The following is a 107,746-nucleotide window of genomic DNA, read 5'->3' as shown; positions in this document are numbered from 1 at the left end:
TAGAAACACAGCCTTCTAGGATTGAATCATGAAGAAATAGAAAATGTGAATAGCCTGATCACTAGTAAGGAGATTGTAATCAACAAGCCTCCCAGGGCTTCCCTGGTGGCACAGTGGTTGAGAATCTGCCTGCCAATGCAGGGGACACGGGTTTGAGCCCTGGTCTGGGAAGGTCCCACATACCGCAGAGCAACTAGGCCTGTGCGCCACAACTACCGAGCCTGTGCGTCTGGAGCCTGTGCTCTGCAACAAGAGAGGCCGCGATAGTGAGAGGCCTGCACACTGCGATTAAGAGTGGCCCCCACTCGCCGCAACTAGAGAAAGCCCTCGCACAGAAACGAAGACCCAACACAGCAAAAATAAATAAAATTTAAAGGAAAAAAAAAAAAGCCTCCCAATAAAAGTCCAGGACCAGGTAGCTTCACTGGTGAATTCTACCAAGCATTCAAAGTGGAACTAATACCAATCCTTCTCAAACTCTTCCAAAAACAGGAGAGGAAGGAACACTTCCAAAATCATTTTATGAGGCCAGCATTACTCTCATACCAAAACCAGGCAAGGACACCATAAGAAAAGAAAATTACAGGTCAATATCCCTGATAAACATAGAGGCAAAAATCCTCTAATAAGATATTAGCAAACTGAATTCAACAATACATTAAAAGGCTCATACACCATGATCAAGTGGAATTTAGTACAAGGATGCAAGAGTGGTTCAACATCCACAAATCAATGTGCTATATACCGCATTAACAAAATGAAGGATAAAAAACATGATCATCTCAATAGTTGCAGAAAAGGCATTTGACAAAACTCAGCGTTCATGATAAAAACTCATACAGAGATACAGAGTAAACATACCTCAACATATAGGTCATAGATGACAAGTCCACAGCCAACAATGAAAAGCTGAAAGCCTTTCCTCTAAGACGAGGAAAAAGACAAAGATGCCCACTGTCACTTTTATTCAACATAGTATGGGATAGCTGATTCACTTTGTTATAAAGCAGAAACTAACACCATTGCAAAGCAATTATACTCCAATAAAGATGTTAAAAAAGAAAACTAAAATTATATGTAAAATATTTTTTCTAATAAAAAGTCAAGAAAGAAGGAAAAAAAAACCAAAACCCATAGTATTGGAAATCCTAGCCAGAGCAATTAGGCAAGTAAAATAAAAAGAATCCAAATCAGAAAGGAAGAAGTAAAACTAACTATCTGCAGATGACATATATAGAAAACCCTAAAGATTCCACACAAGAAAACGGCTAGAATACATGAATTCAGTATAGCCTGCAAGATACAACATCAGTATACAAAAATCTTGTATTTCTATGTATTAATAAACTATCAGAAAAAGAAATTAATTCCATTTATAACTGCATCAGAAAGAATAACACAGTGCAGCATTGGTGATTTAGTGGTGAGCATAGCTGCCTTCCAAAAAAGAATAAAATACCTAGGAATAAGTTTAACCAAGGTCAGAAACCTACACACTGAAAACTCAAAGACACTGATGAAAGAAATTGAAGAAGACACAAATAAATGGAAAGATATTCTGTGCTCATGGATTGGAAGATAAATGTTAAAATGTCCATACTACCCAAAGCAGTCTACAGATTCAATGCAATCCCTATCAAAATTCCAAAGACATTTTTCACAGAAACAGAACAAACAATCCTCAAATTTGGATGGATGGAACCACAAGAGACCCCAAATAGCCAAAACAATCTTAAGAAAGACCAACAAAGCTGGAGGCATCATGCTCCCTGATTTCAAACTATATTACAAAGCTACAGTAATCAAAAATGTATGGTATAGGCATAAAAACAGACACATGGATCAATGGAACAGACTAGAGAGCCCAGAAATAAACTCATGCATTTATGGTTAATTTATGACAAAGCCAAGAATATACAATAGGGAAAGGACAGTATCTTCAATAAATGATTCTGGGAAAACTGGCAGCGCAAAAGAGTTTATTAACTAGACTACTATTTTACACCATACACAAAAGTTAACTCAAAATGGATTAATGTAAAACCTGAAACCATAAAAATCCTAGAAGAGGGCTTCCCTGGTGGTGCAGTGGTTGAGAGTCCGCCTGCCAATGCAGGGGACACGGGTTCGTGCCCCAGTCCGGGAAGATCCCACATGCCGCGGAGCGGCTGGGCCCATTAGCCATGGCTGCTGAGCCTGTGCGTCCGGAGCCTGTGCTCCGCAACGGGAGAGGCCACAACAGTGAGAGGCCTGCGTACTGCATGAAAAAAAAAAAAAAATCCTAGAAGAAAACAAGCAGTATTGGTGGTTTTTTGGATCTGACTCCAAAAGCAAAGGCAACAAAAACAAACAAGTGGGGCTATATCAAACTAAAATGCTTCTGCATAGAAAAGGAAAACATGACAAAATAAAAGGGCAGCCTACTGAATAGAAGAAACTATTTAGAAATCATGTATGATAAGGGGTTAATATCCCAAACATGTAAAGAACACGTACAACTTAATAGCAAAAAAACAATTAAAAACTAGGCAGGAGCTTCCCTGGTGGCACAGTGGTTGGGAGTCCGCCTGCCGATGCAGGGGACATGGGTTCGTGCCCCGGTCCAGGAGGATCCCACATGCCTTGGAGCAGCTAAGCCTGTGTGCCACAACCACTGAAGCTCACACACCTAGAGCCTGTGCTCTGCAATAAGAGAAGCCACCGCAATGAGAAGCCTGCGCACCACAAGGAAGAGTAGCCCCTGCTCACCGCAACTAGAGAAAGCCCGTGCACAGCAACGAAAACACAATGCAGCCAAAAATAAATAAATAAATTTTATTTAAAAAACAAAAAGACAAGGGTGGGGAGGGGGGGAGGGGGAAGGGTGAGCTGTGACAAAGTGAGAGAGTGGCATGGACATATATACACTACCAAACGTAAAATAGATAGCTAGTGGGAAGCAGCTGCATAGCACAGGGAGATCAGCTCGGTGCTTTGTGACCACCTGGAGGGGTGGGATAGGGAGGGTGGGAGGGAGGAAGACGCAAGAGGGAAGAGATATGGGAATATTAGTATATGTATAACTGATTCACTTTGTTATAAAGCAGAAACTAACACACCATTGTAAAGCAATTATACTCCAATAAAGATGTTAAAAAAATAAAAAAAGACAAGGGGGAGTTCACTGGAGATCCAGTGGTTAGGACTCGGCACTTTCACCGGCCATTGCCCGGGTTCAGTTCCTGGTTGGGGAACTAAGATATTACAAGCTGTGCAGCATGGCCAAATAAAAAAAAATTTTTTTAATTAAAAAAAAGTTTAAATTAAACTTTTTAAATTTTTTTTATTTAAAAAAATTTAATTTTTAATAAAAAAAGACAAAGACAAGGATGTGAAGAAAAGGGAACCCTTGTGCACTGTTGGTGGGAATGTGTATTTCCAATAATGTATATTGGAAAACAGTATGGAGGTTCCTCAAAAAGTTAAAAATAGAACTACCATATGATCCAGTAATCCCACTTCTGGGTATTTATCTGAAAAAAAAAAACCAAAACACTGATTTGAAATCCCACATTCATTGCAGCATTATTTATAATAGCCAAGATATGGAAACCACCTAAGTATCCTATCCATCAAAGGATGCATGGATAAAGAAGATGTACATATATACATACAACAGAATACTATTCTGCCATTAAAAAAGAATGAAAAAAAAAATGAAATCTTGCCATTTGTGACAATACGGATAGACCTTGAGGGTATTATGTTAAGTGAAATAAGTCAGAGAAAGAAACGTACTTTATTATCTCATTTTTAAAAACATTTTTATTGGAGTATAATTGCTTTTCAATGGTATGTTAGTTTCTGCTGTAAAACAAAGTGAATCAACTATATGTAGACGTATATCCCTATATCCCCTCCCTCTTGCGTCTCCCTCCGACCCTCCCTATCCCACCCCTCTAGGTGGTCTCAAAGCACCGAGCTGATCTCCCTTATTATCTCACTTATATGTGGAATTAAAAAAAAAAAACAACTACAACAGGACAAAAACAAAGCTCATAGATATGGAGAACAGATAGATGGTTGCCAGAGGTGGGGGTGTGGAGTGGGAGAAATAGGTGAAGGGGGTCCAAAGGCACGAAGTTCCGGTTACAAAACAAGCCATGGGGATGTCATGTACACCGTAGTGACTATAGTTAATACTACTGAATTGCATATTTGGAATTTGCTAAGAGTACATGTTAAACATCCTCATCACAAGAAAAAAATTTGTAACTATGTATGGCGATGTATGACTAATATAACGACCAAACCTGGTTTACCAAGAGAAACTGGGGCCAACCTTTTGCCAAAACCTATCCAATTGTAGGTACCTGGGACGGGGCAAAGCTGTCCAATGGTAGAGGCTCGACTTGTCTCCAAAGGGGGAATAAAAAAGTCTTACCTACATTATATACTTGAAGAGTATAAGCAAACGCTAGTTTGCAGCTATAATTACTAAAAACAAGTAGAAGCTGCTTTGCTGGAATGGTTGCTAAACTGTTGGCCTCAGCACATGCTGGGAAATACTTTAATGGACTCTCTCGGCTGGCAGACCCCAGACACAAATCCAAGTCTCCCCTCCAGGGGTTCTCCATAACCCACAAAGGCTGGTGCAGGGGAGAACACAGCACAGGGGTGGAGCTGCTCTTTTAGCAGTTGCTACAGGCCAAGATTCTGGCCTGCTTTCTTTTTTCTTTTTTTTTTTTCTGCGGTACGCGGGCCTCTCACTGCTGTGGCCTCTCCCGTTTCGGAGCACAGGCTCCGGACGCGCAGGCTCAGCGGCCATGGCTCACGGGCCCAGCCGCTCCGCGACATGTGGGATCTTCCCGGACCGGGGCACGAACCCGTGTCCCCTGCATCGGCAGGCGGACCCCCAGCCACTGCGCCACCAGGGAAGCCCCTGGCCTGCTTTTCTGAGGCACCTGTTGTCCAGGATCATCAGACGCTACCCCCTTGCCTCATCCTAATGCTAGGAAAGTGGCTCAGAAATGCGAATGATCCTGTTCTTGCCTAAGTCCCTAAGAAAGTGGCTGCCCTGTGTCCTTTTCTTCCCCAATCCTCCCGGCTTTTCCCAGCTCCTCCCAGATCAGGTGAGGAGCACCTTTATTAGGCCTGACATCAACATGACATCTTGGATTCTTTCAGCAGTCTGCAATGAGTGACTACTAACTGAGTCATCTATCAGGCAGCCTTCAGCCTGTGACTGCAGTTTTATGGATGCTCCCATAAAAAATGAAGCCCCAGGTGCCGAGTCTAGTCCTCTGTACAGCAGAAGAAAACAAAAACTGGGGGCCTCGGTCATCCTGCCCCCTTCCTCTTCCTGTAATGCCACTTAAGGCCCTAGTTAAGGGTTCAGCCAGGGGTGAACACTGACTTCACGAGGAGAGGCAGGAAGCTGTAGCTCAGGGTCTGCCTGTAGAGCAGCCCCATCCCTTCTCAAAGCTGCCCAAGTAGCTGTTTCCAGACACTGTGAAACGTTTAGTCCCACAGATGATATGCCCTGCAGCTCAGAGAGATACAGAAAGAGCTGAAGATATGCTCCAGTCCCCACAGAGATTCCTATCTGGGGTGAGAATTCACATGCATGACAACACTGAGCAGAAACAAAGGCCAAAGGCCCCCAGACAGCACTTACGTGTGACCCTCTGGTCCAAATCGCTCAGCACCTCACAGTAACATGACAGCACGGGCAGCCCTAGTCCCAGCTGCTCTGAGCATTTTGGGTCTAACTTGTAAGAGAAGACAGACAACACCCTGCCACTGTATTTATGGGGAGCACAAGGAAAGGCACTGAATGAAGATTTCTTGGTCTACGAGTTGCCCTAGAATCTTTTGTTTTGCCGTCCCTGAACACGAGTCTAAAAAACAAAAACCAAGAAAATATTTGTTTGAAAAAATGTCCCTCCTGGAAATGACATCCTTAGGTGTTGCTTCTTAGATGAATTTTAGTGTCAACATGATATGTAAACATCTTGGCCCAGTAGTAAAGCAGCCATACCACTATAGGAAGAAGAACTTGGAGAATAATACCACCTTACACTATGTCAGGCTTTGCGGTGTGCAGAGTACCTTGACCTTCATTATCTTATTCGGTCCTCACATGAGCCCTGTGAGGAAAGCAAACGCATGATACCCTCCCACTTTACAGGGGGAAAAAAGTTGAGCTTGATCCAGAGCAATTGCCATTGTAAATTTTAACTTGCCCTTGCCAAAGATGAACCCTTAACCTGTGGAGAATTATTTAGACCTATATAAGTTCCTTTCTCGTAACAGAGGCAAAACAGCTAGAGTGACGCCCATGTAACAGGCTGCCCAAAACAGGCCTGAGAAACCAGTGGCCATTGTGTCGAAAATTTTCATGTAAATCATGAATTCTGCCAGGTAACTCCTGCTCATCCTTAAAATCTTAGCTGTAAGTCACTCCCTCAAGGAAGCCTTCTCTAACTGCCTAAGTAGTAGACTCTCATAGCACTCTGTACTTTATCTTTGTGACACTTACCGGTTTGCAATACTCATAGTCTGGTTTCCGTGAAGACAGGACCATGATGTTCCTGCTCAGCATAATCTACCCAGTACCTAACATCCTTGGGTAATTTATACATATGAATTAAAGAAGTTAAAACACTTGGTGTTCTACTCGTTTCTTTTTATGCAAAGAACAGAACAAACTAATATAAGTGACAGGAAAAAAAAAAAAAAAGGAAAAGGATGGTTTTAAGAATACAGCTATCACAGAACCCAACAGTAAACAGATACACTCATTCCTCAAATATGATTACAATTTGTTCTAAGCTGTTTGTGGGGGCGGGGGCGGGGGGAAGAGGGAAGGAGGGGAAGAGGGAAGGAGGGGAATAGGAAGGCGTGGAAGGAAGGGAGGGAGGAAGAAAGGAAGGAAACAATCATAATTCACATTTTAATAAGCATAAACCCTACTGTATTTCCAATATGAAAGTAGGCTTAAATATTTAGTTAGAATATTATTGATCATATGCATTAAAGTTACATACTGTAAGTAACTAAATTTCTGAGGGAACCAAAAAGTTGATAGCACCAAGCGACATCAGCACTTGTCATTTGGCAAACTTTTCAAAACTAGGCCAAATTAGGAATGTGTAGAACTCACTTTTTTTTTTTTTTTTGCACAACACTAATTTTTAAGGAAACTTACTTCAGTGCAAGGACCTTAAATACAAACATACCAAGTATATCTGTAGAATCTGTAGTGATGTCAACTGTCCTGTTCCTGAGGTGGTAATTTGCATCTTCTCTTTCTTGGCTGGTCTGTATGGTTAGAGGATTATCAACTCTGCTGATCTCTTAAGAATCCACTTTTGGTTTCATTGATTTTGTTTCTGTGTTCTATTTCATTTATTACCACTCTTTATTACTTCCTTTCTTCTGCTTACTTTGGGTTTGCTTTTCTTTTTCTTGTATCTTTAAGTGGAGGCTGAGGTCATCCATATTTGAGCCTTTTCATCTTTCCTAATAGGCATTTAGTACTGGGTTGGCCAAAAAGTGCCTTTGGTTTTTAAAGTAAAAATAAAAGACGCATTTTTCATTCTCACCAATAACTTTTTTGGACAACGTACTCACCGTTTTGTTCCACTACCTTCTGCCATTTTTCAGGCATCTTCATAATTCCGTCTTCCCAAAACTTTTTATCTTTTTGAGCAAAGAACTGTTCCAGGTGCCTTTTACAATCTTGCAGGGAATTGAAATTTTTTCCATTAAGAGAATTTTGTAAAGACCAAAATAAATGGAAATCCGAAGGTGCAATGTCTGGTGAATACAGTGGATGAATCAGAACTTCCCAGCCAAACTGTAACCATTTTTGCCTGGTCATCAAAGAAACATGCAGCTTTGTGTTATCCTGATGGAAGATTTTGTGTTTTCTATCGACTAATTCTGGACACTTTTTGTCAAGTGCTGCTTTCAGTTGGTCTAATTGGGAGCAGCACTTGTTGGAATTAATCGATTGGTTTTCTGGAAGGAGCTCATAATAGAGGACTCCCTTCCAATCCCACCATATACACAACATCACCTTCCTTGGATGAAGACTGGCCTTTGGTGTGGTTAGTGGTGGTTCATTTCACTCACCCCGTGATCTCTTCCGTTCCACATTATTGTACAGTATCCACTTTTCATCACCGGGACCTCCCTGGTTGCGCAGTGGTTAAGAATCCGCCTGCCAATGCAGGGGACACGGGTTCAAGCCCTGGTCTGGGAAGATCCCACATGCCACGAAGCAACTGAGCCCGTGCACCACAGCTACTGAGCCCGTGCACCACAGCTACTGAGTCTGTGCTCTAAAGCCCGCGAGCCACAACTACTGAAGCCCGCAAGCCACAACTACTGAAGCCCGCGCGCCTGGAGCCCGTGCTCCAGAACAAGAGAAGCCACCATGGTGAGAGGCCCACGCACTGCAACGATGAGTAGCCCCTGCTTGCCTCAACTTAGAGAAAGCCTACATGCAGCAACAAGCAAAAATAAATAATAAATAAATTTTTTAAAAAAACGGAACATTTTCATTATGTTTCAGTAGAGAATCGCACGCGAAAATATGGTCAAGAAGGTTTTCTTCACTTATGTGGAACCCACACATCAAAGTGATTAACATAACCAAGCTGGTGCAAATGATTTTCGACTCTTGATTTGGATATTTTTTGAGTATGTCGGCTGTCTCGCGCATGGTATAACGCTGACTGTTCTCAATTAATGTCTCGATTTGATTGCTATCAACTGGTCTATCCAACTGTGGAGCACCGTCCAGTGAGAAATCTCCAGCACGAAACTTCACAAACCACTTGTGACAGGTTCGATCACTCTCAGCACCTTCTCCACACACCGCACGAATCTTTTTTGCGTTTCGGTTACGTTTTTAACTTTCTTGAAATAATAAAGCATAATATGCCGAAAATGTTGCTTTTTTTATTTCCACCTTCAATATTAACACATTTTTGACCGGAGACGTATTACAGCCACAGGCGTTAGTTTCTGCAAAAATCCCCCAGTCAATAATCTGTTAAAATGGCTACACAGGGCTTCCCTGGTGGCGCAGTGGTTGAGCGTCCGCCTGCCGATGCAGGGGACACGGGTTCGTGCCCCGGTCCGGGAAGATCCCACATGCCGCGGAGCGGCTGGGCCCGTGAGCCATGGCCGCTGAGCCTGCGCGTCCAGAGCCTGTGCTCCGCAACGGGAGAGGCCACAGCAGTGAGAGGCCCGCGTACCGCAAAAAAAAAAAAAAAAAAAAAAAAAAAAAAAAAAAAATGGCTACACAAAAACTCACCAATTTTGATGTCTTTTTTTAAATGCACGCTGATATGACGGCTATCACACACAATCTAACAAAATTGTTTTGAATGAAGTTAAAGACAACTAAGTGCTACTAGAGCCATCTTACGGGAAAAAACGAACGAAACTTTTGGCCAACCCAATACTATAAATTTCCCTCTATTTCTACTCTGGATCCCATCGTAGAAATGGGCACACGAGTACAGAGCTCACGTAAACAAAGATAATGCCTTCCTGAGGGAAGAGAGTATGATCCAACAGCTAACAAATACCAAGTAGGTTCCGAATTTACTCTTTGCATCTCCCAGAGGCCACACGGCCTTCTCCTCTCTGTTTCTCCTGCTTTCTCTGCAGTCTTTCTCTGTCCCTGAAACAAGGCCCAATGGTGGGTTCAGTTCCCTGGTTTATAAGTACCCATCACAGACTAACTACAATTCCTTTGTTTCTTTATTTAAAATTTTAAGAAAGTTTAACTGATCAACAGCCTTGTATCCCAGGTCTAACTAAGATCCAATTAGCCATGGTCAGGGCACAGGGTCAAGCTATGTATATAGAATTATCCTTTCCAGTGCTAAATGAGGCAGGTCAGGGAGCCTCTCTGCAGGCTAGCCATTACTCTCAGTATGGAAGTAATTTGTTTAAAAGAGAGAGAGAGGTACAAACTGTGCACATGGATATATCCTTTCAGTCTCTGAAATACTCTGGAGAGCTCTAAGATTTACAGTTAGTATTTGAAAAAACATGGGGTGCTTATTAAAGTAGCAGATTCTCAGGGCCTAGTATTAGCTTTGGCGTGGGGGAAGATTTTTAAATCCTCCTTTTAAAACTCAGCACCTCCAGTAGTTCTGGAGGTGTTCCATAAAGAGACAGAGTAATAACTTCATTTTTGTCTTGAAATCTCTTCCAACAGATCTTAAAACACTGCCCTTTCCCAACTATTAGCTTCATAACAACTTTTCCCCTAAGACCTACTGCGCGTCTGCTTGGATCGCCTTACTTGCAAAAGAACAAAAATTTTAAAATCAAGCTGGGGGTGGAAGGTGACACAGGGGACAGGAACATCCTTCCGGCCTCACCCACACCCTACACCCTAGCTCGTTACCTTCCTTGAAGCACACTCCCTTCCCCAGCACACACAACTCCTGCAGCAAGTTCATCTGGAAGAAAGGCAATGAGGCTTGGGCTTTTCTGAAGGCTGATAGCCAGGTTCCTCGATTTCTAAGGCTGCGGTGTATTCTCAGATAAGCATCTTTTACTGATAAGGCATTCAGTGACATGCTTGATTTTACCTAAAAGTCATTGACCTGGAACATCTTCCTTGAGAGATCACACATGCAAGAAAAAACATTTGAAATGTTTGCCATTCTAAAAAGAATCTGAAGACACCATTTGTAGTTTTGAATAAAAGATCTGAATGTAAGCTATCGCCTCCCACCCACAGGGTAATAATTCAAGGATTCTAACTTTTGGCAAGACACCTCAGTGTGCTGCTCCAGAATTACTAGAACTTTAGCAAATTTTATCGCACTTGAAAATCAGAAAGCCCTCTCGAGCAGAGCCCCCTAGAATCCCACTTTAGAGAAAAGGAACTCCACAGGGTTTAATTAATCTCCTGTGTCCACACAGGGTGGCTAAATTGAGGGGAGGGTGCACACACCAGGCAAACAACCAGATCTGTGCCACTAAAGACAGAGGCGCGTTCAAGGTAAGCCTCCTTATTTAGAAAAAATACCAACTCTCCTGGTTAAAGGAACTCCCTCCCTGGGAATTCCCTGGTGGTCCAGTGGTTAGGACTCTGCGCTTTCACCACTGAGGACAAGCCAGGCGGTGCAGCCAAAAAAAAAAAAAAAAACGGACCTCTCTCCCAAACACAAAGCCAAAACCCAACTTCTCTTACAAAGAGTCCTGATGTTTTGTTTATGTGCAAACATTTTCAAATGCCAATACTCACCTTTCTCAGAAAGGAGAAAAGACGAGCTTTTGGAGTTCAGCTGCCACCAAGTGAGTCACAAGTGACTTTGGAAACTAAGATGAAAAGGTCTGTCCTCTACCTGGTCATTCTCACCTTACAGAATTAAAGGGAAAGATCTGTCAAAAAACCGAAATGAAACCAAAATCACCAACCCCCAAAAAACAAAAACCAACAAAACTTAAAAAACCCAGGGGTGGGATGGATCGGGAGATTGAGACTGACATATATACACTACTATGTATAAAACAGATTAACTAATGAGAACAGACTGTTAGCACAGGGAACTCTCCTCAATACTCTGTTGTGACCTAAATGGGAAGGACATCCAAGGAAGAGGTGATATATGTATACACGTGGCTGATTCACTTTGCTGTACAGCAGAAACTAACACAACATTGTAAAGCAGCTCTACTCCAATTAAAAAACAAACTAACCCTGCAGATGGAGTTAATACATCTTACCTCACAGTTATTTAACCTGCCCACTCCTTTCCACCACCAACCCCCCCCCCCGCCCCACTTCTCCCCCCATCCTTATACAAAGCTGCTTACTTAATTTAACACTTAATCAAGCAAGTAGTGATTCACACCAGACAGGTGTATACTTTCAAGACTCTGAATACTTAGTTTCCCATGTTTCTCTGGAGAGGACCATCCTTGATGAGGGAATAAAACTCCAGCGTTCGTAAGTATTTGGCGGCTCCTGGGAACTGTGGCTTCCCCCTGAAGCTATTATTCCGGTGGCTCCAGGGGATTATTTTACCAATTACGGTGAGAACACAGGGTTTGGCTACCTGCTCTCTGTCAGTTGCTTGCACGCAACAGAACCTGTAAACAAAAACACGGGTAGGCGTCTCCTTCGACCTAACTTAGTATATAATCACTTAAATGGAATGCTAAATGAACAGCAACAACAAAAGGATGATAGAGCACTCTGACATCAAGCCACAAACCCCAACTGTGCCTAAAGAGGCCTGCTTTCAGATGAACTGCCCATTCGAGGCATCCTAATGGGCCCTTCACAGGTAGTTTTACTGAAAAACTCGGTAGAGCTTATAGGAAAAGCCGGTGGACAGGCAGGGCAGCTCTGCCACTCACTCCCAGAGGGGCCGCGGGCAAGTTGCTGGACCTCAATGCGTTTGTTTCCTCATCTGTAAAATGGGGATGTTGACAATACCTATCTCATGGGAGAGAAAATGAGTTAATACATATTAAAGCTTTTCAGAATAATGCCTGGCACATGGTAAACACTGTGTTTGAACTTGCTATTATAGTACAGAAGGTCCCAACTTAATGATGGTTTGACTTACAGTTTTTCGACTTTACGATGATGTTAAGTGATACGCATTCAATAGAAAATGTACTTGGATCTTTTTTTTTTAAATTTATTTATTTTTACTTTTGGCTGCATTAGGTCTTTGTTGCTGCGCGCGGGCTTTTCTCTAGTTGCGGCGAGCGGGGGCTACTCTTCATTGCAGTGCGCGGGCTTCTCATTGGGGGGCTTCTCTTGTTGTAGAGCACGGGCTCTAGGCGCGCAGGCTTCAGTAGTTGTGGCACTCGGGCTCAGCAGTTGTGGCTCACGGGCTCTAGAGCGCAGGCTCAGTAGTTGTGGTGCACAGGCTTAGTTGCTCCGTGGCATGTGGGATCTTCCCAGACCAGGGCTTGAACCTGTGTCCCCTACATTGGCAGGCGGATTCTTAACCACTGCGCCACCAGAGAAGCACCTGTACTTGGATTTTGAATTGTGATCTTTTCCCGGGCTAGTGACATTTTTTGTTTACGAGGGTAAACAACCAATATACTTAGAACCATTCTGTCCAGACAACCATCCTGTTTTTCACTTTCAGGACAGTATTCAGCACATTACATGAGATATTCAACACTTTATTCTAATAAAATAGGCTTTGTGTCAGATGATTTTGCCCGACTGTAGGCTAATGTACGTGTTCTGGGCAGGTTTAAGGTAAGCTAGGCAGAACGATGACGTTCGGTAGGTTAGGTGGATGGAATGCACTTTTGACTTAACGATATTTCCAACTTACAATGGGTTTATTAGAACATAACCCCACTGTAGATTAATGAAGATCTGTATAGAGACTCTCCCCCTTCTTTCAAAAACACAAAACTCGTAATCAGGATCACCTGACAGAGTCCCAAAACAGTGTACAATTCTTGAGAACTAATTTTGCAACGTAAGAATATTCATTTAAACTATTATCAACAGGTAACAAGTTCCTAGGGCAGGAAGCTAACTCCCTTTAAGGGATAAAAATTCCAAGACACTCCCACTGCACCTTGGGTATTAACTGAGGCCAAACTTCCAACTAGATTCTTCTGGATATTTTGGTGAAAAAGATCTATATTGAGCCATCATTTCTATCATAATATTTTCACTTACAAAGCAGCTATGGTACTTGAAATGCTTTCCTCCTTACCGATTCACCAGTGCCTCTAGGGGGCAGTGCAGTAGTTAGTAAGAACACTTGCCTCCAGCAGGCTTGGAAGCCTAAGAGGAGAAGCAGTTGTGCACCCATCCCATGTGAGACAGTCACACTGACCCCAAAAAAGATGCTTTAATGTTGAAAGTGGTCTATTTGAAGGGTAGGAGGCCTCTGGGCAGGAATGGGTGGTGAAGGAAGAGGCTAAGAAAGAGACAATGCTCTATTTTGGTAGTGGTCACAGGGCAGCCACTTTATAATAATTTCTAACCTATTCGCATGCTTTATAAACTTGTAAATATATGTATATTTCACAAAACAATTGTTTTAGGAATGTGTTGTATGGGCAGACACTCACCTCTGGTTATTCTCCCCAGAGGATAAGGCAAAGGAAAAAATGACATTTGGGAGAACAAATGTGCCCAATTCAAACCTAGTGAAAGTTGTCATATTCCAGCCCGTGTCCCCAAGTATCTACAAAAGCAGCTCCTCCCCACGCCTGTGACCTTCTTTTACCTGGCGTATAACCATAAATAAAAACACACAAACATCAACTAACAACTTCAACTTTTAATAATGGAAACGATTTGCCATACCAGAAACAATTTTAGGGAAGAAAACTCTTCCCCATAAAAATAAGCTCATCAAAATTATAAATATTATAATTTTTTTACTTCTGCGATTTAAAATGCTCCCCTGCAATACTACCGCTTCATTTAACCTCGTTCCTGTACCATCACATATTGAAGAGAAAACAGTATTACAGCAAAGCTTAGTTTAATTTAACATAAGAATTTGTACAATGATTTTTTAAAATCTTTGGCCTCAGTGGCCTCTTACAAACATTAAAAATGCTGCCGCAGTCACCAGTGTTTGGGAGAGCCCGTCGGTCTTCAAGAACCATGAACCGACAGAATTTCAACACAGTAAGTTTTCCAAATTGCAACTTGTAGTGCACCTGACAGTGAGCAAGGTCCTGGATAATACAGACGAGGATGCCTAATTTAGACAATCTACTTCAAGTAAAAAAAAAAAAAAATGTTCACAGATACCCATCAGCTACTACTTTAAGGTTCTAACAGTGTCTCATCTGAGAAACAGGCTTCACAAAATATGAACTTACTGGGATGGGTAATTAAAAGACCAGGTGGTCGATAACAGTATACTCACACCCAAGCCATCATCTGAATAGTAAAACCAGTATGAAAATCATGAAGGCGTTCCCTGAACAATGAAGGTAAAAGCGTTGGATGACAATCTCACTAAAACCTCACTGATGCGCTGAAAAGAACTTACATGCAAAATTAAACAAGATGTGCCATACATATTTTATAGCTATTTCTACTTTTTTTTTTCTTTCCAACTTTCCTTAAAAAGCTTAGGAAGATATGATTGTCTCAGTACGTGTGTGGCACAGAAGAAGCGACACTTACATCTGCCTCCAGCAAGACGGGTGTTCTCTGAAAAGTCAGAAGAGCCACCAAGAAGAGAACAGAAATGCAATAAAAAAGGCACAGTTCACTTAAGAGGCAAAGAACTGAAGCACCTTGGAATTTCAAAAAGAATCCATTAGGTGTCACCGAAGTGTTAACAATTCCTTGGGAATTTATAAACAAACAATATCTAGACTAAAAATAGACTGGCACAGTGCACCCTTCCTGTTGTTTTCAGATAAACGGCTGCGTGAAATGAGCTTATTAACCTGCTTTAAGGAAGGCTCTTATTGCACATGCATTTCTTTGGTTTGCAGGAACATGCACTTCTGTTAAAATGTTTCCATAAAGAACCCCCCCTCCTGTGTGGTCCGCTGTGGGTCGACACTGCCCGCCGCCTTACAGCCAGGTCACCCTTTGGAACTGAGGGTCTGACTGTCCTGGGTCTTTAATCCATACCCCTGTTCTACATTATGTAAGATCGCACTTCTATTGATAAGACAAAGGAAGAAGGGAAAGCAGGGAGGAGAGGGTAGGAGGAAGAATGGAGGAAAAGATAAAAGGGAAACCGAGGGAGCGGAGGGAGTGACTGTCACAAGTATACTGGGAGCGCCTCACCTGACAAATCCCCCGGATGCTAACAATCTGGGCAAGTGCCTCCTCCCCAAACTCCTTTTCCACTTTTAAAAGGACCTCGGGGGAAAACTGTCACTTCACAGGAGTCATAGCAGATGCTCACTGCCCCATCGGCCCAGAGAAGCTGCACCAATCAGACCTTCCACTCCGGGAAGGAAGGCAGAATGGGCGCTGGTCCACCGAGAGGGCGGCTCTGTCCCTGTTTGAAAGATTCACCTGCCTTCTCTGGTCAGCTGCAGTTAGTCCCTCCTTCTGGTCCAGCTCCTACTTTCTTTGGTTCTGCTCCCACATTTTACCCACTCATATTGTCAAGCAATATGACAATGGATTTCACGTCTCTCAACTGAAAGCTTCTAACTCGTCTACAAGCAAATTTACCTTCTCCTCTACCATCCACTTGCCCAAAACACCTCCCATCAGGGCTCCCCACTTCCACCCCACCTTCTTCCAAACTTGCTCTTTACTTTCTTTGTCAGACTCCTCCAAAATCCTTCACCAATTCCTCAGAGTTCCTAGCTTCCTGTGCCCTTCAATTCATATGGATCGTTTGCCTGTGACATTTGAAAGAAAAAACAAACCATAACAGGTAGTTTCAACATGACAAGTATTCAGATAGATTCCTTGTTAAGCTTTTAAAAAATCATTTGCACAACCCTAAGCTTAACATCATCACATAATTAAAATAACTAAAACAAAATAAGAGAAAAGGGAAAAAAACCCCAGAGTCCATGCTTCAAAACACTCTAGAATGCTCCAGATGAGACTACAGGTTCACAGCTTGCCAAGAGGTAACACCACAGTGCCTTAACAGAACAAGCTTGCAGAATCCCTTACAGAGGATGGCCAAGGTGCAGGATGCTGCGTGACCGGTTTGGGGAACTAGATCTAGAGATTTTTAAAGGGGAAAGGCCCTAGCATCATGGGGCAAGAAAACCGCCCTCCGACAAGAGACACACTGGCTGCTGGTTTGCACGCAGGTCCCGCACTGTCCCCAAGGGGCAGGGAGCCCCACGCTTTACCCGGGTTTCCAGGCCTCGCTGAGGGCTTCTTCCAGCTTGTGTCTGTAGGTCGCGTAGCGCTCCTTCAGGTTCTGTAGCTGCTCATCTTCTTCCTTATCCAAGATCCGCAAGAAATTCTGTAGCTCTGGCAGGCTGAAGGCTTCCCACTGTGAGAGAACACAAATATGAAAAAATGACAGGTGTTTAATTCAGCATCAAGACTTAGGAATGCGGACGCCAGCGCAGGGAGGCGTGGCTGCCCTCCCCTCCCAACGCACACTGCCCAGCACCGCCCGGCCCTCTCGGGAGTCCTGGTGGACAAGAGCTGAGCCTCCCGACCAGATCTCCACGCCGTCCACTCCCTGCTTGGTTCACTCCCATCTCCCTCTGCTCCCCTCCTTCCAGCCTCCTCCAAAAGGGCTCTAAGACCAAAGTCCTCCTTTAGACACTCCGACCCGCAGAGGCATGAGAGATAACTCCACACTCCTTCCACCTTCCCTCTACAGGGAGCCCTTACTGTCACTGACTTCCTTCCCAGCTCCCACGATCAATCTCACCACCTCCTAGGCAGCTCTCCCTAGTGCTGTCCACCGCCGTCTTCTCCTCCATCCCTGGGACAGCCTCCCAGCTCCACCAAACAGCCAGCCTGAATATGAATACTCTCTGTAAAATGCCAATCTAAGCATCACCCTCCCCTGCTTGGAATCATTCAATGGCTTCCCTTGGTTGTTTCTGCTGAGTCTGAAAGACCCTCCCCTCTCCAGCCACATCTCTCTCACTGTGCCCCTCACTCATTACCTGACACGGCTTTGCACATGCTCTCCCTTCCTCCACTTCGCCTGGCGAACTCCTTCTCAACCTTCAAGTCCCAGGTTAAATGCCACTTTCTCTAGGAAGCCTGCCATGATTTCCTCCCCTTCTCTCCCAGCCAGGATTAAGTCTATTAGAGGCTCTCGCTGGTATCTGGTAGCCTTGAACACAACCTGATCACAAAAGATCTAAAAATTATTATAATTATTTGCTTAGTACCTCTCTCGCCTACACTGCAGCTATTGTACTTCTCACTATTTGGGCTTTGTCTTTGGCCCTTGAGTTTCTGAGCTCTCTTTCTCTAATAGCAGCTGGTACTTAGCAGGCACAAAATAAATGTTTGTCGGGTTTTTCTTTAAAATTTTTTTTAAATTTAAGCAGTGAGTATCAAGAAGGGTATATGGCTTCACCTGGGAGGGTTTTTTTTTTTATTTTTCAACCTACACGTCCTCCCCACCCAAAAGGAGGCCCGGGTCCTGGGCTGAGAATCACTGTCTGGGCCAGGAGCAATTTCTGATGGGGGATTCCCAGGGTTATGGGGTAGGGAAAAGACGAGATAACCAAATACAGGTGCAGAGAGAGGAGACAGAATAAAACCACCAAGTGGGCCAATGACAGAAGGCTCTCAGAGATTGAGTGTGAGCTAGTTATTAAAGAAAATGAGAAGTGAAGCAGGAGAGCAAAACTTTCTACATTAGAATATTCTGTTAATTTAAAAATTAACATCTTATTTTTCACATAAATTCTTCAAAGTAAAGACATTATAAAATATCATCTCCCTCCCACTCCCTGACAGCTATGGAAAGTTTCTTCCCTCAAGTCAGTTAACCTTGAAAACCTGAGAATCAGAGCACAATACAGAGGTCAGAACAGCAGTCCGGAACATTAGAACACAATGTAAAGTGAATTTCAAAACTAAGCCAAGCGCTTCCCTGGTGGCGCAGTGGTTGAGAGTCCGCCTGCCGAATCAGGGGGCGCGGGTTCGTGCCCCGGTCCGGGAGGATCCCACATGCCGTGGATCGGCTGGGCCCGTGAGCCATGGCCGCTGAGCCTGCGCGTCCGGAGCCTGTGCTCCGCAACGGGACAGGCCACAGCAGTGAGAGGCCCGCGTACCGCAAAAAAATAAAATAAAGAACTAAGCCAACGTAATTCCCTCCCAGACAATGTAGCTCCAACTGCACTAAACTATGTGCAACACTTAGAAACCAGCACCAAGAAAGATAAGACGCTGACAAGACTATGCTGATGCGTCTGGCTTGGGCTTGCAAAGTGAAGGCTGCTACGTGCCAAACTCAGAAGCCAAATTTTAGACTTCTGCACCCAGCTCTCTCCCCAAAATGAGAGTGGATTTTTAAAATTTCAAAACATGAGAATCGAAAGAAGCTTCCAAAATGTCCAAAATCATTGTCTTCCTAAAACTTCCTAGTTAAGTTCCAATTTACACTGACATATAAACATACTCTTTACTAAGCGTGTTTACATACATTTCTAATTTGCGACTCAAAACCAACTTTTCAAGTCTTTAGTCCCACTTTACAGATTTTAAAACTGAGGACTGAAAAGATTAGAACATTTACCCAAGGTCGTGCTCCTAATCTAACAAGAGGAACGATAGGAAGCAGAGTCTTGGTTTCCTAACTTTTAACCTAGAAACTCTATTCTCGCTGCACGACAAAATGTTCTACACGGACAATTCATGCCATTCAATTCATGCCATTTCCGAGTCCAGACAAAAGGCTGAGACCCAGAGCTTGAGAGATCTCCTCAAGTGACACCTGATCTAGAAGGACAGTCTGAAGTGCTCTTTCCTTCAACTGAGTTGACCTAAATACAATCCTCCCTGAAAAGAAAATGGCAAATGATGCACGTAGAAACATAATTTCTTAATCATCTGGGCAAAGAGGAAAGAAAGATTCTAGAAAGTTAGATGTCTTTTGTAGTAAAGAGATGGCGGTTCCTTTTACTTCCCGTTAGAGCGAAGGAGCCTGGGGGCTTTGGTTAGCAGCAAACATATGGAGAGTGTCGACTTTCAAAGCTCAGCTGGATTAGAGTAATTTGGAGGTAGAGGGGTGAAAATGACTCTCTGGGTGGAGATCAAGTTAAAAAAAAATTTTATTTCCTCCCACCTCTGAAAATCACAGACCAACATAATGAGTGTTATAAAAGAATTATCTTGTAGGCTAACTTTGGGTTCATTTCTGACAACTCAAAAACACACAGGAAGGCACCCTCCCTCCACAGGACAACCTCTCCTCCCATGACAGGCAGACAGACACACAGACAGACACACAGGCACACACGTTCCCTCTCCCCTCCGCCGCCCCCATCCCGTCCTCCTCTGCAATGGCAAAGTCACTAGAGCAGAGCAATAAGACAGGGCCAGTTGGTCTGCAGAGTCCAAAGCAAGAAGGAACGATCACTTACCTCTCCAAATTCATGTTCACGGAGAACAAAACTGAGTGTGTCTGTCCTGGGCCCTGCTACCAAACGCAGAAAGAGTGGATGTTCCCGGTCTGAGAGCTTGCAGGCGTAGACTGGTGAGGAACAAGCGCCATGTCACAGACAGAGCACGACATCATTCCCCAGACCAGCACCCCTCACCACCCTGTGCCCAGACCAAGGCAACAGTGTTATTACCCTGGCTACCAAGGCACCATCCTCCTCATCTTGTTACCACAAGTGGAATGAATTCTATACTATTTCCATTCTATCTGCATAATAGAAACTGTGCCTTGATTAAAAAGGAAACCATTCTCAAGAATGAATTTAAATGAGTATCGCTCCTCAAATGGGCTTATGATTAATTCTGCTCCTTTTAGAAAGCAAAATAGGGCTTCCCTGGTGGCGCAGTGGTTGGGGGTCCGCCTGCTGATGCAGGGGACACGGGTTCGTGCCCCGGTCCGGGAAGATCCCACATGACGCGGAGCGGCTGGGCCCATGAGCCATGACCGCTGAGCCTGCGCGTCCGGAGCCTGTGCTCCGCAACGGGAGAGGCCACAACAGTGAGAGGCCCGCGTACCGCAAAAAAAAAAAAAGAAAGCAAAATAAACTTAAAAAAAGGATCTGCACACCCCTTTAAAAACAATTAAAAAAAATACCATCCCGAGAACATGAAATCAGAACTCTAGAAGCAAATCTCTCTACAGACTAATTTAGAATTAGCAGCCGCAAACAAACGAAGCAGTCCATCCAAACACAAGCTCTGGTGGCTTTAAGCCCAGCTTACACACACACAGACACACACACAGACACACACAGACACACACAGACACACACACACACACACACACACACACACACACACACAGTACTGGCATTGCCTTGTAGGGTTGAAAGATTTGCCATGTGGGTAATATATCAGCAAGATGCTATCACGGTCAGATTATGCAGCTAAAGGCCAGGTGGGCAGGCAAAGAAGCTGGCAGGACAAAATACCATCAATTGACCTGTATTATTTCAGTACTTCCGGATACAACTGCATTGTAGGTGCTGATTTCCCTGTAGATGTAAACTTCCCCCCACTGCTGAGCCTGTGTCCTCTGGAGGACAGGAACCTTACCCTATTCATCTCTGTATTCTGCAGGCCCAGCCCATAATACGGTTTGAAGAAACATGAGCATACTCAGCATCTAGCTGGGTTTCATCCCCAGGCAACCAAAGGATTTTCCCATCATGCCAAGGTGAGTTTATTTTCTGCTCCAGCTGCTATAGGCTCAACCCAGAAAAATTAGGGAAAGCTTAAATGTTCACATATACACACCATTTTCAAATTAGCACTTAGTGAATCACTGAATCACTTGTTGTCCACCATTGGTATCAATTTCTGTTCAATGATGACCTGACCTGGAATATCTTATTCAGTTTCATGCAGTAATTTAAGATTCTCTTTTTAGGGGCTTCCCTGGTGGCGCGGTGGTTGAGAGTCCGCCTGCTGATGCAGGGGACGCAGGTTCGTGCCCCGGTCCGGGAGGATCCCACGTGCCGCGGAGCGGCTGGGCCCGTGGGCCGTGGCCGCTGGGCCTGCGCGACTGGAGCCTGTGCTCTGCAGCGGGAGAGGCCACAGCAGTGAGAGGCCTGCGTACCGCAAAAAAAAAAAAAAAAAGATTCTCTTTTTAATCCACTGATTGTGGGTATTAAGTTCAGCCAGGCGGACCTCAGATCAAAATGTTATTTGCGCATTGCATGAGCCCCTGGGGGGCCAGGGGGCCAACATGCCCCCGGGTAACACTTAGTGCAAGGCAGGCTAAGGGAAAAGGAGAGCCCAAGGCTGTGCCATTTACATAAGTCTGTAATGTGCACTAATACACATGTGCCTCCGGATCCTCGGGTCTCGGGAATGCAAGGCCACCAATCACTCCATGTTCGGATGCACATCCAATGTCGATGTGCTACTGAAAACTTCAAGCTCAGATGCATTCTTTTCTGTCCGAAAGAGAATTAAAATCAAAGTGATGGAAAAAAGAAAAGAAAAAAGGCTATCCTCCTGTGCACATCACAAATCCTCCATAAATACCCATCGCATATGGCTATCTGGTATCTGGGATCCTAAGACCCACAACTGTCCAACTGAAAGACACAGACAGCCAAGAAGCATTAAGCACACACCGTGATCACCATTTATTCCAGAATCTGGCCCTGGGCCCTGACATAACTGACACACCTATCACTTCCCTTCCACTAATGAGGCCAAAAGACAGAAATAAAAGCGGGGACCATTTTAAGTGTGGCAGGGTACCTTGATCTTCCCTGTGACAGCGCTTATAAAGTGCAAACTTGGTAGGGCTCTCGGTCACAAGAAACTTCTTGAGCAGGGCCTCGATCACTTCCCCGACAGTGTTTGTGCTGCTGATGTGGAGTGTATTCATGCAGCCATTGCTACCGGGAGCAAGTTTTCCAGAAGTCTGTGAAGGTTTGCAGAGTTCCATCTGTACTTTAATGAAGCCAGTGTAAATCCCATTTGAATTCTGAAGCAGGAATAAAAACACACACATTAGCTGGGCATTTTAGGGAAGGAGCATATCAAAACAACAACAAAAAAGGAAGGTGAAACACTCCTTCTCTTGTTCTTTTCTTTTTCAGCTCTGTGACAGAACCTTACTCAAGACTGCCCCTCAGGGAATGACCTCGGGGGAGGTTAACACACTCCAGGAAAGTGCTTCCAGAGGCGAGGTCTGCAGGGCAGATGTGGGGACCAAAGTCCAGGACTCATGCCACTGAAGCTACATGTGAAAGGTCAGGGTCCACGGGTGAGGTTACAATCCCCTGGCACAGATGCTGGCCAAACCACAGGGCTTATTAAAGCTTGGGGATATATCCAGGCTAACTGCACAAAGGAAACAACATCAACTGATGACCAGCTATTACACAGAAAAGGAAAGTCACAATTAGGACTTTGAAATACTCAAGTAACAAGGAGCAGACGGGAAGAAAACAAGCTATTTTCATTCCTAGTGGTACCAGAGAGTACCAATTTTGCTTAACCTATTTTATATAGAGCATGGGATCTGCCACAGCATGGGATACATGATGAGGCATTTCAGACACCTCAAGCAGCAACATTTTAAAAACAAATTCAAGCTATGATGTGAACTACAGACATTATAATACAAGCACTTGTCTTTTTTTTTGGGGGGGGGGGAGGCCAGGCCACACGGCATGCAGAATCCTAGTTCCCCAACCAGGGATAGAACCCGTGCCCCCTGCAGTGGAAGCATGGAGTCCTAACCACTGGACGGGCAGGGAATTCCCAAGCACTTGTCTTTTTTGATTTAACATGGTATTGATGTCTCCTTCTATATATAAAAGTATGTTTTTAACAGCTTTATTGAGGTACAATTTTTCCATACAAAAAGCGGTACATATTTAATACACACAATTTGATGAGTTTAGCACTTATCTTAACTGATGTAGAATTATTATTTCTTAGTTGCTAAAAATAGTTATAATAGTCTGGTCTTCACTTTTAACTTTTAGTATGTTTAGGTAAAAAACATTGTAATGTTTTATTTAAACAAATCTTCAGGTGTTATAAATAAATGACACAGTTAACACAGAACATGAAAAAATCTCCTTTATAGGCCGTTATTTTTCTTCCTTTCCACAAGGTCAATTTATAATACTAATTCACTCATTCATTCTTGTGGAAAGTATTATACAACACTTCACTTTTTTTTTTTATCTTTGAAACGACATGGAAACTTGCATCTGTTTTAATCTCCAAGGGGAAGAGGAGGGATGTGGAATTTTTCTGCTTTGATAAAAACCGTGTTTGAAGAAGAAGAAGTACGACTGCTGGAATAATGAGGAATAATCTTGAGATCATCCACTGTCTCCCCTTTTTGGTGGAGTCCCCCTAGGGAGGGATCCTTTATCACAAGGGTTTATATTTAAAAGCTCCTCTCCAAGGGTCACAGAATTCAGTAGGGCCTGTTCTAACCAGTCGCCCTGTCCTTTGCTGAACTCTGTCAGGTCACAGTCAATAGAGTGCCAGGCAGGGGTCCAAGGGCCCTGGACACTGGCACCGAGGGATGGCAGGTGCCTCGAGGAAAGTCATCAAGTGGATGGGCGAGGCCAGACCAGTTAGAGGAACGTACATCTGGCTCTGCCTTGGGTCCCCCCTTTCTTTGTCACTAAGCCTGTGCTTCTCCCTCCTACCCCCCTTGCTCCCCACCGAGCTTCTAACAGCATCGGCACAAAGCTGCAGAAGCCTGAAGCAACAATGTAGAAAGCCGCGTATTACATACTCCATAATACACATTTTTCTCCAGCTGAGAAAAATCCGAGCTCAATTAGATCCCAATCCAGGGGCACAAGATTCTTTTCCTGACACTTCCAAATTTATTTACACAAGATAAAACTTATCTAAGGCCTTATTAGAATCTGAGTTACTGCCCATGTGTTAAAAACAGGCAAGGGATTACACTCAGTGTTAAAAATCCTTTGGGGATCATAACATGTTTTAAAATAAAATTTTAGGAAGTGCTGATTGATTTTGAGATAAAGCTACTTCAAAATACAGCTTTCATTTGAAAGATGCAGAAATATCCCATTCTCCAGTCCTGTATACCTTGACCATTAAGGTTCTGCAAGTATGATTCAGAGATTTTAAAACATACAGACTGTAGTACCAACAACTTATATTTGTCTTTCAACACGTGTCAACCTAAACAGTATTATTAGTATGGGTACTCACCAAGGTCATCTTCAACTTGTCTGTGACTGCTAAGTTGTATTTATGAACTTTCTCTTTGATTTCCTCTTTGCTGAGGTAATTGTGGGTTTCCTTATCTTTCTCCACATCCTAGAAGAAAAATAAGCCAAGTCACACATGAGCAATCACAGAAAAAAATGCAGATAAGCCAGGATTCTTTTCACATTCCATATAACAACAACTACGGAGCACTTTACCTTGACACACACACACACACACACAAATCCTATGAACTTTATGATCTTTACAGCTTTACAATCTTAACCAGCAAAAAGTATGGCAGTTAATAAGTGTTAAACTGGCACTAATCACTGACCTGTCAAATTCTATACAACTGCCAAGAAGGTCATTTAATCTTCCAAACAAATCCTCATGCCAAGATAGAAGTAACCAGACTTCCTGGACCCACCCACTCTCAACCCCTGCCCCTCCCAGTCTCACCCCACCCTTGCCTCCCCCCACACTCTGAAGGGGAAGATTTTAGTTAAATCCTTTCATCACTGTGAAACATTCACTAACTGTTTTTGTCTAAAGAGCTCAACCAGTGCATGACATCATGCGATGGCTAATATGCAATCACTGACGGCCACGCTCCAGAATCTGTTGGCCCCATGAAGCCCAGTATACCAGGCACCTGACTTATACTGCATTTATTTCTCCCAACAACTTAACCAAGCCGGCATTTTTACTAGATGAGATCAAGTTCTAAGAAGTAAATCAACCTACTAACAAAAATTTAACTGCTCTGCAGAAGGGCTGGAGCTTACCTGAAAAACCTGATTCCAAAGCCCACCAACCCTCAGTAACTCCAAGTACTTCCATATGGGATCCCCATTTAATCCTCACTAATTAGCATCTCCTTGTTACAGACAGGGACACTGAGACTCACAGAGGTCAAGTGGCTTGCCGGGGACAACCCAACTGGTTAAGAGACCAAGCTCAATTTTAATCCAGGTCCTCTATGTTATTTCCACTAAATCAAATAGATCCCCACCATTCCCGTGTGGGTGTTTGAAAACGTAAAGGAAAGCCTGCATAATCAGATTCAAACCTGAGAAGCAACTCAAAAAAGATGAAGGGTCCTAACAATCTTCAGGACAGAGAGGAAGAACAATAAGATCGGATGATTTCTCCCCCAAAATAAAACCTTTAAAAAGGTACCTCTCTTCCAGCCAGATAATCACACCAACCTCACAGCTGGAGGTTATTATCCAAGCAGGTGTTTGCTCCCACCTACGCACTGTGAGCTACCGTGATAGATGAACACGGAACGGCCACGACAGAAACTGCAGGAGAGCTTTAAAGGGTATAAAATCCATTCAGGTCTCAAGTTCCTGGATTGGAGACCCCGAGAGGGGTGTGCTGACTACAAGTCATCTCAGTAACTTTTCGATTCCAGACCTGTCCTAGTGTGGACTGAGGGGTCAGTGTTGGGGGGACGGCATGGTCACGGCCCAGCTTCAGGAGCAAGCCTCGAAGTCCCTTGGGAGCACCCTATCTACCAATGTAAAACCCCAATGCAGTCTTATTTTTGGTGTCAGTGGTTAGGGGGAGAAAAAGCCGTAGATTAAAATAACTTTTCAGAAGCTTCAATGACTATCTCCAACGTGTCTCCCACATTTCTCCGCTGGCCCTGCCCCTTCCAATGCACAATTAGGCAGCTACAGGCCATAGCTAAAGTAGAAAACGAGACAGTCTCTGTTTCAACATTCACTTTTCACTATGAACTGTCCAAAGACTCTTCAAAGCATATCCTAAAAAGTATACTGTAAGAGGGGGGAGGGATATTAGGAATTTGGGATTAAGAGATACACACTACTATATATAAAATAGATAAACAACAAGGACCTACTGTATAGCACAGGGAACTATATTCAATATCTTCTAACAATTTATAATGGAAAAGAACCTGAAAAAGAACATATGTATCTGGGGACTTCCCTGGTGGTCCGTGGTAAAGAATCCGCCTTCCAATGCAGGGGACGCGGGTTCGATCCCGGGTCGGGGAACTAAGATACCACATGCCGTGGGGTAACTAAACCCACGCGCCTCAATGAGAGAGCCCGCGTGCTGCAACCCACAGAGCCCACGCATGCTGGAACCTGTGCACCACAACCAGAAAAAACCCGCAAGCCATAACTAGAGAGAAGCCTAAGCAGATCGCGCGCCGTAACAAAAAGATCCCACAAGCCTCAACAAAGCTCCCGTGTCCCGCAACTAAGACCCGATGCAGCCCAAAAAAAAGGAAAATAAATTTTAAAAAATATATATCTATAGGTTATATATATATATATATAACCGAATCACTTTGCTGTACACCTGAAACATAGTAAATCAACTACATTTCAATAAAAAAAATTATAAAACAAAAAAATTTTTAAAGACCAAAAAAACGTATACAATAAGAGATTTTCCATTTCATGGGGGTGGGATGTGATGATGGCAGGGCAAAGGGTGCTGGGAAAGTGCCGCATTCCAGCCAGACCTGGGCCTAGTCCGGGTCTGTCACTGACTAATCCTGTGCCCTGGGCTACTAACCTGTCTGCATCTGCTCCCTTGTTTCCTATCAAATAAAGGGACTGGAGTAGACATCTCCAAGGTGCTTCCTGCTTGCAGAGATCTGCTTCCTCAGTGTGACCAATGGGACAAGATGGTTCCACTCAAGGAATCGAGGAAGCCAAAGGCTCACCATTAAAAATATATAAAACAGCAAATTACATGAATATTATAGCACAGATACACCCTAGGGGCTTACTACTTAAAGAAGAAGGAAGAAGTCTAAGAATGAAGAGATGGAGAAGGGGTGATAGGAGTGATGAAGAGCAAAGGGCAGGGTGGTCAAGTTACCTTGGTCAGTTTTTTGTTTTTAAATGTCTGTTCAATTTACTTGCCTCTTTTTTTTTTTCTTTTGGCCATGCCACGAGGCTTTCAGGATCTCAGTTCCCCAACCAGGGACTGAACCCGGGCCACAGCGGTGAAAGCGCCAAATCCTAACCATGAGACCACCAGGGAACTGCCCCATTTTGGTGAGTTCTTTTTTTTTTTTTGCGGTACGCGGGCCTCTCACTGTTGTGGCCTCTCCCGTTGCGGAGCACAGGCTCCGGACGCGCAGGCTCAGCGGCCACGGCTCACGGGCCCAGCCGCTCCGCGGCATGTGGGATCTTCCCGGACCGGGGCACGAACCCGCGTCCCCTGCATCGGCAGGCGGACTCTCAACCACTGCGCCACCAGGGACGCCCTGGTGAGTTCTTAATCACAGGTTTTGCTGATGCTACTGGACTTAGCATCACCCTGAGGCCTCCTCAAGTCAGCCTTCCCAGAAGCTTGAGCAAAGTCAAAGGAGCAAGCCAGTCTGGGAAGAGAAACTTGCTCTGGGTCATCCAAGTACAGATAACTGAGACATGCTTGTATAACCACTCTACTACCTTCATCAGAGATTAAAAACCCAGGAAACTGTAGGAGGCGACGACAGAAAACAGGTGGACCCAAAGGTCCCTTCCAAAGCTAAAATCTCACTATTAAAAGTGAGATCAACTGGAAAGCAAATCCCAGAGAAGCAGCTAAAACCTAAAAGGCTATGATCCTGTATTTTTTTCATCGAAGTATAACTGACTTACAATATTGTATTAGTTTCAGGTATACAACATAATGATTCAATATTCTTACACATTAGAAAACAATCACCACTCTTTTTTTTGGCCTTGAGTCATAACAGGAAAAGAGTTGCTTGCATTATTTCCGATGAGAAATTAGTTGTCTTCTTTTTTCAATTGAGATATAATTGACATATAACATTGTATTTGTTTCAGGTGTACAGTGTAATTTTATATGTATATAAAAACGATCACCACAGTAAGTTAACACTCATCACCATACATAATTTTTTTTTCTTGTGATGAGAACTTCTAAGATCTACACTCTCTTCTGTGATCTTGTTTGTTTTTACCGCACCCCGCAACTTGTGGGATTTTTAGTTCCCCGACCAGGGATCGAACCCGTGCCCCCTACGGTGGGAGGGCAGACTCCTAACCACTGGACCGCCAAGGAAGTCACTGCGATCTTGTATATTTAAGTCAACTGAGGGAGCAACTGTACACCAAGGCCACAGATCAAGGCCTATTCACTCAGCAAATATTTGCTGAGCAGAAGCTGTGCGCCAGGCCTTGCTCTGCGTGGGGATGTCAGACACCACCTCTGCCCTCATGGCACTTCCGGTCCAGCACAGGTGGAGTATGAGCGAGGAATGTCAGAGAAAAAAGGCTTCCAAGATAACTAAGCACAGTTCCTCTGAGTGAAGGAGTCTGGCAGCAGAGGGAAAGGCACAGGAGTCGCAAGCTCAGGCCCTGGAGCGGAGGACGCTGGTTTCTTTTAGTGTCAGAACTGGAGAAAGTCTCCTGATCTGGAAAACGTCCGGATAGTTTGCCCCTTTAAAAGAGACCCGCCACCTCTTCCTCTCACACAGGGAAGAATCCTGCCTGTCCTCCGAACACAGTGCCTTTGGGAATACGGCTATCTTCGCAGAGCAGGACGGAACCCAGAAGGGAGGAAGTAGGTACAATGCGTACAGAAGTGAAATCAAGAAGCAGAGGGTTAAAAAAAAAAAACCCGTGTGGTGGGCATGGAACAGAGACAGCGGAGCACAGACGTTCATCTTTAATTGTATGGCGAGGAGAGGAAATGGCATGGGCGCATGCGTCTGTGAATGCATCCATTATTGTTCTCGGCAGCCGAGGAGGGTATGATGCCACGCCTGAGAGTGTTTGGGAAGTTACAAGTCATCTTTTTTATAAGCCACTTTTCTTTTACATTCCCCAAACCCTCCAGTTTCTCAGAAGGAGAGTTCTTCCATGCAAAATTATAAACCCTAGACTCTTCTCTCATGTTTACATCTAGCAAGCAAGCCCTGGATGGCTGCTCTAGGGTTTGCCTCAGTTCCTGGGTGGGGTCACGTCACTGTTTTTACACCGGTGACCTTTCATAAAGGACACGCCCTACCTCGCAGACACACAGGAATCCCAGGCAGTGTGGCCCCGCCCTAGGCTAGAGCAGATCGCGAATCAAGATTGTCCAAGAATATACAGACCCCTACAAACTTGGACAAAGGGTCTGGACACTGTGTATACCCTTCTTGCTAACTTTTCTGTAATTTTGAAATAATATCAAAATTAAGGTTTTTTCCTTCCAGTTTTATTGAGATATAATTGACAGACAGGACTATATAAAATGCAGCATAAAATAATTTAAGTTAAAAATGCAACAATAAAAATAAACCTAACAAATATAAAGCATCTGAGAGTAAGTATGTGTGAGAGAAAGAGGGAGAGCGAGAAGGTGAATATGGCCCTACCTCTCCCTTTGTTTGAGCCTGGTGAAGGTATGTGGTCTACGGCTTAGGCATACTTAGGTCTGAATCACAGCTCTACCACATTCTGGCTGTGTGACCATAGGCAAGTTATTTAACCTCTCTGAGTCTCAGTTTTCTTATCTCTTTAGAATGTGAAAAGCAATATGGACTTTATAGAACTGTTATGAAAACAGAACTCATTTATTATCAACAACTATTTATTGCCTGCCTACTGGTGCCCATCTCTGTACCAAGCACATAAAGCCAGGAGAGACCACTGTGGTCCCTGCTTTTCTGCCTTTTCTTGGTTCACAGTCTAGTCAAGTTTGTCATACTCTCTGCCCCACCCCCTGGCATGTGTGGGGTTGTTTTGTTTGCATCATAGACCTCTTTAAAAAATAGAACTACTGACCCTTTTTTAAAAATGCAAATAGCACAGATTCCCTGACTGAGTGGAGGACAATATATGCACTGTGCCCGTCACAGGAGCATGACAGACAATAAGAGTGTCATCACCTCCCCACTGGTGGGTCCTACCGCTCTCATGGGGAGCAGCTCTGACTCCTGGCCAGGTTTGGGGTCCAGCCTGTGTCAGTGGAGAAGGGTAAACTTACCAAGTCAACAGGTACCTTCTCTAAGTGAGGCTCCATTCCAAACTCATGAATTCCTACTTTTCATCTTCTCTCCAGTTGTAGAAACAGGCAGTCACCTACTCATGTCCCACACAGACTGGGGTACCCGGTGCAATTACAGATAGAACAAATGCCAGCCTTTTATTGTGTACGGAATAAAACACCAAGCACCTTTCATCCTTAAGACCACACTTCCCTGGACCAGTCAGCCCTGCTGCAAATGGAATTCAGGGATAGCTCAAATGGAATGGAGTCTAGGTAATGACTCCTTCACATGTCTTTCTTCCAGGCTCTGTTCCAACAAAGACATCAAACCAAGTATCATGTACCTAAACAAAACAGAAAAATCTCCTCTGGGAGAGATCCTTCTACTGCAATCAGGGAGGGACCTACAAGCAAATCAAAGCAGGTTTGCACATAAGCACAGTATGCAAGCAGTGATTTTCAGGAACTAGTGAGCAAGCCGTTTGGGGGGCTCAAAAGAAAATTTCAACAAGTCAGGTTAGATGCTCCTGAACTAGATTTTAAAGTGTGATTAGCAGGAAAACACTGTCCTGAGACGTCCTTTAGGTGAGCAAAGTGGAAACACCCTGTGATGAATACAGGAAGGGCTGTCACACAGAGCTAAGCTTGCAAAGCCCCAAGAGGGTTTTTTAAGCTGGGAGCATGTCTTGCTCAACCCTGATGAATATGCCAAGAAAGGCCACGGGGGACAGCTTCGCATTTACAGTTGATGTCTGTCAGACATTCCTCACTTGTGGTACCACAAGCTCTAAGATGTTAAAGTAGGCAGAGGTGGACTTCCTTGGTGGTCCAGTGGTTAAGACTCCATGCTTCCACTACAGGGGGCGTAGGGTCGATCCCTGGTCCAGGAAGTTCCACATGCCGCAAGGTGCAGCCAAGAAAAAAATCAGAAGCACATTAAAATGCTAAAACAGAACAAAACAACAACCAAAAACAACTTTAAAAAAAGTAGCCAGAGGTGATATGGGGACCCAGAAAAGTTTTCCCAGACAAGGGTCGGTATGGCTGATATACATCAGTGCCATCCACCAGTATTATCTGCTATGATGGAAACATTCTATATCTACCTTGTCCAAAAAAGAACAGCTACAAGCCACACATGGTATCTGAACATTTGAAATGAGGAACTGAGTTTTAAATTTTATTTCATTTTAAATAATTGAAGTGTACATAGCCCCACGCAGCTTGTGGGACTCCAGTGGACAGTGTGAAGCTGTACCGTAATGTGCACAGGTGTAAGTGAACAACTAGGGAGGAAAAGCCATAAGAAAGCAAAGTAAAAATAATGTTACAGTAAAAAGACAACTGTTCTAGAGCAAGGAAGAGTCTATTCCTGAAGGAAAGAACCAGAACACTTGTTGCTGTTCTTGACCTTAAAAGAACAGCTTGCTGCTTGCTGCTGTGTTCTCACCACACCAGGGTTGATCGCAGGACGAGTGCCACGTCTAGAGTCACGCTTATCTTGGTGTCCGGCCACGGCATGCTGATTCACCCTGGCCACTCTCAGGTTGTTCCCCCTGCCACATGGGAAGATTTTTTCTTTCTTTCTTTCTTTCTTTTTTTTTTTAATGGCAGGATATAGAGCTAGGACTCTATTTCCATTTATATGAGGATTCGGGGACTCATCTTGCCCAAATTTAGCTTGTAGGCAACCCTTCTATGCAGCCATCTAAGATGTTCGCTGCTCCAATAGCAAAGAAAAAGGAAGGGAGGGATGTAACAGCCCCCCACCCCTCCTTGGCTCAAGATATGCATCACTGTTATCTTGGGGTAGGAAAAGTAAACAGACAAATGGAGGGCAGCTAAAAGGGCAAGGGCAATGCACACAGCACTGTCAAACAGCAGGGTGCCCCATGGACCGCTAATCCTCCAAGATGTCCTGTGGACAGAAAGGGCTGCCCCCCTTCTCCTCCACTACCTCCCACTGCACTGATTCCCAATGCACTTTAGAATGCTAAAGGCTCTGAGAAGTCCTGCAGGTGAGAAACCCGCATAGGGTGCACACAGCAAGGAAACCTGAAGAGAACAGGCCTTTAATAATGTTTTAAGTGTGACATTAATTAATTATGAGCAAACAGGTACATTATACAGGTACAGATATTTCTTTTCTCATCAATTATTCACTTAGTGAGTAGATTCTGTATTCATTAGAATATATTAGCATACCCAAACCACATCTGTTGAACCCAACAATTTTAAACAACCTCTTTGTCCGCAAGGCTACTTGTTAAACAATAACAAAGAGAACGTCAGAAGGGAGTCTAGATGGGTATTTTAGAGGACTTCTAAAAAAAAAATGGGCCGCAAAAAACAACTGGGCAGCAGCCTTATAAGGACACAGTACTGTACTAGCCTTCTCTTACATGCACTTGTGAAAGAGAGAGATGGAAAGATCAAAGTGTGCCATCTATTGCCTTTAAATTCGCCCAGCCTTAGCCCTACCACTGCACCGCCCTACCACTCGGCCCACTTATCTCTCCTCCAAGAGTACCATGTGCTGCCCCCCCCACTGGCCCCCCTCACCTTGTGACCCTCCCAAGGGTCACAAGGCCACCCCACCCAGGAAGCCATCCTAACCACAGCAGCCTCAGGAACCCCTGCGCTACCCCAACAATTCAGACTTAGCATCGCAGCACCTTTTACGGTTTGCTGTTTCCTGTGTTTACTCTTGCCTCCCAACAAGTCATGTTTTTAAATCTTTCACTCCCAGAACTGGAACGAGCTGGATGCTGGGAACCTAAGAGGGAGCTCTATCCCTTTTCACCTGATTCTGTCTGGTCCCAGAGCCCACAGCTACAAGACTGCATTTAAAACCCGTCCTCTTTTGTATATCTTATCGATCTGCATCGTTTTGTTTGCTTCTCAAAACTGAATGCATCTGCACGGGCACACAAAAGGCCTTTATGGTACCAGATACAAAGTCTGATACGCTTCTGCTATCCATCTGCACCATCAAAGAAGAGAGTCCTTCAAAGCATGCCCCTCGAATACCCCTGCACACCCAGGGCAGGAGAGCAGGCCGAGGCCCAGCATGTTAATAAGATTAATTGCAGTTGTGATACACATTAAAAGCGTTTCATCTGGGCCTTCCATGACCTCACTTTGTAAACCCCCCAGTTACCAGTCTGCCATACCCTATATGGTTGTACTTTTAAAACCGGGTCGCGTGCCAATCGTCAAACAGCCACTCATTTGTTTGGAGCCAGAAAACAAACTTGGAGGTGGACCAGTCTCCCCAGCGTGCCCCAGCTGGAGGTCCCAACCTCAAGGCATACCAGATTACACTCCGACTTAAAAATCCCAGTTTGACATGTTTTCAAAGGGAGTCAATTAAGATGCTATTCATTTCTGAAAGGTGATACATTTCACAACTGGCTTAAGTTTCTTTAAATTCTAGGCAACAAAGAAAGGAAAGATTATGAAAGGCCTCAGAGCCAAGCACATCCAAATCCCGCTCGATTATTAGAAAAAGAATGTGGCCTGAGGTGAGCCAGCACTCCTGCCCCTGCCCCCCACCCCCCTCTGGCCCCCCTCTCTGAGATCTCGGTAAGAAGAGACTCAGGTTTCCAAAGGAAGGCATGGCCTCAAAAACTCAGTTTCCTTGATTAAGAGAGCATTGGATTATGGTCCCTTTCAGCAGTAAGTTTTCTAAGATTCTGTACCATCTACAACACCACCCTAATCAAGTACTTACAAAGTCCACTGGGCAGTAGGAAAATTAATGGGAAAAATACATATAAGAGATGGCTGAGAAACCAGGAGGGAAGGGAGACTGGCACTACAATGTCGGGCAGTGACATAACGCCCGCCCTAAATTTTAGATTAAGACCCGCGTTACTGCTCAAGGCTCTGCAGGTCACCCAGCAGCCGTCCATTTCCTTTGGCAGCAATTATGAGCCACAGCTCCCTAATTCAGGTTACCCCAGGGACAAGAGAGGCTCTTTCAAAGGTCAGGGTGTGAAGGTCAGGTCTGGTGACCACCACATCCGTGGTGAAACCTTGGAACCTTGGCAATAAGGGGAGGTTCCAGAGAAAGGAAGTGAGCAGGCTCGTCTGGAAGGAAGCCAGACAGGAAGTACGAAGAACACTGCAGCAGCCAGGGAGGAGGCGGGTGGAGCCCATCTGGGGGACTCAGCAGGCTCCAGCTCCACGACAGCAGGGATCCGAGACTGAAGCGCAGAGGCTTGCAGACCAACGGAGTCATCCCCCTGCCAGCTGCAACCGAATCTGAACAGAGGACGGAGAGCCTCAAGCAAGTAAGAAATGCCTGTAGACCAGCACTCCAAGAAAAACTATCAGGAGCAAGCTTGGTGTCTTCTTCCTTGCCAATTATAATACGGAGTCTAAGGTGCCACCACAGGACTTCCCTGGTGGTGCAGTGGTTAAGCATCCGCCTGCCAATGCAGAGGACACGGGTTCAAGCCCTGGTCCGGGAAGATCCCACATGCCGTGAAGCAACAGAGCCCTTGAGTCACAACTACTAAGCCTGCGCTCTAGAGCCCACGAGCCACAACTCCTGGGCCCATGTGCCACAACTACCGAAGCCCACGTGTCTAGAGCCTGTGCTCCGCAACGAGAAGCCACCGCAATGAGAAGCCCGTGCACCACAACGAAGAGTAGCCCCCGCTCACCCCCGCACAGCGACAAAGACCCAACGCAGCCAAAAATAAATAAATTTCTTTTTAAAAAGTTGCCACCACAGAGACTTAAAAGCAACTTAGATTCTCCATTTTCAGGTGACACAGAGTTTAAAAACGCAGATGACAACAACTTGTTCTGGTTGACAACGTCCAGGGAGACAATCACATCCAGCTCCCCTAAGGCCTGGATTTGTAAATCTTCAATTCTTACTCAGTGCAGCCCTACTAATGCACTAGTCCAAACACACCTGTACAGCTCGCTCTCATACCAGCTGAGGTGCCGAGATAGCACCACAGGAGTAGGGAGAGAATCGGCAGTCCTTCCAAGCCACGTGTCCAGACCATGAACATTTTATTTTAATAGGCAAAGGTGAAAGTCTGAAGGGGCCCATGAGGAGTTAAGCTGTTTTATATCACTCTTGCTCCCATTAATTCAATCCACAGCCTCGTCCTGAATTCTCCTCCCCACCGCACTCCACACTGCACTCCAGATGGCTCTTCTGATTAAGTCTGTTCATAGCCCTTAAAAGGCATGGCTGAAGTACCAAGTGTACGAGAACTCATTCTTCGGTACCCATGTATTCTTCATAGGCAATACATGATGCGCTCCCCTCTCAGAAGGACCATGGTCTGTGCAGAATGGGCACACGAAGAACATTTACAGATTCAGCTCTACCTCAGCTGTCCCGGGTGGGGGTTTTATCTGAGGAATCACCTTCCTCCTTCCTACCAAGGAGGTGACAGGACTCTGGAGTAATTAAAAGATAAGTCAGAGCAATTCATACAGAAATCAGGGGGATCAGTGCCTTGAAGAGCCTCACACAAGTAACTGCTAAAGATACTCTTTTCTACAGAAATCCCTTCTTGCCCTCCTGCTTCGCTGTGGATGGGGTGAGAAACACAGAAGACTTCAGGAGAAGACTTTCGGCGGAGTCTTTCGTCAGAGTCAGAGGCTTGGGGTGAGTCAGGGGACACCCACAGACACGCCAGAAGGGAGACTAGGGAGGCAGACCCCCGCCCCCCACCAGGTGACCACCCAAAGGGCCTGGCGCCCCTGGGCCACGCCTCCCACCTCACTGACCCCAGCCAGGGGGCTCAATCCCGGCCCAGACGGTGCTGAAACAAACACTTTGAGAACTTCACACTCTTCTCAATACACCTCCCCCATTCTGCTTCCCTTTCCTTTCTGCTCTTCTTCCAAAACTGGACGGGCAGAATTAGCTAAGCCAAATCCCTGGAAGGGGCTGAGCAGCAGGGGTATGGAAGCAGCTGCATCCCCCAGGTCCAGATACCGCACCACACCCTTCACACCTGACTCACAATTCTTAAAATAACTTGTGATGGGGAATCACTCTTATCCCTATTTTGCAAATAGGAAAATGGAGGTTTAGAAGAATTCATGGGCCCACGAACACAAAGTTAGTGCAGGGGCTGAGGTTCACAGCAGGTCTGTCTGATGCAAAGCCAACTCAGCCAAGAAAGGAGGAAGAGGAGAGAAGGACCCATGGACAAAGGCAGTGAAAGTGCGTGGGGAGACCCTCAGTTTTGTGCATCACTGGCTTCCGGAGGCTCAGGCGTTTGATACACAGTATTCATCCTGAGTTTTGGAGGCTGAGGTACTAACACAACTAGCGATTTACTAGGGAATTGGTAAACTGGCCAGGTCCACAGAGAATCAGTTTAAAAATCACAAACTATATGCCCAATGTTAAGGAAATGGTTAAATACTTTCATACACCTTAAGAGGGACCATACAGGAGCTGTTAACATGAAGCCTACAGAGAGATGTTAATGGGGGAAAAAAAAAAACAGAGGAGAAACTGCACATACAGTATTACAAACTGTGCCTCAAGACTAGAAGGAAATATTCCAAAATGTTAAGAGGGTTTATGCCCGATTGGTGAGATTTGAGGCTTTTTTTTTTCTTTCTGTAAAAACTTTTACAAAATTTTCAAAAACTTCTCTGGTCTGTATGACTGTTAACTGGGGAGGGAGTGGGGAGTAAAATCTAGTGGGGTGGGAGAAAAAGACTTCCATGTATTAAAAAAACATTAAATTAAAAAACAGCCTTGGAAACAAAAGTAAACAAAAGCAGTGCAAGCACTCTGCCAGAGTGACTGAACACACTTTGATGTGCCGACTGCCCCTGGCGGTACAGCCGCCCTCAGGGAAACAACTCTGACGTTGAGAACAGAGGCACCGAAGTGACAAAGCTGACATGGGCAGCCAAACGCACTTACAGAGGTCAACATATGGAAGTTGCTAGAGGGAGCAAACTAGAGATCTCCCAGGTGACAGTAAGCCACTGCGGTCTGGAAAATAAAGGTTTCCCTAGCTATTTAAAAAAAAAAAAAAAAAGACTGCTATTGCCAAGGACTGACAAAAGGAAAAGTAGCTTTTTAAACATTACCCTATTAATGGACTAATTTATAAATAAAAGCTGTATTCGAGTTACCCTGGAAATTGAACTGTCATTAATTGGCAGTGGGGGGGAGGGGTGATTTACAAGCAATTTAGATTTTCTTTGTTGTGCAGGAATGTTTCTGTCACTTGCACAAGGGGAGGGCTCATACACCCTCCAGCTCCGTTTTCCTCCAGGCGTGCACAGGAAGCCCAAGGCCTGGAGGAAGTGCCCTCCCACCCCGCCTTTCCTCAGTACTAGGCGTCCTCGGCAGCCCGGCTGCCCTGCCCCCCCTCTTCCCCCTGGCACCTGAAGCCGGTTTTGGGGTGCTGCTCAGCTGAGAGATGTGGGCTATAAAGTGAAAGGCAGACCTGAACTGGAAGAAAGAAGAGAAACTGAAGTTTAACCTAATGAATATACTGGCATTAGGGGTCTGAAACAAACGTGTGGATCAAAGTTGTGTGTACTTCACTCAACTGAATATCTGGACAGGAAGCAAACAGCAGACACTGAAAGTGGAGGGTCAATGCACAGTATTCAACACAGGATATGCGCCTGCTTGGAGCTGCATCCTTGTCCCCAGGCGGGGCATCGCCTGAAACAACAGTGTCCCGGAGGGCATGGGTAATTGGTTCACCCAGTACGTCTAAGGAAACTCAAAGACAGGGACTACATCCCATCACAGTGTACAAATTCTGGGCCAGATCCCTTGCACAAAGGCTGTTTCACCTTTCCACCCCTTCACTTAGGCCACTAATGTGCACACACCACCCCTCCACCCCAGACTTTTTCATAGACTCCTCTAACACATGACAAAACAAGGCTTCTCAAACAGCTACTTAAAGAATGTCCTAGAAATGAGAATATTTAGATTTGAAAGGCATTAGCTCCCCAAGGTTAAACAGGCCGCTTTCAACTCCTGACTATAAAATCAATTCTGATGTGATGCAAGTTTTTCGAGGGTGCGTGTGACATGTGAATTTCTTTCAATTTAGGACTTTTCTTCATTAGAAGCAATTTTTTTTCCTTCCGAAACATGAAAATTAAAAGTCAACTTCCAAGTCCCACTCTGCTGAGAACCATCCCCCAATCACCAAGTTGTCTGAGGCTCCAAGCCAGATTTTTTTTAAAAAAGAACTGGTGGATTGGTAACTGCCCCAGGCTGGCAGGGTGACATGTGTGATGCTTATTTAAGGAAATGGAGCATTGGCCCAGGTTTTTATATAAATTTACTTATTTATTTATTTTTAATTTATTGGCGGCCTTGGGTCTTCGTTGCTGCACGCTGGCTTTCTCTAGTTGCGGCGAGCAGGGGCTACTCTTCGTTGTAGTGCACAGGCTTCTCATTGCGGTGGCTTCTCTCGTTGCGGAGCACAGGCTCTAGAGCGCAGGCTCAGTAGTTGTGGTGCATGGATTTAGTTGCTCCGTGGCATGTGGGATCTTCCCAGACCAGGGCTCGAACCCGTGTCCCCTGCATTGGCAGGCGGATTCTTAACCACTGAGCCACCAGGGAAGTCCCTGGGCCAGGTTACTAAACACAGGTTAGAGCTAATGTAACCCTCAAGAACCCTTGAGGTAGAAAGTTAACCCCACTGTATGGATGCATAACCCCAGGCAAAGGTCACAGAGGTAGTAGCACGTGAACATGAGGCCTGGGCAACTCCAAAACCATGTCCTTTCTACGCATACCAGATGGCCTGGAGAGGCCAGGAGAAAAATCTGTTGCCAGCTAGCTGGGTGACCTTAGGAAAGTACATAACCTCTCCAGGTGTCATTTTCTTACCTCTTAAAAGGAAAAGAAGGCTTCCTCTCTCCACCCCGCCAGTCTCCGTGCCCACAAGGAAAGAGAATGGGAGCAGTGACTCTGGAAGGAGAGAAAGTGGGCATGCATGCATAGCTGGCGCTTCCCTCTGTCCTCAGTGGGGGCCAGCATCCTGCTCTGACCCTGTAGGGGGGCCATCCCCAGCACAGCACAGGAGGTCAGCCTCGGGATGGCCCCTTGCCAACAGGGATAAGCTGCATTCTCCACATCAGCTTTATCTGTTACCAGCAGTACAGGTAAATTTTTTGGTCTCTATCCTTATTCCAGTCTTCTCAACTGATTCAGAACTCAGGCAGGGAAATGGGATGTAGTCTGGTCCTGTAAAATGGGAACATGTCTAAGACAGAAATTCTATTGGTCTAGAGTAGAAGCTACAGCCCCCTTCTCTCAAGGAACTACTGATAGAAAGAACACGCACGCACACGCACACCCCCCAACTGAAAAACATTTCCCGACACTAACAAATGGAATCTGTTTACTAGGTACACATAATTTCACAAAAATAAATGTCATTTCCCAATCAAAGCAGGTAAACCATATTTTTGAAAGCACAGACACTGTTTTAAAAAGCAAAACACGGGACTTCCCTGGTGGTCTAGTAGTTAAGACTCCACGCTCCCAATGCGGGGGGGGCCAGAGTTCGAGCCCTGGTCAGGGAACTAGATCCCACGTGCTGCAACTAAGAGCTCGAATGCCGCAATTAAAAGAGCCCTCATTGTTGCAACAAAGATCCCAGGTGCCGCAAGTAAGACCCGGCACAGCCAAATAAATAAATAAATAAAAACACTGGAAAGCAAAACACAACTTAGAAATGCACAAAGCCATCTAGGGCTCAGGCAGAGGAGGAGGGGCCCTAGAGCTGGAGGAGGGTGGGTGTGAGACCCCCACTCCCACCCTCCTCCAGCTCTCCTCCAGGCAAGGGGCTTCTCCCACCACATTCTGAGCCACTCCCATTTCAACTAGTTGCTCTCCCACTTTCTTTTCTATCCCCACTTCCTTCTTAATTTTCATGTGAAAAGATAAGTCTCTTGCTCAACCTCACCACCAAGTAGCATTTTCCTTTCTATCTGCTTAGTCAACGGACCAATTTTAGCATTCAACAAATATCTGTTAAGCACGTAAATATTTAGCCAACAGCTGTGTGAGGCACAGAGACAGGACAGGAAGCAGAGCACAGCATTTGCCCTTCAGGGCAGGGTGGGACATGAACCGTGGTTTTAGTGGAGGATAAAGTGACAGATGGTCCAGAAGAGAGTGCAGGAGAGAAAAATCTGGGGAAGGCTCCCTGGAGGAGGTGAGATCTAAGCTGGAACCTGCCTCAGATATTTGCAAGTTCTTCTGCAAAAGATAAAGTCATTCCCAGTTTGCTTCCCCAGCAAACATGCTATCCAGAGCTCTTAAAACCAGAGAGGAGGGGCTGGAGGCTCCTGATGGAAGGCTTCTGAACACCAGAGCGCCTAGCTCGAATCAGCTAATTTTAGACAAAGAGAAAATACTTTAGCATGCTGCTAAAGGGTATGTTTAGAGCTTGCTTCAGTTAACCACTCTGACTTATCGGTAGGGAGGGAGGAAGATGTCAAATTTGTAACAAATAAAAAATGGTTTTCCCTCTTTGTGTCCCATTTCTTTCATCCTAAAACAGAAAATAAACAATCGGCAGTAGGCAATCTGTAACTAATTCCATTCTATACCTAAATACCACAAGTATTTGCTTAGTACTTGGGGAAGAAAGTTGACTACAGCCTGAACTTCTCACTGCATGTCTTGAGAAAACACTGAACAATGTAAAACACACATGAGCAACAGGCAATAAACGTGGACAAAATGCTGTTTTCCTTCCCTTCCCAATACCACCCAAGGAGGGGCTTAATCACGTTTCATAACCTGAGAGCAACCGCAGGTCTACCCTATGCTCTTAAAACCTAAAAACTAGCCCAGCCTAAGACCAAACCAAATTCCAAAGTTAACGATGGGAAGTTCCAGAAAGCTCAGCTTTCACGATACACAATGGCACCTGCGTATTTTCTGCAAAAATACATCAGTCTCGGGGGTTTCGGCTGCATCACCCAGTACCTTGCGGCTCTTTCTTCAGATCTGTTACTAACTTAGCCTCATTTCCCTAAAAACGCCCCCTAGAACTAGACAGATTCCCCTTCATCCTTGGATTCCTGCGAGTCTGCAAGGAAAAAGCAACCCACTTTCAGATGGTCACTGCTATTATGTCAATACTAGTTGAGCATTTTCCCCATTCCTTTAACAGAGATTAATGAGTGCCCGACACTGTGCAAGGTGCTTGGGGAAGACTCAAAGACAGACCGGACCCTGGAGGAGCTCAGTGTAGGGGAAGAGGTGGCAGTGCTGGCCAGTTTCTCTGTAATGAACTCCCACTCAGCAACAGTTACTGTGCATGTCACCATGTGTCAGGCGCTCGGGCCAGTGCAGTGACTGCCCTCAGTGGGTTTAATGCCACCGCTGTGTAGGGGGTGAGCTTTATTTATGTTTTGCAGAATCATTTCTAAATTGCAGACATGATGACGTTCTACCCCTTGATACTTAAGCATGAATATCTTAAGAATAAGGTCATTCTCCTGCATAATCAAAACACCCTTATTATCATACCTAAGAAAATCAATAATTTCGTTTCATCATCCAATATCAATTCCATATTCAGAGTTCCCTATTTGTCCCAAAAATATCTTTTATAGCTGTTTTTGATCCAGTCAAGGTTCTTACCTTGGTTTGTTATGTCCCTTTGGACTTATTTTCATAATGCTGTTGCGGTGAGGTTCCTCCCCCACCCCCTCGCCGCAACTAGAGAAAGCCCACGCGCAGCAAGGAAGACCCAACACAGCCAAAAATAATTTCTCTGCGTATTCACTAAAATGTTGGCATTCAAAGAGAGAAATGAGCACAAGTATAAGTGTGGGGAGCAATGCCACGTTCTAGAACTTTAAAGTTTTCGTTTGCAGGTAACTGGAGCATTGGGTATATCAAAAGTTCTAAATCACTAAGCTTAAGGACAGGCAACCGCTGATCCACCACAAATTGCCAACGGCCTGGAGAGCCTCAGCAATCCTGGAGGAAGAGAGCAAGTGAGAGAAATCATGCACGTCTCAGCTTGGTCACCAGACACCCTGCGCAGGCCTATCTGCTGTTTTCCAACCGATTTCCTTTCCTGCAAAACAGAGATTATAGGCTGGACTCTCATTCCAGTGAGAACTGACAGCAATCAGCAGTAATCCAGTTATTTCCCAGGGGAACAGGTCGATTTAGGAGAAAGCAAAGCTAGAAACTTCCTGGGAATTTTCAGGAAGACTATGCAGATATACCAGACCTTTAGGATTCCATTCAATCAGCATTCAAAGGGCCCAGTACTGTATGCATGAAACAAACAGTGGCTCCACGCTGTAGCCACAGGAGGACTGGGCTTCTGCCCTGCAAAAGGCTGACTGCTTCAAAATGCTATCTTGTATAAGCAACCTCCAACGACTCTTCTGCTCAGATGTTATCTTGATCAATAAAGATCGATCTTTTAACATTTTTCCTTCCTTCCTTTCTAAATCTCTTAATCTCACGAAGCAGCCTCAGTTTCTTGTCTGCAAAATGAACAAGATATAAATACCTGCCCTCAGGTGATCTTTGTTCAGAGTAACCAAGAAAACACACACAAAGCACCTTATAATGATGGCTGGCTACCATCATTACTATTATTATTAAAGTTGGGGTTTAATAGTAACATTAAGTGAAAAGCTAACATTAAAAATTAACGTCTGTCAATTGGGCAGTCTGATTGAGGGCTCTCAAAATCAATATTAAGAATGAACAAACTAGTTCTGACAGAAGTCAGATAAATCAGGTTAAATTTTAGCATCTACCTTGTGCCAAACACTCACACATATATTAATCCATTTAATCATCACAACAACCCTGTGAGATAATCATTACACATGTGAGGGCTTCCCTGGCGGTGCAGTGGTTAAGAATCCATCTGCCAATGCAGGTGACATGGGTTCAAGCCCTAGTCCGGGAAGATCCCACATGCCACGGAGCAACTAAGCCCATGCACCACAACTACTGAACCTGCGCTCTAGAGCCCGCAAGCCGCAACTACAGAGCCAGTGTGCCACAACTACTGAAGCCCGCGTGCCTAGAGCTTGTGCTCCGCAACAAGAGAAGCCACCACAATGAGAAGCCCATGCACACCGCAACGAAGAGTAGCCCCACTCGCCGCAGGTAGAGAAAGCCCACACGCAGCAACGAAGACCCAACTCAGCCAAAAATTAATTATTTTAAAAAAAGATCGAGAAATCATTACACATGCAAGAAAACTGAGATAGAGAGATTAATCTGCCCAAATTTTATACAATTGGCTGAGACGGGAGCTGACATTCTCACCCAGATCCATGCAAATTCTGAAACTTTCCACAATACTTCACTGCTTTTCTGATTTTAGAAGATGATTTAGCAGTAGCCTTCAATAAAGTTTCCAGTAACTTTTAAAACCAGAAATCCATATTCCTTAAACTAAAAAACAACATTGAGAAGTAATGAGAAATTGCAGGTATAAACCACACAGAATAAGCTTGCACTCCTGAATGGAATTCTGTATTTTCTAAAACCCACATTTAGCCACTAGACGAGAGATGGCCAAAGTTTAAGAAAGCACTGTATCTTTTTTTTTTCACCAGTCAGCATGCACCACATCTTTACTAGATTGTTATCCTCTTCTCTTTTTTTTTTTTATATCCTCTTCTCTTTATCCATGTACATATTTAGAAACCTGATTGTTCTTTGAAAAGTTTCTTCCTTTTACCTATTGATTCAGTAGGTAATCACACAAGGCGGCCTTTGTCGCAAATATTAACTGTGGTTCCTGCTTTAAAAACCTATTTCTCCAAAATGGCCCCAGGGGATGAAAGGGGGAAGGAGGAGAGAAGACTGGGGTGTTTGAAAAGAGAAGTACCAGTGTGGGAAAGATGGAGGGGGGGCGGTCAACATTACATCTCTGCTCCAAATTTGGTACTTACGTAATTTCTTCTTCTAGCACTGGGCACTTTTTTCCCAAGAAAGTGGTCCCTCCGGTTTCTATTTAAAGCTTTCAGTTTTATAACAGAAGACACAACACACTGTTAACATATAACAGCTAAAATTTATTGAACACTTGACACTATTCTAAGCACTCTCCATGGATATCCAAAGACCACACACACACACACACACACACACACACACACACACACACACCTCTCAAACCTTAAACCTTTGCTGTGGAGCCCTCATTCCCAGCCAAGCAAGATCCAGAACGCACCTTCTCCCAGAAACACCACGCCAGGGACAGCAAGGAATTTCTACTTCTACAGAGGGGTGAGTGCTGGCCTCCAGCTAGAGCCTAAAGACCCCATTACACACGGAAACAGCACACAGCTACATTACAGCTTAAATAATTCAGTGCGCTTTCTCCCCCCGCCACCCCACCCCCACCCACACACCCCGTATCTCACCTTCCATGCTTCACTCGGTTCTCTTCAGCACTTACCGCTACTTAAAATATCATATATTTAGTCATCTTATTTATTACTGCCTCACCCACAAGAACCTGCACTCCCTGAAGACAGAGATTTTTCTGTTTTGGGATCCAGTCCCGAGGGCAAGTCCTGGTACACAGGTGGTGCTCAGTAAACATTTCTGAACAAAAGAAACAAGGTTTTGGTGGGCATAACATCCATAGAAATGATTCTTTCTGAGAACCTGCTACATAGCAGATAAGTCAGATAATTTTATCTAAAAGAATATTATCACCACTGTGGACAAAGAATGTGGCCAGCAAGCCCTCAGCCACTGCAGCACCCCCAGTGGTGCACCCTGAGGGGACTCAGGACGGGAAAGCACAGGATACGGGCTCTGGATAGCTGAGGTGCACATCAACGGAATTATGTCAGTGAGCCAGACTCTTGCATCTTCCCATATATAGAAAAGCACTAAATGCACTAACTTGAGAGGTCTGGTTTTCTTTAATTAACAGTAATCTTTTGGGGACTTCCCTGGTGGCACAGTGGTTAAGAATCTACCTGCCAATGCAGGGGACATGTGTTTGAGCCCTGGTCCGGAAAGATCCCACGGAGCCGGAGCCACGGAGCAACTAAGCCCGTGCATCACAACTACTGAGCCTGTGCTCTAGAACCCATGTGCCACAACTACTGAGCCCGTGTGCCACAACTACTGAGCCCGTGTGCCACAACTACTGAGCCTGTGTGCCACAACTGAGCCCATGTGCCACAACTACTGAGCCCGTGTGTCACAACTACTGAAGCCCGCACACCTAGAGCCCGTGTTCCACAACAAGAAAAGCTACTGCAATGAGAAGCCCACGCATGCGAGGAAAAGTAGCCCCTGCTTGCCTCAACTAGAGAAAGCCCTCACAGCCAAAAATAAATAAATTTATTTTTTTAAAAAAAACAGTAATCTTTTGATGTTCCAACTACCTGGGGCTTTTTGTTTCTTTTGCAAATATCCTGGCTCCTCCCTTAGCTCTTCATACCTATCTAAGAGGCTGCCTCCCAGGCTTAAGTCCTCAGTAGGTCCACCAAACAAAACATAATCCTCAGCTTTTTAAAAAAAATTTTTTTTTAATTCTCAGCTTTTAGGGTGTGCATTTGTTTCAGTCGACACCACTTACACGTAAGCATTCTGAGTTGAACTTGTCGCTGCTACAATTCAACTGAGTAGTGGGGCCAAAATCCGGACCCAGGGCCTCCTGCACAAGGGCTCTTTCCCTTTACAAGATGCATTCTTGATTGTCAAGCCTCAAACTCAGACACAAGCCCTGGTGACACATGTTCACAAGTGAGGAACCGCCAAGGGACGTTCCACTAACCAGACTACAGATTTCACGTTTAACAAACTGCAAGACAGGACGCTGATGGGGCGAGAAAGCCAGGTGACTGCCTTCCAAGTCCTCCAAACTCAAGAAACCGGAGAGCCATGTCCTTGACAAGCCCCTCCACAAAGGAGATTTCCAAACCAGAAAGAACTGCTGGGATGAGAGAGAGGCAAGTCATTAGAAACAAAGTTTGCTCAAAACAAAACCAACAGCTTCCCTGAAAGGAAGAGATTTTCCAAAAACGTATCAATTTTGTCTAATTTCCAAGTTTTCTGAGTTGGGTGTATATTATTTTAGTCATTGGGGAAAGTCTATTTTAAAAAGAAATTCCCTTTTTTTGGTTGTTGTTGTTTTTTTTTTTTTTTTTTGCAGTACGCGGCATCTCACTGTTGTGGCCTCTCTCATTGTGGAGCACAGGCTCCAGACGCGCAGGCTCAGCGGCCATGGCTCACGGGCCCAGCCGCTCCGCGGCATGTGGGATCTGCCCGGACCGGGGCACGAACCCGTGTCCCCTGCATCGGCAGGCGGACTCTCAACCACTGTGCCACCAGGGAAGCCCTCCCTTGCTTTTATGAGGAAGAACAAATGATAGTGTCACCCCCTATTTTTTAAATATATATATTTGTGACCTACTCCTTAAAGGTCAAGAAATTTGAGTATAATGACAAAGTAGTAGCCTTTGTCCCTCATAGCCAACAGCACCAAGCCAGGGTCAGGCAGCAGTTTTCTCACAACACGGGCCAACGCCAAGTCCTCAGTATTCACAGCTTTAAACACAATGAGATAGCTCGTTACTCGCTTCCTTTAAAATGTGTGTTACAATGACTTCTAAATGTAACTGGTTAAGGAGAAGGGAATTGTGAGCAAGTGGAAAGAAAGAAGTATCACTAGTGCCATTATTTTCTAGTTTTCCTTTTCTGGAAAAAAACAGAGGACTTGTTTCCAGCAACATTAGAATAATAATTCTTACCGTTTGATTTTTCTAAACGTCCTTTCAAATTTTACTGTATTCTGAATTGCTGCGAACCACCACACACACACAGAGTGGAAAGGTGACAAGAAAACAGACTGTTATTTACTTGTATTGTGAAATTCATAAACAAATCTCAAATCAGAATAAAGTACTCCACAAAAACGGGTCCCTCCCTTGGGACTTCCCAGGTGGTGCAGTGGTTAAGAATCCACCTGCCAATGCAGGGGACATGGGTTCGAGTCCTGGTCTGGGAAGATCCCACATGCCGCGGAGCAACTAGGCCCGTGCGCCACAACTACTGAGCCTACGCTCCGGAGCCTACGAGCCACAACTACTGAGCCCCCGCGCCTAGAGCCTGTGCTCTGCAACAAGAGAAGCCACCGCAATGAGAAGCCCGCGCACCGCAACGAAGAGTAGCCCCCGCTCGCCACAACTAGAGAAAGCCCTCGTGCAGCAACGAAGGCCCAACGCAGCCAGAAATAAATAAATTTATTTAAGAAAAAAAATTAACTGTGTCTTTCTTCTGTTACCTTAGGAAAGAGTAGCCATCAGATGGATTACCTCACCATCATCTGGTGGTTCCTCCAGCACCATGAGGAATTCTTTCTTCCATGAAGAATTTTTAAGCTAGCAACAAGTCTTACTCTTCTAGAGACACTGTGTCTTTTCAAAGAGTACCTCTGCAACTATCAAATTTCAACCACAAGCTGATTTTACCACTTTAAATTAGGCTTCCAGCCATCTTACAGTCAGCCGCACCCCACCCCCATCCCGTACTACCTAAATAGTGCCACCCACACTTCCTACCACAGATGAGCACAAGGCAATGCCACATTTAAAAAAAAAACAAAGCAAATGCACCTCTCCCAACCTCCTTCTGCATTATAAATGCCTTGTGGGCACACTTTTGTCCTTCTCCAGTGCCCAGCCCAGCTTCTGGAACACAGGGGATGCTGCATGAGGGGCTGGTGGAAGGATCAGAAAGAAAGTGGACTTTGGTTCGTTCTCTCTCTCTCTCTCTCTCTCTCTCTCTCTCTCTCACACACACACACACACACACACACACACACGACAGCAGCAGAGGCAAGGCCACCAAAAAAGGTGTCCAGTCTAGTAGAGAATCCAAATACCCTGTCTCTTCCTTTTTCCCTCTCACTTTATTGTTTTTTTATTGTGGTTAAATAAACCTAACACTGAACTTATAACATTCCAACCTTTTTTTTTGGCTGTGCGGCACGTGGGATCTTAGTTCCCCCGCTGGGGATGGAACCCACGTCCCCTGCATTGGAAGTGCAGAGTCTTAACCACTGGACCACCAGGGAAGTCCCCATTCTAACCATTTTAAGTGGTCAGTGGCATTAAGCACATTCACACCGTTGGGTAACCATCACCACCATCCATCTCCAGAATTTCTTCATCTTCCCAAACTGAAACTCTACCCATTAAACACTAACTCACCATGCTCCCCTCGCCGCAGGCCCTGGCAACCACTGTTCCACATTCTGTCTCTATGAATCCGACGACTCTAAGGTGCCTCACCGAGGTGGAAACACACTTAAGTGACCGGCATATTTCACTTAGCATCACGTCTTAAGGTTCCTCCATGTTGTTGCACGTGCCACAATTTTACTCTTACTTTGCACTACTACTTTGTTGACGGCCTAGCACTGTCCATAAATTAAGGGACCAGTTTCAGGAAACCCCAGATTTCCCAGCAGGCAGCCAGGCCTATTTCTCTGGTCAGTTTTTGCCTGAGTGGGCCTTCAGCCTGATTTTTCTTATCTCTTGGGCTTACAGCCTCAAGGCTTGTGTAAACAACTTTCACTGCACAGATCTGGGGCCACTCACTCAGCATTTCCCCACCACCAGAAGAGAAGAGTGTTTGGTCTTTTTTATCTTTCGTCTCAACTACTTTGGGAGACCTGGAGAATGGAAAAAGGAAAGCAGGAAGTCACAGGCAATACTGGAATCTTCTCTGCACTGTGAACTCATTAATAAGATCTTTTCTTAAGCACCCTTATTGAGATATAACTCACATACCATAAAATCCACCCATTTGAAGCGTACACGTCAATGGTGTTAGTATATTCACAAGGCTGTACAATCATCACCACAATCCAAGTTTACAGTTCTACCAACCCAAAAAGAAACCCTATACCCCTTAGTAGCTGGCACCTCGCTCCTTCCCATTAATACGATCTTAAACTTTGTCTCTAGCTGATAGTCTTATATTCCTCCCACATCTCCCAAAGTCCTTAGCAGGCACTTGAAAGTCCCATAAATACTTGTCTACTACCGTCAAATGCATATATACATATACCACAAATAACCTCAAAAATAATTCCTTCCAGTAAACATTGTGTTCAGAAATTTTGTTGCTAGGCATATCCCAAGATTTCTTCCTCCCCCAATAACTTGGATTCTAGTTAAGAATAAAAGCATTTATGATTTTTAAAAAAGTATGTTCCTAAAAAAGTAACTTGTTTTTGTTGCGTTTTTTACAATTAAATAATTTTAAAGCAGTAACAGTGGCTAAGATAAGCATTTCAGGAGAGGCCTCCTCTGCAGAACGTCCAGTGTTCTTTTCTCTGGGCCTTGCCTCACCGACACCATGGGAGACTAGATCTGCCCACCTGTTCTATGGAGATTCCAGCCTCTCTCCCAACAATAATGACAGTACAGGCTATGAAATGACACATCAATTGGTAATGTGTGCTTTAAAGTTCTGATGCTGTGTCCTCTTAAATAAAGCAATATCAAAGAAATGGGACATCACAGCTTTTAAAAAAACAAAAAAAGGCTAATTATTTACTCATAATCACAGAGAGCTAAATACTAGATAAAAAAATTGTGAGCATTCTGTCGATTTCAAAACCTCTGTGGATCTATACCAGTGTTGCTTAGAGGACATCATGGGCCCCGTCCATGAACCAGTTTTGAATTTAAAATCTCCCCTTACCCTCATTTCTCGTGGGAGCCGATTCCTCCTGGGACAGGTACTGGTCTCATTTGTTCTTGACAGTCAATTAATCTTAGCAAATAAGTAATTTTTTTTCAATAGCATTCACAGAAGTTAACACTGCAAGAAAGGAGGCCAGGACGCTTACTGAAATCGTTTACTTGGAAATGAGAGAAGGCAATCTTGGTGAATTCGTTCCAGGTGGAATATAGAGTGTTAATTAAAAAGTAGTCACACCATTGGCAAGATCACTATGCCCAGGTAGAAATGACTCCTTCCAGTGCTACTAATTGACAGAGGAAAAACTACCATCTGGCACCGGAGCAGGCAGATCTTTTTCCAAAATGGGCTTGCACATGATCCAGAAAAGGAGCTCCACTAAAAACTGCCCTCCGCCAACCTGGTGATCCTTCAGAGTCATCCTCAGACATCACTCCGTAGGCATGCTGGTGGTGGCTGAAGATGCCAGGACTTCAAAGATAAGAGAATTACATACTGAAACAAAGATCTCCAAGCACCGCACAATTCGGTAATATAAATATGGGATTACTGCAAGCACCGCACAATTAGGTAATATAAATATGGGATTACTGCGATAACCTTGACATAATTCCATCATATATTCAAGGACCTCTCCCGGAGGTAAGAGGCAGCAAAAGACAACACTAAGTGAAAAGTGCAAAGGCCTCATTCATCTCAGTACTGGACGGTCTCCGAGTCTGAGTGCCGCTCAAGCACTGGCCAGGCAAATAAATTAATCTGTCTCCTCTACAAAATGGACATAATGCCTGTAAACCATGGTCCAGGGATGTGTGCTTTAAAAAGTCTGAACACCTGCCATGAAGAAAAACACTGTGCTATATATATAGCACACACTGAAAGATATAGAAGGTTTAAAAATGGAAGTGTCTTTAAACAAGTCACAGATGGGTTTCTATAAAGCAAAATAAAAATACACTGTCTATTCAGAAAATTACATTATTCAAGAAACCGTAAGATTACAATGTTTATTCTGCCATTAGAAACTCTGTCCTCTAGTTTTTAGCTAAGATACCATCCTTCCTCATCTCTATTCAATAAGTGAAGAAAAGGAAACTGCTGTTATACTGAAAAGCACAGTAATCTATATCTAACCACCGGCTAGCTTGTAGCAAACTTCAAAACTGTCTTCGCACTCCCAATAATTCAAAGCAAGAATGTTTAATAATTCACACATAACAATCACCAAGTCTACAATTAAACATTAAATGGTACCTTAAAAGTAACTCTCAATATATGCCTCTAAAGGCACCATGGTCGTTATCATTTTTATTGCCTCTCCAAATATCCTGGGCCTTAAACTAGGTAAGCTGCCGAAGTTCCTGACATTTAGTCAGCACTTTAAAAAAATAGAAATGAAGGGGCATCAGAGAGAGGCACAGCCTGCTAAGAGATTGCTTTTGCTATTATTAGATTTAAGTGTCTGAAATGCAATAGCATATCCTTAATAAGTTAGCTCTGTATATGGTTATAGGGCACTTTCCAACACCGACCTGAAATCTATTTATATCAAATGCAGCCAAGCACATATAGCAAATACCTCTTGGACACTAATCTAAAAGCATGTAAGAAATCAGTGTCGACAGCAGTAGAAACAGAACTAGCCACACAAACAATCTGACGTGCCCGAGTCATATACAGTTTGCAGGACAGTGTGACTGAAAGTAAACATCCAGTGCAGGGACATTCCAATGCACGTAATATATTTGAAGCAGAACTGTGTACGAATCTATATGAAACCTACAACAGTAAATCTCTCTAGTGCAATTGGTTCTTTAAGGTGCAGGAAAAGGCAAGACCCCTAAAACTCCTTTCCTAGTAAACATCTCCTAGGGTGCAAAAGCAATTTTTTAATGTTAGCATCCGGAGCTCAACTCAGTATTTTTTTTTTATGAGGATGATTTTTTTGTTAACACCTTTCTTGGAGTATAATGGCTTTACAATGTTGCGTTAGTTTCTGCTGTATAACAAAGTGAATCAGCTATACATATACATATATCCCCTTATCTCCTCCCTCTTGCGTCTCCCTCCCACCCTCCCTATCCCACCCCTCTAGGTGGTCACAAAGCACCGAGCTGATCTCCCTGTGCTATGCGGCTGCTTCCCACTAGCTATCTATTTTACATTTGGTAGTGTATATATGTCCATGCCACTCTCTCACTTCGTCACAGCTTACACTTCCCCATACCCCTGTCCTCAAGTCCATTCTCTACATCTGCGTCTTTATTCCTGTCCTGCCCCTAGGTTCTTCAGAACTTTTCTTTTTTTAGATTCCATATATAACTGTTAGCATACGGTATTTGTTTTCCTGTTTCTGACTTAACTTCACTCTGTATGACAGTCTCTAGGTCCATCCACCTCACTACAAGTAACTCAATTTCATTCTTTTTATGGCTGAGTAATATTCCACTGTATATATGTGCCACATCTTCTTTATCCATTCATCTGTCAATGGACAATTAGGTTGCATCCATGTCCTGGCTACTCTAAACAGTGCTGCACTGACCATTGTGGTACACGTCTCTTTTTGAATTATGGTTTTCTCAGGGTATATGCCCAGTAGTGGGATTGCTGGATCGTATGGTAGTTCTATTTTTAGTTTTTTAAGGAACCTCCATACTATTCTCCGTAGTGGCTGTATCAATTTACATTCCCACCAACAGTGCAAGAGGGTTCCCTTTTCTCCACACCCTCTCCAGCGTTTATTGTTTGTAGATTTTTTGATGATGGCCATTCTGACTGGTGTGAGGTGATATATTAGTCAGCATTGATTAGATATTAGCATTTGGTCTGTCAGCTCCTAACTGAACTCACAGGTCATGTGATAAAGATATCCAGGTGTGGCTACCTCAGCCTGACTTTGAGGCCTGCTTCCTCTTCTGCTGGGAGAGGATCAAATTTGCTTATCAAATTGGCAAAGTGACATCTGGGAAGGTGGGCCAGCTAACACAGTTAAGATCCACAGGCTCAAAGAACAGGACGAATCCAAGATGAAATTAAATGTACATTTAAGGTCTGTACTTGGGATCCCTCCACTCCCTCAGGGGAAAAAAAAAATTGCAGAAGTGTATTACCTATATAACGAGAGGAATAAACGGCCCCCTCTATTTTGTGCAGGTCAAAATGCCTAAATGCGGGGAGGCCTTTTTTGAAGAACAATAGTGACAAAGAGGAACAGTCTCAAAGGTATAATAATAATGAAGACTCCGAAAACACCACGAGAGTACACTGGTGGTGTTTAGGGTAGGAAGAAGGGAAACTGGGGAGACGTGAAAACTGTCTTTATAACCATAAAGAGAATCACTTGTAGGCAGGACCAGCCTTGTGCTCCCTGCAGGGAAGGCCCACCCTGTGAAAGCTATACAAGGAGATACTTTGGCTTATTTCACCAAAAAGCTTTTCTGATCCTCAAAATTGCCCAAAAATGGCTGCCTGGGAAGTTGGCAAGCTCTGGAAGTGTTTGAACAGCAACAGCGTGACCACTTTGGAAACAAGGCCTTTTTGGAGATATTTAACGCTGCTCCCTTGCCTCTCAAGACAGAAGAATTTCTGTCTTCTGACTCTCCTGCCCCTGAGATGTGAGTGGGTCCTAAAGGGGTCTCCCAGACCCGTTTTCCTCAGATTCTAACCTGCAGGGTGGGGAAGGAAAGTGCATTAGAATAAGCAGAGGCTCCTATTAAAATCCATCCTAGGGCTTCCCTGGTGACACAGTGGTTGAGAGTCCGCCTGCTAATGCAGGGGACACAGGTTCGTGCCCCGGTCCGGGAGGATCCCACATGCCGCGGAGCGGCTGGGCCCGTGAGCCATGGCCGCTGAGCCTGCGCGTCCGGAGCCTGTGCTCCGCAACGGGAGAGGCCACAACAGTGAGAAGCCCGCGTACGGCAAAAAAAAAAAAAAAAATCCATCCCAGAACCACCAATCAGAAGCTCCGAGGTCGGCCCAGGCCTGTGTATCTTCAAGAGTTTTATGAACAATTCTGACACCCACCCTTGGTTAACGCCCCTCCTCTAGAGAGCTAGCCAGGTGCCTCCATCCACTCCCACAGCTCCTACAACCAGTTCTGTGTCTATTTTCTCCAGCACAGGTCTCCCTCCTGACCTTCCATCCCACAAGGCTGACATCCTATTGCAAACCTTCCAGAGGCTTCTCCACCTCCACATGCTGCCATACCGCTGCCTACACTCATCTTCCCAAAGCAGGGAATACCTCAAAAGGCTGGTCGGCCAGACATTCAAGAGCCTCCTTGACCTGATCAGGATCTGGGAGGCCACTACTCGCCAAGTTTATGCCTGACACATACCTCATGCCCCATCAAACACGAGTATCTGCAACTTGGGGCACAGATTCCACCCCCCCATCCCCCCTGGCCCAGCCTGTAGTGCCCACATGTCCAAGGTCCAGCGAGTTTTCAAAGCGCAGGCCAGACATCTCCTACACAAAGCCTGGTACCTCGATAGTCACAGCTCTTCACCCATGTCATGCACTTTCTAGGGCACGGTCAGCCATATGCATCTCTCATCTTGGGGACTACATATAGCACTGCTGAAGACTGGACCTATTTCCTGCTCATTCTGTTTCATATATTCCTTGGAGGGCCTAAAAACAATCTTGGGAATAAAAAAATATGGGCTTCATTTATCTTTTGCCAAGATGGGGATAAGAAGGGGGATGTTCGGTTAAAAACAAACTGAGTTAGTAAATCGTAACTATGTAGAGATCTATCATTTAGTTAATGATTGACAAACTAGTAATAATAAGGAGGGAAGCTAATTTTGCTCACTGTAAGCTAGATAAATAGACTTAGATTAAAATTCCAGCTTCTGCACTTACTACTGGATAAACCTGGGCGAATTACTTAACCTCCAAGGGCTTTAGTTTCCTCATCTGTAAAATGGGAATGAGAATAGTAAGTATACCTCACTGGGTTGTGATGGAAAATAAAGGAGCTAAGGAATACAAATCACTTAGAACACAGCCTGGCCCAGAGGAGGCCCTCAACAAAAGCTGCAACAACTATTATTAGATTGTCAAAATGTACACATTTTTTCCTGGGTCTTTCACTCCATATCAATAGAAGAAATATGTGTTGAAAGGAGATAAATCAAACACTCATCCCTTCTGAAGTACGAGGTTTCCTACAAGAATTTTAAGTAATTTTTTTTTTAATAGTTCAGCATGAAAACGAGGGGGGAAATGATGAGTCTCTTATCCTGGAAAAACATAAGCATAATTGGGCTAGAATTTTGACAAAGTTGATTTAAAGAAAAAGTGGATGGATGGGGTGCAACCAACCTTTTTTCAACTGTCATTTAAACAACCACTACATCTGAATAAGTTGCTGAGCAAAATCTTATGGCTGATTGTATATTGTTAATTTATCTTTATCTTATCCAAGTTGCAGCAATCAGCAAACTTCTCCCAAGCTCTGTACTTGAAGATGCAGCAAAAATTCAAACATCTAAAAAAGAACTGTGGGCAAGGATGTGCAGCAAAGGAACTCTCATACATTGCTGGTGAGCATTTACATTGGTCTAACCATGTCAGAATACATATCTACTAAAGCCAAACACTCACCCCATGACACAGCAATTCCACTCCTCGTTATATACCCAAGAGAAATGAGGGCATATGTCCATCAAAAGACATGTACTACAATAATGTTCAAAGCAGCTGAAAATAATCCAAATGTTCATGAAGAAAATGGATACATTATGACACATTCATACAATGGAATACCACAGAGCAATAAAGAATTACTGACACATGCAACAACATGGATAAATCACATGATATTGCACTGGGCAAAAGACAGCATAGTGAGTGCGTGGTTTCATTTATATGAAGCTCAAGATGAGGCAGAGTTAATTTACAGGGACAGACGTCAGAACAGTGGTTTTAGCCAAGGAACGAGGAGATTACTGACTGGGAATGGACACAAAGGAACTTTCTGGGGTGGCAGAATGTACTGTATTTTGATCTGGGTGATAGTTGGTGGTGGAGACAGGAAGGGGCAGGGAGAGACACACATTAAGCTGTACCATTAAGATTTGTATATTTTACTTTATATTAGTTATATCTCAATTTTTAACATTCAAATATCTACACAAATAAAGATGAAGCGTCTGTGTCTGAAGACACAACATACTCCATTCTTAACCTCAGGAATAAAATCTTGATCCTTTTTTCTTCTTTTGATAAGAGATGGCAAGACAGAGGGCTAGTAATAAAAAGTTTTACTCTATAAAAGAGAATATAGGGTTTCCCTGGTGGCACAGGTTAAGAATCCACTTGCCAATGCAGGGGACACGGGTTCAAGCCCTGGTCCGGGAAGATCCCACATGCCGCGGAGCAACTAAGCCCATGCACCACAACTACTGAACCTGTGCTCTAGAGCCCACGAGCCACAACTACTGAAGCCCGCGCCTAGAGCCCGTGCTCCGCCACAAAAGAAGCCACCGCGATGAGAAGCCTGCTCACCGCAACGAAGAGTAGCGCCGGCTCGCCGCAACTAGAGAAAGCCCGCGGGCAGCAACGAAGTCCCAACACAGCCAAAAATAAAACAAATAAATTTATTTTTTAAAAAAAGAAAGAAACAGAATATACGGAATTCCCTGGCAGTCCAGTGGTTAAGACTCCACACTTCCACTGCAGGGGCGAGGCTTCCATCCCTGGTCGGGGAACTAAGATCCCACATGCTATGCTGTGCGGCCAAAAAAACCCCAAAAAACAGAATATATACCAAAAGTACATAAAAACTTTCAAGATGAAAATATTTTTTAAGAAAGGATAAATTCTTCCCTAATGTCCTCTCTCTCGTAAGTGAAGACGATAACAGTACCTGTCTCATAGGGTTGCTGTGGTGATGATGAACCAATGGTACAATTAAGCCCTCAATACAGTGCCTATTCATCACTTAATAATTCACTCATTCAGTACACATTCATTAATACTGTACACGATATTCATCACTTAATAACTGTTTGTGTTAATTATTTGTCCATTTCCTTCACTCCCTTTTGGCCCAACCCACAAAAATTCTCAACCCAACGAGCGTTCAATATTTGTTGAATAAAGTCAGAGAAGCTCTCTCAAAGCATGCAAACCATCAACAATTCCACCTGAATCCATAAGAAAATACCCAAGCTGTCTAGGCCTTGCTTCTCATACCAGCACCTACACAAGCCTCTGGGCGTTCCAACGTATGCTAGAAGTCAGGACAAATATGGCACATATGCCTAAGGCAATCTGACTAAAAATTGAGAAGTAAACTTACTGATGTTTAAACAGGTATTAAGGGAATTCCCTGGCGGTCCAGTGGTTAAGATTCCATGATTTCACTGCTGGGGCCTGGGTTCGATCCCTAGTCAGGGAACTAGGATCCCGTAAGCTGCCGGCGTGGCCAAATTAATAAATAAATAAATACGTGTTTTAAAAAATAAATACAATAAAATAAACAGGTATTAAGAAGACTACAACATTTGCTAAGCTAACACATGGCCCTGCTGAGAAATGTTTCGGTCTTTGGTTCCCCACCCCTTCCTATATTCTCTCCACCTTTACTTCGGGAACAGTTTTAACAGCATGGGCACAGGGAATCTAGACTATTCCTGGCTCTCTACCTTACTCTAATCAAAGTACCCCTGACTTTTTATGCAATTTTAACTGATGACGGTTTAGGCTATTTCCTTGAATTAGAAACACCACTCCATCTGGCTTACTAACCCTGCAGAGCAAAATGTTTATTTTCAGCAATGTTGACATGCAAAATCGGAAGAACAGGAAACTATAGTTAAGAAAAACAAAATACCACAGTAAGATTAACAAACGATATACAATTTTAAGGATACCCTTAAGGAAGTGGCCTTTGTATGAAAGCATATTTTCGACACAACTGTATGCAAGCCACAATAAACCTTAACTTTATTTACATAATTAGTCAACAACAAATGAAACTCTGAGATAAAGTGGAAAATCAAATTGTCCTTTTTAGGATTAACCTGCCAGTAACCTCTGGGTGTTTTTACCCAAAGACTCCAGAAAAAAATTTGTATGCAAAATTTTTTTTCTATATATTACAAAAGAAAAACAGGACAATTATAGGAGGAAAAACAGCACAGAAGCAAAAGGAGATTAACCTATTACACCCAGAGAGATCCTGCCATCTTCGTTGCTGCATGTGGGCTTTCTCAGGTTGCGACAGCAGGGGCTACTCTTCGTTGCGGTGCGCGGGCTTCGCACAGCAGTGGCTTCTCTTGTTGTGGAACATGGGCTCTAGGTGCGTGGGATTCAGTAGTTGTGGCACGTGGGCTCAGCAGTTGTGGCGCATGGGCTTAGTTGCTCCGTGGCATGTGGGATCTTCCCCGACCAGGGGTCAAACCCATGTCCCCTGCATTGGCAGGCGGATTCTTAACCACTGCGCCACCAGGGAAGTCCTACACATGTTGTTTTAAAAATCTTTTCCAGGGCTTCCCTGGTGGCGCAGTGGTTGAGAGTCCGCCTGCCGATGCAGGGGACACGGGTTTGTGCCCCGATCCGGGAAGATCCCACGTGCTGCGGAGCGGCTGGGCCCGTGAGCCATGGCCGCTGAGCATGCGCGTCCGGAGCCTGTGCTCCGCAATGGGAGAGGCCACAGCAGTGAGAGGCCCGCGTACCGCAAAAAAAAAAAAATCTTTTCCATTTAAAAACATTCCGTGAATATCTGCGTATTGAATACTTTAACAACAGCTAATGTTTGTTGGTCAGAGGATACAATGTTGCAGTTATACAGGATAAGTCTAGAGAGCTAATGTACGGGATGATGACTACAGTTAAGAATACTGTACTGAATACAGGAGATGTGCTGAGAGTAGATTTCAGGTGCTCTCATTACACATCAAAAAAATGGTACCTATGTGAGGAAATCACATGTTAATTAGCTTGACTGTAGTAATCATTTCACTATGTATATCAAATCATCATGCTGTATACCTTATATACAATGTTATGTTAAAATAAAGAGTGAATATATATGTATACACACATTTTATCTTTATATAAAAATAAAATAGCTAGTATTTATTGAATATTTACAATGGACCAGGCACAGTCTAAGCTTTTTACATGTATTAACTTCTTTGATATCCAAAATAACCCAAAGTTACAATTACCAACTCCATTAAGAAACTTGACCACACAGCAGTGTGAAAGCACTTAATACCATTTAATTATATACTTAAAAAGGATTAAAGTGGTAAATTTTGTTATACACACACACACACACACACACACACACACACACACATACTTTTAACCACTGTGATCTGCAAGTAATTTAAAACAGTAGAACCTCTATATACCTGACAAATGTGATGCTGGGCCTTTAAATTGTTTCCAAATTTTCTACTATTAAAAACAAGACTTTGATGAGGCTTCTTGTAAGAGATCTTTACATAGCTGGGTTTTTGGGGGTTTTTTGGCAGCACCGCAAGGCATGTGGGATCCTAGTTCCCCAACCGGGGATGGAACCTGCGCCCCCTGCAGTGGAAGCACAGAGCCCTAACCACTGGACGGCCAGGGAAGTCCCTACATAGTTTTGTTTTTTTAAGGATAAATTTTGAGAATAAGTGCTAGGTCAGAGGATAAAGCAAACAATTTAACCAGGTGAGATGTCAACCAGAGCTCATTCTGATCAGCTTACAAGGAAGCCTAATGCAGTAGAAAAGATAATTTGCAACAAATAATTGTAATTAGATGGCTCCAGGTACAGGAATAAGAATCACTGTGTACTTTTACATGACCCAAGAAATTCGGGTATTCAAGAACAGTTTACTTGCTTAAATATTCCTTGGAGTCAGTTACTTCTCAAACCCAGTGTCAACAACGGTACAGGCTCATAGGATACCACATCCACAGGATTTCCCACTTGTGTCAGTTTTGACCATCACCTACTTTAAAGTTCCAAGTCCAAACCAGCGGGACAGTGGAGAAGAATATAAAAGGCCCTCAGAAGCCTCAGATGAACTAGTGATCTACATTAAGTCCATAAATGCAAAGTTTATCCCTCATTTCTTCATCATAGAAATAACAGGAGATTGTCTATGCTGCTCAAAAAGTCTCTGTCAGAAGGGAACCCTCCTACACTGTTGGTGGGAATGTAAATTGGTACAGCCACTATGGAGAACAGTTTGGAGGTTCCTTAAAAAACTAAAAATAGAGCTACCATATGATCCTACAATCCCACTCCTGGGCATGTACCTGGAGAAAAACATGGTCCGAAAGGATACATGCGCCACAATGTTCACCGCGGCGCTGTTTACAATAGCCAAGACATGGAAGCAACCTAAATGTCTATCGACAGAGGAGTGAATAAAGAAGATGTGGTACATATATACAATGGAATACTACTCAGCCATTAAAAAGAATGAAATAATGCCATTTGCAGCAACATGGATGGACCTAGAGATTGTCATACTGAGTGAAGTAAGCTAGACAGAGAAAGAGAAACACTGTATATTACTTACATGCAGACTCTAAAAAAAAATGGTACAAATGAACTTATTTACAAAACAGAAACAGACTCACAGACTCAGAGAACAAACTTATGGTTAGCAGGGGGGATGGGTGGGGGTGGGGGAGGGATAGTTAGGGAGTTTGGGACTGACCAAAAAAAATGTTTATCGCTATATTGTACACCTGTAACACAATATTGTACATCAACCAATCAATCAATAAAAATAAAGTTAGAAAAAAAAGGTCTGTCAATAATGACATATCACAGAACTTGTGGCCAACAGTCATGAGAAGTAGCTTTCTTATTGATTCCTGTCAGAAGGAAATAAATGTTTGGAGAAACTAAACCATAATGGCAAATGGTTTTAGGATCTTATTAAAAAGAGAGTTACAAAAAAGTTCTGAAAAATAAGTTGCGGAAGAAACATGAAGGAACTGATATTATCAGCCTAAAGCCAGTCCAATGGGTATCTTGGAAGCCACAAATTACACGTAGGCAGCTTGATCAGGAAGGCTATGATAAGAAAACAGAACACGCTTTCACCCAAAGAGAGCACACCAGGTTATTTCAATAAGATCCTACCGTGATTTACGCCATGCTTAATAATTTAGGCACCTGTTCCCTACCACTTGATCACCCTGAGACATAATGAGGATTTAAAAAGAGATATTCAGGACAGCATGGTGACTGTAGTGAATACTGTAGTGCATATCTGCTAACAGAGTAGATCTTAAGTTCTCATCACAAGGGAAAAAAAAATTCCGTAACTATGTATGGTGATGAATGTTAACTAGACTTAATGTGGTGGTCATTTTGCAATATATACAAATATTGAATCACTATGTTCGCACACCTGAAACTAATATAATGTTTGTACGTTAATTATACCTCAACAGAATGTTTTTCATTTAAAGAGATTTTCAAGTAAACTGTATAAAACTTAAACACTACCAAAAAATGTTATAATCTATTCAGTAGTCTCCCCCAGGGGGAATGGTGGGGGGGGAGGGATAGATTGGGAGTTTGGGTTTGACATGTACACACTGTTATATTTAAAGTAGACAACCAACAACGACCTACTGTATAGCACAGGGAACTCAGCTCAATATTCTGTTAATAACCTAAATGGGAAAAGAATTTGAAAAAGAATAGACACATGTCATGTATAACTGAATCACTTTGCTGTACACCTGAAACTAACACAACATTGTTAATCGACTATACTCCAATACAAAATAAAAATTTTTTTTTAAAGTCTCCCCTGCCCCACCAAGCCACACTCACTGTAACTTCAAGCGGGTTCTGGTAATCAAACAAATAGAGCTGAGGAATTTCTTTTTTATAGTTCCTAGGTGAAGATATGCAACCATACATTATTCAGTTAAATGGAACTTTACATAAATCACCAAAAGTTACAAACCACTAACACAAGAAAATCAGTATACAAGTTAAAAAGAAATAATGTCCTAATCCTCAAGCTTCCATTTCAAAGATAGGACCGAGGAACGTACCCAAAGAACACGAAGATGCATTCCCTTCCCTATGACTAAGTAGGTCCGCTCCTGGGATTATAACCTACAGAAAGTCACACACGTAAAAATGTGTACTGCAATATCATTTGTATTAGAGAAAAATGGGAGGAAATCATAATTAAATGTCCATGAACAGGAAAATGGATACACTATAGTGTGTTGAGCAGTTAAAAAGAATGAACTAGAGCAGCAAAAACCTCAAAAACAAGGTTGAACAACAGAAGTGAGTGACAGATGAAAACATGCACTATGACACCACAGGTACAAGTTTTAAAAACATGTAAAATTAACACTAACTACTGATGATGACTATTTACATAGACACCGGTAGTAAAAATATAAAATACATGGGTGGCAGTGGTAAAACAAAGAAATGGAGAGAAAGGGAGGGAGAGAGAAAATGGGGCCAGAAGTGAAACCCAGAGTTCAACCCTTATCTGCAGTGTCTTATCTTTTAAGTTGGATGGCAGCTACAAAGGTATTCATACTCCTTTTATATAATTACTGTATTCAGAATTACTTTACAATAGTAAAAAGAAAAACATTCTTTCCTAGCATTTTGACCTGCTTCAAGAAATTACTATTTACTTTGACAATATAACAGTTAAAAAATAATTTCTGGGGCTTCCCTGGTGGCGCAGTGGTTGAGAGTCCGGCTGCCAATGCAGGGGACACGGGTTTGTGCCCGGGTCCGGGAAGATCCCACATGCCGCGGAGCGGCTGGGCCCGTGAGCCATGGCCGCTGAGCCTGCGCATCCGGAGCCTGTGCTCCGCAACGGGAGAGGCCACAACAGTGAGAGGCCCGCGTACCTCAAAAAATAATAATAATAATAATAATAATTTCCTTTTCTATTACAACCTTGGATTCCCTAGCAGAAAGATCTGATTTGATAACTATGGAGAAAGAGTGGGAAGGAACATCCCAATTTAAGATCAATCCCAATCTCATAGATAACACTCTGTAATGATTCTAGAAAGTATTCACTAACCACCTAACCCTGGAGATAACATCAATTAGAGACACATGGCATTTCTGAAAATAAGTCTATAAAACTTATTATGTTTTGGAAGCAATCTAAACCTTTTAAAAACACACACCAAAAAAAACCACACCAGTGCTTTTTCTACAGAAAAATAAAAGACACGCCCACTCCAACATTTTTTGAGCTTTTCTCCTTCCAACACCCAAATCCAAGCAAGCTTCTACAACCTTCAGGAGGTATTCCTAATTAGGCTGCGCTTTTCTATTCTGCTTCCTGGCGCCCCCATGCTTAACAAAGTTGCACAGATGAATAGATCAGGGGTAGTATTACAACGTGTTTACTTTAAATGTCTCCTAAATGTATTTATTTTAATCTCTTCTATGCTCATTTATACAGCTATTTGTTACTATTCACAAACTGCATCCTATTATGTAGGTCTCCCCATATAATCCCAGAGTTCTTTATAGGGAGGGAGCAGGACGCTTTCATAATAACCCAGTTACATGTAGTACTAAACTCTGCACATGATCTGTGCTCAATAATCCTTACTGCAAACATCTGAGCCATCTCAGTGTGCCAATAAGGGTGAGTGTCTAATTTTTTTTTTTTTTTTTTTGCGGTACGCGGGCCTCTCACTGTTGTGGCCTCTCCCGTTGCGGAGCACAGGCTGCGGACGCGCAGGCTCAGCGGCCATGGCTCACGGGCCCAGCCGCTCCGTGGCATGTGGGATCTTCCCGGACCGGGGCACGAACCAGTGTCCCCTGCATCAGCAGGCAGACTCTCAACCGCCGCGCCACCAGGGAAGCCCTGACTTTAATTCTTGAAACTCATCCATATCCTTTAAATTTTCTTTCTCATCTGAGAGGAAAACACTCCGTGATGTACAATGTACAACCACCCTCTAGAGCTCCTTCATCTACCACTTCTAGAAACAAATTTCCAAAGCCTGCTAATTACAGACTGCTCTTTAAATTACAATAAACCACACGGAAACTCCCAACTTCTTTGGAGTTGTGGGCGGCCATCATGGTCATTATAATTCCCACCCACACGGTGCGCTCATGTTTTACATGGCAGTGAGTACACCTGGGATGAAAATAAGACGCTATACATTCAAAAGGCTTCTTCTGAATGCCCACAGTAAATGTGCGATAGACACAGAACTGTAAAGATACTTTTAGGAATTTCATGATAAACCTTGATATAAAAGGAGACACTGCCTTTCTTTTTTTTTGTTTTTTGTTTGCAGTACGAGGGCCTGTCACTGTTGTGGCCTCTCCCGTCGCAGGGCACAGGCTCCGGACGCACAGGCTCAGCGGCCATGGCTCACGGGCCCAGCCGCTCCGCGGCATGTGGGATCTTCCCGGACCGGGGCACAAACCCGTGTCCCCTGCATCGGCAGGCGGACTCTCAACCACTGCGCCACCAGGGAAGCCCTGCCTTTCTTTTTTTTTTTTTTTGGCCATACCGCGTGGTGTGTGGGATCTTAGAGTTCCCCAAGCAGGCATGGAACCCGGGCCCCCTGCAGTGGAAGCACGGAGTCTTAACCACTGGACCGCCAGGGAAGTCCCAAGACACAGCCTATTTTCACAATCTGGTCTCCACCCCCCTCTCTAACATCACCTGCCACTACTTGACTTCAGACTAGCTCATCAGGCTTAATTTAACCTTAACCTTATGATTTCTCCTCCCACCATCCCCTACCCCCAGCCCAAGCTCCAAACACTCCTCCCCTGATTTTGCACACATGGCGGAGGTACCCTAACTAGACTGCCGCTTCCCCTACTCTCTTCCTCACTTTTTTAAAGTGTGGGTTCTCACACCAGACTGCCCAGTTTCTACTCCTGGTTCCTCTATTTACCATCTACTATTGAGCCTCTCTGTGCCTCTTCTGTACAAAGAAAATAGCCATGCCTACTTCACTGGGTCAGTGTGAGGATGAAATGAAGCAATCAAGGTAAAATGCACTGTAATCGGGCCATAAACATGAGCCCACTGTTGTTATCAACCATCAGTACGCCCCTTCCCTGTGCATACACAATGGTCTCTGAAAGGAAAACTCTTTCTGTACTTTCTGCTCCACTTCTTACAACACTGCACTTCTGACACCAGCTCTGTGGGAGTTCCCCACTGCACCAAGCAATTCTCTGCAGACGCCACCTGGGTGTCCTACAATTTAATTCAGTTCTGACACTATCTACCTTGGGGTTAGCAGACCCCACAGGCTAAGAGCTCAGGCCCACACGGCTTCCTTCCCGCTCTGGATGCCAATGGCAAGTCCAAGTTGTCACCTGTGCTTCTGACCGACTGGCTGTAAATCAGGTTTTTCCCGTAACCACCCAATTGGGGTTTGATCATTTGCAAGAGTGGCTCACACAACTCAGGAAAGCACTTTACTTACTATTCCGTTTATTACAAAGGATACAATTCAGGAACAGCCAAATGGAAGAGAGCATAGGACAGGGTGTGCGGGAAGGGCTAAGAGCAGCTGTGCGCATCACCCTCCCAGCACCTGTCCTTGTTTACCAACCAGGAGGCTCTCCAAACACTTTCAGTTAAGATTTTTATGGAGGCTTTAATTACGTAAGCATGATTGATTAACTCATTGGCCACTGGTGATTGAACCCAATCTCTAGCCCCTCTCCCCTCCCTAGACCCTCGAATCAGGTGCTTGGTTCCCCTGGTAACCAGCCCCTCAAACCTTAGGGGCTTCTCAGAAGTCACCTCGTTAACATAAACTCAGGGTGGTTGAAAGAAACTTATTATGAATAATGAAAGACACTCCTGGGTCTCCCTGGTGGCGCAGTGGTTGAGAGTCCGCCTGCCGATGCAGGGGACTCGGGTTCGTGCCCCGGTCCGGGAAGATCCCACATGCCGCGGAGCGGCTGGGCCCATGAGCCATGGCCGCTGAGCCTGCGCGTCCGGAGCCTGTGCTCCGCAACGGGAGGGGCCACAACAGTGAGAGGCCCGCGTAACGCAAAAAAAAAAAAAAAAAAAGACACTCCTTTCACTTTTCTCACTCTTAACAGTTAGGAAATCCCAAGGGTTTTTAGAAGTCTTGTACCAGGCACAAATACATACTTCTTTTTATGTCACAAAATCACAACAGCTCTTTATGACTTTCCACTGCACAGTGTCCTCTGGAGGGAAGGGACACTGGCTTATTCCTCTCTGAATCCCCATAGCCAAGCACAGCAACTGGTGTGTAAAGCAGGCACTCAGTAAATGTTTACTGATACCAGAAAAGCAGGCCCAGTAATCTCTCTTAGGCATTAAATCAAAATGGAAGTAGTAGAGATAGTTCGACAGAGAGTAGCTGGCGGTAGGGGAGGATAACCACTCACATCCCCCCACAAATTCTAGAATGCCCACCACACTGCTGGACATTCCAGAGATTTAAAGTATTTACTTCTGTGTAATTAACATTTCCACAGAACAGCAATATTACCTGCTTATACATTTTAGGAAGGAAAGCAGGAAAATGTAGATTTTATGGGAGATCCCAAGGCAAGGCTCATTTAGTATTTCGCTAAGTGCAAACTGTAATCGGCCTACTTCCTGAAAAGAAATATAAACAGGGCTTCCCTGGTGGCGCAGTGGTTGAGAATCCGCCTGCCAGTGCAGGGGACACGGGTTCGAGCCCTGGTCAGGGAAGATCCCACATGCCACGGAGCAACTAAGCCCGTGCGCCACAACTATTGAGCCTGCGTGCCACAACTACTGAAGCACATGCACCTAGAGCCCCTGCTCTGCAACAAGAGAAGCCACCGCAATGAGAAGCCTGTGCACAGCAATGAGGAGTAGCCCCCGCTCGCCGCAATTAGAGAAAGCCCGCGTGCAGCAACGGAGAGCCAACAGTCAAAAATAAATAAATAAAATTTTAAAAATATCTATAAACAACTTCAGTTGTTTTCTTTTTAAATCCATCCCTGGACACTGCATTAGACTACCTAATTATTAAGTATCCACCGTTGCCAAACCCAGGAAACAAAAATGCCATGATACCAACACTCAGGACAGTGTATTTCACCTTCAAAGGCTTTTCAAAAATACAACCAAGTAGTCCCCATCAGTCGTCTGACGTCTCATCAAAAAGAATAAAAGGATTAAAGAAACAGATTTTAATGGGAGAAGAAAAAACTATCAAGATACCAGCATTTCTACCGAAACTTCTTAAATATATTTCCTAACATCTTCTTGTCATGTTAATTTTAAGCTATTTGCGGGGCATGTCCACATTCTAGTCATCAAAGGCTTTACTCTAAGAAAGTTAAAAATATACTGCAATGGTCTGAGAAGTTTATGTTTACAGTCCACATCAAGATTTATTTTTCTCTTGTTCCTTGAAATAAATCTTAACCACTTCTAATTCAAGGATGACGATCTCATGCTTCCAAATCTTTGCCTCTTGCCTTGACTTCTCTCCTGAGCTCCAGACCCCTGGTCCTGGTTGTCAGCTGGATACTACATAAATGTTCTGTAAATGTGCCTGAAACTGAACTGTCCCACATCTCCTCACTAGACTCGCTTCTCTTCCGCCTGTGCTATTTCCACAACGGTGCTGCCATCCTCCCAGCCGCTTTCCACACCTCCTTCTCCTTTTTCCTCCTCTCCTTCCACTCCCTCCCTCACCTAGTCAAGCAGGTGCCAATCTGCCCACTCAACTTCTGGAATCCTCATCTCTCCCAAGGCAACTGCCCTATTTCTAGCCCTAACGACCTTCACACAGGTTACTGCAATAGCTTCCCAGACAACAGCCCTGTCTCTCTCTCAACTCTGCCATAAACTGCTATTGGTTTCAAAACCATAGACTACATTATTCCTCCCTAAATTGCAGCTCCTTACCCAGAAAACAAAATCCACAGTCGTCGGCCCTTTAGAGCCAGCCAAACTTCCTTCTCCAGCCGCGGCTCTCACCACACCCACAGGGTGACACCAGCTGCCCCATCTACAACACCAGCTGGCTGTCCAAGCACACCAGCATTCCCTCTTCTGCCTCTGCAGGTTTCTGCCCACATCCCGCCCCACCTCCATGCAAACACCCTCCTCCATCCAAGTCCACCTGCCACCGACTCAAACTCCCAGTCACCTCCTGTTGTACCATGTACATGCTTCCAGATTTCACTCCCCATCTGTTCTCCAAGAAGCCACCTTTCTAAGCAGGCCTCTTCCACTTACGGCCCAAATACCATCCCTTCCACTGGGGAAGGCAGCTTATCCCCTTCAACAATCCCCTTCCCCTCACCTGCATCCTCACTGCCCATACTCTTTCTTTCTACTCAAGCCTCTCAACTAAAAATGACTATACCCCAACTAGCTTCCTCGACCTATGGCCTCCTCATTTTCTTACACTGTCCTCTCCTTCCCAGCCAAGCTTCCTGGGGGCACAGCCTACACCCACTTTCCCCAGTCCGTCCACAGGTACTCACTCCTCCTCCCACTGCGGTCTGACTGCCCCTCCAGTTCACTGAAGAGCCTCTCCTCCTGGTCTCCAGAGACCTCCTACTGGCTCCGCTTCAGTCCTTCTTGGCTTTTCTGCAGCACTTGTCCTACTGACCAAGCTCTTGTGCTTTTTTTGTGTGTGTGGTACGCGGGCCTCTCACTGTTGTGGCCTCTCCCGTTGCAGAGTACAGGCTCCGGACGCACAGGCTCAGCGGCCATGGCTCACGGGCCCAGCCGCTCCGCAGCATGTGGGATCTTCCCAGACCGGGGCACGAACCCGCGTCCCCTGCGTCGGCAGGCAGACTCTCAACCACTGCGCCACCACGGAAGCCCCAGCCACTCCTTCTTGGCTCATCTCCGTGAGCACACTCTGCTTTGCCTACCCCTTAAACGCTGGTATTCTCCATGCTTCTGGTTGAAGACCTCATGGCTTCACCAAATCCCAAAGCTCTGTCTCCAGAGCATGTCTACCTTCTCTATCTCCAGGATGACAAACCCAGTAAACGTTGATACCCCACAGACATCTCAAAATACACATTCCCAGATTCATTCATCCCACATTTATCGACTGCATGGAGTCAATACATTATCTGAACTTACCCTCCCTCCCAAATCTGGTCTTTCTTCTATATTCCCTTTCTCGGTGAGTGACAGCATCATCTTCCCAGTCACCCAAGCCAGAAACCCACAATTCATCCCTGACGTCCCATCACTGCCCCGACATATTCAATGCTACCAAATCCTCCCAAGCCAGCAGTATCTCCAACCTGGCCCTGCCTCCACTCTATCCCCATTCTGTCTTTATTCCTCCTCAATCACTAAACAACCACTGGGGACTGGCTAGAACTGACTCCTGATGTAGACATGACTGGACATAACATGTTCTGATAGCCACAAAGAACTTTTAGTGTTTCCAAGCAGCTTTTTAAAATTTATTTATTTTATCTTATTTCTTTGGCCGTGCCACGCGGCATGTGGGATCTTAGCTCCCCGACCAGGGACTGAACCTGTGCCCTCTGCATTGGAAGCACAGCATCTTAACTTGGACTGCCAGGGAAGCCCTCCAAGCAGCTTTTTAACTTTATATTTCTATCGTTTTGGGAGACATAAAGTATACTTCTGAGAGAAATCTATTACTTTATAGTTCAGCCCATATTTTCCCTTTTGATCACTAAAATTGTTAAAATCAGTAAGTGTCTAAATGAATGGAATGCCATTGTGTAAATTCAGAGATCTTGCAAATAATGTTTAATGACTGAACATTTAGGATCTGGAGACTCAGTGCTTTACTGCCACAGAATGCTAACATTTTAGTTCACATAAACCATTCTGACATGATACTCACTTTTATAAGACCAACATTTCAAATTAAAACAAACACAACATGTGAGCAGTTAACTAAATCAACCGTCTCTTCTGTATTATCACATCACACGTTTTCCAAACCGAAAATGCACCACAGAACTTCAGGAATAACTAGGATATGTTTAATGAAAAAAACAGTTGTTGCTAGAAAAATAATTTTTTTATGATTTCCATGGCTGAAAGCAAAACTTGATGTAATTATACATTTAAGCATATTCCTTCTAGCTAAAAGAACAGCTGAAAACCTCAGACTCCTCAGGTGAAAAGGAACCACTCCACCTAGATTTATATCATTCTAAATTATCAATAATCCCTCAAATGTTTAAAAGTCCAATTTTAAGGAAAAAGCTTCCCCCATAGCTTCTTGCTGAAATATCCCCTAAAGTACATATGAAATTAGAAACATATGAGAGGGGGCCTCCCTGTGGCGCAGTGGGTCCGGGAAGATCCCACGTGCCACGGAGCAACTAAGCCCGTGTGCCACAACTACTGAGCCCACGTGCCACAGCTGCTAAAGCCCACGCGCCTAGAGCCCGGGCTCCACGAGGGAGGCCACCGCAATGAGAAGCCCTCGCACCGCAACGAGTGGACCCTGCTCGCCGCACCTAGAGAAAGCCCGCGTGCAGCAACGAAAACCCAACACAGCCAAAAATAAATAAATAATAACTTTTTTTAAAAAAAGAATCATATGAGAGGAAAGTTCTAAATAAACTGCCCAGATTAAAAATAATCCTTCTCGGGAATTCCCTGGTTGTCCAGTGGTTAGGACTCCGTGATTTCACTGCTGAGGGCCCGAGTTCAACCCCTGGTTGGGGAACTAAGATCCCACAAGACCCCTGGTACAACCGAAACAAACAAACAAACAAAAATAACCCACTTCTCTGGAAAGACAATGCCTCAGTAAGGAACCAAGTTAATCATTACATTCATGAATCATTCGACATGGCCTCTATGAAGCAAAAGTCCCTAGCCCTCAAGAATTTTCACTGTCACGACAGCAATACTTAAATACATGTGTCGCAATCAGAGGACAAGAGATTGTAAGAAATGAGTCTTCAACTGGGTATTTTCAGATCAGTGAATGGAGAGGCTGTTTAAGGCACTCAACACAGAGTGTGGGCAAGAGAAGCCCCTAGAAGTCTGGCATTTGGCTATGTTGTATTAGACAATAGACTCTGACGTTTCATAATAGGATTTAACTTGCTAAAAGAAGTTTTGTGTTTTTTTTAATATAAATTTATTTTATTTTATTTATTTATTTTTGGCCCCATTGGGTCTTCATTGCTGCGCGCAGCCTTTCTCTAGTTGCGGCGAGCGGGGGCTACTCTTCGTTGAGATGCACGGGCTTCTCATCGCGGTGGCTTCTCTTGTGGCGGAGCACGGGTTCTAGGCACGCGGGCTTCAGTAGTTGTGGCAAGTGGACTCAACAGTTGTGGCTCGTGGGCTCCGGAGCACAGGCTCCGTAGTTGTGGCGCACGGGCTTAGTTGCTCTGTGGCATGTGGGATCTTCCCCGCCCAGGGCTCGAAGCCGTGTCCCCTGCATCGGCAGGCGGATTCTTAACCACTGCACCACCAGGGAAGTCCCGCTAAAAGAAGTTTTCAAGGAACATTTACCCGGCAACGGTATGTGCAGTTGGAATAAAGGAGACACTAGAAACAAAAGAAAAAATTAGATTTTCCAGAGGAAATGAATACAGTTCCTCACTCCCAAATGTTGCACCAGCCCACAAGCACACATGCTTAATGAGCACAGTGGCTCCTGTCCTAGCATTCTCAGCAAGCAGATGACTCTCATACACTCATCCTACCCTGTCTTTGAGGAATGTGGCACTCCTGGTGGGCTCTTTCCTAAATAGTTCTTGACACTATATTTATAAATCCTGCAATACAGAAGTTCAGAACAATTAACAGTTCCCTTCAACTTGCATGAAACCCATTCTTGTTGGCACTATACACGGATGAATTAAATACACCACACAAGAGCCCCTTTATTTTTCTTGGGGGGGGCGGGCTGTGTTGGGCCTTTGTTGCTGCGCGCAGGCTTTCTCTAGTTGCCTCGAGCGGGGGCTACTCTGGGCTACTCTTCGTTGTGGTGCAATGCAGTGCGCAGGCTTCTCATCACGGGGGCTTCTCTTGTTGCAGAGCACGGGCTCTAGGCGGGCGGGCTTCAGTAGTTATGGCACACAGGCTCAGTAGTTGTGGAGCACGGGCTTAGTTGCTCCGTGGCATGTGGGATCTTCCCGGACCAGGGCTCAAATCCATTTCCCCTGCATTGGCAGGCGGATTCTTAACCACTGCACCACCTGGTAAGTCCCAGCCCCTTTGATTTCTTTCCCAAGATCTTCCCTCTTCAGGAAAAGAAATAATTCTACATATTCTACATTTCTCAAACGATGACTAATCAATTCACTTAAATTCAACCCTACCCAACCAGATACGACTTAGGATAGCTGTTTCCAAACTAATTCATCTGGCATCTCAATACATTTCATGGAATCCCTTTCAAGCCTTATCTGTTACTTTCCCTCCAATAAGGAATGCAGCTCTAGAATAAATTAACTATTTGTCACAGAACTGGACAGGTCCTTTGGGGAAGAAACTAAAGCCCAAAGCAGCTAGGTAACTCCCATAGTTACCTCCACTATTTAACAAAGAGCAGGCCTAGGAGGTTTCCACATCCCCAGCCCAGCATACTTTCCATTTCACCTAAATGTCTCACTTTCACATGATAGAGAATCTATTACCATTGTTTATCATTACTACTCTTGAAACCAAAAGACATCTGTTTCATTATGTCACCCAACTTCTTTTTCTTGATTATAATTCTGATGCAAGTCTGATCAAGTCTGATCAGTTGGTCAATCAACAAGTATCAATGGCCCCTCTCCGTACCCTGTGCCAGGCACCACACTAACAGTGAAGATACAGTGGTGATCAGGACAGACGTGGTCCGCCCTCACGAAGCTTACAGACAGGATAATCTGGAAGGCTTAAAACTAATGAAATGTACTCGGGTTCCCTGATGCACCCAACAATGAACTAGAATGCCGTCTTTTTCCAAAGCATCCGAGTGCTTCATGAACAGCACAATCCATTCATAAAGCAATTCAAACTTGCGTCGATGTAACTGTTCAGGTCCCCAAACACAAATCACCACTTTGCAGATACAAACAGACATACCTGAATGAGATGGGGGAATAAATTCATTTTTCAACACTATTTGTCAAGTGTCACCTCCACTACTATGATAGGCTGAGAATTTATAGTCAATTTATAAAAGACAAGATATACATTAAAAATAGGAGAAAATTTTATAGTAGTCTCTAAACACACCTGTGATGCTGTCATACTTACAATTATGCAACAATTTATAGTCTAGCAATACCCTCCATACGCATTTTCTCATTTAATCCCTCTATGATAGTTTCTTTTAAAGATTACCAAACTGATACTCAAGGAAGTTAAGGGACCTGCTGCAGCTCTCAGAACTGATAAGTGACAGATCCAAATGCAAGAGTCTCCCAATTCTAGATCCCTAGACTTTTCTACTGAACCTCACTGTCTCAGTACAAGCTCCTACCAAATTGTTTTAAACTGATAATGCCAATACCGGTAGAAATAATACTAGTTAACATTAGTTTATTAAACATGTACTCACACGCCAGATACTGTTCCAAGTCTTTCATACGAATTGATGACATTATTTATAAGAGTACATCAGTAATACTATAGCTCAGTCAAATCAGAGGTTTTTAAAGTGATTAAAATTCTTCACAACCAGAATTAATCTAAAGCCAGTGTCAGACAACCAATTTATTGTAAGAAACACACAACCAAAGGGAGGGGAGGCTGGGGGCAGAAAGGGAATAGCAAACCCCGGGACGCTCACATGGCCCAAAGGAAGAGGTTTCCCACCAGATTCCAACACTCGGACCACTTTCACACAGCATAAGTGACCTCTGAAGAGTTAGCCAAACAGACCACATGACTCACTGAGCTTCTTTCATGCCTGCATTCAAATTTTGCATAAGCGAGCTTGTTTCCAAACTGCAGATGCGTCCAGCAACATTGAAACGCCTAAGAGAGGACACAGACACTCTGTGGGTGGGAAGCCAGCCACGCGTGTGGAACGGGTCTCCACAGCAGCCACAGCATCTCCCTTGCAGCACGTTACAAAGCTCACATCAATTACCTCATTTGATTCCACCCTATGAAAACCAGAAACAAGACAGTGACTAAGTCCCTAAACAATGAGCACAAGGCGATTTAGACCTTCGGAAGGAAAAAGGAAAGCCCCCAGGAAGGAGCGTCATTTGTCACCCGGTCAAGCCAGCAGCCTCGAGCAAAACTGCAGCTAAAATCCTGCACTCAGAGGCAGATCAGACAGGGAAAACAGAGGAAGTTGAAAAGAAAAAAGCTTTCGTACCATGTGTTAACTTTTTCATAAAGGCTTGGGCAAAAGAACCCCACTTCCATATGCCTGCTCATTCTCTTTCCACTGGGGTGGCTTGCTTTAAAGGAGAAAAGAAGAGGGTGAAGACTTGGATAGGTGGCCTCACGCTTGGTCAGGAGGAATCAGCCCTTTACCAGAAAACAAAGGCACCACACTGATACAGAAGGGGGGGAAAAAAGAAAAGAAAAAGAAAATTAAGCCTCCAGGAATGACGCCTTCCTGATCAATTACACTGAGATTCCTAATTCATTTTGGTCCATAAAGTCAGAGACACAACCTAATTTCCTGCTGTCTTTCATTCTTTGGCTAGGTTATTAGGTTCACTTCAAATCTCTCAACCACTGTCAGTTCTCCATTCAACCTAGTACACTCAAAGTACATGATTATATATAGTAGAACCTTTTACAAATAATAATGGCTAATATTAATTACTGCTTATTATGTGCCAGGCATGCTACTACTTCACAGATGAAGAAACTGAGGCTTAAAGAGGTGCAATGACTTGCCCAAGACAACACAGCTAGCAATGATTTAACTCAGGCTGCCTCACCCGACTGCTTCCAATCAGTCAATGAAGAACACACCACCCAGGACCTTCCTGGTTGTGCAGTGGTTAAGAATCCGCCTGCCAATGCAGGGGACACGGTTTCAAGCCCTGGTCCGGGAAGATCCCGCATGCCGCGGAGCAACTAAGCTCGTGCGCCACAACTACTGAGCCTGTGCTCTAGACCCTGCGAGCCACAACTACTGAGCCCGTGTGCCACAACTACTGAAGCCTGCACGCTCTAGGACCCGTGCTCTGCTACAAGAAGCCACCACAGTGAGAAGCCTGCGCACTGCAATGATGAGTAGCCCCTGCTCGCCGCAACCAGAGAAAGCCCGCGTGCAGCAACAAAGACACAATGCAGCCAAAAATAATTTTTTTTAAAAAAAGAACACACTACCCTTTTAGCCTGTAACAAAATCCAGTTCCCCCTTTTTCTAATAGTAATAGCCTCACCTAAAAAGAACAAAATCCATTTTATTTTTTCTTCTTATAAAGATTGATATTTTTAAATTGAAGTACAGTTGATGTACAATATATGCTACAGGTGTACAATACACTGATTCACAATTTTTAAAGGTTATAGTCCATTTATAGTTATTATAAAACAGTAGCTATATTCCCTATTTTGTACAATATACCCTTGTAGCTTATTTTATTCATAACAGTTGGTACCTCTTTACTCCGTACCCCTATTTTGTCCCTCCCCGCTAAGATCCATTTTAATGAAAACTGCACAGGAACTAGTGCAGTGAGAATGGATCTCAAGTTGATTTGTTGATATTGGTGCTAGGTTTGCCTTTTTGAAAGGTACTCCTTCTTCTACAGGACCTACCTCCAAATCCTCTCCACTGAATGGCAGGAATAATTATGCTTTGGGTACAGGTCACAGGACAAATTTCCTCTAGCCGAGACCCACTGTACAGCCGAGGATCCAACCCCACACCTCAGTACAGCAGAACGACCACACTCATGCCAGCCAACTGCACTGCGTGCCCACCCCAGGCCATTAGGAAAAGCAAGAAAGGAATTCCCAAACCTCAGACAGATCTGAAACGGCAGTACTTCCCCCCAAAGGAAAACAGGCAAGAAAAAGCAATCCACAAGCGTGTTTAAACAAACAGAAACAGGCCTTAAACATACAAAAGTAATACTGTTTCTTTAAGCCACCTACATAATATTTATATTTTCCCATAGCTGGGAAATCACTGACTACAGTCAAGCAACCCCTGAATTCACCTTTGCCATTAAACCTGGCTCTGCTTAAACCAATAAAACTTCGGTTTTGTTTCTCATCTCAAAGCTCCACTGAAATCAGAGTCCAGATACACCAACTGAACCTTAATTCCCCTGGAAAGCTCCTTTAACTGTAAAACATCATGGAATGTTAAACTTCATTTTAGTATTGGTATTTTTTTTCTCCTATGTAATGCACCTAGCTATGTTTTCTATTTTCATAAAAATTTTTTGGTTTTTGTTTTGCTCTTTAAGAACTGTATCAGACACACAAATTTCTATGACCTAAATGGCAAACTACCAAAAATGATATTCCTCAAAACAAGCATCTGAAGGAAATTTTCAGGGTAAATTTGAGTTGTCTAAGAATATGAGGATTAAGGAGAGTTCATAATCTATCTAAAGTCAGAAATAACTCTTCACATCCTTTTAAAAGATTCACTTAATTAAAATACTCTGAAAGAAGGAAAAAAATTAAATGAGACCAAACTAGCGGTTAATCAGATTATAACACATTAAGCAACAATTTCAGACACAGGTGAACCTTAAAGCAGACTGTGGGGACAGATTCCATCTAATTGCAATTTTTCAACCACAAACAATAAGCTCACAGGTAAACAGTATAAAAATCCTCTTTTGTAGGTGGGATTTTTTACTAGTTTGTCCTAAACTTTTTTTCAGTTTCCAGTTTATTTATAAGAGAGCTTAGAATCCTCAAAATTCTACCATAGTGGCTGGAAAACTGATGCTAAATTTATTGAAATTCAAAGATAAGCAGGCACCCCCAGTCACCCTTTTTCACATGGTTAGCAAAAGACACATCATCCCGCTCCCCACCCTCAATATTCCACAGTGTATTCACAGGATGCTGCTGCTGTCTTAGCAATGCCTTTCCTGTGCTGTAATTATAGGAGTTAAAAAAGTATTTTGCTCTGAGTTTCAGTGATGTCAGCCTGAAACACATTCTAAAGTATTTCCAAAGGCCAGAACATGCAACCACCCTTTGGTACAAATAAAGTCAAAAATAACCTGAAGTTCAGCTGACCACAAAAAAGGGGAAGCATCTACCCAGCTAAATAGGCATGAGACTCAAAGAGCAGTGTTCTCAAGATTTCCACCTACCTAACACATGGTCAAAAGCCAAGAACAGGGACTTCCCTGGTGGCGCAGTGGTTAAGAATCTGCCTGCCAATGCAGGGGACACGGGTTCGAGCCCTGGTCCGGGAAGATCCCACATGCCGCAGAGCAACTAAGCCCGTGCGCCACAACTACTGAGCCTGCTCTCTGGAGCCCTCGAGCCACAACTACTAAAGCCCGCGCCTAGAGCCCGTGCTCTGCAACAAGAGAAGCCACCGCAATGAGAAGCTCGCCCACCACAACAAAGAGTAGCCCCTGCTCGCTGCAACTAAAGAAAGCCGCGCACAGCAAGGAAGAACCAAAGCAGCCAAAAATTAATTAATTAATTAACAAAAAGATAAAATGAAATTTAAGGGGCTTCCCTGGTGGCGCAGTGGTTGAGAGTCCGCCTGCCGATGCAGGGGACACGGGTTCCTGCCCTGGTCCGGGAAGATCCCACATGCCACGGAGCGGCTGGGCCCGTGAGCCATGGCCGCTGAGCCTGCGCGTCCGGAGCCTGTGCTCCGCAACGGGAGAGGCCACAGCAGTGAGAGGCCCGCGTACCGCAAAAAAAAAAAAAAAAATTTAAGAACATATTGCTCTATTTATAAAATCTTAAAATCTTTCCAGTACAAATGACATGCATATGAGAAATTACTCATTTTTTCAGCATATACAAAACAAACATGGAGCCAAATTTTGGACTCAGATCTTGCTCTTTACCATGGATAAGAGTTGATCTAACTAAACGGCATGAGAGCAGGTTTCAATCTGGTTTGTTCATTGAATCCCTACCACAGCCTAGGCCATTGTGAATATTCAATAAACACTTGGGAAATGAATTTAGGAAACTCCTTTCACAATACACACACACACACACACACACACTCTGCCCAACCTGCATTAATTTCATGAAAACACTTTGCTGCTTACATTCTAAATCTTTTAAATCCAAGATCTTCTAAATCTATTCTTCTGGTCTCCAATTGCCCAACTCATCCTTTTTCCTTCTCTTATTATCTCACTTTGTTTAGTATCTGGCAAAAGAACTGAGTGTTGCAATATATAATTGGTAAATTATCTTAGCTGATGGAATCATGTAGCAGCAGTGAGCAACTACAGCCTATAAAATGCAGATTACTCTGGCTGTGTTAATACTCTATGAAAGAATGAGCCCTCTCCTCTGTACACTGAAGGCACAGTTGCAGCTAGAATGCCATTAGGATGGTTTTATCCTATCAGCTCACGAGTGAAAAAAAGGGAAGTCCCCACACACAAAAGTTTCACAATCTCAAAATGCTTGTATGTGTGACCTAAGCTAGGCTGAGAAGAAACTATACCAAACAGTAAACAGCAAGTTCCTCTTCACAAAGAAAAACCTTCCCAGTGGGTCTGGCTGGTACCACATCCATTCACCTGCAGCCATCTAAAGGATGGAGATTCACACCCCTGGCAAGAGTTAGCGCAAACAGCATTGTCCAACAGTGATATAACGCAAGCCACTAACTTAAAATTTTCCAATAGCCATGTTAAAAAATAAACAGGTAAAAATTAATTTTATTTGACTCAATATATCCTAAGTATTATTTCAACACGTAATCAATATTAAAAAATTACTGTGGTATATTTTATATTCTTTCCTTTGTCTTGGAAATCCAGTATGTATTTCAGACTCACAGCCTCTCTCAAATCAGGTGAGCCACATTTCAAGTGCTGACAGCTAATAACTACCTGATGTGGGCAGCACAGTTTTAGAATGATGGCCACTTCTATTTTGTGACATTTTTACATTTATTTCACATTTTAATCTTTGTTATGGACTCTGACATCTCTTTCCTAGTGTGTATCTGGGCCCTCTCCATGAAAAATATGTATATAGCAAGTAAACAAAAACCATTTCACCTAGCCACTGAGAGGCAAACCAAAACTAACTACAGGATGATTATGTTTCTGCTGGAACACAATAATCTACAAGTTGACGACGGATGTCAACAGAGAAATGTGGCTTGTTTTACAGGGGTACACATCTCAGCCAACGTTTCCATCTAAATAGATGTAATAGCTTTACCAGACTTTGCACAGTAGGGGTGATTCCTGAAAAACTGTAAACAGTTAAAAGGTCCCTTTTACTAAGGGAGCTAGCTCTTTAAAGAAAAATGAGAGATGCTTTAATTTGTGTATTTGATAAGCTTTTTAAAATTTACTAAATGAGGCTAGGGACATTATTTTTTCACTGCTCTGTCCCCAGAGCCAGATTTGGGGGGGGCGGGGGGAGATACAGATCCTCTTTACATGTCACCTTCTCAGAGAAGTCTTCCTGAATCACCAATCCGAAGTACACACCCCTCCCCTCAGCCTTCTACTCTTTCCATTCACAGCAAAAATAAACTGCAAAAATAAACTCATCTGTTGCATGAATGAGTGGCTTTCTTAAAATAAGGGAAAAAATAGAGTTATATCTAAACTAGAAGTAACAGATATCAATCTGTTGATATCAGATCAACAGATATCTGATATCTGTTGATAACAATATCATCCTTTTTTAAATGGCTAAGATACTGTGGAGGCTTACGGTCTAGTTGGGAGAGGGGGGGAAACTGTGTACATTTGTGTATAAAGGAAAACTCACAGTACCAAGTACTGGGACTTCCATCCAGAACGATGAGTAGGCTTCCATTCATTCAATCACCTACTAACTGCCAGGTATTTATTTTAGACCCTGGGCAAACGTGCTAGTCTCCGTCCTAAACGAAATATAATAACAAATTATAATTTTTGCTATGAAGGGGAAGAGCAGAGGACTTTAAGAGGGAAGGGGGCCTACTTCGGATTGGTGGTTCAGGAAGACTTCTCTGGGAAGGTGACATGGAAGCTGACAAGGGAAGAGGAACTAAGGGAAGCAATTCCAGGCCCAGGTTCTGTGATGGGGAATAACTTGGATACTGAAGGCAACTGAAGAAGGCTTAATAAGACTAGGGTCCTAGTTACAGGCTGTTATTTAAAAGTTGCTGCATCAGAGAGCAAACAATAAGCTGAGCCTTGTTATATAACATATGATATAGGCAATACTTGCTGAGCCAGAATAAAACCTCCCACAAGGCAACAGATACATCAGCTCTTCAATGAGACAAGGACGCAAACGGGCCAAGTTAGCCAAGACGTACCTTTGCAAGCATATATCTTATAATATCCAATGTTGTCTTTCACCATGCCTTCCAAAGAGGGGTCTGGCTAGCTAACGACCCGGGGACAAACCAGGAGTGAAAAACAAGCCTCGAACTGGGGCCTTTATCAAAAGGCAGATGTTTATGTGGGAAGCTGGGAGTAAGCAAGAACTGATGCTCCGGGCTAGAAGCTGGTGATCAGGCCACACTAGGAAGCATTCGGTCAGCCTAATATTTTCATCCCAGAAAAAGGAATGTTTACAGTATGACATGCCCTGACTGCCAAAGGAAGTCTAAAAAGAATAACCACATTATTGGATATTTTTAGCTTTTCTTTTCGTAAATGTTTTGTGTCACTGCTTTCCAAATAATTCCAAATCTTGCAAGTTAGCCAGAAGAAGAAATGAGGTAGAAAGTGTATTGCTCATGTATGCAGGTATATAAGATTGGTGACTAATTTCCTTTTGAAATTCAGTTAAAGGAATGTGTCTCTTTGAGTCCTGCTCACACAAACACAAAATTCCAATGGATTAATACTGTGCAAGGACAGAATATATTGGACACGGCAACAAAATGTGCACATGACTGTGCACCCGGCAAAGCTGACTGCTGGGAATGTTTATATTCAGTAATATAGGGATTCAGTGTTAGTGTACAAGTTTAACCGAAATACCTTTAATGTTATAAACCATTGTTCTTTGCATCCCTACCCCCCGCGGCCTATCACCAAAACTTCTAAAGGAAACACTGAATAAAACAGTGCAACTCATTACTGTTGATTCTAGCAATAAGACACAGAACCACAGAAATATTTAAATTATGATAAGGAAAAAACCCAGGGGCAAACTTGAGGCCTGTTATGTGGAGTCTCACAGGCTTGCCTTATTAAACCATTCTTCAGTTTAACGTTTTTAAAAGCGTGGATGGTTCAGAAGACAATTTCAAGTTCTTCAAGACTTCTTGACTATTCTACTTCTAAAGCGAACACAGTGTCATGTCTTATTCCTATTATCTACACAAGTCTCAAGCCTTAGCTTACAAAAAAAGCAGAATAAGACATGCTGACAGATTATATTAATAATTTTAGTCCATTTCTTATTTATTTATTTTATTTATTTATGGCTGTGTTGGGTCTTCGCTGCTGTGGGCGGACTTTCTCTAGTTGCAGTGAGCGGGGGCTACCCTCTCATTGCTGTGCGCGGGCTTCTCATTGCAGTGGCTTCTCTAGCTGCAGAGCACGGGCTCTAGGCGCGCGGGCTTCAGTAGTTGTGGCACGCAGGCTCAGTAGTTGTGGTTTGCAGGCCCTAGAGCGCAGGCTCAGTAGTTGTGGCGCGTGGGCTTAGCTGCTCCGCAGCATGTGGGATCTTCCCAGACCAGGACTCGAACCTATGTCCCCTGCACTGCCAAGCAGATTCTTAACCACTGTGCCACCAGGGAAGTCCAACAATTTTAGTCCATTTCTACTCTTGGAAGCCTGAATGTGTAGAAAAGGAAAATTATGGTAACAGACTGTTGACATTCTTGGTTCTGCACGAAACAAAATGGTGAATTCAAAAGTATGAATTATGAACACTGTAACGAAGATATATGAATGACACCTACCGGGTGTCAAAGTTTTAAGAAACTCCTAAATTATAGATGTCCATTTTGCAAAAGGAAAATGGAATATTAAAATTATTTTGGGGGGACTTCCCTGGTGGCGCAGTGGTTGAGAGTCTGCCTGCCGACGCAGGGGACACGGGTTCTTGCTCCGGTCTGGGAAGATCCCACATGCCGCGGAGCGGCTGGGTCCGTGAGCCATGGCCGCTGAGCCTGCGCGTCCGGAGCCTGTGCTCCGCAACGGGAGAGGCCACGACAGTGAGAGGCCCGCGTATCGCAAAAAATATATATATATATATTTTTTGGGACTTCCCTGGCGGTCCAGTGGTTAAGACTCAGCACTTCCACTGCAGGGGGTGCAGGTTCGATCCCTGGTCAGGGAACCAAGATCTCGCATGCCGCATGGTTCGGCCAAAAATAAAAAAAACAAACAAAAGTTATTTTTATAGCCGAGAAGCAGCAAAAAGGAGACCGGAATTTGAGTCAGGAAAACGAGTTCTGCCTTTCCCCCACCTAAATGGAGGTCTTTGGTGAACCACTTAACAAGGCCTAACCTTTCATTAGGTTAATGTTCAGAGGATTCTTGGAAGAATCATGAGACAGGGTACATTGAAAACCCATAAAGAGCCAACAATTATCAAACCAGGAAAGAATTCATTCATTTCAACTAATATTTACTGATAGAGGCCCTGGGGATACAGCAGTAAGCATGACATTCAAACTACCACCAAAATGCCACACATGTTCATTCCCTCTGTATCTTTCAGACCGGTTTTTAAGCCTTTTCCTTTCTTTTTTTTTTCTTTCTTAAAGAGGGCACCAATATAAAATAAGAAAGAAAATAACATTTTTGTTATTCTTGGAGAAAGAAAGAAGTTGGGCTATGTTCCTTTGCCTGGCAAGAGAAGAAAGAAATTTCTCAACCCCCTTTCTCCCCATCCTGCTTTTACCACAAACATCTTGCTTTCCCTGGATATTTTCAAGAGTTCTAGAAACCACATTTTCCTGGCTTTTCCACCAGGTGGTATAGCACCAAAAAACTCACTATTATCAATAATAGATCCTTCTGACAACACTTCTCTTCCCATCTCTCTGAAGAAACGATAAATTTCACTTCTACACCATATGGCAGAAGTGCCTACCTAATTCTTACAATCACCAGCGTAAAAAATGAAAAAAGGCTTATCTAACCTCAGGTAAAAGAAATGTGCTGTATTAAGAGTGCCTTGCTTTAAATTTAACTCACAAATCTTATCAGGAATTTAACAGACTCACTCTAAATAAACCCAAATGCCCACAAAAATTCAATTAGAACACCTTCTCCAACTGGCAAATAAGTCCTCTAACTCAGCACCCTGTATGTGTTATGTTAGAAGGGGAAATACACAGGCAATAAAGTTTCAGAATATACTTTGAAGCTCTTTAAGCAAAGGTCTAGGTCTTACTGTCCTGATTTTCAGCACAATCTTCAAAATACATATTGATGTCAAACCAATTCTAAATACTAAATAAGTAACATTAAATGAGTATAATATATATATATACTAGATGAATATTACAGAAGTTAATGAGTGTAACATAGAAACACTGTGTGTATAAACCCAGAAAAAAATATTTTTACTTTTTTTTAAAAATAAATTTATTTATTTATTTTATTTCTTTTTGGCTGTGTTGGTTCTTCGTTGCTGCACGCGGGCTTTCTCTGGTTGTGGCGAGCGGGGGCTACTCTTTGTTGTGGTGTGTGGGTTTCTTGTTGCGGAGCACAGGCTCTAGGCGTGCGGGCTTCAGTAGTTGTGGCACGTGGGCTCAGTAGTTGTGGCTCGCGGGCTCTAGAGCGCAGGCTCAGTAGTTGTGGCGCACGGGCTTAGTTGCTCCGCGGCATGTGGGATCTTCCCGGACCAGGGCTCGAACCCATGTCCCCCCTGCATTGGCAGGTGGATTCTTAACCACTGCACCACCTATTTTTACTTTTAAAGCGTTTTCATACAAGTTCAACCTGGATACTTCGGCCCTTGTCAAGGAGCATCTCACACCTGGAGAATTCAGGACCAGCTAGTTTTTTGGAGATACTAGTCAACTCCGGAATAGACTTCAAACTACCACAACCATCTCTGACAATCTCTATTCCAAGTATCAAATGATGACAGCAAAAAAGTAGAGAAAGGAAAGAAAGGGGAGGTCAAGAAAGAAAGAGAAAAGCAAAGTGAAAAAAGCACAAGGAAATGCAATCCTTCTACGAGTGATTGGAGGGCGGTTATTTCTGACTTCGAAACCTCACAGCAAACTCCTGTCCTTAAAATACACTCCACTAAAAATAAGATTTCACTTGCTATGGACCGAATGTTTCTGCCCCACCCCTGCCCAGTTCACATGATGAAGCCCTAATGTGACAGGATTTGGGATGCGGGGCCTTTGGGAGGTAACCAAGTCTTGAGGGTGCCCCCCACACAATGGTATGAGTGTCCTCTTAAGCGGGAAAGAGGCAGCCCTTTGGGTGAGGACACTGCCAGGAGTCAGCTGTCTGCAAGCCAGGAAAGGGCCCTCATCAGAACCCGACATGCTGGCACCCAGATCTCAGACTTGTAGCCTCTGGAACTGTCAGAAACACATACTTGTTAAAGTCACCTAGCTTGCGGCATTCGTTACAGCAGCCTCAGGTTAAAGTGACTAGTAAATAGTATGGCTTTAAGCCTTAGAAACAATAAAGAACAGAGACCTACTGAACCAGAACTTCACTTGGGGTTAACTGCTACTGAATAAGGGTACCCGACTTCACTCTTGCCCTTCCCTCTCCCCTCTCCCCCTTCTTCTGGTTTGGAAGTTAAGAGGTTCAAAAAACTTCCGAATCGTAACAAGAAATTTGACCTCACAAAGTGGTTAAATAAACTTTAACAGTCTGGCAAGGAAACCCTGACACATTACTCCATCCTCACCCCTCCCAGAAGGCATCACCCGGCCCTGAACGATTTTCCTTGCTTCTAGTCTCTAGAAGTAAGTCTGATGGCGATGTCTGGAGCGCGCCTACTGTTTTTTAAGAGCAACCAATTTGTTCCGGTCCAGCCTTCTCTCATCTGATACGAGCACGTCAGGGTTGGCAGGGCTTCCTTGGTGTGGCTCCCAGGGCCAGGAGGCCGCGGGGTTCAAGCGCCCGACTTCGAAGTCTGCCCAAGTGTCCTGTTTCGGGGTAACCTCCCTGACACTGTCACGGTCGGCGAAACCGGCCCAAGTCTTCCCATCTTCTCCCAAGTCATGCTTCCCACACTGCACGCTTCCTCCAAAAAAGGAAGAAACCAGCCGAAGGCTCAGCTCTCGCCGGCCGATCCTACCTAGCACCGGAACTTGTTTGCAAAACATTCGAGGCACCTATACAATTGACTTTACTGCAACCGCACAACCTTGACTCCCGCTACCAAGATTTAATGAACGCCTGCTCTGGTCTGGCCAGGCGTTCCTCTCAGCGCTCCCCCACCGATACCGCCACGAGAGGCGCCTGGACCGGGAAGGTAGGGGAGGCCAGGTCCCCACGTCCTCTCCCGGGTGTTACACGGCCCCCAGGCCACTCCAGGGGCCACAGGCCAGGGAACGGACTAATAGTGGGGGCCGGCGTGAGGCCCGCGAGGGGGCGAAGGGCGTCCCCAGGCGCAGGGGAAAAGCGGGGAGTGGCCGGCGGACGCCTCCTGGCTCTCAGAACTGCCCCCCCAGCCGCCGGCCGCCGGAGGCAGAGCAACAGAGGCCATCTGCCGCAGCAGGCGGGAGCGGGCCCTCCGCCTCCCCGCCCTCCCTCCGGCTTCCCTCCCCAGGGAGCCCCGCGCACGCCCGCACGCGCAAGCTCAAGGCACTACCCCGGCATCCGGAAAGACAGAAACCCCTTCTCGGAGGTCTCCTCCTCCTCCTCCTCCTCCTCCCTCGCGAGCATCCCCCCGCGCGCCCCGCGGAAACCCGTGGACTTGGGGGTCCCGCCGCGCCGGGACTCCCCGGGAGCGACCGAGCGCCGGCTACTGCGCCTACCGGGCACGCCACTCACTTGCTGGCCGGCGCGGGGCTTGCCCTGGGGCGCTCTCCTGAAGAAGGAGGTCCTGGCGGTGAAGAAGAAGTCCTCGGCGTCCTCCTCCAGGCTGCTGTAGCCGCTGCTCATGCTGCTGGTCCCGTCGCGCGCGGGCCGCCTCCCCGGGGAGCTGGCGGCCAGGCAGGGGGTGTCGCGCCCGCCCGCCCCGCGAGGTTCCCGGCGCGCGGCCCCGAGCCGCCGGCGGGCCGTCCTGCTGCAGCTGCGACCGCCGCTCAATTCGGCCGTCCGCGCCCCTCCTGCCGCCTCCCGGCTTCCCGGCCCAATTCTGGGCGCGGCTGGGGCCCTGAAGCTCCCTGCGACCCCGCCCCTGGGGCCCCGCCCCGAAAGGCCCGGGACGCTCCGCACGCGGCTTGGGCACTCCCAGCGCGGCCGCAGGTGGGGGCGGCGCAGCCGGCTTGTTCCAGGCGTGCTGCTCTTCCCTAGCTGTATTTGGGGAACCCCGGGAGCCCCGCCACGATGCCTGCGTCTGTGCTCCCGGCCGCTTCCCCAGCCTCCCGGATCCTGCCAATTCCTCTGAGATCAGTCCACCCGCCCCACGCCCGGCTAACTCGGGTTTGGGGGAGGGCCCAAGCAGAGCAGGGAAATTTCTCCGCTGTCCCCGCACTGCTCGCCCCTTTTCGGGGTCCAGCTGGCGGCAGTGGAGATTGCCCGGCCGAGGGACCCCCCTCACAAGACCCTCAGGCGCCCCGCAGCCGTTTCGCCCCGTCCTGAATTCCGGCAACTCGGCCCTCCAGGAGGGTTAAAAGTTAGCTGAGACGAATGGGGAGGTAACGACTGGCTTGAGTTTATTCAAATGAAAACATCCTTTCCGGAAATTCAGTTGAGCTTCGGTCTTTCCCTCTCGCCCTTCTTTCTAGTGAGGGTTCATTCCCAGATAAGGACCGCCAAGGTCATTATGATCTTTGAGGCCACTTGGTGCGAAGGGGGGTGAATTAGTTCTGCAGTTCGAGTATGTATTAATTAAACGTGCTTTTTAAATGTCCCCTTCCACAATCCTCTTTAAACCCACAAGGCATGATTTCAGCGTTGGGGTGAAGGGTTCAGGGAACTCTATTCACCCTCCTCAAAAAAAAAAAAAAAAAAAATCCCTATTTTCTGAATCCTTTCTGTCAGCTAATCCTCTTTTAAAATGCAAATTTTTCCTCCAAGCCACCTGTGGATGTTAGTCATTTACACCTTGGTGTTATTGAATTGATTTAAATCACACTAATTTCCTTGCAGAGATCCTGACCGAAAGGTTGTTTTGAAGTTTCAGCCCTGCTAGAGTAAGCCGACTTTAGGAGAGGTTTCTTAGGAGGGGAAGAGACGGGTTAGAAAACAAATTTTTCAGCCATTATAGCTAAACTTTCTTGCATTATCTCCTTTAGTCCTCAAAACAACTCTATAAGGTAGTTAGGACTATTTTATGCTCATTTTACACCTAGAGCAGCTGAGGCTTAAAGAAAGGAAGGGAGCTGTAAGGTGGCAGGGCTGGGATCATTATGATCTAAAGATCTTCAGATACCCTTCTAGGTCCTCTGCTTGGTCCGTGTCAGCCATGGTCGCTTGTGGACTAGCTGGGAGGGACAGCTGGCCCAGAGATGAGAAGGAGAGAATTGGCTCTTGAGTCATCCTATTTCAGGCAGAAAGAAGGCTTGCATACCTGCTCTATCTTCCTTCTGGCTTACATCCAGTTTGCAAAGTTGTCTATTAACCCAAGGGATTCACAGCAACCCCAGGAGGCAGGCCTTGGAGTTACAGCCCATTTTAAAGATGCTGCAACATTAAAGCCTTCCCAGCCACACAGATACTGAATAATTAGAAACCAGGAATTCTAATTCTATATTGTTTCACCCAGTCTAAGCTGATCCCTATGTATGCCATGTACATAACCTAATGTAAGGGAATGAGATGATATACTTACTTTATGATAGATTTTTGTCATTTGGTTTCCATTATTTCATTAACATAATCCTCATTAAATACTCCAATTTAAGAGTCATGTGTATGTTAAAGAATTTAAACAACTTGTTTTACTGTGAATGGAAAGAAGGAAATAACCGCACACAGAACAAATTATTTTACGCAGTTTCTGAATACTTTGAAGAAACATATTAAAAAAAAAAATACATTAAAGTGCTTTGTGATCCACCATACCATAAATAGGATTTTTTCCTGGTAGTGTTTTTAAGTTCCAAAGGACAGAATTAATTTTTATACCTGTCAGCACACCATTAGAATCAGGTGTAACAAAAAGGCATAATTGAATAATGAAGTAGAAGCACTGCTTTTAAACAACAAAAAGCAATAAATAAATAAAGGAAGGAAGAATTGGCATTCTGTTTCCTAAATCAGCATAGTAATCATATATCTATATTTTTCTCATAGTATTTTTTTTTTAAACACTTGGGCAAACTTTAGTACCTTTTTTTTTTTTGGCCACACCACGTGTCTTGTGGGGTCTTAGTTCCCTGACCAGGTATTGAATCTGGTCCCTAGGCAGTGAGAGCGTGGAGTCCTAACCACTGGACAGCCAGGCAGTTCCCCTGGTAGTATTCTTGATAAAAAAATATTATGAATTTAAAATTTGGTTCACAAAATTAGTATTTGGGGCTTCCCTGGTAACGCAGTGGTTGAGAGTCCGCCTGCCGATGCAGGGCACACGGGTTCGTGCCCGGGTCCGGGAAGATCCCACATGCTGTGGAGCGGCTAGGCCGGTGAGCCATGGCCGCTGGGCCTGCGCATCCGGAGCCTGTGCTCCGCAACGGGAGAGGCCACAACAGTGAGAGGCCCATGTAGCGCAAAAAAAAAATATTAATATTTGTCTGTAAAAATTCAAAATGTCGGACTTCCCTAGTGGCGCAGTGGTTGAGAATCCGCCTGCAGATGCAGGGGACACGGGTTCGTGCCCCAGTCCGGGAAGATCCCACATGCCGCGGAGCGGCTGGGCCCGTGAGCCATGGCCGCTGAGCCTGCGCGTCCGGAGCCTGTGCTCCACAACGGGAGAGGCCACAACAGTGAGAGGCCCGCGTACCGCAAAAAAAAAATTCAAAATGTCAGATTAAGCATTTTTAACGTTTAAAATTCAGGGAAGGGGATGGAATAACTAAAATGTGTGCAACCAAGTTCAGCTGAATGGACTTACTGTCAAATACACAGGAGAATTTGTAAGAAGAGGCTTTAGTAACAGTTATAACCCTTTTTGCTCACCAAATAAACCACCCAGGAGAAAAATAATCCTATAAATGTGATTATAAATCACGAAGTTTAAATCAGATTCTTTAAGTACTATATATCCACAAATAGTAGAAACTCAAATATCAATATAATAAATGTAGAAAAAAAATTTAGACACAGCTCACCCTTTGACTAAATATATTTAGAGGTAAAATTTTTCTTTTTTGTCAACTTGTCCTAATAAAACACAAGATCACAGAGGAAAAGACTTCTAGGTTTGACTATGTAAAATTTTTAATATTTTAACACACATAATGGCAAAAGACAGGGAAAAACTGGGGGAAATATTTTGTGCATAACTGTATCCTTAAAATACAAAGAGCTCATATAAATCAATTAGAATTTCAACACCTAATGACAAAATAAGCAAGGGACATTACAATCAGTTTATAAAAGGAGAAATAGGGACCACCCTGATGGTGCAGTGGTTCAGACTGTGCTCCCAATACAGGGGGACCGGCTTTGATCCCTGGTCAGGGAACTAGATCCCACATGCATGCCGCAACTAAGAGTTTGCATGCCACAACTAAGGAGGCTGTCTGCTGCAACTAAGACCCAGTGCAACCAAATAAATAAATATTTTTTAAAGTATATAAAAACTATTAAAAAAAGGAGAAATAGAAATACGTTATCAGTCACTTATAAATTAAAACATTCATTCAGTCAACAAATATTTATTGAGCACATGCTATCTGCCAAACACTAATTTCAGCACAGGATATATCACCGGACAAAAGAGACAAAAATCTTTGTTTTAGGAGAGCATGTATTTTAGTGAAGGTTAGAGGGAGATAGGCAAAATGAATAAGGAAATTATATAATATGTCAGAAGGTAATAAGTACTCTCACGTAAAAATTATGGAAGAAGAAAAAAAATTATGGAAGAAAGATGAAGAATGTTTTAAATAGACTGGTTGTTGACACTCTCACCAAAAAGGTCACTTTTCAGCAAAGATGTAGGAGGTAAGGAGCTAGCCATGCAGATATCCTTGGGGAAAATATTTCAGGCAGACAACAGCAAGTGCAAAGGCCCTGAGGCAGGAGTGCATTGGCATGTTTGAATAACAGCAGAGAAGTCAGTGTGTCTGACATGGGTGAGTGGAAGAGTTATAGGAATTGCGATACAAAAGGTTACAGGGACAGAAAGGTTACTGTTCCTATAGTACCTTGAAAACAATTACAGGGACTTTGATTTTGCTTTTTACTCTGAGATGAGAAACCACTGGAGGTTTTGAGCAGAGGAATGACATGATTTGACTTACCTTTTTAAAGGAATCCTTTGGTTGCTGGGCAGAAAATAAACTGTTAAGGCTTATGAAAACTCAAGCAAATGAAAACAACAAGGTACATTTTTCATTCATGAGATTAGCAAGTATTTTTTAAAACAGGTCATGAAACAGCATGTATGCTATGACTACATTTGTGTAACCATAATTGTAGGTGATATTCTTAAGTTATACTAAAAAGTGAGGTAATTTATCTGGGAGATTTATAATAAAGGTCACATTGACAGACAACTGTTGCTTTGATACCTTTGTCCTATGGAAGAAGCGTGGCCTCAGAGGTTAGGCAGGCCTGAATTTGAATAACACTGTCACTTACTCTTGTGTGATCTTTAATAATTTAATTAGCTTCTCCGCCTCAGGTTCATCATAAGTAAAATGGAAATAACAATGTCCCTGTTTTAGCTCCTTTAGTTTACTTTAAGGATTAAACAAGAGAACCCATGTAAAGCCCTAAGCATAAAATAAGGCCAAGCAAATATTAGTCTTTCTTGACCTAAATATTAGGCCCTGTTACATACTCAATATCCACTACTCACTTCCTTGTTAACCAAACAAGGACTTTAGTTCAGGAATCCTCCCTTCCCAGGGAAGGTGATCCAATCCCAGCTTGGGAGAAAAGCCTGATTTTTCAGTCAGTTGTGGTGTCCCATGGCCCTTGCCAGGGATCCCTTTAGGTGTGAGCAGGTCTCCTACAGACCTGGCCATTGAGACTTTGAGACCTGAGGGAACGTCAGCTGGGTGTCCTTTGGGAAATTTTTCCTCACCTTGAAAAGAGACTCACCAAATAAGGCTGTCTTCCACTGGATCTTGTCATGCCTAAGTGTGGTTCCCGGGAATTCTGTAGCCATTTTGTAGACAAAACTGAGAGGCTAAAGATGGCAAAGCAGAATGATGCAAAGAACTGGCATGGGTCTTTGAATTAACCAACTTTGAAGATGCCCTAATTAGGACTCCTTGTTATGTGAGATAATATATTTTTTTAAACTGTTTAGCCAGTTGAGTCAGCCCATATTATCTTGAGATAGTCCCATCATATCATTTTTTTTTTTCCTGCTGGAAAGTCCCTCTCATCATGTTTCTGCCAAGTTCTGTTCTCCTTGACATTGGAGAGCATCAGTAGAGACACAGAGAGAATCAGAAGTAAGATTTTCAAAATGATACACTGTTCCCCTGAAAATAATTTAGAAAGGTCATTCTCTCACATTGAAACAAACAGAACGCATCCAAAGGGATTGGTCTTTAAAATGGCTTTACGGACTTCCCTGGTAGTCCAGTGGTTAAGACTCCGTGCTCCCAGTGCAGGGACACGGTTTCAATCCCTGGTTGGGGAACTAAGATCCTGCATGCTGCATGGTGTGGCCTAAAATAATAATAATAAAAAAAAATTTTTTTTAATAAAATGGCTTTAAAAAAGGAAACGAGACATGCTAAAATTTCTCTCAAAAATTCCATGATGCTCAAACTTAAAGATGATGGCAGTTCATCGCTTCACAGCTGATACTTAGAGGATATGCACCAGGGTAGCTACACTAGTACAATCAGTAACTCTTCTGTCTCAACACAAACAGGGACTGTGGCATCAACCATCACTCTTGTTACATCCATTTTGTTCATGACAACAGAAATAAACAATATAATATCTGGAAGGCTGTGTGTTTGGTGGTCAACTATATGGGCTTGGAAATCAGACTGCCTATGTTGAAATGCAGGCCAAGATGGTGTAACCAACAGCATATTGTCTAACTTGGTTAACCTTCCATTCCATATCTGGAAAATGGGGGATAACAGTACTTATCTTGAAGAGTTCTTACAGGGAATAAATAAAATGAGGCTCATAATACACTGTGCCTGGCACATAAAAACAACTCAATTAATGTTAGCTAATATGATTACAGGTAAGGCTAATATTTCCATGTTTGGACACATCCCCAGTACACAAGAAAATGATACACTACCTATGAACCTGGGGGTTACCCAGGTGTATAGGACAAGATGAAGGAAAAAACAAATGGTCTTTCCCATCGCTAGATTTGCTAATCCAACCTAACTAGGACCTACTAGAATGAGCCAAAATATTTTACACAAAGAATACTACCTGGCATGATTATTCCCAAATTAACCCCATAGTTTGGTGTCTGTGTCTAAGTAGATTTCATCTTGGGCTTCTGCATTTCCTCATTACTCTGATAAGAACTGGCCAAGGGAAAGCACATAGCTGATGAAAAAGTCCTTTATCATTATGATACTTTATCATGTTACCTTCTTTCTGGGACCCTCAAAGCCCTTGAGTTAACACCAACTCTCAAGTGATAATTACTTGTCTCCATTAAAAGATAAACAAAAGACAGATGAGAAGGCTTCCCTTCAGAAGAAGAATGGAGAGCAATCTCTAACTGTAGCTGTGGCATTTTATTTATTTAAAAAGGAAAAGAGCAAAGAAAATATGTTAAAATGTTAATAAATATTTTATATAGGTATTGAAAAGAGATTTTTTATGGTATTTTCTGTATTTTTCGTATGCCTGGAATATTTCTTAATTTTAAAATCAAAAGGAAACTAAAACTGCGACTTTTTAATCAATTACATTTTAACACTACAAGGAACTTCATTCACGGATTATAGAATAAGTGGAGGGGGCCTCAGCCCTAAAACATCTGAAGACTCACTATTTTGTGAAAAATGTTTTATTTTAAAAAGGCAATAACTACTAGAATAGTTTCAATAAGGCCCAGATGGATAAAAATCTAATATGATCTTGGTTTAGGCACTCTGGGTGTTTGCGATGGTGTAAGAGAAAATTGTGAAGACAGGAGAAAAAACATTTAGCACATCAATGCCTAAACATGCCTTTTCTCATGCAAATCTCAACAGAAAACAAGCAAAAATACCGCAGAGTAAAAATTAGTTTAAGACTGAAAAGCCAAATATAGCAAAAATAAAATTTTGTTTGCTATAGCTTCATAAATTGTAAAAACCCAACACCACACAAAACCACCACTGGGGTCTAAGACATTCATTGGTATTTCCCACTTACCATTAACTACATATGGGTCAGTTGAGAATTTTTATAAGCCAAGCTAAAAAGATGGACCTATACATGGTGAATGAAAATTCTAGAATGAAAATTCTAGTTGCCCTCAAATGAGCAAAAAAAACCCAAAACCCCAAACGAAACATTAAAAACATCATTTTGAATCATTTTGGCAAAGATACTTCCAGAGGGCATTTGAAACTAAAACTTAATTAGGTGAGTTGTTCCTCAAATAGTTGGGAATTTTACTGAGTAAACATAATTTGTTTGCCTTCATTAAAGTACTAGCTTAGTCACGTTCAATGAAAGAAATCCTATAGGAAAAAACCTGAAGCAATTGGTATCTTGTTTTTTAATTCCTAAGATATTATTACCATAGAGGATCACTCAGACAAGGCAAAAATAAATATAGATAAACAACAAGGACCTACTGTATAGCACAGGAAACTATATGCAATATCTTATAATAATCTATAATGGAAAAGAATCTGAAAAATTATATATGTATATGAATCACTTTTCGGTACACTGGAAACTAACACAACATTGTAAATCAACTGTACTTCATTAAAAATAAATAAATAAATAAAATTCACTGAACATTTATTTAGCTTTTACTATGTGCCAGGCACTATTCTGAGTGCTTGGTCTGTATTCACTCATTTAATCCCCCAAAGCCCCATCCTTATCCCCTGATGAAAAAGAAGCATGGAGTAACTATAACAGCTACCCTGGATGAAACAGTCTTAGCTCCTACGTTTGCCCTCCTTACCACTGTACTACATTGCCTTTGGGACTTAACCAACCTACTCAGACTGCCTCAGAGAAAAACCAGGTTTCTGCCAGCCAGAATGATTTGCAGTTCATTGATTTGAAATGCGTTATAACAGAGTGTATTTGTGTGAAACATATTTGCTATCTGAAGTTTTTAAATGAGAGAAGTGATTATTCTTATTCAATTGGCTGGGACTTCGAAGTTTCCAATATTTATTTTGACCAGTCCTTCCAACTAATTTAAGTCCCCACCCTACCCCGGCACTTCTGCCAAGGGCTTTTAGCTCCAGATCTTTTATTTTGAATACAGGTAGGTAGAACCTGCACCCATTCCGCCATGGAATAGTCACCATTATTATGGCCCATTCACACGGGCATCATCTCTTGCAGGGGCCTCTAAAACCAGAGCTGTGACTGGGAGATTTAAAAAAAAGGAGTTACGGGCTTCCCTGGTGGCGCAGTGGTTGAGAGTCCGCCTGCCGATGCAGGGGACACGGGTCGTGCCCCAGTCCGCGAGGATCCCACGTGCAACGGAGCGGCTGGGCCCGTGAGCCATGGCTGCTGAGCCTGCGCGTCTGGAGCCTGTGCTCCACAACGGGAGAGGCCACAACAGTGAGAGGCCCGCATACTGCAAAAAAAAAAAAAAGTCACTATCCATTGCTGAGCCTACTTGTCAAGCGATGTTCTCTCCACAGACATGTTCATTTTATAAGCTGTGAAGAATAAAAGGACATTTTCTGCAATTTTTGCTTAAAATGTAACTAATCTCAAGGGGCTGGGAGGTGGAGGGAAGAATGGAGAATTGGGAGAGTTCTGTGGTGAAGGGGTTCAGAGCAAGCTTCCCTAAAATGTGCCACTTTGGCATGTGGATTATTTTGAGCTAAAGGCAGTCAAAACCCTGCAGGCTCAAGAGAAACGTCTGCCTCTGCCTTAACTAGCTAGAAGAATTTAAATTGGGGGTCTTTCCCAGAATGATAATTATTACCAGAGATAAATTTATCTGCGTGACCTATCTGTGTGGCAGGGCAAACATCTGATTACCAAACAGTCTGCTCTTCCTCTTTTTTTTTATTTTTATCTTTATTTTAAAAAAAGTTTTTTTTTGCTCTTCTTCTTGTCCTGTGAATTGCCCTCCTCCCCGGTGAAGACCCAGGCCCCTTTCCCATTCCTTAGCTCAGGATGGCATCTATACCTCATTTTAGCCTTCTGTCTTCGAACTTCCCATACATATGAAATTAAATTTGCTTTTCTCCTGTTAATCTGTCTGATGTCAATTTGATTATTAGACCAGCCAAAAGAACCTTTGAAGGGTAGAGGAAAATTCTCCTCAACACTGGTTGACTGTGGAACATTTATCACAAACACAAGGCAGAGATCTGAGGACTATTTTTCAGTAAATAGTACCTATACCCAGAGCCCAAAATGTCTGACTTTGAAATCTGTGTCTTAAGGCAACTGCTTTAGCTAAATATTAATGCTTTTTTTTTTTTTGTCCAGGAAACGTAATGGTCAGAATTTCTATGGAGGAGGCCTTAGGGGCAGCATAAACTGGGCTACATAAATTGTCCACATAAAAGAAGAGAAGAGGGCTTCCCTGGTGGCACAGTGGTTAAGAATCCACCTGCCAATGCAGGGATCACGGGTTCAAGCCCTGGTCTAGGAGGATCCCACATGGCACGGAGCAACTAAGCCTGTGAGCCACAACTACTGAAGCCCGTACGCCTAGAGCCTGTGCTCCGCAACAAGAGAAGCCACTGCAATGAGAGGCCCGTGCACCGCAACGAAGAGTAGCCCCCGCTCCCCAGAACCAGAGAAAGCCCGTGCAGCAACAAAGACCCAACACAGCCAAAAAAATAAAATAAATTAAATAATTTTTTTTTTAAAGTTACATAAAAAAAAAAAAAAGAAGAGACGAATTGCTGATGGGGCTAGATTTCTGGAGGAGGATTAAAGCTCTCCCCTGCTCTCCTCTGGTGCTCTGTAACCTCCATTCTTTTGTTACATTAAGTACCATTTCAGACCTCACTATGTGCACAGCACCAGAGAAACCAGGTAAAGTATAAAAGAAGTGTAAGGTAGGTTCCCTGCTCTCCAAAAGCTCATACTTCAGTTGGTGAGAAAAACATACCCAAGGGAACCATTACATAATGGTGACAGACAGACTGTGCCAAGGCCATCTATGAAGAATGTATCAAAATATAAACCAATGATCAGAAAATGTGAAGAGATTTGATGAGACATAAAGCAGAGAGACAGGCAGAGAAGAGAGTAGGAAGTTCGGGGACGAGAGGAAAGGTCACCAGCAGAAACTTAAGCACAGCCTATTAAATGGCTGATTCAAACACTTGAAGATGAGAAGAAAAGTTGACAAGAGAGGTGAGGGGCCACGGTGTAGAAATATAAGCCAAGGAGTTAAGACTTTATCTTCCAGGCATTTGGGAACTACCAGCCCGGGTTTGACATGAAGGAGAGTGTTGGAAGGCAGGGTCAGGGGCTTGTGTTGTAACACCAACCAGAGAAGAACAAACAAGCTTGACCATCTCTTGTGAAACTTCCTGTGGTTTTGTGAGGGACTCTCACAGTGCAGAGAGGATGAGTGCTGGTTTTGCATTGTGAGACATGACTCCAAATCCTTGAACTTTGTATCACTGACTGCTGCTGTCAAAAACAACCTAGCAAAATTCAATCTCCCGCTAAACTCAAAAAATGCAAGTAATAAAGACAGTTCAATGAGTTTTGACAATTGTATACAACTGTGTAACCCACCATGACCACAATCAAGATTTAGGACACTTCTCATCACGTACCTTTGACTCTGCCTATTGTATTCTATTTTACCATGATTTTGTCCTTTTTTAAAAAAAAAAAACCTACTACAACCATGACTTATGTCAACAGTTTCTTTCAACAAATATGTTTCTCTTCTGGATTTTAAATGATCATTATACAGCCTGAATGTACATTTTACCTGGGGAAGTCACAGGGGGAGGAAGAAACTTTTTCCTTTATCCTCTTAGGTCCAGGTTCTAGGGCCCTACAAATTAAACTGACAAAAGACACATTTAGAGAAAAGGATTTGTTACATAGGCAGGAGGGAGCTTCCCAGAAAATGATGGAAAGCCCAAAGGGGCAGATAGACCCAGGGTTTAAATATCTTTCTATCAGTGTGAAAGGGGTCTAGGACTATGGCAAAGGAGGAGGGGCGGTTGTAGGAAGGGCACCAGGTAAATAAGGTTTGTTTAGTAGGATTAGTTAAGCAGACTTAAGTCCTCTCATATGATAAGAGTCTCTGGCCATTCTCTGCCTACAGGAGAGGAAGACACCTTTACAAATGGAGATCTCCTTTATAAAAATGGAAATTTCCTTTACAAAAGGGAAATTTATACTCTGGTTTTAGAGCTTTTCTGGAGTTGGCTGTTTCTCAGTTGCTTTCCACTCAAAAGGATCTTTAGTATTTTGGGGTGTTGTGTCCTGATCCCCCTCAGTAGCACATTGGAAATAGCAAAACTACCAAAAGTCCTTTAAAGGCTGCCATATTCCTTTTTGCACCTTCAACCTGCTATTGGGGGAACCACCAGGCCCAATAGTAACCACTTGCATGAGTTATCTTAAACCGGAGGTCCTGATAAGGAATACAGAACTAACAAGCTACCACCAATGGGAAGAATTCGGGAAAGGTCAAAAGGAGAGAGGAGACTCCAGTCCATATGTCCTACCAACCTCCCAGAATCCTTCTTGCTGAAATCCATCTTGGCTGAGCAATGCGTGCGCCACCAGGAAGGACCCTGAGTTAGAGTTACTGGCCAGAGACAACCCAGAAACTAACCCCATCACCATAAAGCTGGAGACTGGGAGTCACGTGGCAGAGCAGTCCTCCTGGGTTCCCTTACCCTGGTGCTCTCCACCCGGGTGCCCCTTCCCCAATAAAGTCTCTTGCTTTGTCAGCACGTGTGTCTCCTCGAACAATTCATTTCCCACTCTCAGGCCCTGGAAGGGGTCCCCCTTTCCTGCAATACTACTGCTTGTCCCACAACCCCTCAAATAAAAAAGAGCAACCCTATTCAGCTTTGCTTTAACAGAAAAAAAAAAAATGCACTTTATTAGTTATATGTGTCCTTACCAGGTAGAATGTACATTCAGGCTATGTAATGTTTGTTTAAAACCCAGAAGAGAGGGGCTTCCCTGGTGGTGCAGTGGTTGAGAATCTGCCTGCTAATGCAGGGGACATGGGTTTGTGCCCTGGTCCGGGAAGATCCCGCATGCCGCGGAGCAGCTGGGCCCCTGAGCCACAACTACTGAGTCTGCGCGTCTGGAGCCTGTGCTCCGCAACAAGAGAGGCCGTGATAGTGAGAGGCCTGCGCACCGCAATGAAGAGTGGCCCCCGCTAGCTGCAACTAGAGAAAGCCCTCTCACAGAAGCGAAGACCCAACACAGCAAAAATTAATTAATTAATTAATAAACTCCTACCCCCAACATCTTCTTTAAAAAAAACAAAAAACAAAAAACCCAGAAAAGAATTATATTTGTTGAAAGAAACTGTTTACATTAAGTACGGTTGTAGCAGCTAAAAAAAAAAGTACAAAATCATGGCAAAATAGAATACAATGGGTAGAGTCAAAGATAAATGACAGAAACTATTCTAAATCTTGATTGTGGTCATGGTGGGTTACGCAATTGCATACATTTGTCAAAACTCATTGAACGGTGCTCTAAAAAGGGTGAGTTGGGCTGTATATAAGTTATGCCCTGGGCTTCTTTGGTGGCGCAGTGGTTGAGGGTCCGCCTGCCGATGCAAGGGACACGGGTTCGTGCCCCAGTCCGGGAAGATCCCACATGCCGCGGAGCAGCTAGGCCTGTGAGCCATGGCCGCTGAGGCTGTGCGTCCGGAGCCTGTGCTCCGCAATGGGAGAGGCCACAACAGTGAGAAGCCCGCATACCGCAAAAAAAAAAAAAAAAATTATGCCCTAATTTTTTAAATAAGGGGAAAGGTAATTAACAAACCAGGAAAAAATAATGCAAATTTTGTAACAAACAGCAAATATCCATAATCCAAAAAATGTTCCTAAACATCAAGAAGAGCAGTAACCCAGTAGAAAAATAGGCAAAAGATAAGTTCAGATAGTTCACAGAAAAACAAAGGAAGATAGCCCTTACACCTACAAAAAAAATGTGCAACCTCACAATAAAAATGCAAAATGGGGATGGGGGAGACAGAATTGGCCGAAGGCAATCAAAAGGTACAAATTTCCAGTTATAAGTACTAGGGATATAAATGTAGACGATAAATAAAATTAACACTGCTGTATATTATATGTGAAAGTTAAGAGCATAAATCCTAAGAGTTCTCATCACAAGGAAAAACACTTTTTTCTATTTCTTTAATTTTGTATCTATATGGGATGATGGATGTTCACTAAACTTATTGTGGTAATAATTTCATGATACGTGTAAGTCAAATCATTATGCTATAGACCTTAAACATATATAATGCTGTGTGTCAATTATATCTCAATAAAATTGGAAAGGGAAAAAAAGCAAACTAAAACTACTACAAGATACAACATTTTTTCTATGAAATTGGCAAAAATCCAAAAAAGTTAGACAACTTTGTTATTGAGGTTGCAGGGAAACAGGCGTTCTCACATGATTGTTTTCGTTTGGCTTTTTGGTTTTTTAGGTATATAAAAAGAGATTTATTATGAAGAATTGGTTCACAAGATTACGGAGGTTGAGAAGTCCTATGATCTGGTCTGCCAGCCAGGGGCTTAGGAAAGCCAGTGGTATAGTCCCAGTCCAAGCTTGATGGTCTCAGAACCAGGATAGCCAATGATGTATGTAAGTCCCAGTCTGAGTCTGATGGCTCAAGAACCAGGAGTGCCAGTGTTTGAAGGCCAGAGAAGATAAACATCCCCACTCAAGCCGAGAGAGCTAATTGACCCTTCTGTCCTATTTGTGCCCTCAACGGATTAGATAATGCCTACCCACGCTGGTGAGGGGGTCGTCTTTACTCAATGTACTAACTCAATTACTAATCTGTTCCAGAAACCCTCACTGACACATTCAGAAATAATGTTCTACCAACTACCCGGGCATCCCTCAGACCAGTCAAGTTGACGCATAAAATTAACCATCACGGTCTTCCCTGGTGGCACAGTGGTTGAGAGTCCGCCTGCCGATGCAGGGGACACGGGTTCGTGCCCCAGTCCGGGAAGATCCCACATGCCGCGGAGCGGCTGGGCCCGTGAGCCATGGCCACTGAGCCTGCGCATCCGGAGCCTGTGCTCCGCAACGGGAGAGGCCACAACAGTAAGAGGCACGTGTACCGCAAAAAAAAAAAAAAAAAAAAAATTAACCATCACAGTGACTACTTTTTCTTTTTTATCATGAAAGTATTTTGTCTTTTACTCAATTAATTCTTGTCATTATATTACATCTTCAATTATACAATCCTCTTTGTTTCTTTTTCTAAATTGCAGTATAGTTGATTTACAATGTTATATTAATTTCAGGTGTGCAGCATAGGGTTTCAATACTTTTATAAATTATACTCCATTTAAAGTTATTACAGGGAATTCCCTGGCGGTCCAGTGGTTAGAGCTTGCTGCTATCACTGCCAGGGCCTGGGTTCGATCCCTGGTCGGGGAACTAAGATCCCACAAGCTGCGTGGTGTGGCCACAAAAAAAAAGTTATTACAAAATAACAGCTATATTTCCCTGTGCTGTACATCACATATTGTTGTTTGAATGCAAAATGGGTACAACTCTAGGGGAGGATAATCTAGCAATATCTAGCAAAATTACATATACATTTCCTCTTGCGGGAAACAATTTCAAAGACACACTGACGAAAATATAAAATGTCTCATGGTCAAGGTTATGACTGTACCATTATTTATAACAACGATTTAAAAAATGGAAAAACCCAAGTATCCATCAACTGGGCAATGGGCTAAATAATACTATGTAGCCATAAAAAGAAATGAGAACAATCTCAACCTATTGCTATGGAATGATCTCCAGCATTAATCATTCCAATAGAATAGTGCAGAACAGTTTGTCACATGCTATCTATTTGGAGAATATTTTTTAGAAGATGCAACAGGGCTTCCCTGGTGGCGCAGTGGTTGGGAATCCGCCTGCCAGTGCGGAGGACACGGGTTCGAGCCCTGGTCTGGGAAGATCCCACATGCCGCGGAGCAACTGGCCCCGTGAGTCACAGTTACTGAGCCTGCGCGTCTGGAGCCTGTGCTCCGCAACGGGGAGAGGCCCGCGCACCGCGATGAGGAGTGGCCCCCACTTGCCGCAACTGGAGAAAGCCTTCGTGCAGAAACGAAGAGCCAACACAGCCAAAAATAAATAAATAAATAAATAAATAAGTAAAGGAAGCAACAGAAGGATAACCCAAAATAAATAATAAAAATTAGTTACTTCTAGAGGGATGGAGGGAACCAGTGGAGGCACAGGAGATAGAATCACAACTATGTGAACATATCTTGGTATATAGTTTGGATTTTGGAAATGTGTGAATGTTTACATAATTAAAATCAACGTTTTATCAAAAGGGGGAAAAGCAACCCCCCTACAAATTGAAAACACATTAAGGTAAATGAAACTAATGATATTTAGTATTACAGACACACAAAGAAAATAATTGTTCTGAATGCCTTTAAAATAGTATTTTGACTGTATGTCCCTTAGTGAGATGTTCTAAGTATAAAATATTTACCAAGGGCTCTTAAGCTGCAAAAGTGTTATAATGGTATTATTATTTTTAAATGATTATAGGAATATTTGTAGGATAAAGTTATTAAGTGACAATGAAGGCATTATTTTTATGTGCATAGTTTTTAGAAATATATTTTGAAGTATGTATGGATGATATGATGTCTGGGAATTGCTTGAGCAAAAGAAAGGAAAAGGGAATGGATAAAACAAGGGTGGCAAAATATTGACAGCTGTTAAATATTCCTGATGGGTACATGGGAATTCATTATACAATTCGTTCTCATGTTAAGTTTTATAATAACAATTTTTAAAAGATGCTATTTTTAGTACCTCCACTTGAATACAATCACCGACTCTCTTATATTATTTAAAAATAAATTCAGCTGCGACCCGATCTCCTATGAAGAAACCTCTTAGCGTCCTTTCATCTTCAAAGCTCTTTAAAAACCTCAAAGAGAGTTTTATTGTGTCATTGGGTGGTATTTCAGTTAATTGCTGCATTTCTACGTGGAGAAATTAAACAATAGGAGTATAATAATAATAGCTTGATGTATCTTGGGCCACGGTTTTTAAAATGCTCATGGTACTTTCTCACGTAGTTATCTCAGCTTCACCTAAAGGCTCTGTAATTACTGCCACTTCACAGGTGGGAAACTGAGTCTTGGAGAATTTCAGTGATGGGCCCATGATAACAGCTGAATTGACCCTGGGAGTCAGGTTTCCTACCAGCCCGTTCAACTATTTTATACTGACTACAGAGGAAATTAACAACAAGAGATGAGATTAAAATTCACGATATTTTAGCTTTTACTTGAGCACTCTGGTTAAATAGTATACACATTAGAAAGATCACCTTAAAACCCTAAATTTCATATGTAATGAATAGTCTAGAACTAGTTAAAAACCTTGCTATGCATTTGGGCTCTCCCTTTGAGCGCGCGTGTGTGTCTGTGTGTGTGTGTGTGTGTGTGTGTGTGTGTGTGTGTGTGTGTTTGTCCACCTGTCTTCCTTTTCAACACTACTAGGAAATCAAGGGTGTCCCTTCCCATTAATTTGAAAGTCAGGTTCATGGGCATATGTCTACAAAATAGAACACAGTGGTTATTTAATGTGTTTGTGCTATCTTGACACAAGATAGCACAAACTATCCTTTCCTTTATATAGGGAAGAATTGAGCTAGGAGGTTAATGTTCATCAAACGTTTCACAGAATGCATTGTTACAGGGCAAGCCGAAGTCTTGAACACCTCCTCTTCTTTTTTTAAATAAATTTATTTATTTATTTATTTTTGGCTGAATTGGGTTTTCGTTGCTGTGCACAGGCTTTCTCTAGTTGCGGCGAGCGGGGTCTACTCTTCATTGCGGTGAGCAGCCTTCTCATTGTGGTGGTTTCTCTTGCTGCGGAGCACAGTATCTAAGCGCATGGGCTTCAGTAGCTGTGGCTCAAAGGCTCTAGAGCGCAGGCTCAGTAGTTGTGGCACATGGGCTTAGTTGCTCTGCGGCATGTGGGATCTTCCCGGACCAGGGCTCGAACCCATGTCTCCTGCACTGGCAGGCGGATTCTTAACCACTGTGCCACCAGGGAAGCCCAACACATTTGGTATTATTTGAATACTTTGTTTTACTATTTTTCAAAAGACAGTATAATTATTTCTAATTTTTCCTTAAGTTTTCTTTTATTATTTTTATTTTAAAAATTTCTTATTGAGGTATAGTTGGTGTACAATATTATATGTTTCAGGTGTACAACATAGTGACTCACAATTTTTAAAGGTTATATTCCCTTTACAGTTATGAGAAAATATCAGCTATATTCCCTTCAGTGTTTTTTAAAATTTTGGTCACAGAAACTTTTTACAAATTAAAAGCTAAAAAGAAGTCATGGAAAAAATTATAGAAATGAAAAGGTAAATATTTTTACCCCATTAAAAATACTCAGCCACATTAGAAGTTACATAAAAACAGGTTTTTACATGTATATATTATATAGACATTAAAACCATCCTATTTAGTATCATGGAGAAATATTCATGATTTCATATCAAGTAAAAAATGTAGGATACAAAACTAAATACATGGCACAACGCCAATTTTGTCTAAAAATAATTTATGCACAGAAAAATGATTAAAAGCCTAGAACGTTTATATATATCATCTTAGCCTGGAGGAATTATGGGTCATTTTTATTTTCTTTTTTTATGTTTTTTTACATTCAATGCATTTTCTATAATAGATATATATTGCTTTTATCATAAGAAAAATATATTTAAAAATCTTCTATGCCAGATTTTAATCTACTTGAACGAATATTTTAAATAGTGATTATACAGAGCCCTCAACAACTCTGTGGCATGTAGAAATGCACTACAAAATGTATAATTGACTGGACAGTTCACAATTCACTTTTCCAGTTTTCTATCCATCACAGCAGCAAAAGCCCAAATGTAAAGAAATATTCCCCTGTGACATCTTCCTCTATTCCCTTTCTTTATTCTCAGTAACCATGTGAGTAAAACTTGGAATAATTTGCTCTTCCCTGATGTACTAATTTATCAAACGGATTTTGATAAATATAGAAAGCTAAAGATGCAGCCATGTTTATTTAAAGAAATAAATAAGGTCAGCCATGAAAGAATTGAATACTATGATCTTGAAAAAATACTGGGTTGAGATGCCATTGTCTGTGTTGAGGTATTTTTAACTAGAGCAAAAATAGAACGGTTACAGTTTCCATTTTCTTCACACAGTTACATGCTGTAAGTGGCTGGAACGATAAAAACCAACCAAGACCTTGTCTCTTAGTATAGAAGCCACAACTGTGCAAGCTCAAGGGCCTGGCAAATACCAACAGAATACCACCCTTCCACTAGAAGCATCTGTCCCTTATCCCACACGTGAAATGGGGGTGGAGGTCGGGTGACACCACCAAGCTCCAGGCACGTTACTCCTCTGGATGGTGACCCACCACTCTCAAAACCCAGGACTTTAAAATTAAATTATAAGCACAACATTGTAAATCAACTATACATCAATAAAATAAATTTTTTAAAAAAGAAATAACATTAAAAAAATACAACACTGTAAATTAACTATGCTTCAATAAAATACATTTTAAAAAATAAAATAAAAACTAAATTAAATTATGTATTTTACATTCCACTTAACAATACCCTGGCCAGGCAACATAGCAGTCTTATAGATAAAACAGCTTGCTCCTACAGAATAATAGTGCAATGGACACAGTGTAAGTTGCTACACTCCAGCCAACCAACTCTTTCCTCCTCCCCAGGGATGTGCTAAGGATTTGACCTTTCCATCAGAAAGCAATTCTCTGTAAGGACCAGGACCTTTCTTTCTTTTTTAATTTTTATTTTATATTGGACTGTAGTTGATTTATAATGTGTTAGTTCCAGATGTACAGCAAAGTGATTCAGTTATACATATACATATAACTATTTTTCAAATTCTTTTCCCTGTAAGGACTTTTCCTTATAACTCCTCACCTCCATCTCCCAAGGGTGACAGACTTTCTTGGACACTTTGATTGAATGTATTTATTATATGCATTTCCCCTGGAATTCATAGGAAAGGTCACAAGCATAAAGATTCAAGAATTTTGAAGGGAAAGAAAGGAGGTAAGGAGATAAGGAGTGGAACAATAACTTTCTTTTTTTTTGGATCTCATTAGTAGAAGGCAGCAAGACCTCTGAGGGTATGGAAAGCTGGCAGGAGAGGCCAAAAAAAGAAATTTGGACAACAGGGGAGACATGAGCTCTTCACGACAAACTTTACCTCATAATTTTGTCTGACTCTGGCTTCATAAACAAAAGGTACCTCTGCCCCTCTGGGCAAAAGAGGCAATCAGAATAATTAAACGTTCAGGGTTTGTTAGACCTTAAGTACCTGCAATTCAGCTGAGAAAAGAACTGTTACATCAAGTGGGGATTTCTCTCTTTAGAACTGCCCTGCAGAAATCAAGCTGGCACCAAAGACTGCTCTGTTTCCCTCCGAGTTTTGCTGCAACCCATAAGTTATCATCAAAGGAAGGAAACGCCTGAGAGATCTGAAGGTTTTAATTGTTGCTGAGCACAGATGGCTTTGATTACTGCACAGCAACGCAGCTGAAGGTCAGGGTCTCTGGCTGTATTCAGCTACCTGAATACATGCTTTGAGTTGGCCGACAGCGTTTCTGGGCAAGAGCTGTGCAGCTACACTGAAGCAAGGTTAGAGCCTGGAACACTGGCTGACGAAGATTAAAATGTACGTTTATCAGAAATTGATAGCACAGATAAGCCCACCATGTTTTTCATGCAAAATAAGACCTTGTCAGTGAGGCTCGAAAGAGAAGAGGACTCGGGGGGGAATAGGACAGGACTGGGGGACAAGTCAAGCAAACTCCACGAAGGAGCCTGGGTCTCTTCTAGTCTAGTACGGTGAGGGCTGCCAGGATGGAAGACCTGAAGGACAGGGGGGTGGAGAAGTGTGCCTGGTGCCAGCAAATATCGTGTGGATGACTAAAACACAAGCCTGATTTCCCCCACCTGACATGGAACACTTGAGCTCTTTACCCCATGAACAGAGAGTGAAAAAAGGGCTTCTTTTTCATTTCAGAAGGAGCCCAAACAAAGCAGCTGCATTAACTATGCCAGAGGGTGGAGACGATTTTGTTCCCACTTTGGGACAGACTAAATCCTCTGTGCGTTGTGTATGTTCCTGAGTCCCTCTCATTACCTTGTGTAGGGAGTGGAGTGCAGGTGGGGTAAAGGAGATCTCTGGAGGGTTGAAAACTGCTCGTGTTGAAAGCAAAAAGAAAGTAGAGGGTTCTCTCTGAAATGTGTACTTAGGGTTTACGCCACTGTGTACTAGTGTGGATCAACCCTTCAAAATGAGCGGTGGCTCAAAGCTCCTTCTGCGCTTTCAGCCTTCCCAGGGAGAGGTGAGAAAATACATGGTCATACAAACTGGTCAAAATGGTAGGAAAATCGCTGGCAGCGCCAAATCAAAACTCTGGCCCAACCTTCAGCATCCTTCCTGCCCTGCGATGCCCAAGGCACAACCAGGAGCCACCAAAGACCCCAGATGTAATTCTGCAGCAGGTGTGAAGGTGGGTGTTGGGAGGGAGGTCGTTTCCGAAAGAGATCTTTTCAAACTCCATACCTTCTTTTCTCTCATCCTAAGATGTACCCCCGCCACTCCCCCCTAAG

The 107,746-nt window shown here is 43.6% G+C and overlaps 1 protein-coding gene across 3 annotated transcripts; it reads right to left on the bottom strand.

Annotated features, from left to right (window-relative positions):
• Positions 1–14,271: 14,271 nt before the first annotated feature.
• On the bottom strand, positions 14,272–86,690 carry RASSF3 (Ras association domain family member 3). 3 transcript variants are annotated; one of them, XM_022571623.3, is made up of 6 exons: positions 86,470–86,690; positions 24,791–24,898; positions 22,334–22,562; positions 20,023–20,132; positions 17,346–17,434; positions 16,784–16,955 (listed from the first exon to the last, which is right to left on the bottom strand). In XM_022571623.3, exons 1-5 carry the CDS (start codon positions 86,578–86,580, stop codon positions 17,366–17,368), a joined length of 627 nt encoding a protein of 208 aa, XP_022427331.1. In that variant the 5' UTR covers positions 86,581–86,690; the 3' UTR covers positions 16,784–16,955; positions 17,346–17,365. The 3 variants fall into 3 exon arrangements, with proteins under 3 accessions (XP_022427330.1, XP_022427331.1, XP_022427332.1); XM_022571624.3 differs by having other exon boundaries at positions 17,349–17,434; XM_022571622.3 differs by lacking the exon at positions 17,346–17,434 and having other exon boundaries at positions 14,272–16,955.
• Positions 86,691–107,746: the final 21,056 nt, after the last annotated feature.

The sequence above is a fragment of the Delphinapterus leucas genome, chromosome 11 (genome assembly GCF_059928025.1).
Source record: "Delphinapterus leucas isolate spDelLeu-1000000601 "Yukka" chromosome 11, BTC_Dleu_Yukka2, whole genome shotgun sequence".
NCBI classification, from domain to species: domain Eukaryota; kingdom Metazoa; phylum Chordata; class Mammalia; order Artiodactyla; family Monodontidae; genus Delphinapterus; species Delphinapterus leucas.
Note: the sequence above shows the minus strand (reverse complement) of the source record. Positions and strands in the feature narration are given on the sequence as shown.

Excerpts from the sequence above, each read along its gene's own strand:
- RASSF3 (XM_022571622.3), bottom strand. The coding sequence starts at position 86,580 with ATGAGCAGCGGCTACAGCAGCCTGGAGGAGGACGCCGAGGACTTCTTC. Across the intron at positions 22,563-24,790 it reads ACAAGTTGAAGATGACCTTG|AATTCAAATGGGATTTACAC; the intron begins GTGAGTACCCAT and ends TTCCTGCTTCAG. Across the intron at positions 16,956-20,022 it reads GTGAACATGAATTTGGAGAG|TGGGAAGCCTTCAGCCTGCC; the intron begins GTAAGTGATCGT and ends GTTCTCTCACAG.